The sequence below is a fragment of the Cryptomeria japonica genome, chromosome 9 (genome assembly GCF_030272615.1).
Source record: "Cryptomeria japonica chromosome 9, Sugi_1.0, whole genome shotgun sequence".
NCBI lineage: Eukaryota > Viridiplantae > Streptophyta > Pinopsida > Cupressales > Cupressaceae > Cryptomeria > Cryptomeria japonica.
In genome coordinates this window covers 652,272,243-652,416,421 of record NC_081413.1, presented here as the reverse complement: position 1 = coordinate 652,416,421, position 144,179 = coordinate 652,272,243, and the positions used below count along the sequence as shown (strand labels likewise).

The following is a 144,179-nucleotide window of genomic DNA, read 5'->3' as shown; positions in this document are numbered from 1 at the left end:
TTTCAATAAATAAATATGTTTAAAAGGTTAAAGAATCTTTGAAGAAAATGTAATTGCTACAAAACAAGAAAGCTTCGAACATATGTCTCATGGATTACTTTCATTGCAAGTTAAACAACGTAATGAATATGCATTTGAAGTATAATGAAGATGGATATGAAATGAGGAGATCAACGATGTAGATTAAAAGGATGTGAGACTTTAGAGGATAATGGCTATATGATTGAATGATTCTATTTGCTCCTATGATTGGGCAAAAGGCTATAAACTTAATAATAAAATGTAACCATTAAATGTCTTTTGGTTTTGGGGGATAGTTGAATAGTTTTATGGGTAACTATATTAGTTTTCAATTTGTAACTGAATGTGAATAACCTAAAGCTGATGTGCTCCCTTGTTCTATAAAAAGGAAATGAGGGTTGTGTATTAGGGGTTGGAAAAAAATTGTATTAGGAAGGGCAAAATGGGAAAGTGCTTAAAATAGGATTGGAATTATGGATGTATTCTTGAGGCAAGTGTCATTATTTTGATCTCCAATCTGTATAATTGAAATCATATGAATTCTAATATCAAGTAAATCTAGGGTTTGTTATTATATTTTTCATGTAATTATATTGTTTTATTCTCTACTCTTCTCAAGGAGAGGTTAAAAGTGCTTTGAGTAAACAATTGTGATTTTGGTTAAATGAATTGGATTAAGAAGTAGAATCTTGTGGTTGCATAAGAGGGTTTGTTGATGTAATTCATCAACACAAGAGATTGTTGAAAACTGATAGCTAGATCGGATTATATGAGCAAATAAATATGAACAGATGTATCTACATTGGGTTGGGCCCAAAAATTATTTATTGTAACTTGTAGATAGGGTATGCCCAATTTGGGCGGTAAAATCAAATATGTCATTGAGCGATCATTTATGTAATTGGACTGGGCCCAAAGTCCGATTATATGACCAAATAAATATGAACAAATGTATCTACATTGGGCTGGGCCCAAAAATTGTTTATTATAACTTGTAGTTAGGGTAGGCCCAATTTGGGTGGTAAAATCAAATATGTATTTGAGTGATCATTTATGTAATTGGGCTTGGCCCAAACTCATGTAGATTGTGGTAAAGGCAATCAAGAAATAACGTCTTAATAGGTCAAGACCTGTTTGAGTGATATACATAATACTATTATTAAATTAAAAGGTCAGGTCGACTTGAGACTTGACACCACAAGTCAAGTACATAAGCAAGTCATTTCCATGGCATAATCAATCATATCATGCGAATTACATCAACTAAGTCAATGAACTTGTAGTGAGCTTCAAGTCAGTGAAATTGTTATCTCAAGCTTATTGAAGGTCAGCGCTCATCTCTCTCCATTGGCTGGTCTGATCTGCAAGTTGTCAAGTCTGCAATAGTCATCTCAAGTCTAAGATAGACTTCTAGAAGGGAATCGATCATCTCCATGCAAGCGAATTCCTTCTACAGATCTATACATCGCATCTCCAAGACAACAAGGTAGAATTGATACATCTCGGTCAAGCGAATTCAGTGAAGACTGTTTTAGAAGCAAATTGATCTGATGTTGGAGATAAGTTTCATGTCTTGTAATTGCCTTCATATTTGACATAATATAATTGGATTTTAAGGTTGGTTTTTTCACCTCCAAGAGGGAGGTTTTCCAAGGGTATTGTTGTGTTGTGTTTATGAGCATTGTGTTTTCATTACATTTTCAGTTTACATTGAATTTTGTTATATCTGATTAGTAAAATTAATAGAGATAACTTGTTGATTTGATGTTAATTGTTGAAGGAGTTCACTCATACTTTTGATATTTGACTCTATACCCAAAGGCACCGGTTTGATGCATTTTCAACCATCATTTAAATTGAAATATTTTATTTCTTGTTGTAGGATTAGGTGAAAGAGTTAGTTTCATTTCAGTTTTCTCTTTCACTTCATGCCCATACATAACAAAAAACCAAAGGATGTAGAATGAAGGTTTCATCAAATAAACCCTTAAAGATTGCATCAGGTTTTAATATGCTAAAAGCATCATTGTTTTGCCTTGAAAGTAGTTTAAAGATGATGTTAAAAGGTACACCCACCAAGGCATAGTAGAGTCTAAACTGCAGGGGAGTTTAATCATATTGATTGAGCATGTCCGTTGGCCAAATTTATTGTCGAATTTGATTATAGGACTTGGCATACTCTTAGAGTTTGGCAATTTGCAGATTTGAGCACTAATAGGTTGGTTTATAGATCATAGGTCGCATTTTCTTATAACAAGATTTTTACAAACTTCAATTTAACAAATACAATATTGAGGGATTTGTAGAGATTTTTAATTGCAATTGAGGTTGGAATACTAATTCACAACTCAAGGATTTTTATCCACACTAAGCAACCCTTCATGAACTAGAAGCTACATTTAATTGCCAAACCAAGGACGTGAACTTGAAATGAGAGAGGAATATATATGCACTATGGAATCCTTCTAAGCTATTGTATCAGTTTGTATAGCAAATAAACTCAAAACAATAAAATAAATTAAAACACAACAATGCTGGAAATAAAACTAACTACACAACAGTGGCTACAGATAGACTGTTCTAAAACTAATGAAATAAAAAATGATGAAACAAAACATATCTTAACCAACTGATAACTAACAATAAATAATAATGAACAACAATCTAAACTACTGCGAAACTAAACTACAATGGAGTCACAGTTCCTCAAGTGGCCCTTCATTGAGTTGCTACAATCTTTGTTATTAGCATTCCATCTTCAATAAACAAGCTTCATTGCTCAAATCATCTTCTTATTGCAAATAAAAGATTACATGGACGTATATAAAATTTGTTGATTGAACTTGGACACCGTTAACAAGACTCAACACCAACTGGATACTCTCTACACTATTCTCAACACTACTTTTTCTCACAACTCAACAAGATCTCACATTTATGCATGAGGCTTGAGAGTTGGATTAATTACAAACAAGTAACAACTTATTACAAATGTCATTTCTCTCATGACAACAAGGAGATGACATATTATACTCATGACTGATAATAAAGACTAAACTAACAAGAGTTGAGAGAATTATAATTATCTTCAAACTCTTACAACTATAAAATACAGTCACGACATAACATGTGTACAAAACATGTTATAATTTATTTATGAATCATCAAATATTGTTTCCATAATCTTTTCCAATGTGCCTTGACTTCAATAACTCCAAATACATGAATTCATGAAGAGTTAGAAGAGTTCAAGTTGAATTGGAACTAAATCCTTAACTGTTGCTTGGAAATCTGCTAGTTTGTCTTAGTCAACTTCTGGTGAATAATGCTCATTAACTATTGTGAATCAGTTTAAACAATTTAAAGGGTTTTATATATTTTAAAATTTCCATATCATTTTGAAAATCTGAATTTCATTAAGAAACGAGTGAGATATGCTTGTTTTACTGAAATTGGTCTTTTGACTTTTTCTACACTTCTAGTCAACTGTTACATCTGTTAATTGCCAACTTGTTCCTCCTCCTTTCTAGTTCTATGAATGACTCAAACCACTCAAAAAAAATATGTAAATCCTCCCAAAATACTTTACATTCAACAATAACCATTTATTATAATATTTTACCTTTATTTAGCATTAACTAGCTAGACACACATATGCATATCAAACACCATTAATCTTAGTTAATGATTCACAAAACCAAGGTAATGTTTGGAAATGACTTGGAAGAACATTTTATAAACATGAGGTAAAGTGTGATAAAACATGAAATAATATGGTCAATTTACAGGCTTATCAGGAGCATCATCTTAATATTCACAAAAGATAAGAAAAAATCTTTTGAATTGTTGACTAATTCATATAATGTATGGTCTTTGTTAGTTGAATTTAAAGTTTTCTTCCAAGTATGAATATATTCTATTATAGTAAAATAAAAAAGAATTATATCAACTCACATTAATAATAATTTGAGTCATACATAACTTTAATTTTTAATTAAAATACATATTTTAAGTCACAAAACTAAATGCTACGATGTAAATTTCAAAATATGTTTTATTTTTTATATTAAAAATATATGTTTGATTACGATTATATATAGAGAGAGAAAGTATAACTTTATAAAACTTGACAACTATTAATTCATTTATCTTAATAAATTTAAAACTACAAAGACATGATAGGCTTTCTACCTTGTGAAGGAAGAAATGTCATCTAAACCTTCATGATGGGAAATTTGAAATTGATTTATATTATTTTTTTTTTTTGGGCAACAATGCAGCAAACTGAGAGGGGGGTGAATTAGTTTGTGCACAAACTTTACTGAACTTAAACATAAATTCAAATCTAATAATTAGTAATGAAAGCACAAATCAACACCACACACATAACACCAAGATTTTTGACGTAGAAAAGCTGGTTAAGGGAAAAGCCACAATGGTAACCTACCTACAGTGAGATAATATCCTATTAGGAGTAAGTGAAATATTACAATGGGAAATGCATATACATTCAGACACACTACCTAGATCTCACTGCTCAAATCACAGAACAAGAAGGGCTACGACCCTTGGGAAGGCTCACTACCTTACAAAAACGTTCGGATTACATCTGGAGGATCATGAACTAATAAAATAGCATCTCCTCATGCCAGGTTATAGTTCCAGTTAAGCACATATACTCAAACTCTGCTCTTTCACACTTCTTCACACTCTTTCGCACTTCTCCTCTGCTACTTAAAGATCAAATCAATGTTCGCACACACAAATACATCTCTCAAATGAATATTACATGTATTTATAAATTCATCAACCTATATTTCAAGGTCAGCTAAACCCTCAACATAAATTATAAAATAATAATCTCACACGCTACAACAACATATGCGGACCAAAACAATATCGACTAAGACATAGTCTAGACCAAAATCAACTCCTCAAACATGCAACACCAACAAGAATTATGCCTCGATCATCTGCAACATGCTACAATCACCATGAATGTCACATAACATGAAGAACACCATCGGATCAAGAAAATGATTAATATTGCACACAACGATCAATGTGAACCAACAACAAGGATAGAACATGATACAGAAACATCCACAAGCAATGTGAATTACCACAGAAACAACCACAACATCACCACTTACTAGAATCTTCATCATCATTATATCGGACCTCAAGAACACCAACTCAACTAACTGACAAACTGAAAGATTCACTTGCGGATTTCTAAATCATGAACCATCTGAATTGAGGACACACTTGAACCTCCCAAACACTTTGTCAAATGCGCAACACAAGATATTGCAATTTCAGAGCAATGTGGAGCTTAATCCACACGAACAATTGAATATTAACCATAATACCGGATCTCACAACTCGATCAAAATATCATGCGGACCTCTGAAACTTCTACTTAATCAACTAGAGATAAGTATCTCAAAACCCATTAAACTGTAGCAACTCATGTGCAACACATTGGCCAAACCAACTCATTTAATTTGACCGCAACACTGGAATACACAAAAGAATATGTTGATATCAATGACAAAACATCATTCTAGCAAAATTCTCAACAATAGCCAACAATTTTATGGTCTCCTCTATATTATTTCTATAAGAAAAGGTGTAGATCACATTAGTGGCACATCTTTTTTTTTTGCTCAGTAATAATATTATATTTATTAATATTCAAATTGAGATATACAGTGTTTGAATACAAAATGTCATCTTTCCAAAATACATCCACATTGGCCAAAAAGAGGCATCCCCATCACATCTAACTGAAACAAAATCAAATCGTTTGAAACAAAATCTACATTGTGCAAACCAAAACCTTCCCCCCAACCAAATAGTATAACTACCATAACAAAATTACAGAAAAAAATGAACGAAATCACCATAGACAAAACTCACTAGAAATCAAAACTGCAATAGACCCATTGCAACATCAACACTTCTTTGAAGAACTCGCTTCACCACCTGACCTTGTACTTGCTCTTGGCTTCCTCAGACACATAACCCTCCTCCCCACACCCTCTGTCTCAGCCTTGGCTCTTTCTATGATGGCATCCAACTCTTTAATCTGCACCAAGAGCTTTAAGGGCTTCCCACCCATGTCTTGCCTCTGCCCTGCGACAGAACGTGCACTGTCCTTCGACAGAACATGCACTGTCCTTCGACAGAACGTGCACTATCCTTGCAACCATCTCACAAAAGGGATTATTATTGCCCTAATCCCTTGCCCATCATTCTCCACACTCTTTCTAAAGTCAAACCCCTTGCCAAGTACCGCCTACTCCAGAAAAGACTCCATTTCGCCTAGGAAATATTTAGGAACCAGAGCTTCCATAACCCACCTCACTGTTCTAGCTTCTTCGCCAAATTCCAGGCCCCACACCATAATCAAAGAGTATACATCCATCCTTGTCTTGTATCTATGCTTCACCCCACCAAATGCCTTTCCCACAATGAGAAAAGGGAACAATGCTAAATGTTCATCCCAAAAATTGAATTAACCCTGTAGCCTCCTCACTGTTAAACCCTTGTTAAAGGGGCATAGTTGTTTATGTGTTCGCAGGGTGAAATTATCTTCCATTTCACCAACCTGCACACCACCACCACCTTCAAAACTTCTCAAAAACACCACTTCTGCAAAAAAGTCTCAACCACGCTTCTCCACCTCCACTTCACACTTAACATCGAATAATGAAAAATGAAAATAACCGACAATTAAATTCATCTCAGGTCTTTTCTCGAGCTCTTTCATTAATGACCTTGCACATCATAATTACCCATCGCAAAAAACACAAAACTTCTTCACTATTTGTACTCGTAGTGTTCCAAACAGATATTGCATAATCTTCGGTTGTTTCCAAAAAATTAAATCTCCTCAATGCTAATTTTTTGAAGGTCCTCGAATCTCAATTCACCAATGTCATTAAAGTTTAAAGCCAATTATGATATAATGTCCACCTCCAAGTTTCCCGACCTTCTGATGTGACTCACTTTGAAGTCTTCAAAATTATTTAATTCTTCCACAATACTGAAAATTGAATTCTATAGATGCCATGACTCAATACTACCCTTCATTATTGCCTAGATGATGATCAATGAATCCCCCTCCAGGTGCAACCTTTCTAACACCTAACTTCCCTTTAATTTGAACCTTTCTCTAACTTAGGTGTGTCAATCTATGGGTCCCTTTAATTCGAACCTTTCTCATTCCTTGTTTTTGTTTCCACATTCATTGTTAACTATTTCCGTCACATTCAACAATAATGTTTTGAGGTGGTTTTGTGCCTATTTGTTTAAACTACCTCGTTTCCCTCTTCAAAATCACGTGCATGTTGGTTGAAAATTTTGTAAACTGGGGAAGTTCACAAAATTGTGGTTCTAGCCATAGTGTGTGAGATTAAAATCTCTCCTAATTATATGAGAAGGATCCCCCATTTGCTTATTACTCTAACTTAAAACAAAATTCTAACTACTAAGCGTATTCTAATCTTGGGTATTACACTGTCTCATTCTCTTTCTTCAAAATAGATGCTTATCTTTTTCTCTCTTTTCAAAAAGGATATTACAATTTTAAGAAATAATGATTTAAACAAGTTTAAAATTACTAAGAAACAACTCAGGAGCATATATAAGAGATTTACAAGTAAGAAGCAAAGTTTTTATAAAAGCATAGTGTCTTTCGTTGCTTCCTAGGATGAGAAAATAATGGTGAAGCTAAAAGTCTTCAACTCAGTATTATCCTATCAACCATATAATAACTTTTGTAACCCAAACAACTTTATTTAAATATCAAAATAAAGCTCAAAGCTTTTATAATGCTATTTTTATACAAAATCACAAGATATACTTACTACAAGGTAACAAGGTAAAGCTCAAAGTCTTTATGATGTTATCCTCCAACAAGTTCTACTCTATCAATTTAGAAATGTAGCGCAAAGTATACAAAGCCAAATTTATTCTAATCTTTCACAATATCCCTATAAATTGCTTTTACTCATTCAATTCAATTACCATAACAATGATGACATAAGAACACTCTTAGGTCATAGAAAACAATGAACTCAACATAGAGTTTGAGTGCCAAAGATGCTTTCCTTATTGATTGAATAAAAAAAAACTTCAAATAAACTCAAAGTTTCACTTTGCTCTTCACTTCGGCAAAGTCTAGTTGCATATAGATAAAAGATAATGAAAATTACAATGAGCACCCTCATATATATAGGAGAGGGGTTATGAGAAAAAATAGGAAAAACCCAACTACCTATAACTAAGTCAAAAGTAGAGTTTGATTTGACTTTGGACTTGTGCAACCCTACTTGCAAAACTATATAACTACAAAGCATGAAAAATGACTAAATGATGGATATATACATATATATATATATACATATATACATATATACATATATATACATACATATATATATGTATATATGTATATACATATATATACATATGTATATGCATATATATACATATATACATATGTATATATCTATATATGTATGTATATATATATATATATATGTATATATATGTATGTATATATATGTATATATATATGTGTGTGTGTGTGTGTGTGTATATATGTATATATGTATATATGTATACATACATATATATATATATATAATCTTCTTGCTCTACACAACAAATTTTATTAGTCAACTCTCCAAAAGTGTTAGCTAACAATACTTTAATATTTGACATCTTTTCTCAAGAGCTTTCTTGCTTTCCTTTTATCTTTTCCAAGATTTTCCTAACCCTTGTGACATGAGAATCATCTTCTTTTCACACAAGATTATTCTTTGTTTTCACCTTCCATTTATTTATTTATTTTTGAATGTAGTCCTTTTCTCTGTTACGTTCTTCTATCCTCTGCAAATATTTTTCTTTTTTCATTCTTATAGCTTCTGATCCTTCTTCATATCTATAAGATTTCCTATTTATTCTCTCTAATTCGCATACTACATCTTCAAGATTTTCTTTCAAAATCCTTATATGATATTCTACACATCTATCATATTTCTCATATGCTATCATATGAGAAATATCATATTAATCTAGATTGCAAGGTGGAATATCAAACCAGATGGTTCACAATGCCAGTCCTTGCTTTATACAATCCTAATTATATACGAACTAATTATTTACAATATCATGATTTCTCACTACTGCCAATGTTTGCCAATGACTAAGTGTTTGGATATCCATCTTGAGCTTCACCATCCCCATTTTTATTCAAAAAATATTTAATTTTTTGGAGAGAAGCTTATAATTTTGAATCTTATAGTTCATTTGCATGACCTAAGATGACCCAATCTCATATAATCGAGTCTGTCGAGATGGAATAGTTCTCTTTAGTTTTCTTCAAGATAGTTCCCAAACTATCCAAGATAACTTGGATTTCTATTGATTTATCAATTGATGAGAGAGTGCAATCAACTCTCTATACTTCAGCTTGGACAAACAAAATAAAATCTTGTATAGCTGAATCAAGGGGTAATAACTTATGATCTTGATCAAGTAAGTCACAAGAAAGTTCATTAATTTTATCAGTGATCCTTTTCACTACCTTCTCGCCCAAATCCTTTGCCTCCTCTAGATCTTCAATGAGCTACTATAGAACTTCCATACAATGTTTTATCAACAATTTATATTGTCCAGACATACATTTTTCGGGAAGGAATCACATCATGATCAACCAAAAAATCTAGAGAAAAGTCCCTGAGCTTTGTCCAGGCATCAAAATCCTTCTCACGAGTAGTCATTGCCTCCAAGAAAAATCTTAGTGTTGCATCCAATTCAGATTGAACACTCTGCACATTGTTGATAAATTTGGTGGCAAAACTCAAAAGTTGGTTTCCTTGACTGAGTATCTCGTCCATCTATTCTCTTATTTGTCAGCCTCGTGAGGTAGCTCACTCAACTTGCTTTATGACTAGTTCATCAACCAATCAAGTTACTATCTCAATCACTTCTAAAGAATTTGTGATCTTAATTAACACAATGGTGAGTTGCTCCACTTATGCCTTAAGCTTATCTTTCTTGACCTTTTCTTCATTATATCTGGCCACAAGAGCATCGAAAGACAATTCAGTGTCTTCCATTGTACCTTCATGGGTTTTCTTCCCAAGCTCAATCTTTCTTATCACGTAGTCCTCTACTTGGACTTCACTTACACTTTTATCAAAAGGAGGCTCTGCAACTTCTCCATACTTGTTCTTCGCACTATCTACCTTAACCATTGAGATTATCTTGTCTTTCTTTATGGTCTTTGGCTTAACAAACACTAGCTGACTGAAATCAAAATCATAAGGAGAAATAGCCCGCTTCTTCCTCTTGGGAGTGTTGGAAAGTAACCAAGGTGGCAGGATGGAATCATCATCAATACCTATAGCCAATGATGTTCCTTAACTTTGAACAACAATAGTTACAATTGGGGGAGTATAATTTATAATAAAAGATAGGTTTTTTGCACTTGATACATTAGGCAAGGGCCCCATATCTGACATGAAATTGTCAAAGTCCTCAAACATGGATGTAGATACTTCAGACAAACTTAGAAAAGTGGATAAAACATTTTCAATGTCTTCTCAAGGAGTATCTAAGACAACTTCATTGGTAGAAGAAGAAACAATAGGAGTGATCACACTAGGGGAATCTGACACATATGAAATAGTGGACCCAAATGGTATAGATTGAGAAACATGAACTTGAGAAGAGGTAGCAACTAAACTAGGGTTTGATACCTATGGAACATGACCTTTTATGTCTCTAGGTTCAGTGCCTCTAGAAATCTCTGGTGGACCTTCTTCATCAAATTCTTCTTCTTCTTGCTCTTTTTGATGTTGTTCTTCCTCCTCACCTCCAGATCAATAGGTTCTTCCTCACACTTCCCTTCTTTGAGGTCTTGTTCATTCACCTGATGAGCACCCGATGTAGAAGACTTCTCTTGTTCTTTCCCTTTACTCATTCCTATAGTGAAATTGTACTTTATATCTTTAGGGGAAGCAACAAGATATTGGTTGTTCTTTGTTCTCAATTCCAATCTCTTTCCAATAGGCCCAACAATATCATCCTCTAATCAAGTGGCAAATGGTTTCAATTGGATTCCTTTATGTGATAGCCAAATATTGGTATTCATAATAATCCTCTAAAATGTGGCCCTTATAGAAACCACCTCCTTCTAAGACCATTGGATGAAAGGGAGAGGAGTATTAGCAATCTTTCTGTTTTCATAGACTGGGTATAAGATATTACCATCATCAACCAAGTCATCAAGAATATCTACCAGGTTGAGATTGATTATTTGATCTTTGGTGAGGCGATGGTAGTACAGTCTCCTGATATCTTCCTCAGTTTCGCAATCAACCCAAATATATTCAACTCTATGAACATGAGTGTAGTTGTTTTTTAATTTGTTCTCCATACCTTTGTGATCAATATTATTCTTGGACTTGAACTGCCTCATTGCCACTCTTCTCATCTCATCTTCAATAGCTCTTTCTTTGAAAACTAAGTTGATAAAGTATCTCCCAATAGACAGAGTAAACTTGAAACCTCTTTTATGGGAATTGGATTGTTTCTCATGAACCACTACCATTTGCCTTGCCAACTCCATAGACAACTTCCCAAGCCTCATTAAAAAAGCCCATTCTTCTCAAGTTTCTTATTGTTGTTAAGTTCGATGATATGAACAAGAAACCCTTTTAATCTACTGAGAAGAGTAATAAAATCATTCACCTCTTCCTTGAAGTCACTTCGAGGAAAGGTCTTGGGCCATCTAGAAATTGTAGGCCTGGGAGTTTTTAACCAATCGTCATTGATATTCATCCTGCATTTCTTAGAGTGCTTCTCATAATAAGCCTCGATACAATTTATATCAATATCTTCATATTGCCCTATACTAGGACACTTGAACAGGGAGTCAAAGAAATTGTCATTCAACATTATCACTTTCTTTCCATCTGCATCCTTTACACTTTGACTCACAAGATCAAAGTGATTCGCCACTACAAGCACAAACTTTGGATTTTGAGATGACATAGGGAAAGCCACAACTGAATGAATACTATTATTAATGGTATATTCCATTAATTAGTAGTGTGGAGGATTCTCAACCCACCTCAGGAACTCATCAATATCCACATGGCCTATCTCTGTGTCCCTAATATTTGTGATATTTGATGTCGGTGTAGATGGTGGAAAGACCGGATGAGGATCTTGTTTTTTGAACTTCATTGTTTTGTTTCATGGAGATGATTCTGACATTTGAAAATAGCTTTAACTACATTAGGGTTCAAAGAGGTCCTCCAAAATTAGTGGCAAACATCTTCAGAACCAATAAATCTTCAACTATTGGACCAATTCTTACTTATAATTTTTTTTTGTTTTGAGTGTAAATCGGGCCTATAGACTTGATCTACACTTTGGCGAAATAAGGCATATTCACTAATTTAGATGTGAATCGAGTCTATAGACCCAATCTGCACTTCAAATTGAGAAGGGATGTGAAACATGTAAATCGGGTCCATAGGCCTGATTTGCATCTTCAAAGGAATGAATAATGATGTAGGTTGAGTCTATGGACTCGATTTACATTGAAATGGGAAGATCAAAATAGTTGGTATGATTCAGGTCTACAAACCAAACAACATCGATGAAGGCAAAAACATGAAGTGATATGGTGTAGGTCAGGTTGACGGACTCAAACTACACCCAATGGTAACATTTGAATGTGTATTTCGAGTTTGTTGGCTCAAACTACACCAAACGATGGTGTTCTTGATGATAAGACCGATGTGTATCGGTCAACAAACTTGAACAACACCACAACACTTGGAGAAAGTGTGGTTATGGTTCATCGACCTGATCCACACCAACTAGTGACTAGTAATTGCAAAATGGTAAACAGTGTAGGTCATGCTTCTCAACTTGATACTACATCGAAGGCATGAAAAAGGTGTAGTATCAGGCCTGCAAGCCCTAACTACATCATCGAATGATAACAATAAACACAAAGCCAAACAAAGGTAAATTTGAGGGTGTTGGTTAACAGATTTGCTTTTCCTTTAATATATATATATATATATATATATATATATATATATATATATATATTTAAATGATGACTAACGCATACCCTTCATGAAAAAGCAAATGAACCAACAGTTGGGTGAACCGAGTTTCGGTTTGCCCTCTGCATAAGAGTGGAGCTCCTGTAAGATTTTCAATGAATCTTTATGCAAATAACTCAGAAAGAAACACACTTTTCACCAGAAAGTGAGAAAGGCATTCACATTCATTTGTCAACACAAAAAGAATGCTACGAGATAATTGCCAATAAATGTAAATCTCATAGACTTTAACTTTGCATATTTCAATTCAATATAAAACTTTATTCCACCAACTATACTCAATGTAGCATAAATGTTGATCGATACTCGCTCATGCCTCACAAGACAAGGGGGATCATAATCATTTAAACGATAATGTACCACTATTTTTCTTAATCAATGAATTCTCAGACTTATAAAGAACTGACAATGAAATAAAATATCTGCATACTAGCATACATCCCAACAAAGATTGCTCTATCATTCAAATGCACAGATTTGAAGATCATACCAAAATATATCATTCCATTAATATATCAAATGTCTACACTAGAACTCAAAGAAGATCAAGTCTGCTAATTCAAATCAATTTTTTTTGGACCCTAAACAAATGCTTAATTACATTTATAGCCTCCAGGCCAATAGTTCTTTTCAAAAAATGACCCTAAACTCTTAAACTCTACCCTAGAGTTAAAAGAAATTGCTTGATTTGAACTGGATAAAAATTAAATGAACAACAACCACAGACAGGATGACAGCTCATCCATAAACCGATCAAGACTCCATCATGGAAGAAGAAGTTGTCGATTTTCCCCGTTTTGTCATGACACCACACACATTTCACCACTCCAGATGTGTTGTTGAGAAATTCAGGATAACCTAATAGTGCGGGAGTCCAATGTGTAGAATGCGCTACTTCCAAACCTCTTTGTCCTTGTTCATCTAGATAACTTTTATTTTATGACCTTCCAAGTGATTGAAGCAGACTGCTAACATTGATCCTATCCTTGCCACTTTGGAAAAGTCGTATGTAGTTAGAGACTTTGTCTCTTTAACAAGTTTCACTCTTTCTTTAAAGATTTTGGCCATATCTGTCGCAGGTTCAATCGACTGTCCATCCTCCTTCAAGAGTTGTATATCGATGCATTTTAGATCCTTCTGCATCGTATCAATTAGTTCTTTTAATCATTTTAGTAACTTGATAGATTCTTCATGACCCTGTTTGATGATAGAATTTCTCCATTCAACATTCTTTTTTGATACATACAACACATTGTCATCCTGGTTTTCCATTGGCTTCCCAGTTAGAAATTTCATAACACTAAATTTTTGCACATCATTCATCTGCACTAGGACTGCTACCCATTTCTTTCTTTCTTTTTCCCATGGGGTAGCTTCCAGTTCCAACTCTTTACTCATAGTTATGGCATTATCATTTAACTTAATCAGGCTACCAATATAGTTTGTGCCCTGCTACACTATGGAATTGAGCCACTCGTGAAAAACTTCAACTATCATGCGGCTTCTCTGGACTTGATCTAATAGTTTTTGATTCACTAGTTATTTGGGGTCAAAGGACAATGCCATCTGTGTCAAGGGCTGAGGACTCAGGTGATGTATGACATTAATATACTCTACCATCCGAGTAACAACTTGTTTCAACTCCTGTTTATCCTTCTCATCTTTCCAGGTCCTGGATATCATTCTCTTAGTAGAGGATTCTAAATGTTTGGCATCTACTACCCTTGAAGCAACTCCCAGGTCGATTTTTTCAACAATAAAATCATTCTCAGTGGCTTTTTCTGGATCTCTGTCTGAGATGGGCTTAGCTACTTCTGCTACCCAATGGCCTGTTTCATCATCAACTTCCATCATTGCCTGTGTTTTGAGCTTCTTGGGTTTAGATATTTTCCCAAGGCACTTGCTTACCATATCCTCCATGGGAATTGTAATAGGGAGAATGTTGTGTTTCTTTCCAATTGAAGCTCCAAGCCATTGAAAAGTACTCAAAGTTTCTTTAGGCAGTGGTGTCTGATCATCCGGTGGGTTGACAATAGTCATAGTGCTCATTGGATTTGGATCTTCTTCAAGTTCTTTCCCTGCATCTGTATCTTGCACTGAAGGGTTACTTAACACTTGTTGATCCATGATCACCTGGGTTTCTTCATCTCAATCCAAGTCCACAACAATTTGATTCGCCACTGGTTCTCTATTCTTCTTTTTGCTCCTTGAACGAGTAACTCGAACTTCTGAAGAACTCAATGGGAACCTCTTTGATCTTCTAGTTTGAACCTCTCCAATAGTAATCCTTGTGTCACCTGCAGCATTAAAAAATTTGTTAGAGGAAGTGGGAATCTGTGTTGTAGGAAGTGGACCAACTGTTAATTCATTAGGAGTGATAATTGACTCCTTTCTAAATTTCAGCCTCTTAACCACTTCTTTGTTCTTCTTATGACATTGAAAGTAAATTTCGGTCTCTTAACCACTTCTTCATTCTTCTTATGACATTGAAGGATTTGGCTTGAATATTTTCTTCTTCTCTTCTATCCCAGTCAATTTCAGGAATAGGTTGCCCTTGAACCCTTTCGTTGAATTCGGGATCCAATACATCTTCCCCTTCCTCTTCTTGTACTCCAGACACATTAATGGACAACCTCATTGTAACAACCTGCTGCAGAGTAAATCTTGACCACAATCTCCTCCTCAATTCAAACTCATCACAACAATTTTCCCAGTAATCTTCTAATTGAGGTTCATGGGAGAAATGGTCATCAAAACTTACATGTTCTACAACATATCCCCTGCTATCAATTTTTTGTTTGACAATGTAGGGCTGTAAATTCATTTTCTTAAACTCTAATTCTAGGTTCAAGACATCAGATACAGATTTACAACAATAGTATCCTAGTTTAATCAAGAAGGCAACCCTAGATTTACCCTTTATCCCTAGCCTTTTATCAATGTGGGCTAACTGTCTGCAAACTTCAATAAGCACATAACTGTCAAAGGCATACCTGGGAAATTTGAATGGTTCACCTTCAAAGCCCCCCACTCTAATGTAAGTAAACCTGGGAAATTGGATAAATTATCTTCCATATATACTAACCAGCTCCATGGCCTTGGCTAACATTCTTTTATTTATGTCTCCATGCAATTCAAAGGCAAGCCTTCCTGCAAAGACATCACTCCATCTTGTGAAATTTTCTGCATGTCTCTGTTGTTGCAGGTAAGGGTAATAATCATAAACCTTCATGCCGTCCACCCAAGGATAATTACACAACCCTTGCCATTCTCTGGTACAAGCCAATATATAAAATAAATACGGGGACATGTAAAAAGGACATCCCAACAAAGTTACTCAAACCCTCATGGAGTCTTTCGGCAATAACTTGTGCCCAGTCAAGATATTTCTCACCAGCTAACAACACCTGAATATAAAATTACATCCAATCCTCCCAATAGAAAGAGTGTGAGTTCCCTTTGAGTCTGTTTAACAATATTACAATGTCTCGCACCTCTATGATGAAATGCTCCCTGGTAAGAGGATTGGGCAACCGAGACCCCCCTTTCTGAATCTTTAGAAGCCAATTCCTTGCAATGACACTTCTATATGTGCTTTTCTTCTTAGAGAAAAATGCATACGAGGTTCCAATTGACCAATCTTCATACAGCTCTTTATGAGGGATTCCCATTGCAGCCATCATCGTTTCTCTATTAATTTCTACTAGTAGTTCACCATTGCTAGTCCTAATGCTCTTGCTTTCAGTGCCATATCTGTTCATACATGTTATTACTAGTTTCAAACAAGGAGCGGTAGTTGGGAAACCAACGGCTTCAATCAAGCCACTTCTAACTATTCTTTCCATCATCGAGTCAACCCCAAGGTTTCTAGCTCTTTCCAAAAAATCTCCTAAGTCAGCCTGGGCCAAAGAAGTATCACCCAGTTCTGGAAGTATACTAACTAGGCATGATGTGCGACCAAGTTTTGGAAGAGTCGACCTCATAATGGTCACTTTTACATTTATCAAACAGTTCCTAAACATGACATAATTCTATTCCATTTATAAATAAACATATACGAAACGGGAACAATATCTTTAAAACTAACTCAGACAAACTTTCATAGAACTATTATGTATTGTTTAAACACAAAAAACAATGTTCCCAACCTCAAATTTGTAAAGGCACACAATGTATTAGCTTACCAAAGATTCTGGAAGAGGCTATTGCGAGGTACCAATAGAGCTTGTCGGAGATGACATAGTGATTAAAACTCTTAAGAATTCAAGGAAGGGATTTTGTTCAACAATACACAACATCTATAGAACAATAAGAAGGATACAAACAGTTTAAGTATCAAATTGAAAACAAAATACAACATTAAAAATAAGCATTCATATTTATTGACATTAACGTAGACATACATGCACATTGTTTAACAAAGATAAAATATTAAACATATATACATATTCTTCTCCTAATCATCTTCACATCATAAATGTTCAATGTGTGCATGCACATGATATATGTGTGTGTTTATCTATATTTGTGTGTGTGTGTGTGTGTGTGTGTGTGTGTGTGTACACATATATACAGAGAGAGATAGACACACACACACACACAAATGTGTGTATCCGCGTTTGTATATATATAGACACACATACCCACACACACACACACACACACACACACACGTGTGTGTGTGTGTGTGTGTGTGTGTGTGTGTGTGTGTGTGTGTGTGTGTGTGTGTGTGTGTGTGTTTTGTGTATGTGTTTGTGTATGTGTATATATATAGATGCACACACACACCAAATCTATTGCTGACTTAGTTGTGTCATTTGTTTTTGGGGTGGGAATGTACACGGATAGAGTAAGCACAAAATGCACCAAATTCATTCATAGAGATAAAATTAAGTGTGGTTGTCATTTAAGATCTGATTGTGTCTAACCTTAATTTTTAGGGTTGAACCTCCTTCACTTAAATGGTTACTTGAATCCTTCATTTAGTGTTTAAAGTTTCTAGAATAGGCATTCATGGTTTACTGTGAGGATACCTAAATCTAGGTGTGTATCTTTAATATTACTGAGCGGATTCAACATACAAGTCAAGCTTCTTTAGTGCAGCAGCCTGAATACACTTCACCTTAAAGTGTGAATCTTGTATGCATTTCCATAAAAGTTTTAGGGTATCTATTCTGGAATAAGCCTATGTATGTTGACATAAATAGATGTCCGAGGAATTTAACTAAACTATCAAGCTGCGTAACAGAGCATCACTTAGATAAGTTAAAAATTGACAAAAATATTCCCAACTCTAGAGAAAAAAAGAGGAAAGAGGTAGAAAAGTGAGGTAACACAGAAAAGATTAAATAAAATGCAGTGTTACTCTTGAAGTGTATTCAGGTTACTGCACTAAAGTAGCCTGACTTGTATGTTGAATCTGCTGAGCAGTAATATTAAAAATGTGTGCCTAGATCTAGGAATCCTCACAGTAAACCATGGATGCCTATTCTAGCAACTTTAAACACTAAACGGAGGATTCAAATGAGCATTCAAGTGAAGGAGGTCCAACCCTAAAAAATTAAGGTTAAACACAATCAGATCTCAAAATGACAGCCACACTTACTTTTACCTCTGTGAATGAATTTGGTGCAGGCTTTAATATCGCCAACAACTGGTACTTTTCCTTCACTATCATTTTTATTTTTAATAGTAGTGGTGTTGGTCAGATTGTTTTGAAGGACGAAGAAGAAGACAAGTGAAGCTTTGAGTTTAGGTGGAAATAAACGTTAAGCCTTATGGATTTAGTAAAACTACCATGTCTTGTAATGCTCTAATCTGCATTGTAGCAACAAGGAAATTGCGGGCCCTAAAGTGTGAATCATGTATGCATTACCATAAAAGCTTTAGGGTATTTGTTGTGGAATAAGCCTATGTATGTTGACATAAATAGATGGTTGTGGAATTTAACAAAACTATCAAGCAGAATAACAGAGCATCACTTAGATAAGTAAAAAAATGACATAAATATTTCCAAAACTAGAAGAAAAAAGGAAAAAGGTAGGAAAATGAGGTAACACAGAAAAGATTAAATAAAATGCAGTGTTACTCTTGAAGTGTATTCAAGTTGTTGCACTAAAGTAGCCTGACTTTTATGTTGAATCTTCTCTCTACATTCATTCAAGGATTAACATCAATCAATTGTTGCAAAATGTGAAAGTGTTGAAAGGCAAGAATAAGAACCTTAAAACAATCAAATGATTTAATGATTGCCTATTAAGCCAAATAGTTATCATAGACTGGTCATGTGATAGTGTTTATGCTTAGGACCTCAAAGATTGTTGAACCCCTCGTTGAATTTCATAGTACTATACTATGAAGGATATGTTGTTGTAGATAGCTCCTTGCATATCAGAGGAAATACAAATAGAAATACAATTGCAAATATAATCCTACTAATGAGCATCATGATGGAATAAATCAGATTATATGCCCAGCAAATAGCCAAGGCTGAAAGTGACTAGAATGCAGAGATTGCTGCCTTGCAGAGAAAGAAAATGTAGCATGCAATAAATAACTAATTGGAATAGGAACTGTATTCAAGAAGATGAAATTTTTTGAGTCCACACACGCATATATACAATAAATTATATATAAATGTATGCATACGTATTTGTACATATATGTATATATACATATACACATTTATACTCATATACATATATATACACCAATATGTATATGTATGTATGTATGTATATGTATATGCGCATATACATGCATACATACATACATACATACATACATACATACATACATACATACATACACAACAATATGTATATATGTGTCTAAGTATATGTAATTTCAAACATGGTTTTCTGCATATTTTAAGATTTACATCACTGCTCTATGTAATCTTGACAGCCTATTACTAAGCTTTGAAATTCCAATCATCTGTGCAGTGCAAAAACTCAGCAGCCTAGGGAAACTATTAAGAATTTCTAGATCTTTTGGATGCTTTAATGTCCTATTCCTTGATAACTAATAATATGCCAAATCATGCTTTTCAATCCTCGTGCTTTTTCATGGTGTGACATTTAGCACTATTCTTGATTGTAGCACAAATACATACACTCTTATCCCCTTACATTCAATCATTTATGGATTCAACTTCAATATTATAGAATATAATCATTATAAGGAGGAGTCATAATCAATGCAAATTGTTCTAATTGGATTTCCTTTTTGATTTAATAATTGAGGAAATCACTGGCCCAATATCAATTTTTCAAAGACAGAGGCTCTGTTGTTAGCCTTCACTTCCAGAGAATACTTTATTCCATCGTTTTTGAAATCCATAAAAGAATTGAAGTATTTGATGATATTCACTTGTTGTACAAAGAAGGCAATAGTGCGCATAAGGAATAATTAATCACTGTAGACTAATTTTTTCAAAAAAATATTAAACGACTATCAAGGAAGAGGCAAGGATCATTTTCAAAAAATAACCCTAAATTAATTAGAGTTTCCAAAATGCAGACAAACTAAAGATAATAGTCGTACTCATATTTAGGTTTTAAAACCCTTGTACACCCACCTCAAAAAATTTTGTTTTCAAAAAAACCCCAAATTTATAGGGTTTTAAGAATGCAAACAAATGCAAAATTAGGTTTCATATCCGTGCACAACTGAGAATTTTTTATTTAAAAAAAAAACCATATTAATCAAGGTTTTGAAAATGCAAACAAACAGCTATCACAACCATTTTTTCAATGGTTACCTACAAAGACAAGAGTTTGAATCCAACCCAAATAGATAATCACCCAAAAAGTATAAATATATATTTGTATTTTCAAGGTTTCACAAACTTTAACAAACTTAAACGACAAACCCTAAACCTGAATAAATGCAAACCACAACTCACCGATTATATAAAAAATTATATAATTGGCAAATAGCAATGTTGAAAGTATCAAATGATTGAGGCATACATACTTGAAATGTATCGATTGATCTAGATCCTATGACCACTTTCTTGCTCCTCGCATAGATTCCAAACAAAAAACAGGAGAAAATAGTCGGCAACTATGATAAGGGAGAAATTACCCTGAATCCCTAGTTACAAATAAACATGTCACACACAAAATCACAAGAGATTAGTTACAAATAAACATGTCACGCAAAAAATCACAGGAGATTGTGCATGATACTAGAAAAATACAACATCAAAAGATATTGCAGTCAAACCAAAAAGATATCTTACCTACAAAAGTTAAAACCCGAGTTGCAGACATCCTCCGATAGCACATAACACAATTCAAATATACCTAACAATTGAAAACCCAACTCCACATAATAGACCAACCAACGAAACCTAAGTGCAAATAGAAAAATCCCTTCGAACACTCTCTTTGCAGAGCCATCAATGTTCAAGGCAAGAGCCATCAATGTTTAAGGCAAGTCGACATCAATGTTCAAGAAATACAAATTAACTTCCCTGACAAATACACAGAGAACGTGCTACTTACAACTCACCAAAATTTAATACAATGTTTCATTCCAATGAAAAATGGAATGACCAGAAAACTTTTCTATATCGGCTTAAAATTAAATCAACGTGTCCTCTCCATAAAAAAAGAAAAAACTAGAAAACGTCCGTGTCTTCCTCGAGAAACTACGCTGGAAAAAATTATCAGTGAGGCTGACAATTTTCCGAACATAAATGTTCACACTGAAACCTATCGACTTAATAAAAAAATACCTACTTTTATTGACCAAATTTAAGAATAACTAGGTACATAAGAACTGATGAAATTTAATTTGAGTTGATACAACTATTTGACAACCTTTTAAAGAAATTGGTTGTAGGGTGCAAAAAATAAATATGTTGTTGAGAAAAAATGCCCCAGCTTGCAATCTAAGATCAAACTCATGAAACCATCTATGTGCAAAACTTATTCTAAAGCCAAATCACACAAAGAACCTTTTGTATCAATTTCAAGTATCACAAGACATACCATTTTTTGACTCATCAGTAGCATCCTCTGCATTTCACTTGCAAGTGCTTGGTCATTTTCTTTGGAAGACACTCCATCTTCAACAACTTTTGTAATTACCTAAGGCGACATCTCTTTGAGTAATTTTGTGAAACAATTCAGTGCCTGGTCCATATTTCCTCATTTTGCATAGATGTCTACCACATCAAGTGTAACTACAAACAAAATTCCAATACACTGTTCTAAAGCTCTCATTTTAGTCTAAGGAGAATTAGTGCATGCCAATTGTAGTTGCTTGAAAGTTTCTAAAACCTTCGACAAATCTATTTTATGCGTATCATGGCATTCGATGAAAATAGATTTCTTTAAGGCATTTGGTCAAATAACTCACATTCTTTGTATATGCTTCCACATTTTGGATGCATGTCTACCATACCATTTTTAGCGTTCAAATGTTTTGTCAGAATTTGGCTATTGCACAGGATTTTGAAGTGGAAAATGGGTCAATTTAAACCTACGGGAATGAAATTCCTTGAAACACTATCGTTGAATGTGATGAAAATGATTAACGGTGAATGCTTGGATATCCATTGGAAGAATATAGAGTTTTAAAATATCTAAGCTACTATTTTGGCTGTCATCTTAAATATCTTAGATATATTTGCTGATAGCTTAAATCACACACATTAAGCTTTGATTTCTAAGTTTAAAAGTGTTAAACACTCAAAGTTGACTAACATTTTCTAGACTTAATATGTTGATTAGTGCACCCTTAAAAAGTATCTTTTTGTTAATATTAGTGATTGGAACATGTAGCTTGTGGTAAAGGCAATCAAGCAATAACGTCTTAACAGGTCAAGACCTATTTGAGCGATATACATAATATTATTATTAAATTAATAAGGCAGGCCGACTTGAGACTTGACACGACAAGTCAAGTATATAAGTAAGTCATTTGCATGGCATAATCAATCATATCATGCGAATTACATCAACTAAGTCAACGAACTTATAGTGAGATTCAAGTCAGCGAAATTGTTAACTCAAGCTTATTGAAGGTCAATTCTCATCTCTCTCCATTGGCTGGTCTGATCTACAAGTTGTCAAGTCTGCAATAGTCAATAGTCATCTTGAGTCTAAGACAAACTTCTGGAAGGGCAATGATCATCTCCATGCAAGCGAATTCCTTCTACAGATCTGTACATCACATCTCCAAGACATCAAGGCATAATTGATACATCTCGGTCAAGCGAATTCATTGAAGACTGTTTTAGCAACAAACTGATTTGATGTTGGAGATAAGTTTCATGTCTTGTAATTGCCTTCATATTTGACATAATATAATTGGATTTTAAGGTTGGGTTTTTCATCTCCAAGAGGGAGATTTTTCAGGGTATTGTTGTGTTGTGTTTACGAGCATTGTGTTTTCATTACATTTTTAGTTTGCATTGAATTTTGTTATAGCTGATTAGTAAAATTAACATGGTATCAGAGCTTTAGGTTCATTATAAATAAGATTATTGGTTATCCTTCACTTTCAGTTTGTTGTTTTAGTTTTGCAAGATGGTTACAAGACTGAAGGTTGAGGACAGACTTGATGGTGTTCTCAACTTTACCTCTTGGAAAGTCCGTGTGCTTCTTGCCCTTGAAGAGGTTGAGCTATTACAGTTTGTGGAAGACAAGGATCTCAAAGTGTGATAAATTTTGAAATGTGGGAATTCCTTCAATAGGTTAATAATCATCTTAATGATCTTGTCAATTTGCTAATGGGTTGCCTCCCCTTTCACTAATGCTTGTGTAATAATCTTCAAATCACCTTCTAAATGTATCTGACTCACTCCGAGTCTCTTTGCCATCTGCACTGCTAGTAGGGCCGCATTTGCTTTTGCCAAGTTATTTGTGGTACTCCCCAAACCAAGTCCACATTTTGTCAAAATTATTCCTTCATGGTTCCGAGCCACACACCCTGCCCCTGACTGGCTCGGGTTGCCTCTCGTAACTCCATCGAAATTCACTTTGATCCATCCTTCATCTCGAGGATTCCATTTTATGTTAAATATCTTCTTTGCAATAGGATCAACCCTATGAAGCCCATTAACGTACAGCTCCATCCAAGTACCTACAAACACACTTTAATAGAATATATTATTGTAATATGTTATATAGAAATAAAGTAATCCTGCTATTTAAATTAAAAAAAAACAATAAAACGGATAAAATATTTTTTAGGAAAAAATATAAAGTATAACGGATGAAAATATTAAAATAATATATAACCATGCAAACTGTAGTTAACCTACAGCATAATTCAATCCGGCTCTCGCCAATCTCCGAGGAAGCAAAGGCATGGGAAATTTTCAAGCTCGTCATTCAGACCCGGAATTTTTGTCCGCCTGCAGGTAAAGTCATTAAGCTTTCTTCCATGTTTGCAAACCTCGTGCATTGAATCATTGATTTTACATTACGATTTGTATGCGCAGGAAATTCAGCCCAGATGAGCTCAAAAATTTGAAATCCCTCTTCGTTTCGTTAGCCTCACAATCAAGAAGTCATGGCCAGTTCATCATAGCGTCAGTTTTGCAGGTAATTCTCGTTATTTTTGTTATTATTTAGAAATTTATATTGTTCGAGTTTTTTTTTTGGCAAATCCTAAATTTTTGGGTGAGATTATGTACAGGAGATAAGCTTGGGGCATATTCTTAAGATTTTTGAATTTAGGTTAGAATCTTAACCCGCACCAGTAGAATGGCTGTTAAGCTCCCAAGATAATTATGGATGGCATTTTTGGGTTTCGTCGAAATTGGCAGGTGTCAACAATGACAGAAATATAGTCTTCTGGAAACTTCAGTGCGGGAAGACGCTGCCCTTCTACCCACAACTTTTGGTGACTATATCTATATATAATATAGCTGTACCCTTATTCATTTACTCATGTCTTAACCCCAGTGACTAATGCGGGACAAATATCATCCTGATCGTGGCACCTAAGTTTGCCTCATGTCGACTAGAGGTATACGCTACCGTATTTCAGTCATAAAGATTTGAATCTCGTTCTTAGAGGTGTGCCCCTTTGCTATCGTGCCACTATTCCTTGGGATTGTGTTCAGTGATGGATTTGGCCAAAGAAATGCACCTTAATGACATCATAATTAAGACAATAAGTAAACCCGGTCATGGATAAAGCCATTGAAAAGGCTTGATTGGTAGTAGTGTTAAAGCAGGTGAAAATCCTAGGCAAAATTTTGCCAAATAAAATTTTAGATAAAATTCTGGTGAAATAGAAATCTCTTGGATGTAGCTTCAAAGCCAAAAGCTGTCCTAAGCTTTACGCAACACTCAAACATGTTTAGTGACCTTGTTTTTGGCCTCTATTGTGAAAGGTATTCCAAGCTTGATGGTACATTTTGTATGTTTAGTTGTAGGTGACGTGAATGTCACAAATAACCTATTAAAATTTAAATGATTTTGATCCATGGGATTTGAACCTTTGTCGGTGTCATGGAAGTGTATATATTCCAGTTTTTTCAAAGGTAATTTGTAACTCTTGCCTCTCCAACTAAACACACAATGCATCATCAAGCTAAGTGAACCTTTGAGTTAGAAGCCATAATTGTATCAATTAAACACAGATGAGTGTTACATGAAGTTTAGAATTTGATTGAAGCTGGAATGTTAAGTTGAAATCGATATGCTAGTGGTACAGTCAATGGATTGAAGATTTTTCAGTTTTATTTGCCAATTTAAGTAAGAAATCGTAGCTAGTATATTGTTGAGCCTAATAAAATATTTGGTTACAACATTGACTAAACTTTAGGTTTCCTTAAAATTGGACATGCCTTGCTGTTTTTCTATACTTGATGCATTTTAAATTTGTTCATTTTATTGTGAAAGCAAACATTCTTTGACATTAATTGCTGAATATTAGTTTCATAACGTGAGTATCATTATAGTGGTGCACATATTACCTAAATTCATTTCATGGTTTAGTCAACTGTTATATCATCTATATTTCTAAAGTTATTCATGGTCAGGCATATTATGGAATTCATGGGGCTCTTGGGGCAAGGATGTTTGATTTAGTAACTCGGCTGCGAAAGGACCAAATGCTAACATATGAGGATCTTATAATTGCCAAAGTAAGTTCTTACAAGGCATACTTTCAAATAATTAGATTGCTAAACCCATGGAATGCAAATGCTTTGGTGAAAGCATTTCTTGTATTTGTGTCTTTTTTACGAAGTATATTTTATTTATATTATATCTTTACCTACTAGACAAAAAATTAGAAAACCAAACCCATATAACGTAAATAATTGGGTGAAATCATTCCTTGTTTGCAATAAAAGTAATAAGATTTTTTTTGAAATGACTATTTGTTGTGTACTAAAAAATAACAACTATCTCATTTTCCATGGTATATGAATACAGGGCATTTATGAGAAAGGTTGTCGAGATGAGATTGAGAATTTCATGTATCAGCTAGTTGATTTGACTGGAGATGGAGTTGTTGATAGGTTTTCTCTTCTTTCTTGTCATGACACTTACTTTGATGATAGCTGGAGCATTGATTATTTTGAAATTTAGATTATTTTGATGATGGAGTCATTCTGTGCTTTGAACAAACAATGTAGGTTCACTCTTGAAATAGTGATTATGATATATTATCTTGCCAAATAGGATCGCTTTGTGCACTTTGTGGTTCGAGTCTTGACAATAAATACCATGATATTTAAAGATTACATTCCATTTAAATATGGGAAAAAAATAATAGGAATATATGAGGTGATATGCTAAAGACCAATTTTATATTAGAAAGGGACTTATGAGGCATTGAAAGCTATATGTTAGCTTTAAATAAGATAACTTGGATGTTAGGGTAATGAGGTAATTGTGTTAGATTGACTACAAAAAAAGAGTCACATGAAATACAAAAGACAAAGTTGGGTAAAGAATTTTAGTTATTTTGTTGATCCTTGTAGTAGGACATTAACTCTTTTTGGTAGCGTTTCTGTATTTATCCTGCAAAATACTAATTCATTGCAATGTGCAAAATCCTTATTTAACATTGCCCTTGGAGTTGTTTAGGCTTGAGTTGGCATCCATAGTACAGACCTTCTTGTGTTTTTGATTTTTTGATCTTTTGTCCATGACACTGTTTTATTGTGCATGTATGTAGATTTTGATTGGTAAGTTCCTCATGTGGGGTAACTTTGCCCTTGTTGGAACACACCAATATACTGAGATTTGGTTGGGGGTGGGGGGGGTAATCAGTATATCATCAAATTTGAACTTCAACTACTTCAAACCCAATCCTTAGTTAGGAGCATTAGCAAAAGTGTCAATAAGGTGCAAACAATGAAACATAGATACACAATGATAACAACACAAGTTTAACATGGAAACACTAGGAGGGAAAACCGTGGTGAGCAAGCAACTTGGATCTACAGCCTAAAGCCAGCCTCACAAAGACAACAAAAGATTACCTTCAGTTATGAAGGCACCAATCTTTAGGAGACTACAATTCTCTTACCAATACATCAATTTGGGCACCAACCCAAGAGGACTACAATCCCCTTAACTAGATCAATACAAGACGGGCACCAACCCAATATAAGTCAGGAGGCGGCAAGCTCATAACTGAGTAACAGACATACTTCTGTCTAAGAGAAAATTAGAGAATGTCAGAATAGATCTTGTAATTCTGCTTTGTTATTTATAAGCCTCTGATCCACACACTGCTCTGCATCAACCACTTTACCTCTGCATTGAATTATATAGTATGAGCTGCATTGCCTAAGTTGAGTTACTAGTAATCTCCCTGTTACGCTTGCATGTCATGATCTTGTCATAGACCTAGATTGCAGCAACCTGTCCAGCCATTTATAGATAAACTTAGGCAAGTAATAGTTTTTTCCTGCAAAGGGCCAACCCAGGCTAAGGACTGACCAAGGTCTAAATATTAATAATTAATAATAAAAATAGGGATGTGAGAGGCCCACCCAGGTAGAATAATAAATAAATTAAAAATTTGTTGCTAAGGCCGACCCCCCCAAAGAGGTCCCCTCTCTTGGAGGAATCGCACCCTTTTCATGTAGTGTAAAGTTGGGTATAAAATGTGGTAAGGAAGGCAGAAAACCAAAGGTAAGATAATTCTATTTAGAGCAGAAAGAAGGATATGGGATGCCATCCTAAAATACAGAATTCTGAGTATAAACAGCAGACCTAAATATATTATCAGCAGATTTGGATAAGGAGGAGTTCTGGTGGAATACATAAGACAGTCGGATCAGCAAAAGAAGGAATGTTCTGAGCATCTCTTTTGGAAATTGGAAAAGAAGTTAGGTTTAAAAATATAAGACAGATCATACTTTAACATAGAATATCTGGTTTCAGAATTAATCAAAGGAAAGTCAGCAGACTTTGATAGGGCAAAAATATAGGAAGATCCCAGTAGGTGACATCACAAATGGTATCAGAGCACCATTCCTGCCAGCCTGAGAGGAGATTACAGAAGATTTGAATGATGTCTTATGAAGATGTTATTCCATTAATCTTCATCATGTGTTTATCCTCGTAAGTATAAAGGACATCATGTGAATAGTAAACATGACAGTCACACTCAAAGAATTACAAGGCAGGCTTGGATTCACAGTTCAAAATGCTACATGAGAGATGTAGTATGAGAAATGAACAGTCAACGTTATGTCAATGGTTTGCATATTTTATGACAGTGTTTAATAGCCACTTTTGCAAAGGAGACAGTCTTAAAGAGTTGACAGTCCTATAGAAAGAACAAAGGACAGTTAGAGAGGCTTCTAGAGAGTAAGAGACAAGATGAACAACTAAGGACACAATGTATTAACGTCAAAATAGTGAATGGCTTAGTTCTTAAAGGCAGTTTGTAGAGTTTCAAGGACAGTTAAAAGCAAAGACCGACAATATGACAGTGAAAATTCAGTGGCAGGATAAGTGAACAGAGATATTGCTAAGGACCATACATGATGATCACACGAGGTCTTGGTGATCAAGAAGGTGATGACATAGTGACAAATGCTAAGGGTCAGCTTCATAACAGTGAATGAGGCAGCACTATAAGAGGTCTTCATCAAATTGCAGTCAACATAGCGACCTATGAAAAGATCTCATAGGCCATTGTAGTCAAATTGCACGGGTCTATATAGAACATGGTTATGAAGGCAAATGAATATGATAACTATAAAGGCATTTCATGTACTTGAGCAACAAAGGCAAACTGGGATCAGACCTATAACAAATTAGATCTACGAGTGTCATGTCCCCAAAATAACCCGGAAGAAATGACTCAATTAATAAATCCACAAATGGCACAATTAATAAATCCTTAGATGATTACTATCGATCAGAAAAATTGTCTTACTAGTAAGACTTCACAATTTTTTATAATTCCAAAGTAAAAGCACTAATCTAATCCCCATACCTTCTCCAAATAAGCAGATTCGGGCAAATGAAGTAATACAGAACCAGTGTTTACCAGGCAGCGATAAACACTGACTTAGTCAATGATTTAATGGTGCTTCAATTAGGGTAATAATAAAGAAATAATTATCCTTGAGCAAAAGCAGCGAACATCACCGTTGGATAGTCACGAGTAAAGAGGTGCGATAACAAGATTAGACTAATAATGATTACAGTTTGAAGACAGACAACCACGTGTTAAGGAAGGGCATAAAGTTCGATTTGTTAAGGCAACAAGTAGTTGGGAAAGCAGTGATTAAGTTTTAAAGAGGAGACACCACCTTTCATGAGAAAGGTTCACCTCAAACAACACCTCCTTTCAGCAATATAAGAAGGGAGGACGAGATGATGGAGGGGGCATCATCACGAAATAATATAAGAACACCTATGCAGATATCTGCATCTCTCAGCAATTAATATAGTAACAAAGGCAGATCGAGTCATTAAGGAATCAGCACTCAATCGGAAAACACATCATCAGTCCTCTTCAGTAAATCACCATCGGTCAGATCAGATCAGAACTGTTATTAAGTTACAGGCAGTAACATCCTTGTTCTTGGTGGTATGCATGAGAATGTGCTTAATATATGACACCTGATAATGTTCTTATGTAGAATTTAATAGTAATATTAATATAGACTGCAATATGTATGACAGTCATACTTAATTACATATAAATTCATAATACATGAGAGGTTAGTATACTCATAGCCTAGTGGGAGTGGTCCCCAGATGGGGTAAGGGCTTGCATCCGTAAACCTTGAGGGAGCCTATTGTAGTTTGGTTTCTCAGCGCCCTGGTAACATAATTACCCTTTCCTCCCTTAGGGTTAGGTAGTAACAAGGTTAGATCAAATTATAGAGGGCTATGAATTATAAAATGTGGAATTAATTGAAAAAAGCATAATAACTTGATAATGCATTCGGTATTGTATGATAATTTTTGAAAGCATGATAGCTTCCAAGTAGGGGACATCACAATTAGACATATTAAGCAAATGTTTGAAGCACATTGGAGCAAATTTATTACACATTATTAAGCATATGGGAGTAGCAAGATGGGGTTAGGCCCATTGTTTGACTCTAAATGGCTTATGAGCAGCAAGATGGGGTTAGGCCCACTTTTTGACTCTAAATGGCTTATGCACAACATAATGGGGTTAGGCCCACTTTTTGGCTCAAAATGGATTGTGGGCATAAAGATGGGGTTAGGCTCACTTTTTGTCTTATAATGGATTGTGGGCAGAAAGATGCGGTTAGGCCCATTTTCTGGCTTGAAATGGATTGTGGGCAAAAAGATGGGGTTAGACCTAATTTCTGGCTCAAAATGGATTATGGGCAGAAAGATGGGGTTAGGCCCACTTTTTGGCTCAAAATCGATTATGGACAGAAACATGGGGTTAGGCCCACTTTCTGGTGTAAAATAGATATGAGTAGCAAGATTGGGGTTTGGCCCACTTTCTGGGTCAAAAAAAGAAGGGATCTAATAATACGTGTATCGTTGTGTATGCTTTGTGTATGCTTTGTGTTTGCATATAGTCATGTGTATGCTTCGTGTTTTTATGTGTATGCTTTGTGTTTGGTTCATACCTAATGTGTTTTGAGCAAGTTCATAAGATTTGTATTTTTGGTTAATCTAGAATATAAGAATAATGAGAGTGAACCAAAAAGATATGAATTTATTTAGAAAAGAACATTGCATTTAAGGCCATAGATGTGTATCATGTTAATTTTAAGACCAGACAGATAACAGTAAGCAGAAAATAACAAAGAAAACACACATAACACAGCAGTACCCTGGAAAACCCAGCAACAAGTTTCAGATGTTTATTAGGCAATAATCAGAAGTGATTTTACAATATGCTTAAGCACATAGCTTCAACCTAGGGAGCGAACTTATCTGCCATTCGGATGTTGCTGTCCCAAAGATGAAGTTCGCTGTCCTTTAAATGGAATATGTTGACCACCCAAGGTGATAGCAGTGCTTCAGGTAAGGTTCGCTGAGCTTCCAATAATATTCGTTGTCTTCTAATAGTGTTTGCTGTCCCTTGATTGTGTTCGCTGTGCACTCAATGATGATCGCTGCCTTTAGATGATGTTTGCTGATCTCTGATCATAATATGCTGATCGCTGAAGTAACTCCAATGATGATTGCTTCCTTTAGATAATGTTTGCTGATCTCCGATCATAATATGCTGATCGCTGAAGTAACTTACTTATGACAGATAGGAATGTATTTTCCAAAAATGTATATGTGATGTTTGTAAATGACTTTGTATATATATGTGACCAACTAACCTAGAAGCCTTAGGTCGGCCTTGCTAAATGATTTCATAATAATCTAAGGTTAGCGCCCAATATGGGGTCACAAGTTACATGTATTTGATCCCAGCCCTAAGTTACATCATTTGCCTTCACGTTACATGTGTTTGGGCCCAGCCCTAAGTGGTTCGGATTGCATGAGAGATTATACATAGGAATTTTAATTGTCATTGACAACATTAAAATTCAATAGTCAGGTATCCGAGCTAGCGACAATTTTCAACATATCATGCTTCTAATCCTAAACTTAATATAAACTCTTGTTCTCATTGTTGAGAATTATTGGAACACCCCACTTGGGAGTAAAGACAAAAACATATCTTGGTTTAAATATGCAAGCTGTGTTAATATCAGAGTTGCACAACAAAAGCTAATTGCATTGAAAACTCTAAGGTTTCATTTGGGATCAACATAGTAACAAAAAGATTCAATGAAAATAGTCATTTGCTTAAGGACAAGCAATCTTGGGAAGGGTGGATTGTCATGATCCCATCATAGACCTAGGTTGCAGCTCCCTGTCCAGCCATGTATAGATAAACTTAGGCAAGTGATAGTTTTTTCTTGCAAAGGGCCGACCTAGGCTGAGGACCAACCAAGGTCTAAAATATTAATAATTAATAATAAAAATAGGGATGTGAGAGGCTGACCCAGGCAAAATAATAAATAAATTAAATATTTGTTGCTAAGGCTGATGCCCTTGAAGAGGTCGCCTCTCTTGGAGGAATCACACCCTTTTGATGTAGTATAAAGGGGGGGATAAAATATGGTAAGAAAGACAGAAAACAGAAGGTAAGAAAATTCTATTTAGAGTAGAAAAAGGCCAGAAATAAAATTATTGGATGCCATCTTAACAGAATTCTGAGTATAAACAACAGACGTAAATATATTATCAGCAGATTTGGATAAGGAGTTCTGATGGAATACATAAGACAATCAGATTTGCAAAAGAAGGAACATTTTGAGTATCTCTTTTGGAAATTGGAAAAAAAGTTAGGTTATAAAATACAAGACAAATCTGAGGAAGTAAGATCAGACTTTGACATAGAATATCTGATTTCAGAATTAATCAAGGGAAAGTCAAACAGACTTTGATAGGGCAAAATATAGGAAGATCCAGTAGGGCACATTACATTGCAACATCTCTCTTAGTCAACTCTCACAAAAGAATGATCTCCTTTACGTATATATACAATCATGCAATAGATACCATTCATATGTCCACCAAGAACTTCCGAAACTGATGAAATTTATCAAACATGTTATAGCTCATTTTCATCACCACTTCATGGTCGGCACCATCAAATTCAGGAACTAGCTGTTTGCCTAGTTTAAATGTGAGCTGTTGATCTTTCTATTTTGCAATAGAATGGATACTCGAGATGTAAGTCTCAATAAACCACATAGACTTATTGTCTGATTTGCCATCGACACAAGGCATCATTGCATAGTATCGCAACAAGGAGGCTCGATACCACAAACAGTCTTTGGAAAGCGTGCTAGATGTTGATCCTTGGTCTTTGATCTAACATGTCATCTTCTTGTAGTCCTGCAGGCAAAGAATTGGTGACCCACAAATTCTTTGTAGATGCATGAGACCCATTTGACCACTTGCCACTAAGCTATAGATGGCCCCACAACCCTCTTCCGATAATGCGAGAATTGTCCGATCTTTAAAGGTATCATCATGATTGATCCAAACAAAACATTAGGCCTCCGACTTAGGAAATAACAAAGTCTGTGTATCCGGTCGGGCCAGTGACTGCTAGGAAGGAGGGGCTGGTAAAACCATGATTCTGAAGGCTTAAGTTGTGAGTTAAGCAATCGACAAGGAGCAAAACCAAGTCATTAAGCAAATAAAAGAAAAATGCTCACACCCAAACAAAGACTTAGGGTTTAGGAATTATGACAATTTAGAAACCCTAATCAAGCCAGAGAGCTCAGGAAATTAATTTCAAGGTCAAAATTGCCAGCTATAGCTGATTTGAGCACACCATGACATCTACAACTCCATGCCCAATAGCACCATTTTATTTTCTTGCATGTGGGATACATGAGCAACCTTCTTTAGTTTTGCATCTTGACATCAATGACAACATTTGTGGCCAACAAACCTTTGACTTGGATGCCACATCCAAGGGGTTATCTCTCCATCAAACTCGTCTGTGCTTGCACCTGCCCCTGTTTGTTGTAGTACATTGGTAAGTTCCTCTTTCATGTTAACTGTTGGCATAGATACCATGACTGACAGATATCTTTTCTAGTCGAACTGACCTGTTATTACTTTTCAAGTTTTGTGTTTAGTCATATGCTTCAAAACTGCTATATGTATTTGAATCTAACAATAAATATAAATATTGTTGTCAGCAAAAACTTAAATAACAAAAACCAAGAATGATAATTCATTGTATGCCTTATGGTTGCAACGACTCAAACGACCTTTCTTATGTCAAATTGCTTCAAGAAAGATTCATGGTCTGAATGGTTACTTAATTTTGGATTTCTCTCTTTGAACAATTTGAAGAGGCATATAGCAATTTGCAAGCCTTCAGCACTCCCAAAGGATAGTGTTAAACAAATCTTAACTCATAAAGATTAATGTTCTTGAAAACATAAGGAATCGGGATATGAGGGGAAATTCCATTTTGTCATTATTGAAGGACAAATTACAAACAAATCAACCTTAAGCGGCAAAAATATTGCTTTAGATGCAGGTTTGAGTGCATGTAAAAGGTTTTGATGCATGACTTGTACTCATTGATGAGCGTTCACTTATATTGTGAGGGAGGTGAATAACTAATATTTTTCTTTTTCAAAACTTAACAACTGTAGCAATATCAGTCAAACAAGCTCTAACAATTATGCAACACAGGAAGAACATAAGATTAAAGTGGAAACCCTTTTAGGAAAAACCACGACAAAGTATTGCTTATATTAAATTCTATTTACAAGCTTTGTAGGCACCTACCCATAGGAGACACTGGTCCCCTCTTCCATGTTTTGTAGGCACTGACCTACTAGAGACACAAATCCTCACAATTGAGCACCGACTTAGTAAGAGACACATCTCTTCTTGTGGGAAGCACCTCCCTTGCCAAAACTCATGTTTCTGTAAGTGTCAAAATTGCTTTCCACTTTGGCTTTATTAAGTCCAGTTTGGCTTTATCAAGTATATAATCTTTTTTGCCAGTGATCCTGTGTGTATTTTGGTGAGTCATTATGGAAACTCTATGTGCTTGTGGTCATAATGCTCTAGCTCTAGCTGTTTGGCAAATGCAAATTACTCCAACTTTTTTAAGGCGTACTGTGATGCACGATTTTATAACTGTCACATTGTTTTGTATATACTAAGGACTGTGACATTATTCTTGATAGAGTATCTTGGAAAGAAAAGAAAGATTTGTAGGATATCGAAAAAAGGCATGATATGTGTACTCAGCTAATTTGTTGAACAATGTATGCTATGGTCATCAAAAGAACTAGTTTTGTTTTGGGTGTATGATAAATATGTTTTGATTTTTCCTTAAGTAAATATCTATATATAGAGTGACTGAAATATCTAAATACAAAGAGCTCTTGTGAATCGTCACATACATTTTAGGTTTCAGCTTTGTATGCGAGTATTTTAAAGCCTATTGTCCACTTGTAAGTAGAATTTCATTTGTCTAATATATTTTGGAACTTGATAAGAGTTTTCAGCTTCACTTCATTTGTTGAACAATTTTTTGTTTTTTGCCAATTGTCAATTGTTTCTACTCAGCTCATTTGTTGAACAATGCATGCTATGGTCATAAAAAAAACTAGCCGCCCTTAATGAATGTGGGGTGTGGACCTTCGTAGAGGAAAAAGATAGGAACAGGGGATTGCTCATGGAAAGACGAGAGAGAACTCGTGAGAAGAAAGGAGAGATCTCCCTTATAGACACAGGTAGAAAAAAATTGGTCTCACACTTGCCAATCGCAGTTGATTGAGAGTTCTGAAAAGCCTTTCCAAAAAATCCACTTCACGCATATCCTATAATCATGCTCGTAGGTTGTAGAGTCAGTTTTTGAACCTTCCAATTTCATTTTCTTGAAGGTTTTAAAAACCTTTTCAAAATAGCTCCATAGAGATGAGCATTTGTCTGCTCATGCTGTTAGCTTTGTTCATGGGTTGTTGTGTTGTGGGTGCAGAAAATATAGAGCCTTCTTTGGTCTATATTAGTCCATATGGACAAGTTCGCCATGCCTAGTAAATTCCCTAGTCATGCCCATTGGTACAATTCTATCTTTTCATTTGTCAAAAGTTTAAATGACGAGGATGCGTATGTATACACTTGCGATACTGTGATGTACGACTTTAGCGCCGTGCTTACACAATCATAGCTCTATAGGTTGGAGGAGCTGCCTAGGTATTTGTGGTCTTTCCTAGATTCCTTAGAATTGTGTATATGACTCAATCTTAGTTTTTGAGACTGAGCATTGACAAGGGCCTATTTGTTGAAGGTCTAATTTGGGAAGAATGTAATTGTTAGCGTCCTGAATATTGGAATTTGGTCGAAAAGCTACAGTTTTCGTGACGATAATATGGGACTAGTCTTGGCTAGATGGAAAGGGATTTGCCATAATGGCATGGGTTTTGACTCTTCTCTATGCAACAAAAAGTTGATAGGAGCATGCCACTTCAATTTTTAATAGAGCAATGGTGGTGATGTATGGGATTATGGACAAGGAGTTCAATTTTCTTTGAAATTTCAATGGACACGAAACCCATACGTTGTCCATTGCAGGTCACTATGTGCATGGTGTCAATTTCTATAGTTATGCTCTTGGTACAACTCATGGCATGGCTTTTGTGGGGTGAATCGTCATCTACAAGCTTATGTGGTTGATTGAGAGCATGGGCTCCGATGCCTTGGCTGCTATGGACATCCTGATCATTGACGAAGTTGACATTTTATCTCTCTCCTTCGGTTTTACCTCCTTTCATTACTTTGATGACGAAGTAGCCCTTAGAGCATTGGCTATTATATAGAGAGGTATTATGGTCTATGCTCTGCAGGCAACTGGGGCCTGAAATGGGGACTTATGCACAATGGTGCCATTGAATTGGAATGAGAGCACTATATAAGGCTTTACTTCTTCATTTGTAAAGGTTAATAGACAATGGTTGAAGAAAATAAAACATAGTTAGAGTAGGAAGAGAAGGCAAAGATGTTGCCAAGACTTTGTTGCAAAACGCATGTAAACTTCATTGAAGATATGATGAATTCTATATGGTGATTCAACAATTTGCATGGTCTCTACTTCTCAATTTGTTTTCATGTTGGTTAATTGAATGGAAGAACTTTGTGTATGATCAATGGTGAAATTCATACATCCATACTACTAACACCTTGCCAATGGTAATGTGCCTTGTGTTGTCAACTAGATCCATTTTAGCCACGCTTAACTTCAATTATCACTCCTTCGTTGATATGCATCAACTTGATGGTGTCTATGATTGTGGTGATGATTTGAAAATCATAAAGCTATCCTTAGAAGATCACACTAGTCTTGTGGAGATGTTCGTTGCATGTCAAAGTAAGACTTAGTTTGAGTTTCATCAAAGATTGTCCATTGCTCTTACATTCTTAGAGTTAGAATAGCCTCCTAAACCCTATCCTTTTTCCTTTTTTAAAAATCAAGTTAACCCCATGTTCCAGCAACATTCAGAGTGTTCGAGCATTCAACGTAAGTCCACTTTGTGATCCCAACATATCAAATCATATACAACTGAGTCTATCCAAGAGTACATCAAGACTTGACATTTGAGAACTGTTGATGTGTTTTTCATGCACATGCGAACACAAAATAAAATACCAAGGTATCTTATCCTCTCTTGAACAAAGTTATTCGAATGCTGAAGATTTGCCTAAGGATCGGTCGAAATAAATCCAAGGTTCTTATATGTAGGGTCTCTACGTGTGGATAAGCTCTTTTGGTTTGATGTGATTATGCTGGAATCACAAGGGGAACTTACATTTGAATGCCTGAGCGTTTAATCTTTTGGAACTTGAGTCCTATCTACTCACCGGGAAGAATAAAGAAACAACATAAGGTGAAGGGCTCAAAAAGTCTACTCTAAGACCTAGAATACGAGAAGATAGATGAATGACTAGGTGGAGTCTAACTGGGCTAGGTCTCACCATCAAACTGAACAATTCAACACCAGCTCAATGCGATCTTCTAGGGTAGTCCTGAAGATGTTCAAATCTTCACTGTCAAACATTGATCACCATTCAAGTTAATGCATGAACAATAGACGCATAACAATTATAGATTAAGCTCATTCAATGTCAGTTGACCACGCAAGGTGCCCTTACAATCAGCAAGAGGCCAGTGGTTTGGACTAGGCGGATTCCACGACACATTTCACCATAACTTCAATGAAAATGGAGTTCATTTACAATCAAGGCAACAATTTCTTGTCTTCTCTTCCTAATCTACTATAACTTCTATTGTATTCACTATTGATCATTAGCTATTCTAACCTCTATGAATTAACTATTAACCTTTACAAATGAAGAGCCAGAGCTTTATATAGAGAGCGCTTTACAATTCGATGGCTCAAATTGATTTAGAATGAATGGCTAGGATTTTAGGATGAAAACCCTAATTAGGGTTTGTTACAACAAACTCTCTTAGCCAATGAGAAAATTACATTTAATGCATGAGAGCCAATAGGAAATTGGGGTAGGTGCCTCGAAGTTTGTGCTATCACTGGTGAGTCAGGTACATTGAATCTAGACATGCTGATGTGGACCTATCTGACTGGAGGAATAGTGACTGGGATGCCACCTTGTCTGGTACTTGCTCGTATCTCTTTTGATACTCAATTTGGTGATGTTGAGAAGCTAACTTTGATTAGCTATTTTGAAACTATCTACTTCTTCAACATACCCTTGTATTGACCTTGGTTGATCCTCCTTCGTCCTTGGTATACTTGATGAATGGTGTACCTTTCCTTGGCTCTCCTATGCTCGATGAGGCCTCTTCACGGTCAAGTCACTCCTCCTCTGGTAGCTCATATCACCTTGAAATGTTTATAAGATCTTTCTTCTTGACATCCTGTGGTTTCTCCATGTGGTAGAATGAGGTCTTTGAGGATGGTTAGCTCCATTGCTTGCAACTCCTTGAACACTTGAAGTCCTTGAACTTGGAAGCACTTTGAGTCCTCTCTCACGCATTTGAAGTGTCCTTGATGATGATGAAGCTTGAAGAGGTCGCCCCTTGTCCTAGTCTAATCTTCCTCCAACTTCCTGCAAAACAAACAAAACATGATTAAGAGTACTTGATATATATATTGATTCTAACACGACATTTCTTACCTTAAATCATCAACAAGAAGGCATTAGAATTAATTTGCTTTGGACCCTCTCCAAGGACAAGACCTATAATGAAATTTGCTCTGGACCCTCTGGAAGGGTCAGGAGCGAAAATTGACAAAGTTGCTCATTTTACCTCACATAGACTTCATTTTCAACCTTACCTTACCAAGATCAAATCATTCGCCTCCAAAATTGCTAAGGAATAGGTTTCACTCAAGGGCCTAGGCAAAACATTAGACCTCCTAGGAATTTTGCTCTGGACCCTCTGGAAGGGTCAGGAGCGAAATTGACATTTTGCTTGATTTTCCTTCATAAAATTTCATTTCTCATCCTTTTCTCATCAAAAACAGGTCTTTTGCCCTCGAAAATGCTTAGTAATAGGTTAGTTCAAAGGCTTAGGCAAGGTACAAGACTTCCTAAAGAAATTCGCTCTGGACCCTTTGGAAGGGTCAAGAGCTTAGGTGAATTTCGCTCTGGACCCTTTGGAAGGGTCAGGAGCGAAATTTGTCTTTTAGCCTCAAATTCATCATCTCTTTACCTCAAATCACTTCTCAAGGCAAGTATACATCAATCTTTTCTCAACCATGCCTTAGGAACCAAGATTTCGGCCCCAAACATGGAGCAAATAGAGGTTTTAGGAAATTTCGCTTTGGACCCTTTGGAAGGGTCAGGAGTGAAATTTGTCTTTTGACACCATTCATCTTCCATTCATCATCACTTAGCCTTGAACTTAACTTATCAAACCTTATCTTGTCATGATCAAGTCAATTCGCCATCAATTTAGCTTAAAACAAGGTTCTTTTAGTGCATTAGGCAAATAGAGTCTTTCTAGGAATTTCACTCTAGATCCTTTGGAAGGGTCAGGAGCTTAGATGAATTTCGTTCTGGACCCTTTGGAAGGGTCAGGAGCGAAATTTGCTTTTCTAGACTCTATTCATAGTCAACTTGCCTAGGACTTGTCTTTTCCACCCTTACGTTATCATACTCAAGCCAATTTGCTCTCAAAGTGATGTCCACTCGATGCTTTTGATGAGGAATTAAGTCTTTTGCAGGATTTAGCTCTGGACCCTTTGAGAGGGTCAGGAGCGAATTTTGCATTTTAGGCTTAATTCACATCCCTTTTCACTTGGCTTTACCTTAAACTTGATTTTTTAATCCTTTCTTTGCCATGCATGACCACCATTCAATGTCTCTAGTAAGGATTTAGGTCGTTTGGAAGATTTCGCTTTGGACCCTTTGGAAGGGTCAGGAGAGAAATTTGCAATTATGCTCAAATTCTTGACCCTTTCATCACTTCACTTTGTTGTACACATCAATTCTCTCTCAATCACGCCATAGGGACAAGGTTTGCGATGCAAATTAGGACCAGGAAGGGAGATATAAAGAAATTCGCTCTAGACCCTTTGGAAGGGTTAGGAGCAAATTTGAGGAATTAGTCTTAGATATCATCCAAACACTCAAACTTCACCCTCATTCACACTGTTCTCACCTTAGGACATGATAACAAATCACCTTAAGGAAGTGACTAGTTCAAAATGTTGAATCAAAAGTGCATCTTGACAATTTCGCTTAGGTACCTGTTGTGACCTTTTCACACATCGCCCCATTGCTAACGGGGACCCCCTCTTTGCCAGCTTTCTGCGTTGTTAGGTTAGGGTTTTGGCAGCTTAGTGGGCAAATTTGCGTTTCCCGTGCTTGACTCTTGTAGTTTTGATCATGCCTAGTGCCGTCTAGGGTTTTTGAAGTTATAGGATCAAGTTGCAAACGTTGATATTTTAATGATCCTAAGTTTTTGCTAAGTGTAGACCTATTGAGCGTTAACGTGTTTTTAAACACGCGCATCAATGATTTTAAAGTGCCAAGATATTCACAGACCTTTTGGAATTGTTTTCTCGCTCCTAAGGTATTATTTAAGTTGGTTTCGTACTTTATTCCCATATTTTCCTAGCATTTCGCTCATATTTTTGGAAAATTAGCTAAGTCTAGTATAAATTTAATGTTTCTAAGTGATTTTGAGTGGTTAAAATGATAAAATCCTAAGGGAAATTCATATTCCAAGGGTTAAAGGGTCAAATTCCATGCTAGAGGTGCTTTTCCCCTCACATTCCAGACTACCCAACCCATTCCCCCACTCAAAATCCACACTACATATGGGTTTCCCCTGAAATCCATACTGGCTACTATTTTCCCCCATTGTTTATCCATACCCAAGTCGAATTTCCCCTGGAAGTGTTAAAATTTGGCTAAGTGTCAGGATTTATCCAAACTGCCATCGATTTTCCACCGGAAGTGCGGACTGGAATGCGAGGATAATTCCATGCCTGGGTCGATTTTCCACCAGGGTTTTTGTGACAACTAAGTGAGGATTTTCGTCTGGATTTTCATCTAGATAGGGATCGAATTTCCCCTGAGAGCATTTGTAAGGATTTTTGTCCGGATTTCCATCCAGACAGGGATCAATTTTCCACTGGGAATATTTTTGAGGAATTTTGAGTCCGGATTTTCATCCAGACTAAGGTCGAAATTCCACCAGGGAGGTTTTTTCCAAGTTAAGTGAGTTTTGAGTGTGGATTTTTGTCCAGACTAAGGTCGAATTTCCCCTTGGGGTGATTTTTTGCGAATAGAGTGCATTTTTGTCCAAGCTCATATCGGTTTTTCCCTGCGAGGTTTTTTGTGTGCATTTTGATGAATTTGAGCATGGATTTTTGTCCAAGCATGGGTCAAATTTCCCTTATAGGGTAAATTTTGACATTTTAATGATTTTGAAGGGATTTTTCAATCCCAACCTATATCGATTTTCCCCTAGAGGCTTATTTTGGATTTAATTTGCAATATTTAATAAGTAAGCCCCATTTTTAATTGCTTTTAAATAATTATTAATGATTATTTAAAATTTAAAAGCAAAATTTAATAACTTGCAATAATCATTTAATATTTGAACCTTCTAGAAGCAAGTTAGGTTTTCACCAAGCAAGTATTTATACAAGTGTTTTATCCCACATTGCTTGTGTGGTGAAAGTGAGAGGTGAAAGCAAGTATATGAGATGAGACTTAGCATTATTTTATTATTATTTCTGCCAGGTGTCTCCATGAAAGCGAATTTTCTCCAAGTTGGGCGAATTTTTTAGTAAGGCATTTTTGTGAAGTGTGGGATTGAGGATTTATTTTCCTCTATTTTTTCCAGCTTGCTTATCTATTCCTCTTGGCTACCATTAAAGACCAGTTTCAGAATTTCGATTTTGCTAAGTTTGGCGATTGTTTCAAACTTTAGCATTTTTTGTTGAAAATTGGCAATTTCATGTTTGGAGACTTGGGCGATTTTTCCTCCACCATTTTTGCTTGCTGTTCGGACCTTCATTGCTGCAGATTGCTGCCATTAACAACATTTTTTAGAATTCTGAAAATTTCAATTTTTGCTAATGAAGGCAATTTTTTGTGTTTGGGTATCCAATCCCAACTTGGGTGATTTTTTCAGATTGTTGCCATGCTTGCTACTGCAGATCTAAGCTGCCATTGACATCAATCTTCAGATTTTAGTTTGGCGCCATAGTAGGGAAAATTCGATTTTGTTAAGGAGGTAATTTGGTGCCACATTTTGATGATTTTCGTGCATGCTTGTTGGCTGCCATCATTTCCAGCCTGTTGATTCGCTTTAGATCTGAGGTTTGCTTCAGATTTTGACCTCCATTAATGGCTGCCATTAATTTTCAGACTTAAGTTTTTGTTGCCCAGCCAATTCCAACTTAAACATTTAGCATTCGGAGGTGTTTTATGGAGTTTTCTGTGCACTTTTTAGACCATTTTATCGCTGTTGCAGGTCTGAAACTCCATTGTTAGGCGGTTGTCCTCAGAAATTTTCATTTCCAGCCACCTAACCAATTTTGGCGAATTTGCTTGGGGCTGTTTCCTTAGCAAATTTTCATCATTTTTAGGGATTTAAACCACTTTGCAAGGTGCTGGTAAGTCTGAAGTATTCGATTTTCAGACTTGTCCTCAGAAAACTAAATTTTACCAGCCATACTTACATTCCAGAAAATGATTGTTTTTGATCATTAGAACTGATTTTTATCAAGACTATGCACATTTTGAAGATTACAACATGTTTTAAAGTCTGATTTTCAGGTTGTCTTCAGAATTTTGACCTCCATTGTTGACTGCGGAAGGTGTCTTCAGACATTCATTGTGTGAAAACACAACCTTTCACACCTTTCCTTAGTCGTCATCAATCTGGTATACTCCTTTGCATTCTAGCTTGCATATTTTCTAAGCATAAGGAGGTATTAAATAAATTTTATGGAAGGCTTCCATGCCTTAGTGTTGTCACACTTTGAACTTAATTGCTAAAATTTACTAAGTGTATGGATTATTTTTTTGATTCCATGCTCTAAATTAACTAAATCTTTAGAAAGTCAGGAATTTTATTACGAATATTTTCGTAAGTCTAACTTCGAGCTTCGTACAGGTGCGATGTCAAGGTTAGGATACAAGGAAAGAAAAGAACTATTGAAGATGCTGGAGATTGGATTTTATCCAGAGTTTAAGATTTCATCCAGATGGAAGAAGGTCGCTGATACAAACATACATTTCCTGGACTTTGACTAGATGCAGCGTCAGATGTTTGGAGACAGAGATCAGGTTCCTTCCCCAGCATATGCGAATATTATGAAGAGTGGCATTTTCCATGTCACTGGATTTCCACAGTCCATACAATGCAGTGAGCTTATCCTAGAATGTGCACGATGTTACGATCTACTCACAAGAATGATTAAGACTCCTAAGGGCGTTGTCATCGCCTACCTTGCTGAGGATGCCGTTGCTGAGGTGTTCGGAATTCCACGCGGAACAAACATGAAGGATGTGACCAAGGAGGATTATGCAGAAAGATACACAAAGAAGATAGGTGTATGTAAGAATTTAATTAACAAAGAGTGGATGATTGAGCCTAGGTCTCATCATTCCAAGGCTCCCAAGACACTCATGTGCATAGATTTTAAGGAGGAATATAGTGATTTGATATTCCTACTCAACAGAGTGATGGGGATGTCGCAGGGAGCAATATTTGATGGATGGATGTTCTACCTCATCCAGGATTGTCTTAGAGGAACACTAGTGAATTGGTCAAAGATTATAAGTGACAATCTGGATTTTCAGCTGAGGAATGTAGAGCGGTCCAAGTCATTCGCCATGACTTCTTACCTGGTGTACTTGCTTGCACGATTTGTTTCATACAGAAGATTAATATACAAAGGTGAAGTCGGGAATGGGTAAGGACAATTTAAGAGTTATGAATGCTACCCCCAGCTGAGCATGCATAGAATTGAAGACTATAAGAGAGTGAATGATGCATTCACTATGTACATCACGCGGATGCTGCAAGGCGGAATCTACAAAAGATTGTCCAAGGAGGCAACCGAGTTAATAGAAAAGTATGGATCATGGTATATACAGTTTCCCACTTTCACATACCTCAGGATTCATGGGTTTCAATCTGAACCCTACAGACTTCCTAGGTATCCAACCGACAGAATGATATTGTTGGAAGTGGTGAGACAGCTTCTAGAGTTCGATGTTATTCAAAGAGAGAAGCACAAGACATGAATGACATTCTCTATTTCAGTTGGGAAGACGTCAAAGGTTTGCCAATCCGCCATAGTGGCTAGCATTGCGAGTGAGGAGCTTGCATTCTATCGATTTGCTACATATAAGAAGAGAGAAAGATTCAATCCAGACAAGAAGTTTGGAAGGATCAGAGGAGAGAAGTTCACTCATAAGATTGACATAGAAGATTATTGGGCTAACCTGATGGACGAGCAGGCAGTAAAGAGAAGAATGTGGTCCACAATGTCAGTAGATTTCATGAGGAAGTGTGGACTTTTCCTCATTCCCGATTAGGTATTAGATGATAGAGATCATACACATCCACAGTATGAGAGTGAAATGAAGAAGGCAATCCTATTGCCTAATTGGTCAGAGTCAGAAGAGATTGACCTGAATATATTGATGAGAGGTTTTGAATTTCTCCCGCCTATGGGTGGATATACAGATGAATAAGTTAGTTGACATGGGTGTTCCCTTCACTTATGAAAAGATGAAACCGGAAGAGTCTACTTTCCAGGATGATCAGAGGACTGTCAGTGATGTTAGGATTCATGCAGACGAAGAGAGTCAAGCTCCCAAGAGAAGGAAGAACACGCCAAGAGAAGTCAAGGCCAGAGGGAAGAAGATTGAGGATGTGAAGAAGAAACAAAAGACTATGATTCCACTTATCATTCCTTCACCCCCTCCCAGTGTCTCATCAATCGAAGTGATTGACGTAACATAACAGAATAAGGAGACTCATCAGTGTTCCAACACAGTGATACTACCAGAAGATATTCAGGAATTCCATGCCACAGCGACATCTGCACCTCCTGATGAGAATAATGATCAGTCGGACTCCCCTATTGTCCTTTTGGAAGTTAGCTTGGGAAATGAGGTATATGATTGGACCAAGGATAATCCTAATGATAATGATGATGTTATTTCGGCATTGAAAGGACTTGATCGAGAAATATGTCTCAATGATTGTATGGAGATGGCCGCTATTCCTGAATGGCTGAGGAGAAGTATGGAGAAAAGTAAACAAATGATAGAGGTACAACCTATTGATGATATTGATGACTACCTAGCTAGGAGTGCTAAGGGGAAGGAGCCCAAGAGAGCGGAGATTTTATCGCACATAGCTAGAGATGAGACAGGAATGCGGATTGCGCAGATTGCTGTTCCTATTGCGGGTGTGACAACGAACATTGCTACTCCTATGGATTTCTAGATAACTTCAGTCGCCCTTGGTCGTACATCCACAGGCTATCTTGGTGTTGGTAAAACCATGGCTCATTCGCAAAGGTATGGGTATTGGCTGATAAATGTAAAAGAGGTCTTGAAATTTGTTAGCAGATGTAAGATATGCTGCAAAAGCAAGCCTAAAATTGAACAAGGAGGTTAGTACATGCATCTACCTTTACCTATGAGAGTATAAACCATGGGACAATATTAATGTAAATATAGTAGTATGCTTACTTGTAATGTCCCCATTTTTAGGTCCTCTCATGGTTCAGATAATGCTGATCTTCAGGTTGGTACCAGCATAGTCAGGTGAGGTTTTTAATGCTGCATGTGTTCAGACAGATTAGAGGAGATGAATGACACTTTCTGGGGTGATTTTGGACAACTTATCCAAGACTTACTATATATAGTAAGTTCCTATTTTTAGGAAGTATCAGTTTCAGCACCTTTTGGCCAGTTGGGAGACTTACTATTTTTAGTAAGTTCCTATTTTTCAAGAGTTAACTATTTACAGTAACTGCTATTTTCGGAAGCTGGTCATAGTGTTTCAGTTTCAGCATGCAACACCAATTCTGTGGATTAGCCTATCACATGGGTTTCCATAGGCTAATGGGATGGATTGTAGGCCATTTTGGTTGTATTAGTGGGCACATTGAGTGGCAATTCTTTGAGTAATCCCTCGTAGTTCATCTCCAACTGTCAGATTTGCATTTCGGGGACTGGAGGACCTTGCAGGGGGTCATTTGTGGCGTTTCAGGAGCTTAGAGCCAACTTCCTATTTTTTTACGAGGTATTTGTGGTGTTTGAGAAGCTCAGAGCCAACTTCCTATTCTTTAGGAGGTACTCTTTGTTGGTGTTTGTAGCTAGGTAGGATCCCTTCTAGGGCCGACCTAGTACACTTAGCAGCCATGTGGCCTGCCGGCCTTAGAAGGCATTAATGATTCAATGTTAGTTGGGCCTTAATTGGGCATCATATGTAACTTGTGATTAAATGTAACTTGTGATCACTCATATGTAACTTGTAATTAGCTAGACCTATATGGATGTAACTTGTAAATTATAGGTCTGATCCTCCTTGGCGCCAAAAGTTAACAAGGACGACTTAAGTGAATTAGGATGCTAGTTGCACATATATATGCAAAGTCAATTTCATTGTAATAACACACAATCAGCGAATTACTTTTGTGATCAGCGAATCATCTTCTAAGTCAGCAAAGCACATTCCTAAGTCAGCGAAGCACATTCAAAGGACAGCAAACTGTTCTTTCTGGCAGCGAACATCATCTTGAAGACAGCAAACATCATTTGAAGGCAGCGAACTCCATCTCTGAGACAGCAAACCTCCTTGTGACAGCAAACACCCTATTCTCAGAGATAAGTTCATCATTGTGTATATCCTAGGTTGAAGATGCTGTTCTACTTTGCATAATTTATTGGTTTTGATTGCTTCAGGTGTTGAAGCTAATTGTAAAGATATCTACTGATCATTGATTAATAAGATCTGAGAATTATAGCTGGGTTTTTCACCTCCAAGAGGGAGGTTTTCCCAGGATACATTGGTGTTCTTTGTGTGCATTTCATTGATTGTTATCTATTTTTGCTACTGTCTGATCTAAAATTAACACTCATGTTTTTAGGCATCATTAGTGGGGGAATAGACACAATGGCCGTTGATGGACTTCAGTGGCTAGGAACTGATTATGAATAAATATTTAAATATTTAAGTTAAAATAATGTTGATTTCAATGTTTAATTAAAATAAATTAAAGTTACTTTATCATTAAGTGACTTCATAAAAATAAAGTGACCTTTAAATAAATAGTAAGTTACTTTATTGACTAATAAAATGACTTTATAAAGTCACCAAAATATTTCCAATAAGTGATCACACCTTTTGGTCAATGGCAAAAAATAAATAATGAAGGTTTTGAAATAAAGTTAAAAATATTAAAATCCCAAGCTTGTGTGTGGGTTTTGGGGGAAGGATATAAAGGTTATTTTGAGAGCCATTGATTCATTCATGAGAAGACAAGAATCTGGAGCTTGAGGAAGAACCAGGACTTTTTGGAGATTTTTTGAATCTTTGAGAACATCAATTGTCATAGATTGTGCAAATTACATGCGTGAGGGATCACCCAAGGGTTGTGTTGATGTGTGTTTTATGCACATAACATTTCAGAATAAAATACCAAGGTAATTTACCCTATCTTGAACAAAATCACCTTAGATGCTAAGGATAAGATCAACTAAAATGATTCCAAGGTTTCTACATGTCAGGTCTTGACGATTGGGTAACTCAATGGTCGTTGTGAATTGTTGTGTTCACTTGGGGACTTACGAAAATGTTAGGATTATCTTCTTCGATCATGAAATATGCGGAATGGGTGTGCTGACAACTTAGGATTTAACAATGTAGCTCTGGACTTAATTATTACTAAAAAAGGGGGGCAAAAGGAATAGGGCTTGAAAAGTCTATTCTAAGCCTAGGAATGTAGGAAATGATGAACAAATCTAATGGAATCAAACCAGGCAAGGTCTCACAAACAGTTATTGACACAAGCTTAGTGCAATCATCTAAGGTATACTTAAGGATTTTCAGACTATTACCATCACACATTGACACCATCCAAGTTGATGCTTGTCAAAGGACGCATAATAGTTGAAGTTAAGCTTACTCAAATTTCCAATTGACCACACACGACGCACTTACCAACGACAAGAGGCTAGTGGTATGGATTAAGGATTCCACACAAATATATTCAACAAATCTTTCACTCAATCTAACATACATGAAAATAAATTCTAATCTAAAATTCTAATCTAACTTGGAGGAATTGAGAACCATGAATGCAAAGACAACATTTGAAGAGCAAAATCACCAACAATTGAACAATGATTGAGATTCAAATAGCTGCAACATATACCAACAATTCTACAAAAACTCTCTCTTACAAATGAGAGACAAGGAGGCATATATAGAAGTCTCTTACAAAATGGATGGCCAAGATTGATACAAGATCAACGACCAAGATCATGCCAACAAAACCCTAGAATTGCCCTAATTAGGGTTTACATAAAAAAATGGCGCTACCAACATATGGCCAAATAAAAAGATACCTAGTTATCAAATAGGGAATTTTCTAGAAGATTCCTCCCTGCATCTCTCTCTCTCTCTCTCTCTCTCTCTCTCTCCTAGCATGCTCCAAGAATCTAGCCAATATAAAATCTAACTCCTCCATGGAAGTGCTAGGCAAGGTATCTTGTTGCAAATCAATCACGTCCAATGAATCTGAGCAAGCGTCCAAAGTGTTCATCCAATCTGTCATGAGCTTCTGCGAACTATGAACATGAATCAACAAAGAGACCAAGTCATCTATCTGACTCTTCTTCAAAGAGCCCAACTGACAAAAATACATAAATTTCATCTTGTCTCTTAATTCGGCTAAGTGTAAACCACTAGCATCACGAACATCAGCACCCAATAATTCCTCAATTGAAGCAAGGATCTTCATCTGAATGTCCTCAATCAATCCCTCCATCTCCATACAACTCAACTGGGCGTTCTCATAAGTTGATCTCTTCACGGCCAATGAACAATACTAGCCATGAAAATCATATCTGTCTCCATTGTGCACAATGTTCTCGTTGACCAAGGTGGAATTAGGAATCCTCTTCAAAGCCTTGAGGTGTGGAATAGTTTTCTCCTGAATAGGCCGGAATTCTTCCCATGCTCCGTCCAAATACTGGATTCTAAACACGAGCCCTGTTGTCCTATCGTATGCCTGGACAAGCTGAGTAAGGAAATCATCCGCCTTTTTTCTTGCACTCTCAATCCACTTGTCCACCTTCGAGAGTGTATCTCTCGCTGCCTCGTAGTGTGAATGTAGTCCATGATCAACCGCAATAGGGGAAATAAGGGTGGGATTCTCACGTCTTATCCCCACAATATACTCTCTAAGTCTAATATTTTCTTCTCTGTACTCCTCCTCCTCTTCAATTTCTCTGTCTAACCTTGCATTGATCGCCTTAAGGTTATCACCAACCTCCTGAAACTCTTGCTCTCTTGATGTACGACCAAGGGCAACTGAAGTAATCTAGAAATCCATAGGAGTAGCAATGTCCACTGTCACACCTGCAATAGGAACAACAACTTGCGCAATCTGCATTCCTATCTCATCTCTAGCTATGTGCGACAAAATCTCAGCTCTCTTGGGTTCCTTCTCCTTAGCACTCCTAGTTAGGTAATCATCAATGTTATCAATAGGCCGTACCTCTATCATTTTCTTACTTTTCTCCATACTTCTCATCAGCCAATCGGGAATAGCGGCCATCTCCTTACCATCATCGAGACACATCTCTTGATCAAGCCCTCTCAATGCCAAGATAACATCATCATCATCATCAGGATTATTCTTGGTCAAATCGTATACCTCATTTCCCAAACTAACTTCCAAAAGGACAGTAGGAAATCCCGACTGATCATCATTCTCATTTGGTGGTGTAGATGTCGCTATGGCATGTAACTCCTGAATATTTTCTGGTAGTATCACTGTGTTGGAACATTGCTGGGTTTCCTTATTCTGCTTAGTTATTTCAATCACCTTAATTGATGAGACACTGAGAGGTGGTGAAGGAATAATGGGTGGAGGAATGATAGTCTTTTGTTTCTTCTTCTTCACCTCATCAATCTTCTTTCCTCTGGCCTCGACTCCTCTTGGCGTGTTTTTCCTTTTCTTGGGAGCTTGACTCTCTTCGTCGGCATGAATCCTGACATCACTGATAGTCCTCTGATCATCTTCAAAAGCAAACTTTTCCTACTTCATCTTTTTATAAGTGAAGGAAACACCCATATCAACTAACTTATTCATCTGAATATCTACCCATGCACGGGAGAAACTCAAGACCTCTCTCATCAATACATTCAAATCAATCTCTTCTGATTGTGACCAATTAATTAATAAGATTGCCTTCTTCATTTCATTCTCATACTGTGGATGCATCTAATACCTGATCAGGAATGAGGAAAAGTCCACACTTCCTCATGTAATCCACTGACATTCTGGACCACATTCGTCTCTTCACTGCCTGTTCGTCCATTAGGTCGGCCTAATAATCTTCTATGTCTACCTTGTGGATGAACTTCTCTCCCTTGATCCTTCCAACTTTCTTATCTGGATCAAATCTTTCTCTTTTCTTGAAGGTTGCAAATCGATAGAATGCAAGCTCCTCACTCATAGTGCTGGCGGCTAAGGCAGACTGGCAAACCTCCGATGTCTTCCCAACTGAAATAGGGAATGTCATGCCTTTCCTATGCTTCCCTCTCTGAATGGCTTCAAACTCTAGAAGCTGTCTCACCACTTCCAACAAGATCATTTTGTCGGATGGATACCTAGGAAGCCTGTAGGGTTTGGTTTGAAACCCATGAATCCTAAGGTACGTGAAAGTGGGAAATTCAATATACCACGATCCATATTTCTCTATTAGCTCAGTTGCCTCCTTGGACAATCTTCTGTGGATTTCGCCTTGCAGCATCTGCGTGATGTACATGGTGAATACATCATTCACTCTCTTATAATCTTCAATTCTATACATGTTTAGCTGGGGATAGCACTCATGACTCCTGAATTGTCCTTGTCCATTCCCGACTTCACCTCTGCATATCGATCCTTTGTATGAAATGAACCGTGCAAGCAGGTATACCAAGTAGGAAGTCATGACGAATGACTTGGACTGCTCTACATTCCTCAGCTGAAAGTCCAGATTGTCACTTATGATTCTAGACCAATTTACCAATGTCCCTCTTAAGACAATCCTAGATGAAATAGAACATCCATCCATCGAATATTACACCTTGCGGCATCCCCATCACTCTGTTGAGCATAAATACTAAGTCACTATACTCCTCTTTGAAGTCTGTGCACATGAGTGTCTTGGGAACCTTGGAATGATGAAGCCTAGGCTTAATCATCCACTCTTTGTTTATCATACTCTTACACGCATCCCTCTTCTTCGTGTACTGCTCTTTATATTCATCCTTAGTTGCATCCTTCATATCTGCTCCGCGTGGAATTCCAAACACCTCAGCAATCGCATCCTCAGCAAGGTAGGCAATAACAACGCCCTTAGGAGTTTTGATCATTCGTGAGCGAGGATCATAACATTGTGCACACTCCAGGATAAGATCACTGCATTGTATGGACTGTGGAAATCCAGCGGCATGAAAAATACCACTCTTCATAATGTTTACATATGCTGGGGAAGGAATCAGATTTTCGACTCCAAACATCCGTTGTCGCATCAGGTTCAGGTTTAGGAAATGCATGTTTGTATCTGTAACCTCCTTCCATCTGGATGATATCTTGGGCTTTGGATAGAATCCAATCTACAGTATCTTCTGTTGTTCTTTCCTTTCCTTAAATCCGGACTTCGACATCGCACCTGTACGAAGCTTGAAGTTAGAACTTAAGAAAATAAATAATATTCTTAATAGAATTCCTGACTTCCTAAAGATTTTAAGCTAATTAGAGTATGAAGTCAGGAAAATAGTTCACACTCTTGGTAGATCTTAACAATTAGATTCCAAATGCGACAACGTTAGGGTATGAAACCCTAATGAAATTCATTAACACCTCCTTATACTTAGAAATTGTGTAAACTAAAGTGCAAAGGAGTATACTGGATCAACGGTGACTAAGGAAAGGTGTGAAAGGTTGTGTTTTCACACAAAGTATGTCTGAGGAAACCTTCCACAGTCAACAATGGAGGTCAACAAAATCTGAAGACAACTTGAAAATTAAACTTTTAAAACATGTTGCAATCACCTAGATATGCGCAAATTTGATGAGAATCAACCTTCCAAGGCAAACATAAGAAAATCTGAGCATGTATGCAGGGCTGGAAATAAAAACTTAGTTTGAAGACAAATCTGAAAATGAAGTTTTCAGATTTACCAGCACCCTTAGGAATGATAAAATACTCAGAAATGAACTTCGGAATGAAGCAAGAATGCTTCCCAAGTGAAATCGCAAGGTAGGTAGGTGGCTGGAAAAATTTGTTTTTTGAGGACAGCCCCCTACAATGGAGTTTCAGATCTGCAACAATGGAAGATAACTCTGAAAATTGATGGAGAATGCCTCCAATCAGCCTTTTGAATAAAATCGCCTAAGGCACAAATTAGCTGGGAACAAGATATAAGTCTGAAAATTGATTTTCCAGCCAGCTATGGAGATCGAACCCGCTGCAACAATGGAGGATAAACCCAGGTCTGCAACACATCAGCAAGTAGGGAGTGATGGAGGAGACCAAATATGCATGGAATCCACCCAAACAATGGCACAAACACTTGCTAAATCAAAATCGTATTTTCCAGCTATGGCGCCAAACACTTAAGTCTGAAAATGTCTTCAAAATTTACTTCAATCTGCACACAATCTGCACAATGTGTTGAAATAGTAGCTAGCTCGGATACCTATCTATTGTATTTTAATGTTGTCGATGACAATTAAAATACACATGTATTATCTATTATGTAAATCGAATTTTGGGCTGGACCCAATCATGTAGCGTGGAGAAAATTAATTGTAACTTGTAACATGGTGACACTAAATTGTTACTTAGGGCTGGGCCCAAATACATGTGACTTGTAATTATGTCTTGCTATGAATATTGGGCAAGACCTATATATAATGTAACTTGTGGATAGGACAAGCCCTATAAATGTAACTTGTAATTTGGCCTGACCCTAATTGGGCGATGTAACTTGTGGTCCTATATTGAATGTAACTTGTAACTTGTGAATAGGGCAGACCCTATCTTATGTATCTTGTAATCTTAACCCTATGTTTTGGCGCCAAGTTGAAAGGGCCGACCTAGAGTGAATTGGTAAGCTGAGTCACATATATTTACAAAGGCTTAGTCGTTGTATCAACACACACTCAGCGAATTGTCTTCAATCAGAAAATTATCTCCTTCATTCAGCAAATTGTTTCTGTGAGACAACGAACTATTCTCAAGGGTAGTGAACTTTATCTTGTAGACAATGAGCTTCATTTGAAGGCTCTGAACTATCATTGATGACAATGATCTTCATTCTAGAGACATCGAACTAATCTCAAGGGTAGCGAACTTCATCTTGTGGACAACGAGCTTCATTTGAAGGCTCTGAACTATCATTGATGACAACGATCTTCATCCTAGAGCAGCAAACACTATCTCTGGGGCAACGAACCTCCTTAACAGCAGATACCCTATGCTTAGAGATAAGTTTATCATTTATCCTTAGTTGAAGGCGTTATCCTACAGTGCATAGTTTGCTGTTTCTGATTGCTTCAAGTGTTGAAGCCATATTGTAAGATACTTCTGAATATTGCATAATAAGATCTGAGATCAATAGTTGGGTTTTTCACCTCCAAGAGGGAGGTTTTCCCAGGGTATTCTTGGTGTTCCTTGTGCACATTGTTTTTGCTTTCTGTTATTGTTATTTTGGGTACAGTCTGATCCTAAAATTAACACAATTCTGAGAACAACAAGCAATGATGGTGGAGTCAAGGAAAATCACCAAAGTTCACCAATACCAAAATGGCTACCATTCACCAAAATCGCCACACACCAAAAATAGTGCCAAACTTGGAAAATCGAGGCACTAAGCCATTAATCCTCAATCAATCGCCTTACTTCACCAAAATTCGCCAAAATTTGCCAATAAGAAAGAAAAATCGCCTTGCATGGAGACACCTGGGAAATTTAACAATAAAATAATGCTAGAGACTCCTCTCTTATACTTGCTTTTGTCTCTCACTTTTACCACACAAGCAATGTGGGATTAAAAAACTCTCTTTTACTTGCTTCTAGAAGGGTAAAAACATTGAATGCTCATTGCAAATTATTTAATTTTGTTTTTAAATTTTAAATAATCGTCAATCATCATTTAAAAACAATTAAAATAGGGCTCATTTATTAAAATATTTCAATTCAAGTAAAAAATTGAACCATAAGGGAAAATCGATTTGAGTAGGGATTAAAAAATCCCATTAAAATCATTTAAAATGTCAAAATTTTCCCCACAAGGGAAAATCAATTTCAGTGTGGATAAAAATCCTCATCAAAATTCACATAAAATGGGCCAGGGGAAAATCGACTTGGGCATGGATAAAGAATCCAGACTCAAAATTCACTTCATTCACAAAAATACTCTCTAGTGGAAATTTGACCTCAGTCTGGAATGAAAATCCAGACTCAAAGTTATGAAATGCACCCTCAGTGGAAATTCGCTACGAGTCTGGATAAAAATCCGGACAAAATCCTCAAAAACTTGTCACAAATTCCTGGTGGAAAATCGACCTAGGTGTGGAATGAATGCAAACATCATCAACAACCTTGTCCATACCTCCTTGGTGGAAAAACGTGGCTAAAGATCCTGACACTTAGTCAAATTTAAAGGCTTCCAGGGGAAAAATGACCCTAGTATGGATTATTAGTGGTGGAAAATTGAGGCAAGTATGGATTTCCCCTGAAATCCATGTCCAGTCCGGATTTTGAGTGGGGAAAACCCTGGGTAGTCAGGAATATGAGGGAAAAAACACCTCTAGCATGGAATTTTGACCTTGTAACCCTTAGAATATGGATTTTACTTCGGAAAATGATGATTTTTCCACTCAGAACGACTTAGAAACTCTGAAACTTAATAAAACTCAACTAGGCTTAGGCAAATTCATAAAAAAAAAAAGGAGCGTAACACAAGGAAAACTATCGGGATAAAGTGCAAAATCAACTTGAATAATTCCCTAGGAGCGAGAAAACAACTCCAAAAGGTCTGAAAACACCTTAGCACTTAAAATCAGTGACAAGGACATTTAAAAATACGTTAACGCTCCAAAAAGGGTCTACACTTAAACAAAACTAGGATCATTTAGAAATCTCAATTTTTGCACGCTTGATCCTATAACCTCAAAAACCCTAAACAGCACTAGGCATGATCAAAACTCCGAGACTCGGGCACGAGAAACACAAAATTGCCCATTAAGCAGCCAAAACCCTAACCTAACAACGCAGAAAGCCGGAAAAGAGGGGGTCCCCGTTAGCAATGGGGCGATGTGTGAAAAGGTCACAATAGGTTGTTCGTTAGGATACCACATACAAGGAGAAATATTGGTGAAGAAATCAAGGGGAAATTATCAGAGAATTAATTGCAGGTCCGAATTTGTTTGAAGAAGGCAGATTTATAAGATTTTGTTGCTTGTTTCCAAGCTCTATCAAATGCAAGGCTGCCGTACCTTTTTCTATGTATTTCTGTACAGCTTTAAGGGTTTATGGAGGCATATGGGGCTTAGCAAAATCCACGATTCTGATTGCATGCTCCCTTTTTAGGGATGTTTGATCTTCTTGGTGCTGGGTGTTACTTCTTAAGGTGGAGTCACACCTCTCTTTGGGTGCTATACTATTTTTGTTGCTGATTCAAGGTTTTGGCGTTAACTTCAAGACATCAAGTGTAATTATCTGCATGCATGTTGCCGTAGAAAATCAATGCTTGCTGGCATCCTTCAAATAAAGACAAATTTGGTATTAGCAATGTTTTCTCTTTCTGGGTATGAGGTATTTTGAAACTTGGTTGAAAACATTAATTTACTAAATTCAAGGCTACCTGGAAGAACTTGTAAATGTGGCAAATAAAAATAGTTTTTCCAGTCTTTGTTATCATCATTGTATTTTCAGTCTTCAAAGCATTCAAACTCAGAAAAACACAAAAAATTAGAATACCCAAAAAGAAAAGCAATTTTCAAAGGCATTTTTGGAAAGGACAAATTACAGCTCTGGGGTGGCTCATTACATTGCCTATTTCAAAGAATATGACTGCTTGTATGTTGTAGATAGTCTTAACAAGATGTGTGTTTGATTCCATGTAAGAATTTGATAAAGGGACATGAATCAACTAATTTAATCTCTTCTAATTTTTGGGTATATTTTTATTTTCTCTCTGTTTGATATTGTATCAAACAAGGATTCAAGATCATGGGAGAGGTTTTGGACCATCTTGTGGGGCAAGATGGATTTGAAGTTGAAAAGAAGCACAGCCTTTCATTGTCTAATTGATAGCCAAACGGAATTTACAAATAAAACTTTAGTCTTGTTGATAATGTGCTATACAAGAAGCATATGAGGAAATGGATTTGGTGTTTGGCATACATACAACATTCTTATAGTAGAGCAGTTTGTACATCCATTGATAAGTGACGTTTTGAAGCATGCTTGAGTTATCTTTCTAATAATCCACTTGATGTTTCTATGTATAGAAAGGCAGGTAAAGTACTAGACTGATAAGTGACAAGGGTAACAAGATTCGTTGAAAGGATTGAACGAATTGGTCTTGAACTCTAGAAGCAACTGGAGACGTTATCACTGTCAAGAACACATCTTCAAAGTGGCAGACAAGGTGTGGCTATACTTGAAGACAGAGAGATCTCAATAATAACCTAGGAAGCTGAAATCTCTGAGGTGTGGACCATTGCCCATATTAAAATAGGTTGCAGAGAACGCTTTCAGGTTTGAATTACCTTTATTCAAGAGGATTTTCTCAGCAGTCAATTGTGAGATAATGCATCTTAATGGGCCATCTGTGTTGGATGAAGAAGAGGAAGGACATCTACTACACTCTATTGAAGAACTGATTTTAGATACACAAGGAGAGTTGGAGGATCTGGTGTTGCACAAGATTAGATAGTCTAGAAGGGACCACACAAGTCTTAGCAAATCAGCATCAAGGGAAAGTCACCGAGATTAGCAAGAACCTCAATGTGGAGTGGGAGAACTTTTGTCAATCTAATATACTAAGCTTTCTAGGATGGAAGGCTTCTTATAAAGGGGAGGTATGATGCATAATGATCTAGAAGAAAATCACTTCATCAAAAAGCTAGTAGCTCAAAGAATTAACAAACATTTCCCACAGTGATGAGATTACTTGGTATGAAGGGTAGCAGTTTTATAATTGGCAGGGTAATTTCAAATGTGTTGTGGAAGTTTCGTTTCTCTTATGATGATTTTATTTGTGGCATAGTTGTTCAGTAAGTAGAATAGTGGTTTTGTAAGTTTCATGATAGTTTCATCAGTAACGTTGCAGCTTCCTCTTGATTCCTGTGGCAGTTTCACCTGTTTCATACAAGAAAACAAAGTAGTAGAAGAGAAGGTGAGTGTTTATTTTCTTGAAATTGGGAAGTCCTTTATTGCGTTAAAGGACATTTGCAATGCATAATATCTGAAAGCACAAGAGCCCATGAAAACAGTAGAAATGTGAGACTAAGAATTAGAGAGTTCAATTGGTTTTAGAGGCAAGATTTGTTTGTCCAAAGAGAGTTGACATAGTGGGATAATAGGAAGAATGTTATGTTCTATTTCACTGTTTAAAATTTCCTTTGGCCAAGGGATGGGAGGAGGATGAAGATTTGGTGCTTAATTCAAGTGAAACCTTATATATTTGTAAATTTCCAACAATTATTGAATCTTGAGAGACCATAGATTGCTCTAGAACTTACATTTTGACTGTGTGCCATTGTTGACTTATCTAGCTCTTCTACAATGCTCTATCAACATTCCTTGTTGTGGATTACTAGCTTATTCTACATGCTATGTTGCTGCATTTAGTTGTGCAGCTATACACCTCAAAAATTCTTCTAGTCACTTTTGAATGCCATTACATAATCTCAAGGGGTATGTTATGCTTACAAGAGAGCAAACTATCTTCGCAGAGATTTCAAAATGTCTTTCACATGAAGAGATAGAAGATGATTGGTTTAAGTTTTGGATGCTTGGTTTTGTTGTTTTATCTCAGATGGAATAAGTTTGTAAGACAAACTTATTATGTGGGTATGATTCTAGCAGAATCTGTTACTATGACTGCTTCTTTAAATGTTTTGGTGCCTGTTTCCATGTTCGTTCATTGCCCCCGCATCTTGATTTTGTCTAATTCCATCTTAGAGAGGATAAAATCTGGTCATAGAGAAGGTAAATATGAATTAGAAGTAAACTTGTCTCATTCAATTGAATTGTGATATTTTTCAGGATCCAAGTTAGATCAATAGTGAATGGTGAAATCATTTATTAGACAATGCTTGCAATTGGAGAACATACTTTGTGAGAGGTTTGTGCCTGGCCATATAGCATGTGCCTAAAGACATCCCAGCCTGTGTTGAAATACCATATTAATATTTGATAATTTCATATTCCTCTTTTGCATTAGTAGGCATGCATCCATGCAATGTAATAACTATATTTGTTTTGAAAACTTTATTTCAAGTGAGGAAGTGTTAGTCCTTTAATTTGTTTAGCCATATATTTCCAAACCGAGTAAACTTTTGGCAATTTCCATGTACAACATAGTATAGTACTGTATATCACATCACTAGTCCTGCTTAACCTTGCATTAGTTGTCCACATGAGGAAAATCAATTATGCTACGAAAAATCATTTTTGGTCTAGGTTGAATTGACTTCTGTCCTTCAATTTGTGCCTGAGTTGAAATTTTCTTAGGTCTTGTAGTAGAATTTTAATTTTCTCAGCAGCAAAATAACTGACCCCATTATTAAGAAGAAATTGTTAACAAAGCTTCTAAAAATTATTAAAATTTGGAAAGACTTCTAGTCCATTTCTAAACAACTCTAAGAAACAGTTCTTTTCTTACATTGTCTAGCTGAAACTAATAACTATATAATTGTAGTATAAAGAGTCAAATTTTTGAAATTTTTAAGAGTTTTTTTCTCTTAAAAATCAGATCATATTGCAAATTCAACCTCACCTTTTGAAGAAAAGAACCACAAATTGCCCAACTTTGGACAATTTTGAACATTTGTATCAAAAATCTGAAATAATGTTAATACAATGGCCTTAAGATTATTTTCTTTTATGTAAGCTACTTGGTTAAGTTTGAAATTATTTTTTGGGCCTGCATACTCATTGACAGGACAGATTTTTTGGTTGAGTTCCTACTCAAGAAGAGTTGGAATTTTTTGAGCTGAGCAGTTTGGGCATTTTTTGTAGTCTGATTGAGAAATAAAATTCATTTTTAAATTGCAATACAATCGTACCAAATTTAGTATTTTGATCTGGTGGTTTTCAGGTCTGAATTGGAAGCTGTCATAATTTCAGCTCTAGAAACAGTTCTAGGCCCAAAAGATGCTATCGTAGGATTCGACTTGCCTGAAGATAGTGTTCAAGCATTTATAAATTCTGTGAAATTTACACAAGGATCTGAAGGTGACTGTAATCCACATGTATCATTTGAAGATTTTAAAAGATGGTGTACCCAGATTCCATCCATTAAGAAGTTTCTTGCAGGCCTTTTGACACCTCTGGGATCAGGTTTTGCAAATCTTCTTCCGTTATATTTTTGTTATCCGTAGCTGTCAATGAAGTATATGGTATTGAAATTATATTTTGCTTTTATGAGTAAGGAAAATGAAGTCCATCCACTTATAACTTTATTATCATGTTCTCTGGAGTTCATTTTATCTCTTTGAATTTGAAAGAGAGAACTAGAGCTAATATAGCTACTGGGCATCTACAACCCTTGATCTTGTTTATGCAAATATCATGTTGAACGATTTATTATTATCTTTTACTATTCAGAAGGAAAAGGGCACACAAATAGCGATGGTAAGTCACATAAGGTTATTATGAAACATACATACACTTGATAAGGTGATTTCTACAAATTTAAGACAATAACTCTATACTATAATAAGGGTCATACCCAATGGAGACGGCGAATCCATGAAACATATTAGGGGCTTTTGAAGGATTTTAAGATAGTCTGCCAGAAACATGTAGAGGGATTGTTGGGTCTCCTCTTAGACACCACTAGAAATAGCATGGGATATGACCAACAACCAAACCTTACTGCAGATAGGCATTCCTTGATGCTAATCATTTGTTCTCCACATGGGCTACTTAACTCATCAATTTATGACCTAAACAAACCTGCCTCCTACTGTCCTTAGATTCAAATAGGAATTTGTGTAACAGGAAAAGAAACTGTGATAAGAATATTTTGCGCAAGGAATATAAACGTTGACCTGATGCCCACGTAGAAACTTGGGTTAAAGTATGATAGACTTGGTATAGAACGTCACTCATTGTTCTGAACATCGAAAATTGGTATAAAACTTTGTGGAACTGACATACAAACAAAGGCATTGTATCTAGTATAGCAACTCGGGCTTCAATTCTGTAGCAACCAAATTTTCTAAAATAGAAAATTAATCAACTTTTTTAAAGAAAGAAATTAAATTGTTATTTTAATACTAGTTCAGCTGAAATTGAAACCATATTAACTAACATAACTGAAAATAACTAACCGTATCAATGGATGGTAATCATCAACTAACTTTTCATTTTTCACAATATAAAGTAAATACAGAGAGAGTGTCAAGAGATTACAGAGTTTTATCCACATAGAAACTTGGGTTAAAGGATGATAGACCTGCTATAGAACGTCACTCATTGTTTTGAACATTGAAAATTGGTATAAATTTTAAAATATTGTAGAATTGACATACAAACAAAGGCATTGTATCTAGTATAGGAACTTGAGCTTCGATTCTGTAGCAACCAAATTTTCTAAAATAGAAAATTAATTAACTTTTCTAAAGAAAGAAATTAAATTGTTATTTTAATACAAGTTAAGCTGAAATTGAAACCATATTAACTAACATAACTGAAAATAACTAACCATATCAATGAATGGTAATCATTAACTAACTTTTTCATTTTTCACAATATAAAGTAAATAGAGAGAGAGTGTTAAGAGATTACAGAGTTTTATCTTTCTGATGTCAAAAGCTTAATACAGAACGTAAGGGAGAGGGAGAGCATCATCAGGGCCTTTTTTTGCCTAACCACGGACCTAAGTTGCCCGTGCTGCTTCCTACTTGAAGGGCTTGACCCTTCACGAGGGAAGTTGATAAAAGATGGAACAATGTCAATGGTCCTCTGAGCTTGGTGTTTAGAATCTACACTTACTGACTGGTCATACACTAAAGGTACCTCCTAACTTGTATAACTCTTTGGCTAGTAGTGCATGTGATTCTTATGAACTGACAGACACATGCAATCTGCTGCATTACCTTGGCCAAGGTTTTCGTAATTAGCACGTTGAGTGCTGTCCATGTTCACCACCCTTACACGGCTTACTTAGAAAGGTTGCATACTTGCATCAACACATGGGTCCAACTGACCATCAAAAGACTCAATTAGAAATGTATTGCATATACTAAGCTCAAGAGAGACTTCTATATACTCTCTTAGGAAAGAAACTGACTTAAGCATCCATGCATGGTTTCATGACAGGTTAATGTCTATACAAGATTCTTCACACTGATCAAGTTGGCTTACTACCAATCCTTCAAAGCTACAGAACAGATTTAACCCAAAATCACAAGGTCTAGTCTTATGCAATAAGACAAACAGAACAACATATTCAAATACATTGTCTGATTCATTCTATAATTAGTTAAAGGAAAAAATGCAGCTCAACAAAGAATACATTACTCAGTCTCAAAAAAAAAGGATTCAAGCTCTACATCAACAATCAACTTAACCACAAAGGTGAACACATTCGTCTGATTTGTGGCTGGGATGGAGTTTGCAAAGTTTCCTCCAACCATACTATGACTTAGTATGCTGAAGGAAGTTTGCAAACCAATACTCCTTTCAGTGGTTATATATTTCATGTTCATAACAAAATATTGATTTGCAGAATAAACATCAACTATGTGTATCCAAGCATGCATCTTTCAGAATTAAGCGACATCAAATGATAAAGACATGTTACAAGACGACATTTAAAAGAGAGTAGAGTAACATCTCTTGCCTAGAAAATGAGAGAAGCGGAATACGCCTCAAGACTCGCACGGCTCAAGACAACCGGCTCGACTTCTGTCCCAAATAGCAACTACCCATGCAGAATTAAATCCACAACACACCAAGACCTGCCCCAACACAATAATAACTGAACAACCACGAAAACTAGTGTTTCACAATCTAGAGATTTACCAGTATCACCAAGAGTAGTATGACCACAACAAAAGTTTCCTGAAAGAGCAGTCTCACCGAGCTGAAAGCTCCAAGTTTACTCAAAATAACATTACAATACTCCAAGATCAAAACAGAAACCCCCACAGCATCATCGAATGCCAAATAAATAATAATGAAATTGCTATCAAGCGCTTGCCAAGCATCAACATCTTTAACCAAAACGTTCAACAGTTACAAGAATGCTCAGCCACCAAGTTGGTGTCCACTGTCGGTGGTCTTTAACATGAAGCACGATACATAATGCAGCGCTTACAATCCCATGAACATAAAACAAAGATGGTTTATTAATATCCATACATGTACGTTTTCAACGTACGTGTGTGAGTCCTAATATATTCTTAAGCTATAATGCCTTAAAATATACCAAGTTTATATATATATATATATATATATATATATATATATATATATATATATATATATATATATATATATATATATATATATATATATATATATATATATATATATATATATATATATATATATATATATATCCATTACAACAAAATAATAGACAGACTTAGGATAACCGACTACCTGGCGATACAAGGGTGACAACTGACTCAGGGTCGACATCAGTAGGGTGACATGGACCTTACTATACCATGGCCGAGATGCTCAAGATGTATGTCTGATTAACCGGACCTAGGAGTTATTGGCAATGCTCATTTCTAATATCTGCGACCCTCTCCTTGATGATACTCTCCCTCCCTTCCAAGGGTAGTTCGCATCCTGCGTCGACTTGTTTGCATGAAAAGAAATTGGTTAGTTAGATCTCAACCAATAATAACTTTTAGAAAGGAAATGTCAATCATCAAAATTATTTCTTCAATCATTTCCTACTCATTAAGAGTTTTTCGTCCATATGAGAAAATAAATATTAATCTGCTTATCCAATCACAATGACATAATAATAATCATAATTCCAAAGTCAGGAAAGAGGGATGTAACAAATTCAATTAACTTTTAGTGTTCTCTTGTGGTCAAATTTGGCATGCTAGACTCTACAAAATTTGCAAAGGATAATAGGGATTTGGAGTGCAAACACATTTCATAAAGAAAGAAGCCTTGAAATACATCAGAGTGATGAAAGAGTGAAGTAGAAGGTGAGAGATAAAGCAGAATGAAGTAAGCATCTCTTATAAAGATAAAAAAATACAACTAAACCAATATGTAACTTCCACAAGTCATCTAGGACTATGATCAGCAGGCTGGGATGCTCTACCACTTGAGCTGCTACTCCTTTTGTAGTTTGGGTGTGATTCAATATTTTAGCATCCCCCTCATCAAGCCACATTTTTCTGCTTGGGGTCCTAGCTTTCTAGCTTTGATACCATATGGTTTTCCATAGATAAGCTAGGACTTGATTGAGGGACCTTCAATGTGCATGTTTGGATCGCCATCACTGAACTATTGACCCTTGTAGTTAGGAGCTCCTTTTTGGTTCAAAATGTGGTTTGATTTCTTTTAACACCACCTCTCAAGACACATATTGGTGCTTGTGGTTCCTATCTTGCTCACTTCTGTAATGCCATTTTCTCCCAGATTTAGTTAATTATTTGCATTGGATTTAAAGTAGTTATTACTTGAGTTAAAATGATTCAGATCATAGTATATACAATGATATCGAAATAAATGTAAATAACTAGTGTAAATTATAACATGTGATCATTTAGCAAGAACTCTAATAATTAACATAGTTAATTGGATAACACAAACACAATTCTTTTAAAATAACATAAAAATGAATTTTATACATAGACAGAGACATAGACACACACATATATATACACACACACACACATACACATACACATACACATACACATACAAATACACACACACACATGCACACACATTCCAAATATCGTTTATTTTAACATCAGTAGATTCAATGCTTACCTGAATTAGATCATTTAAGCAATCACTCTCACCCTAGGAAGATCTCAGTGGTCTCAGCCTGATAGCTATAACACACTCCAAGAGGAAACATTTTTTATGCAGAACATAACATGTAAAACTTGCAGAACAAAGCAACCGGTCAACGCAAAGCCCTAGCTAGGACAGTCTCAGGTGTAATCTGTACCTTGAGTCAGACAGTCTCCATGCCCTTTCCAAGTCTCACAAAAATGCTTTGTATAACTTTTCAAGGGGTGGTTGCCAAATTATCACACCCTTTCACAAATGTTGTCATAATAATTAATTAATATACTCAATTATTCCTCCCTTTTAAAAGGCATCTTTATTACTGTTCATATTATTCCCCGTTTAACTAAAGTGCTATAATAATCTTTGTTTTTCTCTCTCCTTTTTCAAACAAAGGGTCAAATAACCCTTATCCCCTTATAAATTCAAAGGGTTATTTACAATAATATATATATATTTTTCCATAAAGTCCCATAACACCTCTTTCCCTGTAAATCAATTGCAGTCCTCAGTAGCTCAAGATGAATCTACAACGTAACTCACCAGAAATAGTCAATTAAATAAATGTGGATTTATCACTTGTAATGGATACCCCTGATTTTTTAAAATTTTTTTTGCTGCTGACTTTATGAATGATAATTTGCAATTAAGTGATAGATAACTTTGCTGATTGAAGTAACTTTTAGTTTTCATTTATTCTTTTGAAGATCATTTACAAGGCACAACACATAGAAAAGATTGATAGAGCAAATTGCATTAAATCAAACACTTCACTACAAGTCTTTCAATATGCATATCACATAAAATCTGAAATGAAATGAAACTAAGCATGCGCAGACCTGGAAATATAATTACTAAATTTATCATCAGCTCAAACTGAAAACTTTCTCACTCTGCTTCAATAGGTTGCTAGTTCCTCTGCATTTGAGCGAAACTGGAGTACATACTCCATCCACTTGGTGAAATGCAACCAATTGGGTACAAGTAAGGCATAAGAACTAGTTTATGGGCATTCTACAAGACATAATGAGCACCAATAAGGGGGCATGAAGTTGTGTGATGTAGACCTAAAGCAGATTGAGTTAGATTTTTCAGTTGAGACACTTGTTGTGACCTTTTCACACATCGCCCCATTGCTAACGGGGACCCCCTCTTTGCCAGCTTCTTGCGTTGTTAGGTTAGGGTTTTGGCTGCTTAGTGGGCAAATTTTGTGTTTTCTGTGCCCGAGTCTCGGAGTTTTGATCATGCCTAGTGCTGTCTAGGGTTTTTGAAGTGTTAGGATCAAGTTGCAAACGATGATATTTTTAATGATCCTAAGTTTTGCTAAAGTGAATGTTAACATGTTTTTAAACACGCGCATCAATGATTTTAAAGTACCAAGATATTCATAGACCTTTTGTAGTTGTTTTCTCGCTCCTAAGGTAATATTTAAGTTGGTTTTGCACTTTATTCCAATATTTTCCTAGCGTTTCGCTCATATTTTTGGAAAATTAGTATAAGTCCAGTCAAATTTAAAGTCGCTGAGTGATTTTGAGTGGTTAAAATGATAAAATCCTAAGGGAAATTCATATTACAAGGGTTAACGGTCAAAATCCATGCTAGAGGTGATTTTCCCCTCACATTCCAGACTACCCAACCCATTCCCCCACTCAAAATCCATACTACACATGGGTTTCCCTTGGAATCCATACTGGCCACTAATTTCCCCCACTGTTTATCCACACCTGGATCGAACTTCCCCAAGAGATGCTAAAATTTGGCTAAGTGTCAGGATTTATCTAGACACCCATCGAATTTCCCCTGGGAGTGCATACTGGAGTGCAAGGATAATTCCATGCCTGGGTCGATTTTCCACCAGGATTTTTGTGACAACTAAGTTAGGATTTTTATCCATAGAGGGATCGATTTTCCACTGGGAACATTATGAAGAGTTTTTGAGTCCGGATTTTTGTCCAGACTGAGGTCGATTTTCCACCAGGGAGGTATTTTTTCAAGTTAAGTGATTTTTGAGTGTGGATTTTTGTCCAGACACCCATCGAATTTCCCTTGGGGGGTGATTTTTGCAAAATGAGTGCAATTTTGTCTGGATTTTTGTCCAAACTCATATCGATTTTCCCCTGGAGGGTGATTTATGTGCATTTTGATGATTTTGAGCATGAATTTTTATCCAAGCATGGGTCGAATTTCCCCCATGGAGCAAATTTTGTCACTTAAGCGATTTTTGAAGAGATTTTTTAATCCCAACCTATAGCGATTTTCTCCTAGAGGCTTTATTTTGGATTTAAATTGCAATATTTTAATAAAAAGCTCCATTTTGATTGCTTTTAAATAATTATTAAATGATTATTTAAAATTTAAAAGCAAATTTAATAACTTGCAATAATAATTAAATGTTTGAACCTTCTAGAAGCAAGTTAGGGTTTCACCAAGCAAGTATTTATACAAGTGTTTTTTATCCCACATTGCTTGTGTGGTGAAAGTTGGAGGTGAAAGCGATTTTTTTCAAGTTGGGCAAATTTTTTTTAGCAAGGCATTTTTTGTGAAGCGTGGGATTGAGGATTTATTTTCCTCCATTTTTTTCCAGCTTGCTGATCTATCCTCCTTGGCTGCCATTAAAGACTAGTTTCAGATTTTTGATTTTTATTAAGTTTGGCGATTTTTCCAAATTCAGCAATTTTTGGTAAAAGTTGGCAAAATCTTGATTGAAGACTTAGGGCGATTTTTCCTCCACCATTTATACTGTTGTTAAGACCTTCATTGCTGCAGATTGCTGCCATTAACAACAATTTTCAGAATTTTGAAAATTTCGTTTTTTTGCTAAGGAAGGCAAATTTTTGTGTTTGGGGTTTTCAATCCCAACTTGGGCGATTTTTTCAGATTGTTGCCAACTTTCATTGCTGCAGATCTAAGCTACCATTGGCATCAATTTTCAGATTTCCATTTTAGCGCTAGACTTGGGAAAATTTCGATTTTGCTTGGAGGCCACATTTTGGTGGATTTTTCATGCATGTTTGTTGGCTGTCATCATTTCCAGCCTACTGATTTGCTTCAGATCTGAGGTTTGCTTCAGATTTTGACCTCTATTAATGGCTGCCATTAATTTTCAGACTTAAGTTTTTATTGCCCAGCCAATTTTAACTTAAATATTTAGCATTCGGAGGTGTTTTGTGGAGTTTTCTGTGCATTTTTTAGACCATTTTATCGCTGTTGCAGGTCTGAAACTCCATTGTTAGGCGGTTGTCCTCAGAAATTTTCATTTCCAGCCACCTAACCAATTTTGGCGAATTTGCTTGGGGCTGTTTCCTAAGCCATTTTTCATCATTTTCGGGGATTTAAACCACTTTGCAAGGTGCTGGTAAGTCTGAAGTGTTTGATTTTCAGTCTTGTCCTTAGAAAACTAAATTTTACCAGCCATACTTACATTCCAGAAAATGATTGTTTTCATCAATAAAACTGATTTTTATTGATTTTATACACATTTTGAAGATTACAACATGTTTTGAAAGTCTGATTTTTCAGGTTGTCTTTAGAATTTTGACCTCCATTGTTGACTGCGGAAGGTGTCTTCAGACATTCATTGTGTGAAAACACAACCTTTCACACCTTTCCTAAGTCATCATCAATCTAGTATACCCCTTTGCATTCTTTGCTTGCATATTTTCTAAGCGTAAGGAAGTATAAATGAATTTTATGGAAGGCTTCCATGCCTTAGTGTTGTCACACATTGAACGTAATTGCTAAAATTTACCAAGTGTATGGATTATTTTCCTGACTCCATGCTCTAAACTAGCTAAATCTCTAGAAAGTTAGGAATTTTATTACAAGTATTTATTTTATCCTAGGACTAACTTCCAGCTTCGTATAGGTGCGATGTCAAAGTCAGGATACAAGGAAAGGAAAGAGCTGCTGAAGACTGGATTTTATCCAGAGTTCAAGATTTCATCCAGATGGAAGGAGATCACTGATACCAACATGCATTTCCTGGACTTCGACCAGATGCAACGTCGGATGTTCGGATCCAGAGATCAGGTTCCTTCTCCAGCATATGCGAATATTATGAAGAGTGGCATTTTCCATGCCGCTGGGTTTCCACAATCCATACAGTGCAGTGAGTTGATCCTGGAGTGTGCACGATGTTACGATCCACTCACAAGAATGATCAAGAGTCCGAAGGGCGTTGTCATCGCCTACCTTGCTGAGGATGCCATTGCTGAGGTATTCAGAATTCCACGCAGTGCAGACATGAAGGATGTGACCAAGGAAGATTATGCAGACAGATACACGAAGAAGATGGGTGTATGCAAGAGTTTAATTAATAAAGAATGGATGATTCAACCTAGGAATCATCATTCCAAGGCTCCCAAGATATGTGCGTAGATTTTAAGGAGGAATATAGTGATTTGATATTCCTACTCAACAGAGTGATGGGAATGCCGCAGGGAACAATATTTCATGGATGGATGTTCTACTTCATCCAAGATTGTCTTAGAGGAACACTAGTGAATTGGTCCAAGATCATAAGCGACAATTTGGATTTTCAGTTGAGGAATGTCGAGTAGTCCAAGTCATTCGCCATGACTTCCTACTTGGTGTACCTGCTTGCACGATTTGTTTCATACAGAGGATTAATATGCAGAGGTGAAGTCGGGAATGGGCAAGGACAGTTTAAGAGTTATGAATGCTACCCCCAGTTGAGTATGCACAAAATTGAAGACTATAAAAGAGTGAATGATGCATTCACTATGTACATCACACGGATGCTGCAGGGCGGAATCCACAGAAGATTGTCCAAGGAGGCAACAGAGTTAATAGAGAAATATGGATCGTGGTATATACAGTTTCCCACTTTCACATACCTCAGGATTCATGGGTTTCAATCTGAACCCTATAGACTTCCTAGGTATCCTACTGACAGAATGATATTGTTGGAAGTGCTAAGACAACTTCTAGAGTTCGATGTGATCCAAAGAGAGAAGCACAAGACAAAAATGACATTCCCTATTTCAGTTGAGAAGACGTCAGAGGTCTGCCAATCCGCCATAGCTGCTAGCACTGCAGGTGAGGAGATTGCATTCTATAGATTTGCTACCTACAAGAAAAGAGAAAGATTCGATCCAGACAAGAAGGTCGGAAGGATCAGAGGAGAGAAGTTCACTCATAAGGTTGACATAGAGGATTATTGGGCTAACTTAATGGACGAACAAGCAATGAAGAGAATAATGTGGTCCAGAATGTCAGTAGATTTCATGAGGAAGTGTGGACTTTTCCTCATCCCTGATCAGGTATTAGATGATAGAGATCATACACACCCACATTATGAAAATGAAATGAAGAAGGCAATCTTATTGCCAAATTGGTCAGAGTCAGAAGAAATTGACCTGAATGTATTGATGAGAGAAGTCTTGAATTTCTCCCACACATGGGTAGATATGTAGATGAACAGATTAGTTGACATGGGTGTTCCCTTCACTTATGAAAGGATGAAGCTGGAAGAGTCTACTCCCGAGGATGATCAGAGGACTGTCAGTGATGTCAAGATTCATGCAGACGAAGAAAGTCAAGCTCCCAAAAGAAGGAAGAACATGCCTGGGGAAGTCAAGGCTAGAGGGAAGAAGATTGAGGATGTGAAGAAGAAACAAAAGACTATCATTCCTCCACTTATCATTCCTTCACCCCCTCCCAGTGTCTCATCAATCGAAGTGATTGAAGTAACAGAACAGAATAAGGAGACTCAGTAGTGTTCCAACACAATGATACTACCAGAGAATGCTCAAGAATTTCATGCCACAGCAACATCTGCACCTCCTGATGAGAATGATGACCAGCCGGGATCCCCTACTGTCCTTTTGGAAGTCAGCTTGGGAAATGATGTATATGATTGGACCAGGAATAATCCTAATGATAATGATGAAGTTATCTTGGCACTGAAGGACCTTGATCGAGAAATATATCTTGATGATGGTATGGAGATGACCGCTATTCCTGAATGGTTGAAGAAGAGTATGGAGAAAACTAAACAAATGATAAAGTACAGCCTATTGAGGATATTGATGACTACCTAGCTAGGAGTGCTAAGAAGAAGGAGCCCAAGAGAGCGGAGATTTTGTCGCACATAGCTAGAGATGAGACGGGAATGCGGATTGCGCAGATTGCTGTTCCTAGAGCCGGCGTGACAGTGGACACTGCTACTCCCATGGATTTCCAGATCACTTCAGTTGCCCTTGGTCATCCATCTGCAGGGCAAGAATTTCAGGAGATTGGTGACAACCTCCAGGCAATCAATGCAAAGTTAGACACAGCGATTGAAGAGAATGAAAGGTACAAAGAAGAAAATATTAGACTCAGAGAGTATATTGCAGGGACAAGGCATGGAGATCCCACCCTTATTTCCCCTATTGCGGTTGACGATGGAATACATTCACACTGCGAGGTAGCAAGAGGTACACACTCAGAGGTGGAAAAGTGGATTGAAAGCACAAGGAAGCATGAAGATGATTTCCTTACTTAGTTTGTCCAAGCATATGATAAGACAACAACGCTCGCATTCAGAATCCAGTATTTGGAGGGAGTTTGGGAAGAATTCCGGCCTATCCAAGAGAAGACTATTCCATGCCTCCTAGCATTGAAGAAGGTTCCTAATTCCACCTTGGTCAACGAGAACATCGTGCACAATGGAGACATATATAATTTCCATGGCTGGTATTGTGCACTAGCTTTGAAGAAATCAGCTTATGAGAACGCCCAATCGAGTTGTATGGAGATGGAAGGATTAATTCAAGACATTCAGATGAAAATCCTTGCCTCGATTTAGGAATTATTGGGTGTTGTTGTTAGTTATGCTAGTGGTTTACACTTAGCTGAATTAAGAGACAAGATAAAATTTATGTATTTTTGCTAGTTGGACTCTTTGCAGAAGAGTCAGATAGATGACTTGGTCTCTTTGTTGATTCATGTTCATAATTTGCAGAAGCTCATGCCTGAATGGGAGAACACTTTGAATGCTTGCTCGGATTCATTGGATGTGATTGATTTGCAACAGGATACCTTGCCTAGCATTTCCATGGAGGAGTTAGATTCAGTATTGGCTAGATTCTTGGAGTATGCTAGGAGAGAGAGAGATGCAGGGAGGAATCTTCTAGAAGATTCCCTATATGATGACTAGGTATCTTTCTATTGGGCCATATGTTGGTGGTACCATTTTTGATGTAACCCTAATTAGGGCAATTCTAGGGTTTTGTTGGCATGATCTCGGCTGTTGATCTTAGATCAATCTGGGCCATCCATTTTGTAAGAGGCTCTATATATGCCCCTTTGTCTCTCATTTGTAAGAGAGAGTTTTTGTATAATTGTTGGTATATGCTGCAACTATTTGAATCCTAATCATTGTTCAATTGTTGGTGATTTTGCTCTTCAAGTGTTGTATTTGCATTCATGGTTCTCAATTCCTCCAAGTCAGATTAGAATTTAGATTAGAATTTATTTTACCAGTAGCCTCTTTCCGCTAGTAAGTGCGCCTTGTGTGGTCAACTGGAGTTTGAGTAAGCATAACTTCAACTATTATGCGTCCGTTGACAAGCATCAACTTGGATGGTGTCTACGTTTGATGGTAATAGCCTGAAAATCATTAAGTATACCTTAGATGATTGCACTAAGCTTGTGTCAATACTTGATTGTGAGACCTTGCCTGGTTTGATTCCACTAAATCCATTCATCATTTCCTACATTCTTAGGATTAGAATAGATTTCCTGAACCCTATTCTTTTTCCCCCTTTTTTAGTAAGAAGTAAATCCAGAGCCTTATTGATAAATCTTAAGTTGTCAGCACACCTATTCTGCATCATTCATGATAATCCAAACATTTGTGTAAGTCCCCAAAGTGAAACACAACGATTCACATCAACCACTGAACTTACCCACTCGTCAAGACCTGACATGTAGAAACCTTGGAATTATTTTAGTTGATCTCATTCTTAGCATCTGAGGTGATTTTGTTCAAGAGAGGGTAAATTACTTTGGTAATTTATTCTGTATTGTTATGTGCATAAAAAACACATCAACAACACCACCATCATTTTTTGTGGATTTGGTTACCCAACATACTTTTAGTGCAAGTGGTAGTGGGGTTGCATGTGGTTCTTCAAATCTGCCTGCATCATCTAATATTAATGATGATGCTGATGTTGGTCTTCATGATGCGGATTACTAATGGTATTATGTTGATATTTAAGCAATGAACAATGAATTCAATATCTCTATCATGACATTCAAGTTTTGACAAATTGATATTGAATTAGTATATTGTATTTTAAATTTTGTAATATTTATGATAGTTTTGTTTAGCATATGCATGATATATGGTATTCTATATTTAATTGTTGTATTTAGGCTGCAAATATGTATATTTTTATATTTTTTATATGTTTTTTGTATGGTTGTGCCCAAACGTACCTAGTCCCTGATTTTTTTTTGACATACTTGAGTACCAAACCCATGTATTCGTACCCATATTTATTCTGATTTGGAAGCTTAGCAAATATCTTAGCTTTGATACCAAAATGTGATGCCTTTTTCTCTTAGAGTTAGTTAATTATTTGTAGTGGATTTCATTTAGTTATTACTAAAGTTCAAATGATTCAAATTATGCAATGATATCAAATTCAGTATATATATATATATATATATATATATATATATATATATATATATATATATATATATATATATATATATATATATATATATATATATATATATACTGAATTTGAATTAAATCACTTTGACAGACTCTAAGGGGAAACTTTTCGTAATTAGAACAAAGCATGCACAAAGCCTTGGCCAAGACAATCCCAGGTGTACTATTTACCCTAAGTTGGATATATGTTGTATGTGTCTTCTCCAATGCCCATAACCCACCAAACCATTTTCCTTGAGTGATCTCCTTGCTCTTGCCAAGTCTCACATAAATGCTTTATATGATCTTTTAAGGGGTGGTTTCCAAACCATCACACCTTTTCACAAAGGCTGTCTTAATAAGTACAATAATTCCTCCCTTTTAACTAAAGGGTCATAATAAGCCTTACATTTTTGTGTCCCTTTTGAAACAAAGGGTCAAATAACTTTTTATCCCCCTAGAATTTCTAAGGGTTGTTCATAGACCTCAGTACATGTATACATCAGTATTTAAATAAAAATGGTAGATTGAAATTACATATGACTCACTGAATTACAGACCATAAACAGAGTTGAACGCTGAATTACAAAGAGAACTGAACACTGTCTGAATGTTATTTTACTTGTCACTATATATCAGCTGTAGCATTTGAGTAGTAGAACTGTGAGTTTGAATGCTGCAATTGGACCCTGCATCTGTGTTTTCCTCAAGTGTAGCTACTGATCTGATAGAAGGTAAGGCTTGATTTGGGTCTTGAATGACAACTAGTCCCTTTAAGGTTACACTAGATTCTATTGGCGCTGATGGTGGTGAAGGGCCGATTGGTAAGCTACGACCATTCACAAATAAGGAGCAAGCTGATCTCAGTTCTAGAGTGATATAGACTTGCTACACAAATGGAGGTAACTCAGATCCAATATGATTTGTTTCTCCTAACATATGTGCTTGTACGTGATTTAAATTTGCAGTCAAACATGCCCTTGGTCAATCTGCTGAATTACAATAGGCAACACTGATGATAAGTTATGATGGCCTCCAAGGGTAGGGAGACTTATGTGATCACAAGAACACAGTGAAAATTCTGAATGTAGTTGCAATTACTCCAGTGACTAGCAACGATGATGACTGTGGCTACAGTTGGGAGCTCAATAAATAGTGCAATAAGCAGTGAATGTTTCAGAAATTCCTTTCCTAAGGTAGTGTGCAAAGAAATGGTATCAATGAACTTCAAACAGCCCTAAAAATTGTGATTTGCTTGCAAATGCTCCTGCCCCAATCCTGAAAACTCAAACAAATCTCTAACCAGCTCAGCGTGCAAATCCTAGATGGAATTTGCCAATGCCAAAGATGAGGGTTTTTGTTCTCAATTTAGGGAAAGAGCCAAGAGGATTTCGTCCTTTTGGATCACAAAGTTGCAGCTAAGGGTTTCATCCTTGAATGCAAAATCGAACCCAAACTCAATAGGAAGAATTGCTCAATAAATTCGGATAGCAAAATGAACATTGACGCCTTATTGATATACCCATTCAAATTGGATCCTGTAGTGACCTTTTTCACACATCACCCCATTGAAGATGGGGAACCTCTCCTTTCCTTCTTTCTAGGGTTTTTGCTAGTGCCTCGTGGCCTTCCGCTTCGGTTCTGTTCGGTTCTGTCAAGTTTTGAATGGTTTGAGTCCTATGGATTGGAAGTCAGTTTTTGCAAGCCAAGTGATAACAGAGTCCAAACACCGTCAAAGTGCCTAGAAAGGCCAAAGGACGAAGAATGCAATTGATTTGAACAAATTTGAACAACTTTCTATTTTTAGAAAGTTTGCTTTTTTGCTTTTCCTATTTTTAGGAAGTTTCGTTTTTGGCATTTTTAGCCTGATCCTCGGTATGGCTATTTTTAGAAAGTTTTCTCTATTTTTTAGGGATGTCTTTTTTTTGCTTTTTCGAAGTGGGGACCTAGGGTTTGCACTGGTACCATCACCTTGCATCGATCGCTATCAAAAACTTTCAAGTTTTGACCCAAAATGCTAAGTTCCTACATTTTAGGGGTCATAATGCTTCAATTGATTTTTCAAAAATCTCTAAGTCTGGCTAATCAATGTGTAATGGTGAATGTTATGATAGGAGAGATCAAAAGTCCGCCCATGATGAAGAAGGTGCCCAAGTTGGGAAAAGTCCGCCTTGGTATGTGGTGCTTGAGATGGAAAAAGTCCGCCCAAGTTGTGAACTCTAAACTCCGCCTTCATGAAAGGAAAGTGGCATGAACATGAAAAGTCCACCCAAGTTGTGGTCTTCAAAAGTCCGCCCAAGGTGATAAATCATGAACTCTACAAACTCTGCCCTTTGGAGAGAGTTGAAAAAGTCCGCCATGTGGGAGAGGTAGAAAGTTCGCCCAAGCATGATGATGTAGGTGCCAAGAGTTGTGACATAGACCCTTCAAAGTCCGCCCTACCTTGCACCTAAGTTGAAAAAGTCCGCCCTATGGATGAAGTGAAAGGTGCTCAAGATCAGAAAAGTCCGCCCAAGGTGATGGAGAGGGAGTCCAAAGAGGTCCGCCTTGTCAAAGTTGAAGGTGTATGGAGAAGAGAAAAGTCCGCCCTATGGAGATGAAGCCTTCCAAAGTCCATCCATGGTTCCCTCAAAATCCGCCCTCAAATTGAACTCCAAGAAGTCCGCCCAAAGTGCCTAACTCTAAAGTCCGCCTTGTAAAGTGAAGAAAAGTTTCTAAGTGGTTTGCCTTGAGCTCTTGAAAGTCTACCTTAGGATGAATAGAATAGTTCCTTGCCTTGTGTCATGAAGCCTACAAAGTCCGCCTTAGGATGAACATATGCAATTTAAGGAATGGCTTAAAGTCCGCCTTCTTGAGGATTGTTCCAAGTTTGTTCTACTTATGCCATAAAGTCCGCCCTTGTATTGATTGCAAGGTTTTGAGTGCACAAATCCAACCCCTCCAAAGTCCACCTTGAGGGAGACCTAGTTAAAATGCAAGGTGCACATGTTCCATGAAGTCCGCCTTGTGGTGTCAAGGTGTTGAGACATGGACCAGCTAGGACTTGAACCTAGGACCTTCCATACGTTGCTGGAGTGCTCTACCACTGAGCTACTGGCCCCTCTTGGACCAGTCCATTGTCGATCCGGGTGTGGCTTATTTCCAATACCGACACCCCCCCTTAAGCCACACATCTCGTGTGCTTGGGGCTCCTAGTCTGGACCTGGCTCTGATACCATGTTGAGACATGGACCAGCTAGGACTCGAACCTAGGACCTTCCATACGTTGCTGGAGTGTTCTACCACTGAGCTACTGGCCCTCTTGGACCGGTCCATCGTCGGTTCGGGTGTGGCTTATTTCCAACACCAACACAAGGCAAGTTCCAAGTGTAAGAAGAACTCCGCCCTTAAGATGAAGATGATTGTGTCACAAGCTCTCTAAACTCCGCCCTGTTGGTTAGGCCTTAAGGTGGCAAAATGAGATTGAAAGGTAATAGAATCACTAAACAAGACCGAGACAAGAGCTAAAAGTGATTATTGGTAAGTGCAACACAAGAAAATTTGAAGGTAAAATGATGAATTTGGAGGCAAGATACTAACATTTTGGACAAGTGCTGGTACCAAGACTTGTGTCAAGTACACAATAAAGTCCGCCCTATATGAAGATGTGGCGCCAACATATCAAATAATTCCGCCATATGATTAAGGATTCAAACTAGTCAACACTAGTTTGAAAAATGAGGTAAAATTCAGGGTGATGTCAGCATATCCAAGGAAATTCGAACTTTAAACTAAATTGGAAAGTTTTTTTTTGGAGAAGAGATATTGCAGATTGAGGAGAGGTTCGAACTACTAAATTAGAAAGTTCTAAAAGGAAGATATTTGGAGATCAAGTTCGAATTTAAGACTGATTCTCAAAGTAGAAACTTGCACTTGTGAAAGTTCGAACTAGATGAAGATGATTGTGCAACTCAAATAAATTTAGAAACTTTCTCCATGAATATTCAAGACTGAAACTGATTTAGAAACATGAAGTGGAAAGATATTTGCGTGTTTCTAATTGTGAAAACCAACTCTAATACAAATAAGACATTTCTCCTTTCATTTCTGCACACAAGTTCGAGTTTCTAAAGTGTTGAGAGCAAAAATAAGAATTATTCTTGCAGGTTGAAGGAGGTTCAAAGAAGATTTTCACAGGCTGAGCATATTTTTGGAGGTTTTGAAGGCGTTAATCATCATTTCCAACCTTGTTCTTCATAAATGCTGACAGATTTTGGAGTATAACCAGCTGATAGGAGGCAGATCATTCAATTTTTCTGATTTTTTTCTAAAGATCCTTCTATCTTCTTGTCTTTTTCTTCTCTCTCCATCAAAGGTGAAGTTGGTTTTGAAGGCAGATTTATTAAATTTTCTGAGTTTTACGTTGGAGGTGATTTTTTACGGATTTATCCAAATTTTCAGTAAGAAAGATCATGTTGGACTGAATTGGATGAGGGTTTGCAAGATTATAAGACCTGGTTTTTGGATTGAAATCATAAATATCCCTAGAGTTTGGAGTTGACATGTGAAAATTCCATTTTTTGTGACTAAGTGTCAAGAATCGAGTGAAAATACCAATGTTCCACGGGGACGTGTCCCCCCCCTTTTTGGGCACGTCCCCTCGTCAGAAACGTCTCGGGGACGGGGGGACAGGGATGCGACGTCCCCAGCCGTCCCGCCACCGCCACCCAAGCGCCGCCGGGACGCGGAGACGTCCCCCGCGTCTCCCAGGGAGACATGGAGACGTCTGGGTGTCTCCCAGAGAGACATGGAGACACCTCCACGTCTCCCTAGGAGACGTTTGGGCGTCTCCCCGTTGTCTCCATGTCTCTCTGGGAGACGCTTGGGCGTCTCCTCGTCCTTTGAGAGATGTGCAGACGTCTCTCCAGGGACGGGGAGACGCCCAGACGTCTCCTTTCGCCCCCACGTATATGCAATGTTTAAAATTAAATTTTTTTTAAAAAGTGACTTTTTAAGTTTTTTGAGGGTTAAGGGGTAACTCTAATTGGACGCGCAAGGGGCGCTGCCCCTTGACCCCGCAAGGGGGGATGTCCCTTGACCCCAAATTGGGGGCGCTGCCCCCAAACCCCCGTTGAAAAATATAGGGGGAAACCGCGCCGATAGAAGTAGGGAAAATCTAATCTCCGAGTTTGATTAGGCTCCATATAACAACACAACTTAGAAATCTTGGTATTTAGATATAGTATTTCAAATTTCCTAGTCTCATTTGAAATGTAATTCTTATACTGTAATATTGTCATACATCTTTTCAAAACTAGTTTTTTAAGTACTATATGTATATGTATAATTATATCAGCATCACCACCCCGCCACCCCCCCGCCGCCGTCCCCCCCGCCATCCCCAAACTTAGGCCCATGGTCCCCCCATCCCGGAGACACGTCCCCGCGTCCCCCCGTCCCCAACGCTCGTGGAACACTGGAAAATACCAACCACTTAGTCATCAAGATCCTAAATTTTAAGTTAAATTTCTGATTTCTAACTTAAGCCTCATGTTTATTCGCATATTTTAGGCATGATGAAGTTCCAAGTAGATAAGGATGCTCTTCTTGAATCAAGAATGAACTCAAAATGGAAGAGTATCAATGATACCAACCTCGGGCATATCAATTTGAGGGATATTAAGAAGTGAATGCTTGACTTAGATAACCTTGTGCCTACCATGACCGCACGTAAAATGATGAAGAGTGGTATCGTGCATGCTGCTGGCTTTCTCCCTACCATGTAGTGTACAAAGTTGGTAGTTGAGTGCGCTAGGCACTATAACCCTGTCAGTAGAGATATTGTGGCACCAGATGGAAGAGTGTTGGCCAATATCAGTGATGAGGCCATAAGGGAAGCTTTTAGAATTTTGGAATTTCATAATGCTGTATATGTGACCAAGGACGAGGCTGATCAAATGCATCAAGACCATATGGAGGAGTACAAGGCCACCATCAATCATTCATGGCTGGACAAGCCAAGAAAGGGTGCCACCAAGCTGTCAAGGAAGAGCTTGGTGAGGGCATATTTTAAAGAGGATATTGGAGATATGATTGTCCCGTTGAACGAATAATGGGTAATCCCCAAGGCGCTCCATTTGAGCCTTGGACGTATTACTTCATAAACGAGATAATGAATGGAGTCAAGATGATTGACTGGGCTCAGATGATAAGCAATAACTTGGATAGCCAGTTGAGAAATTTGGAGGCAGATAGGATCTTTTACATGAGCTCATACTTGTTATATTCCCTTGCTAGAACCTATAGATACCGAGGCCTCACCTGTAGAGGGGAGGTAGGAAGCAAAGAGAATCAGTTTCCTGTCTACTATTGTTACCCCTAGCTGCACATGGAAGAAAAGTTGCATTTCAAGAGGGTAAATGATACATTTTCAATGCATATCAGATGAACACTGCAAGGTGGATTACATCAGAGACTCTCTCAAGAGTCTATGGACTTCATAAGCAGATTCGGGTATTGGTATATTCAATACCCGAGATTCACCTATATCAAAATTCAGGGATTTTCCGGATCTCCCTATAAGCTCCCAATCTACCCCACCAACCGAGTTGTGCTGCTGGAAGTTGTGAGGCAAGTAGAGAGCTATATGACAGTTCAGAGAGAGAAGCAAAAGAAGGCAGGAACATCCTCTCTCACTATTGGAAATAGACTAGAAACATGCCCGTCATCACAAGTTGTTGCCACTACAGAGAAAGAGTTGGCTTGGTACCTGTTGACGTGTATTTTGTACACAACCTAACACAAAATAAAATACCCAAGGGTACCTTATCCTCTCTTGAATAAAGTTTCCGAATGCTGAAGATATCGCGAAAAGGATCAATCGGAGAAACTTCAAGGTTCTTGTATGTAGGGTTTCTACGTGTGGATAAGCTCCAGTGGTATGATGTGATTTGCTGGAATCACAAGGGGACTTACATTTGATGCCTGAACTTCTGATTTGCTTTGAATATTGCTGGAACACAGGATTTTACTGCCTTAGATTTGAAAAATGGAAAAAAGATGAGGGCGAAGAGAGGATCTAATCCTAATACTAAGAATGTAGGAGCAATGATTGATCTTTGATGAAACTCTAACTAGGTCTTGTTTTGACATCGTAGGACCATCTCCACAAGGCTAGTGCGATCTTCGAAGGGAAGCTTTATGATGTTCAAATCATCACTGCAGGCATAGACACCATCAGGTTGATGCATATCAATGAAGAAGCGACAATTGAAGTTAAGCTTGAGTTGAATGATTCCAGTTGACTACGCAAGGCAAGTCTGCAATCAACAAACTGCTAGTAGTATGGATATACGAATTTCACCATCAATCAAGCACATTTCTTCCACTCATCTAATAACATGAAATCAAATATGAGAAGTATAAAGACCATGCAAATTGTCGAATCGACCCATAAATTTCACTATTTCTTCAATGAAGTTACAAGTCTTTTACAACAACATCTTGGCAACAATCTTTGCCTTCTCTCTCTACTCTACTCTAATTACTATTCTATCAACTAGCTAACTACTCTCTATTTGTCTTCTAACCGCTTTCCAACTCCTTCTAACTGCCTTTACAAATGAAATGCCAGGGCTTATATAGTGCCCTCAATACAATTCGATGGCTTAGATCAATTCGAGATCAATGGCCAAGATTCAACAATGAAAACCCTAATTAGGGTTTGTTACAACCATTACATAACATTTAATGCTTGACCAATGATAAAATTGTATTGCTTGGACACATGTCCTCTCTAGAAAAATCGACCAATGGATAGCCGGGGTAGTGTTGTGACGTTTTCACACATCGCCCCATTGCAAATGGGGACCCATGTTTTTTTTGCTTTTTAGGGTTTGTTCTTTAGGTTTTTTAGGGTTTTGTTAGTTAGCCTTTGCATTTTGAGTGCTGTCGGGGAGATCACATGGATAAGTAAGTCCGGCTTGAGTAAGGTCCTGATCCTGAAATTTGGCTAAGTCTGGAATGTCCTGATCCTGAAATTTGACTAAGTCTGGAAACTGAAAAACCTCAAAAAACTAGATTTTGCAATATAACTCCTGGAGGTCTGAAACCACTCTCAAACATCCTGAAAGTATATATGGAATATAACTTAAAGTATAAGAAAGAAGAAACATAGAAGGAAATGTCACTTATACTTTAATGTTATATTCCATAAAATTTATCCTGATAGAGAGTTCGAAAAGTCAAATTTCGCTCGTGTCCTTCTCCAAGGGTCCAGAGCGAAAAGCGCTCCTGTCCCTCTCCAAGGGACCAAGGCGAATCGCTCGTGTCCCTCACCAAGGGACCAGAGCGAAAATGCTTAGTTGAGCCATTCCTGACCTTGTTTGGACGAATCGAGACATCAAAGGCATGGTGAAGGACGAAATGAGCATGATAGAGCATCCAGACTTGATCAAAAACAATGAAATGATGAAGTTTTTGCCTAGAGGGTCAAATTCGCTCCTGTCCCTCACTGAAGGACCAGAGCGAAATTCTTCACAAGGTACGATCTCAGCAAAGATCAAGCAAGTTTTATGTTTGAAGGCAAGAAAGAGGGCAAGTTGAACCTATTGAAGATAAATTGAAGATTGCCAAACATCAACTAGCGACCCAAATGTCCTAGTTCGCTCCTGTCCCTCAGGGAGGGACCAGAGCGATTTTTGTTATAATTAATTTTCTTGCCAAGTTGCAGACGATATCAAGGCATGGATGAATGGAGTAGAGCATGACGAATCCGTTGAATATAAATTTGGAACCTGACAAAATGAAATGAAGGCCACAAGGGATGGATCGCTCCTGTCCCTCTCCAAGGGACCAGGGCGATACAATGGTTATATTGCCTTTTTACTTAAGTTTGAAATCGATCTAAGTCAAGACGAAGGGTGGCAAGAACATCTTAAGGCATCTTCATCGAGCACAAGCACTTAAAGGTCATCACAATGAAGAAATTTGCACCCTAAGACCTAGTTCGCTCCTGTCCCTCAGGAAGGGACCAGGGCGATGTTGGATATATTGGCCATTTCATGCAAGATTTACGTAAGATCAAGGGTTCGCAAGGTCTTAGAGGGTCCATGGTGCCTTTTGAAGGTGATACACAAAGATTTTGAACGTAAAATGATCACCAAGATGTACATAGGGACCATATCGCTCCTGTCCCTCTCCAAGGGACCAGGGCGATTTGCCTTGGACTCTTCGTTTTGTTTCGAGTTCATGCCAAGTCAAATACTCCACAAGATCATACAAGGTTCGAGACATCATTTGAAGATCACATGCAAGAGTCTTGAACGTCCAAACATCGTCAAACATGCTAAAAGCTCACATCGCTCCTGTCCTTTGGACAAGGACCAAGGCGATCCCATCAAAAGCACTCATATTCCTTCAAAGTCAAGGCAAGGCGAGGATGGACAAGGTGAGGGACGGCGTTTGGAAGACATCACAACGAAGATTGAAGTTAAAAGTTGCCAAGATTAGAGAGAAAGACATGGATCGCTCCTGTCCCTCTCCAAGGGACAAGGGTGACGATCCCTCTAAACGTCCAAACACCTCATACAAACAAGTTGAACAAGCGTAGAAGGAACAAGCAATGAAGTTATTCGCCCTACAATGAAAGTTCGAGGATCAAAGATGCATATTGAACGTGAAAACATGGAGATCGCTCCTGTTCTTTGGACAAGGACCAGGGCGATGAACATCCAAAGGCACTTAAGCACACATGCAAGACGATCTAACTCAAAGGACCCATCAAAATGATCGATATTGAACATGGAAAGGAAGGAGATGAACGTTGAAGTTGCAAGAATCAAGACAAAAATCATGAATCGCTCCTGTCCCTCTCCAAGGGACCAGGGCGATGAGGTACGTCCCTTTCATTTTCATAATTTTGGCGCCAAATAAACATTTCAAATTTTCCTTAAATGCTAAGTTTGATAAAATTGAAAATCCTATTTAAATTAGCATTTAATATGGCGTTGATCATTTATTAATTATTTTGCCTTTATTAAAAAATCGAAATTTATAAATTAAAAACGAAAGGCATTTAATTAATTATTAATTAATCTATAAAAAATCGAATTGGAGCGTTTTGATATGGAGGTCGGTCTTATTATTTAATAAAAAAATCATTTTAAAATTGCTATATTTTCCAAGTCGGCCTAAGGTAATGCATGAGGAAAGTGCTTATAAAAGGAGGTGTTTATTTCATTTTTAAATCATTATTCAAGCATCCTCTTTCATATGCGATTTGGAGTATACAAAGCAAAGTGGTGCGAACTACTATTCAAGGTGGAGCGAATTTCAAAGGGAAAGTGCAAGCATTATCAAAGGAGTTCGAGTTTCAAGTTAGGCAAACTTGCCAAGGACATTGAAGAACACATCAAAGATATCCCCAAGGGTGGCGAATTGACAAAGAGGACGCTCCTTATCATTGGAGATCACGTTGAAGACCATCTTATTTCAAATTTTGCCTAGTCGAATTCCTTTATTTTTAGAGTTAAGCTCTCAAGTAAGGTATGGCAAGATCTCTTGTTTTAATTTCGAATTTTGATCGTCATAGCCTTAAATTTTGAATTTTGAAATTTTGTTTTGCCTTAGCTCAATCTTTTTTAGGAAATGATTAATAAAGGACTTATCATTAAGTTTCCTAAAATTTGCTCTCTAATTTATGTTATGTATTGCAAAATCATGGTACTAATTTTGAAATGTTGTGTAGGCATCAAATGGAGATCTCTTCAAGAAAAAATCAAGCCGGATCCAGGACGGTCTTCGCCAGGACGGTCTTCGCCAGGACGATCAAGTAAGGACATGGGCAACCTCTTTCAATCCAACGTTCCAAGGCGAGGTACATCATCATCCTGCACATCAAGGACACAAGGAGTTAGAACAAGGGCTCGTTGAAGAAGCAAATAATTCCAGATGAATTAATTAAAGCAAGCTTCTCAGCAACATCAAGTTGAATATTTACCAAAGTTACAAGTGTCAGATGAGGTGGCATCCTAGTCATCACGTCTCCAATCAGTGAGGTCCATCTCAACATGTCCAGATTCAATGTACTTAACTCATGGAAGGTGGCACAAACTCCGATGTACCTACCCCGGCTATCCATTGGTCGATTTTTCTAGAAGGGACATGTGTCCAAGCAATACAATTTTATCATTGGTCAAACATTAAATGTTATGTAATGGTTGTAACAAACCCTAATTAGGGTTTTCATTGTAAAATCTTGGCCATTGATCTTGAATTGATCTAAGCCATCAAATTGTATTGTGGGCACTATATAAGCCCAGGCATTTCATTTGTAAAAGGGAATTAGCAATAAGTTAGAGATAGCATGTAAATAGTTGGAAGAGTTAGAATATAGTTGATAGAATAGTAATTAGAGTAGAATAGGAGGACAAGGCAAGAAATTGTTGCCATTGATTGTAAACAAACTCCATTTTCATTGAAGTAATGGTGAAATATGTCGTTTTCTTGCAATTTGCATGGTTCCTTGTTGAGTCTTCAATCCTAGATGGTAAATGACTAGATGAATGGAGGAAATGCGATTGATTAATGGTGGAATTCGTACATCCATACTACTAGCAGTTTGTTGATTGCAGACTTGCCTTGTGTAGTCAACTGGAATCATTCAGCCTAAGCTCAATTTCAATTTGTCGCTTCTTCATTGATATGCATCAACTTGGATGGTGTCTATGCCTGCGGCGATGATTTGAACATCATAAAGCTTCCCCTAGAAGATCGCACTAGTCTTGTGTAGATGTTCCATTGATGTCAAAACAAGATCTAGTTAGAGTTTCATCAAAAATCAATCATTGCTCCTACATTCTTAGTATTAGGATTAGATCCTCTCTTCGCCCTTATCCTTTTTCCATTTTTTTTCAAATCTAAGTTAGTCAGAGCCTGTGTCCAGCAAAGCAGATCGGAAGTTCAATCATCACATGTAAGTCCCCTTGTGATTCCAGCAAATCACATCACACCACGAAGAGCTTATCCACACGTAGAGACCCTACTAAAAGAACCTTGGAGTCTACCTAACTGATCCTTTATACAGATCTTCAGCAGTTAGAGACTATTTTCTCAAGAGAGGATAAGATGCCTTTAGGTATTTTATTCTGTGTATGATGGTGTACAAAATACACGTCAACAGGTAGGTACATCGGAGTTTGTGCCACCTTCCATGAGTTAGGTACATTGAATCTGGACATGCTGAGGTGGACCACACTGACTGGAGAAGTGATGACTAGGATGCCACCTCGTCTGACACTTGTAACTTGGTAAATATTCAACATGATGTTGTTGAGAAGCTAGCTTTAATTAATTCTTTTGGAACTATTTGCTTCTTCAACGAACCCTTTGCTCTGACTTCTTGTGTCCTTGATTTGCAGGATGATGATGTACCTCGCCTTGGAATGCTGGATTGGAAGAGGTCGCCCCTGGATGACGTTAGTCCAAAGAAGGCCGTCCTTGTCGATGCTAGGCTGGAGGAGGTCGCCCTTGTCCTTGCTTGACCGTCCTTGGAGGAGACCGTCCTTGATCTGGCTTGATTTTCCTTGAGGGGAACCTTCCGACTTGCAGATCCTTCGAGCTTGGAGTCGCCATCTTGATACCTACACAACATTTCAAAATTAGTAATATATTTTGCAACGTGGAAATATAGACTAGAAAGAGGATTTAAGTTTTAAATTAGGAAACCTCATGATAAATCTTTGAATTATCATTTCCTAAATTTTCTAAGCCACTTGAGATTGAAAATTGAAAATTCAAAATTGAGACTAGGAGAATCTCGCCATACCTCCACTTGGGAATTAACTCTAAGAAAAGATGCAAAATCAAGCAAGTTGGCTAGGCAAAATGTGGATCAAAGTCTTCAAAATGTGCTTCTTCTATCAACTTCACCACTTCTAGCCTTCAACGTCTTGAGGAAAATTCGCTCCACCTCTAGCCTTCAACTCGCACTCCTTCTTGGACCAGATTTCGCACTCCTTTATTGGTCCTTCAAAATCGCACTTGGACAAATGATTAAAAGATGGATTAACATGCTCAACACACCCCTCCTATATAGGCGCTCATCTTGATAATTGCCCCTAGGCCGACTTGGAAAATAGGCCCAAAAAACAAATAAAATTTAATAAAAGGGGGGGCCGACCTTGCAAAATAATACCCCAAGCGCTCCCTTTTTTTAAAATTTAATTTAATAATAATTAATTAAATGCCTTTGTAATTAAAAATTTCGATTTTTTAAAGGCTTTAAATTAATTATTGAAAGTCCACGCGCTATTTTTTAAATACCAATTTAATTAAATCTTTCACATTTTTATCGAATTTGGCATTTTAATGTAATTCAAAAATATTGGCGCCTAAGCATGGGAGGAATAAGGGACACTAACCACATCGCTCTGGTCCCTGGGAGAGGGACAGGAGCGCTCCTTCATTTTGGCCTTGTTTTTCTTGTTTTTCACGTTCAGAGTCATGTCTTAGACGTCCAAAATAGCATTTTAATTGGGAATCTTGAGCTTAATTCGTCCCTTTTGTGGAAGGAGTGTGCTTTAAAGTACTTTCGCCCTGGTCCCTTGGTGAGGGACAGGAGTGAACTTGCCTTTTTCCTTGGGTCTTCATTGTTTACATCAACTTGCAACTGTCTTCACGGTGCAAAATGATGTTCTTTACTCCCTTTTGAACACTTGAAATGTGAGTGGCAACTTAAATTTGGACACACTTGAACATTTCGCTCTGGTTCCTGGGAGAGGGACAGGAGCGAACTTGGGCATTTCCATCACCTTTGCGGTCTTTGATACTTTACTTTCTCTCCGAGGCGTTCCAAACATCATTGCCCCTTTGTGTCTTAGCTTGGAGTGATTTAAGCTTGGAGGGAATATTAAATAACCTTGAGTTCGCCCTGGTCCTTGGCTGAGGGACAGGAGCGAACTTTCGCTTGTAGGCTCAATCATGCTTTGCTAACTTTTAAAACCATCTTCAATGGATCCGCTATGCTTCCCTTCACTCATCCTTGACATGTAATTTGCTTCATCTTGGCGAGAGATTTGTCTAAGGAAGAAATCGCTCTGGTCCCTGGGAGAGGGACAGGAGCGCCTAGGACAATATGGGCTTCACTTGGCGTTTTTGCAATCTTCAAATTATCTTCAACGGACTCGTTACGCCTCCTTTGCTTGCCTCAAACTTAACACTTACTTGATCTTCGCCCAAAACCTGTCTTATAGGGAAAATCGCTCTGGTCCCTGAGAGAGGGACGAGAGCTATCACTTAAATTCGCCCTGGTCCCTGGTAGAGGGACAGGAGCGAATTTGCTTCTAGGGTCAATTTTCCTCATGATTGCGCTTTCAAGTTATATTCAACTGATAAAATGTATCTCCTTTGATCTTCTCAATTCGCGAAATCGTTCAAATCTTTCAAGGACAAGGCAATTTTGGATTTCAAGCTCCGGTCCTTCAGTGAGGGACAGGAGCGATTTTTGTTCTCCAGGCCCAAATGCTTCACTTTTCACCATGAAATGTCTTTGCTAGGGAAGATATCATCCTGCCTCATGCTATGAATAAAAGTTAATGTCCAAAAAAAGGTCTAAAATTGTGCATATAAAGAAAATCGCTCTGGTCCTTCAGTGAGGGACAGGAGCGAATTTGACCTTCTAGGCAAAAACTTCATCATTTCATTGCTTTTGATCAAGTCTGGATGCTCCATCATGCTCATTTTGCCCTTCACCATGCCTTTGATGTCTCAATTCGTCCAAACAAGGTCAGGAATGGCTCAAATAAGTATTATTGCCCTGGTCCGTTGGTGAGGGACAGGAGCGCTTCGCCTTGGTCCTCCTGGGAGGGACAGGAGCGAAATTCGCTCCGGATCCTCAGTGAAGGACAGGAGCGAAATTTGACTTTTCGAACTCTCTATCAGGATAACTTTTATGGAATATAACATTAAAGTATAAGTGACATTTCCTTCTATCTTTCTTCTTTCTTATACTTTAAGTTATATTCCATATATACTTTCAGGATGTTTGAGAGTGGTTTCAGACCTCCAGGAGTTATATTCCAAAATCTAGCTTTTTGAGGTTTTTCAGTTTCCAGACTTAGTCAAATTTCAGGATCAGGACATTCCAGACTTAGCCAAATTTTCAGGACATTCCAGACTTAGCCAAATTTCAGGATCAAGACATCACTCAAGCCGGACTTGCTATCCATGTGATCCCCTTGGCGACACTCAAAATGCAAAGGCTAACCGACAAAACCCTAAAAACCTAAAAAGACAAACCCTAAAAAGCAAAAAAAAAGCAAGGGTCCCCATTTGCAATGGGGTGATGTGTGAAAACGTCACAACAGTACCCCTTCTACCAATACAAGGCAAGAGGGAACTTTGATCCATTCCATAAGATGAAAAGGGTAGAAGGAATGGTATTTGAACATAGAACTGATTTGGAAGATTATTGGGCTAATGCAACTAATAGTTTCAAAATCAGAAGATTTTGATCAAGAATTCCCCTAAGTATGGTGAGAGCAACATAAGTATTCAGAGTTGTTGATTCCTGAGCTTCAGCAGCCGGTCTTCGAGAAGATAAGAAATGAGCCACTGGCCTTGATTGATTGGTCAAATGGGGAAAAGTCAGATTTGGCAGACCTTATGAGATCAATGGTCGAATATTCCAAGTGGTGGACATCTGAGAAGACAAAGCAACTGAAGTCCAAAGGTGTTGCCCTGACTTATGATTTGATGGGAATGGATGACTCTATGTCTTCCAACCCTGGTATATCTACAGGCAATGCTCGGAATCCAGAAAGTGTTGGGTCCCGGAAAAGAAAAGAACTGATTGGAAGCTCTGGAAAGGCCAAGGGAAAGAAAATTGTTGGGGAGAGACGTGAATCAAACGAAGGTCCTTCCATTTTGAGTGCCGCATCTGTTGTGCCTGACCAGAATGCAGTTGAAGAACATGAGATGGACACGGATATAGGGAATAATGAAGCGTGCCTTCTCCTTTGATTGAAGAAATAATGAGAGAGGCTGTCCAAAACCTGGACAAGGAACAAGTTCTTACTAGAGCCACAGAAGTTGAAGAGCCTGAGCCTCCAGTAGTTTTTCTTGATGGTATAGTTATGGGACTAGGTGGGATAGATGGTGGATTTGATCAAGATGCTATGGAGCAATCAACCATTCCTGATTGGTTGAGAGAAAGGATAATGGCTAAGGTTCCTAATGAGGCCCACTTTGAGGAGAATACAACAACATTTTTGGCGAAGGTGGAAGAACCAGTCGTGATTAAACCACCTAAGCCAGCTAGAAAATTCTCTTTGATTCAGAGTGATAGTGTAGGGTTTAGAACGGTTCAGATAGCTGTAACGAAAGAAGGTAAAACTCGAGACAATATTGCCCCGAAAGATTATAAGATTACTACAATAGAGCTGGGTAAGCCTACTCAGGACCAAGAAGTTCAATACTTTGACGACTCTTGCAATGCTAGCCAAGGAGAAGGGAAAAATAATGAAGGTCGAGGAAGAGAATCAACAGTGGAGGAAATATGTTCTCCATCTAACTAAGCTACTTAATCATGAGATACCAGTCACCCTTCCGCAGCCTCTTCTGCAAGAGTCGATGAAAGATTATGAGGACATGAAGGGCACGTTCATGCAAGTTAGGGAATGGATCTCAGATGCTTCGACTCGTGCTGACATACTTGTGGAAAATTTGGTATTAGCACATGAGTCGGTTTCTTCATTGGTCAGCAGAATTCAGGACTTAGCTGCAAACTGGGAAGATGTTGAAGAAATCCAAGATGAAATACTTCCACAATTGAGGGTTATCCGAGGTTTGCCAAAGCGAAACTTGGTAGATGCAGGCGTCATCCAGGCTGGGGATACGTATGATTTTAACACTTGGTATTATGCTTTGGTCACCAGGATTGAAGTCCTGAAGAAATCTGAAGCTAAGTGTTTTGAGACGGAGGAAAGTGTTAGAGAGATTTTAAGTAAAGTGTTTCGTGTGGCATTTGAAATTTGGCAGAAAGAGGGTATACGAGAAAAACACTTGCAGGCAGAGAACCTAAGACCCAGAATTCAGTCGAGCTTTTTCAAAGACTTGGGGATGATTGATAAGGGCGATCTCTCAAGGATCACGAGTTTTCTCCTCGTTGACAAAAACTTTCTTGTCCAGGCAGTTGAGTGGGAAGGCATCCTCACCACGTGTACTGATGATGTGGACATCGTCGACTTTCAGATTAGTAACCTGCCAAGTGTTATTATGGAAGAGGTTCGGCTCATTGTGTCCAAATACATTGAATCTGCAAAAAGGGAAACTAGACACTCACCTCAGTGACAATAGCAGCTATGCCACATGTCACTCTTTTGTCAATAGCAGTTATAACTTTCAATTGGGGCCCTTGATCACTATTTGATCTCGGGCATTCATTGATTTTTGAAAACTATATAAGGCTACCTCCTCTCATTTGGAAAACATGAGGTTTTTGATATATTCTTGCGTGAAGGTCATTTTTTTAAATAATACATTGCATGTGCACTTTCTCTTAAGGCTTTGTAATCTCTGTTATTTGAGTGATTAGCATGGTTTCAATTTCCGCAACACAGTAGTTAAAAGTTAATTTAGATTTGCTTTCAAAGTTGTTAGAATTGAATGAAGGATTTGATAAGTATTAATTAACGGTGTATCTTTGCTCATACTTTTGGTGAATGGATGATTTCCATTTCACTGTACAAAGTTAGTCTGAGCCTATCCCCTATGTATGCCAACATTTCGATCATAAGCACAACCCGTTGAAGATTGCACCCACTTTGTGTAGTTGTCCTTAGTGTGGCGAAGCAAAGTGTGGTTTTCCAAGAACACCTATGTAATACCTTCTCCAGAGTTCATAGGTTTAGATCAGCTTTCTTAAACCCTATCTTCTTTTTCCCTTTTTTGAAAGTCTAAATCCCGGAAAATCCAAAAAAAAGAGAGCCTAAAATTGACAAATCCATCTTAAGTCCAGAAGCTTGAAAGGCATTCATAAACGTAAGTCCCCCTTTAGATTTTCAGCATACACTGCCCAAGTAGCTATCCCACTAAAGTCGCTTGTTCACACATAGAGACCTTGAAATCAGTAGTGTTTTTTCAGGAGAGGATAGAATACCTTTGGGTATCTTATTCTAATGTTTGGTAGATGATAAAACGTACACCAACAGGTCCTTGGGTCCTAATCTTCCCTCCATGTATTTAAAAGTACTTTTATTATAATTAATTGATTATAAGCACTTTTTTTTTAGAATTATTATATTAAGTTGCCCACCTTAAATATTGATTTATCGAGACCAACTTAAAAATAATATTATATTTCCTTTCCCTTGTTCAATCCTTTAACCTACAAGAAAGAGAATAGGCTAGAGGTCTTCTCCATGATGTTAATTCAGAAGAAGGGACATGACAAGGACCTCTCTTGTGCATGCTATGGTGCTTTACACTGAGCTACTGGCCTTTTGTGGTTATTGGATTTTAAATTTAGAATTTGGATTTTTCTCTTCCACACCCTCTCAAGCATCACACCATTTAATTTCCATGGATCAACTAGGATTTGAACCAAGGACCTTATAATGACTATGCTTGGAGCATGCTGGGATGATTTGATATTCAAGATACCAAAGTGTTTGTTTTTCAAGGCGTGGTTGGCTTTCTTCCAACTTTTTATCAATAATAATGACCAGCGACCAATTGATATAACAGACCAAAGAAAACATTAGAAAATACTTGTGCTTATCCAAATAATTCAAGTTACTATTGTAAACTTTTGTATGGAGTACCTGTGTTCCAAATTAATATCTAATGCTGGAGGCTAAAAATTTTCCTATTTAAATGACAATGTGCAGTAGGGAAATAATGTTAGACACAATGTACCACTTAGAGGGGGGTGAATCAGTGGTTCTCAATCTTTTCCCTTTAGCTATCCTATGTGTGTATACAGGTTATTAGATCTAACTCAATGCAGACTTACCAGTTAGTGGGGAGACTAATCACAAAAGCATTCACACATAAAGGAACATCACATAACACCGACATATACGAGGAAAACCCAAGATGGGAAAAACTTTGGTGAGAAATGCTGCTGGAGTCTACTGCTCCAATCCAGCCTCGCAATGAATTCCTGATTACAGTGTTTAGGGCACCAACCCAAGGAGAAACACCAACCCAAGGAGCATCAACCTCTGATTCAGGGCACCAACCCAAGGAGCATCAACCCCTGCACCGAGCTCCAACTCAGTGAATACAAAACATAATCATTTTCAAATTAATAGCCTTGTTTCAAATGGATTTTGTAACTCACCTTCAAAACTCTCTACTGGATCGTCTATCCAGTTCACTGTTGGTTATCTCTCTCTCACCCTCTCATTGCTGCAACCTTATCGGTTCAGCCTTTTCTCCTTCTCTATCAGTTCTCCCCCTCTGCCGGTTCTCTTTGCTGGTTGTCTTTTCTCTCAAGTGCTCTGCTGTTCTCCACCGGTTCTATCTTCTGCCGGTTCCTTCTTGGCTACTCTGCACTCTTTTGCAACTCTTCTCTACTGGTTTGCCACCGGTATACTTTTCTCATAGACTCACTTGCAAACTACCGGTTCCTCACTGTTGCCGGTTGATCCTTTCAACCTGATTTTCACTCGCACACACTGAGTCTCTTGTCAGATACTCGTTGAGTACTTGACTGATTAGCTCTCACGTGCAGCAACAACACTCTCTCCTTCAGCAACACAATCCATTGATTTTGGCTTACCTATTTATCAACTTGTTTTCCTGCTGAAAGCCAATTCAAACTTCAGGGGGTTAGGGTTGCTTCTGCTGATCACGAGGCACATCAAATCCATTCAGATCTCATTCAATCTGAGCTCCAAGACAACTATCTACACATCATCGCCATTATCATGCCTTCCAATACACATTTGCTAAACTTAGCAAACACGGCCCTGTATGTCGATCTGCATCTGTCAAACGCCATAAATATCTCAGTTGTTTCCTTTGACAAGTGAGCACAAAGATCGGATCGTCCTTCCTTGATCCACTCGCCAAACTGCTCTTTCAATATGCTTCGATCAGTCCTTTTTGGATTTCTGTTGTTTTCTTCATCTCAAGCTGCAATCCTCTACTTTTCTTCCTCGAGCCTCGCTGTAAACATTTAATGTCGACCAACCGCTAGCTAACTCACCGACACGACACTTCACCGACCTCTGCGAGCTTGCCACTTCAACTCCACGTGGCATCCTTTGTCGATATCCACTTCAGCAAAGATCTCTGTGTCGGCTAGACTCAGTCACCGACAATCAACACACAACCGGTCCTCCTTTTCTGCCGGTTCACTAACCCTGTCGGTATCTCACACTTTACCTGTTACCCTTCATGTCTGCACTTTGCTGATCAGCCGGTGGAACACCTTAACCGGTCGCTAGACATGTCTATCCATAGCATGCTCATTCTCATTAGATAGGAGCACATCACTTAGCCTTTTTGCTTCCTTACTGGTTCTCATGTTGACCAGTAGCCATTCTAATGACACCATGTCATCAACCTTTAGCTGTTTTCATCTAAGACATTTGCTTGCCAGTTGCATTCTCTATTTGCAACTGCTCCACTTTGCCTTCTTCATCATCAGACTGAATATCATCTCAGCCGGTTTGTCAAGGTGACAAAACCATCACTCTTCATTTGTTCCGACAACTCAACATGCCTTCTCTGTCGGTCCAGTGCATATCCCTGATTTCATGCATTTGATGCATTCCTTTGATTCACCGGTAGATCCGGCGTTAGCCTTCAAATGCCTACCTTTACCTCTTCTTCCTTATCTCACAGAACTATGATGCACACTATGCATAATAGGAGATAAGCTCCACTTACCGGTGGTAGTGGATCCTTATCATCTGCATCTTGCAATGTACTCATGTGGCTTCCCTATTTGTGCAGCATACCTTCAAATAGGCACATGTGATCTGGTGTGAGTACATTCACTGTCAGTCATCTCTTCACATGGTGACTACATCTTCATCCGGTGGGAGTCCTCCTGTTCTGCATCCCCACAACATACCGGTGACCTGTACATTCTTCTTCACCAGCGTTGATGTGATTTAGGTAACATTCTACCTCTTCATCACTAACAACAACTCAGGCACCTCGCTCATCCTGCTTGTACATTGGTCATATGCTTGCCAGTTGACAATCACACACTTGGTTGATTTGTCTTCTCCATGTCAACACATCACTTACCAATTGACATACTCTCCTTACCGGTGACAGACTGTACCGGTAACTTGCCCATCTCTTCCACACAAGTCAAACACTAACTTGTGTACCAGTGACTCCAGTGGTCATTCCTCAGAATGACATTCTCTTCTTTGCCGGTGACCTGCAACACTAGTTGACATCAATAACTGCATGTCAACAATACTCCCATACCGGTTGTCCTTCTATACCGGTTGACATCAATGACAACACAATGCCAACAAATAATGGATTTGGATCAATCATAAAGTAGAGTTAGATGAACTCACAAAATATTAAATCAACAAAAAATGGCAGTTTAGAATCATTATAATGATATGTACTGGGATTTTATTTCTGTGAAATGGGATTAATTTTATATTGATTTAAAATGATAAAGGAAGGTATACACTCTATGAACCACTACAGACATTCATTTAGATTAGTTAATTTGTGAACTTAAAATCAACAGAAAATGACAAATTTAGAATCATTATAATGATATGTACTGGGGTTTTATTTCTGTAGAATGGGATTAATGTTAAAAGGATAAGGGAAGGCGTACACTTTATGAACCACTACAGACTTTCTGTTAGATTAGTTAATTTGCAGACTCAAAATTTTTAAGGGATATGTTGAACCATATGACACAATTAACTAATTATTTTTACGAAGAGTAAAGAGTGAATATGCTTTGGCTACCACAACTCTTGTAGTTTAGTAGAAGATGCTTCTGATCTTCATAGTATATACAGAGCGATGGTCTGTGTGTATGTAAGTGACTGAAGGTTTCATACTTGAGACAAGTAAACTGTAAAAGTCATTTTATCTTCTTGTATGTAATTTTGTTTATCTTATCATGGTTTGTATCTTTGAAGTTTGTGATCAATTGTAATGGAAGGGAAGAAGTCAATATTCTCTACCATTATGTTTAATATCATTCACAGAGGAAATTTGATCTATTCTGTTTAGTCCATAGTATTTCTATGCTCTTATCTCAATCATTACTTTTTCTGACACAATGTTTTCATGTGCAGGCAACCAGGGTTGTCAGGTACCCCAACTAGTGCATTCAGAAAATATAAATCCGAGTTTGCTTATTATGAGGAAAGAATATGCATGGCATATAGCTGGGGCCCTTCAACATCAGGAGGCACATGAGTGGGTCCTCCTTTATCACAGCTCTTTTAATGGCCTCAGCTTCAACACCTTCATGGGAAATTCAGCGTGAGTGACAGTCCTTTTAATAATCTTTCTGATGATTGGAAGTTTTAATGATGATTTCATGGCAAACATTTTAATTTTTCTGATTTTGAATGTTGAAAGGAACACATGGTGGGCGAGTTTTACTTAGATAGCTTTTAGATGTGTTCTATTAGTGTAAAAGCTCTACATTTACATGGAATCATATACACAAGAAATCAAGAAAGAAAGTACAGCAGTAAGAATATGAAGGACGAGTGCATACAGAATGCTATATTAGTCAGATTGTTTAAGGAGTAATGGATTGTAGTGTTCTAAAAAATCTGTTTACTTAATCTGAAAAAAATGCCAGAGAAGGTTGAACATTGATTCTACAGGTATTTTACTTGGAAAATGGTTGCTACAGAACGAAAAGAGCAGCACTGCAAGATAGTATAATATATAAATAATTAGGTATTGGGAACTAGTTTAGCAATTGCTTCATCCTGAAATTTCACATATGCGCATCCCAATCTTGCATCCTTGCTTCTGTTTCTCTCTTGCCATATGACTCTTCTACTCTGTTAGTTGTTGGCAAGGATGCCAATCAAGGTAGGTAGTTTAAGAAAAATATTGTCATTGTGTACTGTTGTCATCACATGTAACCACTATGAAGGAAATTTAAAATGAAGGAAATTTAAAATGAAGGAATGGCTATGCATACTATATGCCTTAATTTGAATTTTTGAGTTGGTATTCTCACATTTCTGCCATCCCTGTTTCTTTGTGTATGAGTTAGGTTGATCTTGCCAGAAATCTATTTATGAGCCCGGTGAGTATCATTAAAGTCACTCAAGGGCTTATGTAGAAACCATGTTTACTCATCTGTATGTTGAAGAATACATTCCTATTTCAACTATCTTGTACATTTTTCTATATATGATAGACCACAGATTTATTGTAGACAGTTTCCTGTGTTTATGTGGTGAATATTATGTTTATGTAGTTTTCCTCATCCTCTTTCTTTAACTATTGATTGATATATAGGAAAGATTTTTAGTTCATTTTATATGTAACATATCTCAACGACAAATTGATTCTTGGGGGTGGGTGTTTCGACAATGAGGACTCAACTATATAAAGGTGGTCACCCTATGGCGACTCTAGCCCCCCACCCATCCCCACACATGATCCCTTGTGAGTCAAAATGCAGGGTGGGGGGGGAGGGGGGATTTCAGTTCGCTATGAAAGAATCTGATCCTTCACCTGTACTATTGTTTCCCACCTACCTCAATTAGCTGATTTAGCCAGGTAATATTACTTTGTCGAGTTGGGTGGGAGGAATATGTTTAAATTCAAGTTCTCTGTTGCAAGACAATGTAGCAATGATAAATGTTTTTTCTTTAAAGAGGTAAATGGTTTTGACCCAGAGGTATGAACTGGTGAGGACACAAATGGGGGACCTCATCTCCATTTAAACACTCAACAATAGCACCCCAGTGGGGTTTGAACCTTGATGGCAAGAACAACAACACCACAAATTAGCTATCACAACATGCCAATGCCGGCGTAGCAATGATAAATGTTAATGTGTACACTGATATGTTAATAAAAATACTAAGTTGCCGGTTCGTTGTGGGTACGAGTATGTTGGTATGGCAATCAGTTTTCCTTGGTTACAGGTATGGCTATATATATACATGTTTAAACTTCAAAACTATAAATTATAAGAAGAGTGATACTCATTAATGATAAAATCCATAATTGCCAATAAATGGAATTTTTAAATACCTCTTAATATCATATCCATAATTTGCAAAAATAATAATACTCAAGTCTCAAATGTCATTACACAATGAAAATTCAAAATTGCAATTGATATTTAATATTCATATTCTTCTTCATTATAAGCATTAAGGTGAACATTTAGTTCAACTTCATTTGAAAACCACAATCCATTGGATTGCCACTCCCCACAAGTTGTGTCAAGTGCGAGAGCTGCCGCGTGATCATGTATAGAGACTTGGGCAAGCTGTGCAACTCTAGCATCTAAATCAGCACACTTAGGGGCTAGATCCCAATTCTTTGTCACAATCTCATTGTATTCAGGTTTCTTATTATTAGAATAATATCTTTCTCATTGTGTTATTAATGGTCATTTAAGTTGTTTCTAATTTCGCCTCTAGTTAATGATTGTTTCTTTTAGAAACATCATCTTTGTAACTCTATTTAAAGGAGCTTTGTCTCGATTAATTGAACAACATCGATTCTTTGAAATCCATATGCTTTTGCATTTGTATTATGGTATCAGAGAGAAAGAAAATTTTTGTTTTTTCTATAAATTTTCAAATGAAATTTTTCATCACTGAAAAAACAAATCTAGGGCCTGTGATTTTTTCAGAATTTGAAATTCAATTTTTTTTTCTAAAGGGTTTTCTTTTAGGCTGTTTTTTCTACTGTTCTTCCTGTTTTCTGTGGCGGAATTTTTTTTAACCAGACCTTCGTCCCGCGACGCTATTAATCCTTTGTGCGTGACGCGATTTTTTCCACCTGCAAATTTTTTTTCTGCCATTTTGGACAAAAATCTGCATTTTCGATTAGGGTTTTTACCCTTTAGATGAAGTCGATTTTTTTTTCCGATTGCAGATTCTTGGTGGGTTTTTCAAGAGCTCAACTAGGTTGTTTTCAAAATTTTGTGGGTGCATCGTTTTTCGTCTTTGAATTTCGTGCCAGCGGATTTCAATTCTGATTTCAGATTCTTTTTGGGTTTTTCGCAAGGATTTTTGGGTTGTCTTCAGATTTTTTTTGGGTCAGCCATAAAATTTTCTCGAAATCTGTGCCAGCTATACTTCATCTGTTTTTTGAAGTCTGTACTTGTATCTGCCTCTATTTTTTGTATTGGAATTTGTGCCTGGACTTGTCTCAGTGCATTGAACCTCGTACCTCAGGTTTTGTGCACTTAGCATCTTCTCAGTACCTTGTTTTTCGTGCCTCGATAAGCGTGAAGATGGCTTATGGGCATTGATGTTTGTTTCGGTTTTTAATATTTTTTTACCTGAAAAAAAATTCTGATGGGTTTTAATATTTTTTTCCTTTAAAAAAGTTTGGGTTTTTAAATATTTTGTCCTTGTAAAAAAAAAATCATGGGAGGGTTTATGATTTTTTCCTCAATTGCTGCAGTCTATTTTTAGTCGCACCTAGAGTTGTTGTGCGAACATCTGCACTAGTCTCTTGTTTGCAGTCTATTTTTGGGCATCTTGCTCATCTGCAATAGTTTGGAGGGTTTGCTGATTTTTTCCTCAGAATCGTGACAACTGTTCTTGGTGTGTCTCTAGTTATAAGGAGGAACAGTTCTCCAACATCAGGTTGGACGGTTGGTGTTGTTTTGGGTATCTCCAAAAGTTCTGCAGTTTCTGGGAGGGTTGGTGGCAGACTCATCTCAAGTGGCAGAGTTAGTGGCAGGCTCTTGTCTTCTGAGAAGAAGGGGACAACCTTCTCTGTTATTTCTCTTGGTAGTTAGAACGATGACCATTAAGGGAGGGTATTAGAATAATATCTTTTTCTTTGTGTTATTAATGGTCATTTAAGTTGTTTCTAATTTCGCCTCTAGTTAATGATTGTTTCTTTTAGAAACATCATCTTTGTAACTCTATTTAAAGGAGCTTTGTCTCCTTGATTAATTGAACAACATCGATTCTTTGAAATCCATATGCCTTTGCATCTGTATTACTTATGTGGCAAGAGACAAAGGCAAATCCTTTGCTTTTTTTTGTACCAAACGGTTGTGCTTGATCGAGTGGATGGAGTATGTACTCCAATTCCACTCAGCTGAAGAACTAGCAACTTGTTGAGTTTGCATACAACATTTAGTAAATAATTTTATAATTCAAGAATCAAAACTTGAAACATAAATTATAAAATAAAAATACATACTTGGGAGAGAATTTTAATTGCAAGACGCTGAAAGAAAATGAAGCCTTGACCATGTAGATATCACCACTCGTCAGCACTTATCCTATACTTGTCATGAAGAGGAAAAACATAATGATTTCTGGAAGATATAAATTGGCCAAACTCACTCATGACAATATTTGAATTTCATCATCTGAAAATATCTTTCTAAATGCAGCCTTATAGCTAGTAGCAACCTCTCCATCTCTATATGTTGCTACCCTCCTTGACAATGCAAGTACCTCTTTGATATAATATTTTGGTGACAAAGCAAATGCTAAGAGATGTAAGGGGGTGGACATCTTGTTCCAACAATCAATGATAATTTGTTGCACACTTTTGAAAAATGTTTTCATTGGGTCTTGGTCCTTGGCCTCTAATATTGTTCTTATATTCTCCATCATGGAGTCCATGCCATCATGAATTTCACCCATACATGAGTGATCAGTATTAGCATACCTAATCATGCCCATGATGGACTTAGTGAAATCCAAAACATATTCCACACGAGCTCACCACTCATCATCTAGGATCAATGCTTTTACTTTTAAGGCTCTTTCTCTGCTTGATTGCCTCCATACACTCCACAAGGTGTTGATGACCATAAAAATCAAGGCCTCTTGCACCTTCACAAGTCATCTTTAGACTCTTGTGTGAGATACAAATTGTGTTTCAACAAGCTAAGATGGTATAAGAAAAATACACTTCACTTATCAATAATAAAAAAAATTAAAAAAATAAAATTTAAATTACCTTCATTATCTCCAAGTTGGAGCCTCCATGGTGTCAAGTTGTTCGAATGGAAATTGAAGATGGTGCTTTGGGAGTTTAAAGGCTAAAAGGGTAGCTGGTATTTTGTCTATAGTTTGAAGGCATTTGTTCTCTGTCTATGCTGTTATAAACAATACTGCCCTGCCTTGTTTTGGAGAGTTTTTTGGCTTTCAAATATGTTAAAATTGTAATTTGCTTGCGCTATTGGGAGGACAATGTTTGCTTAGGAGGGTTATTTGTGCTTGACATAGGGATTTTTTTGGTCCTTAAGCAAAATTTCAAATTTGATGTTGGATATAGTTGTTCATTGTTGCTGCTAGGATATGTTGTTGTCATTGATATCAACATATTCCATATTCCTGTGATTTATTCTGGTGTGATTGGGAAGATTTTTTGATCCGGTTTTGTAGTTTGGTTTTGCTGATTACCAATATATTCCGGTGTGATTAGATCTTGTGCTGAGACTTTGGGATATTGTTTTGGTTGGTCTTGTGTATCTTCATTTAACATGGTTCATGATTTGGTACTCCGCAAGTTATCTTTTTTCGTGACAATTGCTGATTGGTTGTGTTCTTGAGCTTCTAGACGTTGATCGATGAAAATTTGAAGTGGTGTTAGTGCAACTGTTCCGGATGATTCTAACGTGCTTGCTGGTGTTTCCTAGTCGTTTCCTATTTGTTTTGGTGATCCGCATTGATCGTTGTGTGAGTTTTTGGTGGTTTTCATCAATCGGTATTGATTTTCGTGTAATGCGGTATTTCTGGTGGTGTAGTGTGTTGCGGTTGATCTTGGTGTGATTTCCGATGGAGTTGGTCGTTTGGGAATTTGAATTAGGTTCATGTTATGCTATGCAAATCATTATATTGGTGCGGCGGTCGATCTTTGTATCATGTGATGTAATTTTGTAAATTGAGGGTTGAGGGTTTAGCCGACCTTGTTATCAAGGTTGATGAATTGTATATATAGGTGAGTTATTCATGTAGTTTGGGTGTCACTGTTGTGTCTACATTATCAGAGAGTGGTGTATGTGCGAACAAGTGATTTATCATTAGGTGTTGAGCTTGAGGTGAGATTGGTGTTGCAGAGCAGACAACTGTGCTTAACCAGAACTGTAATTAGGCATTTGGAGATGCTATTCTTTCAGTTCATTTCTTCAGGATTGTTGTCCGATGCTTTTTGTAAGTCAGTGAGACTTTCTTGAGGGTTGTAGCCTTCCAAGCAAATATCTTTTGAGCAGTGAGCTCTAGGCAGTGTGCTTGAATGCATGTGCATTCCCCATTATAATATTTTCACATACTACTGTAGAGTATCATTTTAATGTGGGTAGGTTCCCATCATGGTTTTTCCCTAAATCGGGTTTTCCACGTCAAAAATCTTGGTGTTGTGCTGTTAATTTGTTTATCTGTTTATTGCTGTAGTTTGTTAGATATGTTGTTGTGCTTAAAGTTTTATATTCCGGTGAAGACTGATTCATCCCCCCCTCTCTCTCAGTCTTCCTTCTTTGATGCTGCTAACAATTGGTATTAGAGCTAGATCCTCTGGTAGAAGCTTAATCGCTTGAGGAGATGCGGGATGGCAGCTCAAGGTATTCTCTTTAAGAAGGATAGTCCAAGGTTTGATGGAAGCAACTATACTATATGGAAGAACCGGATGGAGTTGCACTTGAAATGTTTTGGAGAAGATTACTGGAAGATTACAAAGAATCCCTATGTTGTTCCTCAGAATGGACCATCTACTCCTGATGAGGTTAAGGAAGTTGAATACAATATTAGAGCGAATGAAGCATTGCTTAGTGCCCTGACTGATTCAGAGATGACAAATGTTATGGGACTTCAGACTGCACATGAAATTTGGGAGAAGCTTGAGATCCTGTATGAAGGAGATAAACAAGTGAAAGTTTTTAAGATGCAGAGTTTGAAAGGAAAATATGAGACATTGAAGATGGGAGATGATGAGAACATACATTCTTTTATGGCTAAGGTGAATGATCTTGTCCTAGGTATCAAATGTGCCAGTGGAAGCATTGAGGGAAGATGTAATTGTTGCTTAGGTGCTGAGATCTTTGCCTCCTGCTTATAAACTTAAGGTTGCTGCTATTGATGAGATTCAGAGTGTGAGTACAATGACAAGATATGTGTTGGTTGGAAAACTTGTTGCATTTGAGCTGAGTGAGTTTGGAGAATCTCATGGAAAGTCTGAGACAACATTTAGAAAATCTGCATCTATATCCGGTAAGCAAAAGTATGATCTTGATGAGTGCAAAATATCCATATATGAGAGAGAGAGAAAAGAGATTGAAGAGCAAGAAAGAAAGCTTGATGAGCTTGAAGCATTGATTGCTCAGAGATTGCCTAAAGGTGATGGTAAGTATGATGGAAAGTTGCTTTTGAAATGTTTCTCTTGTAATAAGATAGGACATTTTGCTTCTAGATGCCTAGAGAGAATGGCTAAATATGACATGCATAATAAGTTTGATAATCATGATAGGAATGATAGATATGTGAAGCATGAGAAGCATGATAAGCCTTATAAGTCTAACTGGAAGTTTAGGAACCAGAAGAATTGTTATTATGCTGCTGATGAAGGTGTGTTTATTGCCATTAAAGAAGATAGAGACCTATACCTATTGATTCCACTAGTTGTTCTGTTGAGGAGAAAGCTTTGGTAGCTAAGGTAGAAGAAAAGGATGAATGGGTGATTGATGGCGGTTGTTCACATCATATGACCGGTAATAAAAGCAAATTTGTGAGCATGGAAAGGTATGATGGTGGAATAGTTAGATTTGGAGATGACAAAGCCTGTGTAATCCGTGGGAGAGGTTCTATTTCTTTTGATGGTAAGCATACCACTGATGATGTCTTGTATGTTGAAGGTTTGAAGCATAATCTTTTGATTGTTGGACAGATGGTTGATAAGGGTTATGATCTACAATTCAAGGATGGTAAATGCAAGATCTTGAATGCCTCAAGTATAGAGATTGCATCTGAGACTAAGACTGAAGTTAACATTTTTCATTTCAATGCTGGTGAGAAAAGTTGTTTGATTGCTAAGATAGATGAGAGTTGGTTGTGGCATAGGAGAATGTGTCATGTAAATTTTGATTCAATGATTAAGATCTATTCTACACAAGCTGCTAGAGATGTGCCTAAGATTGTTAAGCCTACTAATCCGGTATGTAAGGAATGTCAGTTGGGTAAGCAAACAAGAATTTCTTTCAAGAGCCAACAATATACATTTGATGGACTGCTAGATCTTGTGCATATTGACCTATGTGGACCTACAAATGTTAGAAGTGTGCAGGGTGAGATATTTTATGTTGCTAATTGATGATTATTCCAGGATGATGTGAGTTGTCTTTTTGAAGGAGAAATCAAAAGCATTGGACAAATTCAAGATATTCAAAGCTAAGGTGGAAACTGAGCCCGGATTGAAGGTGAAATGTTTGAGATATGATTGAAGTGGAGAATTTTGTTCCGGTGAGTTCAACTCATTCTATGAGATGCATTGAATTAGAAGACAATTATCTGCTTCTAGAACCCCATAACAAAATGGAGTTGTTGATAGGAAGAGCAAAACTATTTTGGATGCTCTAAGGACTATGCTGATTGAAGGAAATGTTCCAAAGATCTACTGGAGAGAAGCAATTAGCACATCTGTTTACACATTCAACAAAGTTTACATCAAAGGTGATACCGGTAAGATCCCTTATGAGCTATGGTTTGGTCATGTTCCTACTGTAAGATATTTTAGAGTATTTGGTAGCAAATGTTATATCAAGAGAGATGATGATATAGGAAAGTTTGATGCTAGAAGTGATGAAGGTATCTTCTTGGGATATTCAACTAAGAGCGAAGCCTATCGGTGCTATAATAGGAGACTGAGAAAGATAGTTGAAAGTGCAAATGTGAAGGTGGATGAGAACCTTGGGAAGGAGATCAGAGCATGCGGTTATGATGATGGTCAACATTTTGTTTTGGCTCCTGAAGAACCTAAGTAGAATGATCCAGTAGAGACTGTGAATCCGGATGTTGTTGTTGCCGGTGAAGAAGTACAGGAACCAGAGAATCAAAACAAACAAAAGACTCCAAGGCATGTAAGATTGAATCATTCTGAAAATCAAATTATTGGTGATAAGAATAAAGGTGTGATGACTAGAAGAAGGTTAGCTGTTGAAGAAGTATGTTTGATTTCTAAAGTTGAACCTAAAGATGTTGCTGAAGCTTGTAAAGATGAAAATTGGATGAGAGCTATGGATGAACTAGATCAGATTGAAAAGAATAATACTTGGGAACTTGTGCCTAGACCTAAGGATAAGAATGTTATTGGTACTAAATGGGTATTCAGAAACAAATTGAATGAAGCTAGTGAAGTTGTCAGAAAGAAAGCTAGATTGGTTTGCAAAGGATACTCACAACAAGAAGGAATTGATTATGAGGAGACTTTTGCTCCGGTTGCCAGACTTGAAGCTGTTAGACTGTTGCTTATAAAGATTTCAAGGTATATCAGATGGATGTCAAATCAACTTTTTGGAATGGTGATCTAGAGGAAGAAGTTTACATTGAACAACCTGATGGATTTTCATTGCCGGATGATCTAGAAATGGTATGTAAGTTGAAGAAAGCCCCTTTATGGATTGAAACAAGCTGCTAGAGCCTGGTATGCTAGACCAGACAAATACTTGTTGAAATTGGGATTTACTAAAGGTGCTGTTGACAATAATCTGTATTTCAAGATTGAAAATGATAATATCCTGATTGTTGAAGTCTTTGTTGATGATATTATCTTTGGTGGTGATGATGACTTGAGTATGAAGTTTGCCGGTGATATGCATAAAGAATTTGAGATGTCTATGATTGGTGAGATGAAATTCTTCTTAGGTTTGCAGATTGCATAGACAGAAAAAAATATATTCATTTCTCAAACTAAGTATGTGAAAGAATTGTTGAAGAAGTTTGGGTTAGATGACTCCAAATTGGTTGGAACTCCTATGGTGACTAGTTGTAAATTGTCTAAAAATGATGAATCTCCGAAAGCTAATCAGAGTTTGTACAAATCTATGGTTGGTGGACTACTATATCTTACTCAGACTAGCCCTGACATTATGCATGCTGTGTGTATGGTTGCTAGATATCAAGCTGATCCGAAGGAGAGTCATGTCACTATTGTTAAAAAGATATTCAGATATCTAAATGGAACTGTGGATAATGGTTTATGGTACCCAAGGAATGATGATTTCATGTTGTGTGCCTACACTGATGCTGATTGAGCGAGTGATGTATATGACCGAAAGAGCACTACTGGTGGAGCATTCTTTTTGGGTAAGAAGTTGGTTTCATGGGCTAGCAAGAAACAAGATTCAGTGCCCTTATCTACTGCTGAAGTTGAGTACATTGTTGCTGCTAGTAATTGCACTCAGGTGGTTTGGATGAAGCAAATGGTGAAAGATATCAGAGTTATTCATGATGAATCTACTGTTATTTACTGTGATAATTCCAGTGCTATCGACATGTCAAAGAATCCGGTGCAACATTCGAAGACTAAGCATATATCAATCAAATATCATTACGTGAGAGAACAAGTCATTGAGGAGAAGGTGAAGCTGGAGTATGTATCTACGAAGGAATATATAGCTGATATTTTCACTAAGACTTTGCTTGCAAATACATTTGTTTATTTGAGAGACAAGTTAGCGGTATCCACCCCTCCTGATGAGAACTAGATGCATTGAGTTGCATTGATATAATGGATTTCAGAGCCTTATCTTTCTATCCGGATTGGTGAGTTGGTGCTGCTCCTCTATTGGAGTAGTTTGTTGACTTGGTTGTGTGTCACAGGGGGAGAGAGATTAATGTTTTTGTTTTTGGAGAGTTTGGTTATCCTTTTTGAGATCTTTGGCATTGATGTCAAAGGGGGAGAAAGATCATGTGAAAAATTGCTTTATTTGTCTTGACCTTAGGGGGAGTTTGCTGGTGATATCTTCTTTCTTTGCATTGACTGTTTTTCATATTCATATGTTGCCATCAATGCCAAAGGGGAAGATTGTTGGATATGGTTGTTCATTGCTGCTGCTAGGATATGTTTTTGTCATTGATGTCGACATATTGCTGTGATTTATTCCAATGTGATTGGGAAAATTTTCTGATCCGGTTTTGTAGTTTGATTTTGTTGATCACCGGTAGGTATATTCCGATGTGATCAGATATTGTGCTGAGACTTTGGGATATTGTTTTGGTTGGTCTTTATCTTCATTTAAGATGGTTTGTGGTTTGGTACTCCACAAGTTATCTTTTCGTGACAGTTGCTGATTGGTTGTGTTCTTGAGCTTCTAGACGTTGACTGATGAAGATTTGAAAAGTGGTGTTGGTGCAGCTGTTCCAGATGATTCTAACGTGCTTGCTGGTGTTTTCTAGTCGTGTCCTATTTGTTTTAGCGATCCACATTGATCGTTGTGCGAGTTTTTGGTGTTTTTCATCAACCGGTATTGATTTTCGTGTTATGCGACATTTTTGGTGGTGTAGCGTGTTACGGTTGATCTTGGCGTGATTTCTAGTGGAGTTGAACGTTTGGGAATTTGAATTAGGTCCATGTTATGCTATGCAAATCATTATATTGGTCTGGTGGTCGATCTTTGTATGGTGTGATGTAATTTTGTAAATTGAGGGTTTAGTTGACCTTGTTATCAAGGTTGATGAATTGTATATATAGGTGAGTTATTCATGTAGTTTGGGTGTCAATGTTGTGTCTGATTTATCAAAGAGTGGTGTGTGCGCGAACAAGTGATTTATCATTTGGTGTTGAGGTTGAGGTGAGATTGGTGTTGCAGAGCAAACAACTGTGTTTAACCGGAACTGTAATCAGGCATTTGGAGATGCTATTCTTTCAGTTCATTTCTTCAGGATTGTAGTCCAAAGCTTGTTGTAAGTCAGTGAAACTTCCCTGAGGGTTGCAGTCTTCCGAGCAAATATCTTTTGAGCAGTGAGCTCTAGGCAGTGTGTCTGAATCCTCATTGTAATATTTTCACATACTACTGTAGAGTATCTTCTTACTGTCGATAGGTTCTCACCGTGGTTTTTCCCTTAACCAGGTTTTTCATGTCAAAAATCTTGGTGTTGTGTGTTGTATTGTTAATTTGTTTATCTGTTTATTGCTGCAGTTTGTTAGATCTGTTGTTGTGCTTAAAGTTTTATATTCCGGCGAAAACTCATTCACCCCCCCCTCTCAGTCTTCCTTCTTTGCTGTTGCTAACAGTTTGAAACATATTTCTCTAATGTAATACTTTATATATGCTTATAATATAAATATATTCAGGCCTTGTGCCTTTTACCAAATAATAAACAACTCTAAGTTGGAGAAGGTCTTGAATATGGCTTGTGACATATGATAATTAGTCACAAAGATTTGAATCTCCTAGGTCTTTGTAGAGACTTTTTTGACCCATAGATTACATACTTGGACTTAGAGAGTACTTAACAAGCCCAAATTTTTTGACTTGAAAAAAACTTGACAACTCAAAAGTGATAAAATTTCTCATAAAAACACTTTTTTTTTTGCAATATTCAATTACAAATTGTACCAAATAAGTCTAAAAAACATGAGGAAGTTTTTTCTGTTAAATTTGATTATTGAATACATATGTATTACAAAATGGCATCATCATACAAGGTTGGATAGTGGAACTGGATACAATAGCTAGGTATTAATTAATAACTATTATGAATTAATGATGATTATAGTTGAAAATCATCATCATAAATTTCATATCTAGGCAACTTAGGCATTACGAGTTTTTTACATCTTACTCTTCCCTGCCTTAGAGAAAAATTGGGAGGTAGAGGGTATGGTCGTCGCACTCAATTCTAGCTCCCTACTTGGCATAGAAGATTGTGGCCATGGCTCTACCATGCTGGTAGGTGACAGTGGCCCAATCTCCCCTACTTCTATTGCAGCCAAGTGCTCCATAGCTTGCCTCTTGAAATCAGCAATCTCAGACTTTGTAAACAAGGAGGCTTCGTCATCTTGCACGGTCCAATCTTTCTAGGGATCAATGTCATCCAAATCCATGAGTTTGTTAGGCTAGTCCTATCCTTTCTTGTGTGAAGCTGAAGGTTATATTGCATAAAAACATGATCATTGAGGTGTTGAGTGACCTTATTACACTTCTTTGTGTGAATGGCATCAAGCAAACTGTAGTTGCGCTCAGCCAGAAGCACTAGCCTTTTGAAAGAGGAAGAAAGACCAAAGTCATGATCTTTTCTGTGAAAAAGAAGCAGCAGGTCGATTTTATATTCGAGGGCAGCCCCTTGGAGGTAGCGGTGGAATACAAGTACTTACGAAATTGATTTTCATAATAGGCTCAGCTGGGAAACATGTAGAACAAAGAGGATCCAAGGGGGTTGGAGAGCTTTATACCTTCTTCAAAACAGATGTAGAAAAGCAAAGTTGTGGGATTGGAAGACGAAGAAAACCCTTTTCGGTTTGTTAGTGGTTCTATTTATCCTTGATGGGTGTGAAGTTTGGGGGAATAGCATGTCTAACCTCAAATGGAAACAAATAGAGAGAATTCAAAAACATCTAATCACTAGCAGCCTTAAAGTCAAATCAACAATACCTTATGATGTTCTTTTGGCTGAAGCTGGTATGTACCCAATTGAGGCTTTGGCGATCATTCGGTTGTTAAGCTACTTAAAAAAGGTTGAAAGTATGGATAAGCATCGTTGGCCCAACTTGATTGTTGAAGAGGACTTAAGTCGTAGGAAAAAGACTTGGAAGAAACAAAATAGCAAGTGGATGAACAAGTGGGACATATATTTACATGATTGTGCCAACAACAAAGGGGAGATAAAAAAGTGGGTGTTAGAGAAATTCAAAAATGCCAAGTGGACAAACCAGCTAGCTAGGAAAAAAGCATACTATATTAAAGAATTCAACCCTAGTTGGGAACATGATGAAAAATAATACTTGAAATTTGCAATCAATGGAAAGGCCAAAATTCTTATTGCTCAATTAAGGACTGGATCTCATCATTTGAGATGTGAAACATGTAGATGGGCCAAAAGAAGATTGGGAAGAAAGAACGTGCATTTTTTGTAGAAAGAGGGTAGTAGAAATAGAATGGCATTTCACTATGGAGTGTGCAATGTATGAAGACATTTGCAGCCAGTTTGTTAATGAATTAAAAGTGGACAGTTTGGATGAACTCTTTGAAGAGTCAAGGCTTCACAAAACAACGATTCTCTTAATTAAGATTCACAAGATAAGATCAAGCATGGAAAAGAACTTGAAACTGGGCTAATTTTGAGCTTCTGGGTCCCTTAGGTCGCTGGATCTCATGGACATCATTAAAACTCCATTCGTTCATTCAAATTTGGTGTATTTGGGGTTAAGACAAAATTTAGAGGGTTAGCCTTTGCAAATTTGGGGTATTTTCACCCCAATCTTCCCACCTAGAACCCACAAATAAGATATTCAATTTTTTGTAAATAAACAATATTCTATTAATAATTGTATCATAACATGCAAGATATAAGGCCTCATTTTTTCTTACTTGGTGTTTGGATTTCTCTTCCTTATATAGCTAATTTAGAAGAAAATGATGTAATGTCCCCTTTTTAGTGCAACATGATATGGGGTGTCGTTAGCCTATTCTGACACGGTCCCGAAGGCTAACAAGGACATTGGTGGGATCCTAAGGTGTTTTGGCCTAGGTGTTTTCAGTTTCAGGCCAATTGGTGCTACTCTAACAAGGTTTCTAGACACTTACTATTTATAGCAAGTTAGTCTCCAAGCAGTGACTTGAAATTTTTAGTGTTTCCCTGGTTGGCATAATTATCAGTAAAAAATATTTGAAGGCGACAATGATTTAAAGGGATTATCAACAATGTTTTAATATTTAACGATAAAGTGTAAAGTTAAATTAAATATTTAACTTTATCGTTATATTATAAGGTTGGGAATATAAAGTAATGTTTAAAATATTAAAAGTTCCCTTTAATGTGTACATTGTGGGAAATAATATTTTATTCTAAAATGTATTATCCCACATTTAGGAAATGAAGTGTTTGCATCCAGGAAGAGGATATAAATTGAGGTTGCGAGCTCTCTTTTGGGGTATGCTTGGATGAGATTAATGTTATGCTGTTGGATTTCGTAGAGATCTGATTATTGGGCTTGGAGGACGGAATCCCTCTTTGCTAGCATTCTCTTCGCTGTTGAAAGACACAGTCAGGAGAATTAATGGTGTTTTCATTCAGGAAACACATTGCGCGTCATCTGGTGCTCTCGCATGAAGTTTTACAGGGTTTTGAAAGTGCAGATTTGAAGATAGTGATTTTGCTACAGTACCGCGTGAATAGTGTTTTGCTACAGTACCACGTGAATAGTGTTTTTGCTACAGTGCTGCGTGAATAGTAAAAATGCTACAGTGCCATGAATAGTGTTGCTATAGTGCATGAACAATGTTGGTATGAAGTTTACTTGTTTTTCCTGCTGATTAGAAGTTTGGAAGGCTACCATTACATCTGCAGACCACTACAACATTCAATTCCAGGTTTTTTCTATCATATTTTCATAACTAAGCATTGTAATTGTTGAATACAAACCTGAATAATTGTCGCAGCCCATAAGGCAGTTGAATGTGCACATTTATATTGCAAATCAATATTTAACAACAAATAAGAAGTTTCGGGTTTTGCATATATTGTTGTATGTTTGTCAAGTGTTTGATAAAATGCCATGTTGATTGTTAAGCAATTTAATTGATATCACATAGTAGTTTGCAAGTCTCTTTCATTGGAAAAATAGGGGTGGTCTTTACAGTGGTATCAGAGCTATAAGTCTTGCCATCCTGTGGAGGTCTTACAGAGACTTTGGAACAGCTGGATAGAGGGAAAAGTGTTTGACAAAATATCAAAACACTAAAATCAGAAACTAATGAATTAAAAAACATGCTAAGCATGTATGTTTAAGCATGCAATAGGGGCCTTATAACTTCCGCCATACCAAAGCAAGACAAAACATAAATCTGAACTCATAGAGCGAGCAGTCTAGTTCATCCGTGTAGGTGGACATAGAATCTAGTCATATAGACATAGAGGAGATATTCTTTGATCAGGACAGCAGTATGGGTGACCGAGATGATAGGAATACTGGTCCAGATCAGGGAGAGGTAATGTTCAGACAGTTACTGGGTACATTAGAGCAAGGGCAGCGTATGCAGCAGGAGCAGAATAGGCGAATGGACATGATGTTGCAGCTTATGGCTAGATAGATGGGCGTCAATATTAATCCAGGTGATGCCAACAATGGAAACAATAACAATGGGGGAAAGGATAACAATAGGGGCGATGATAATAATGGAGGCCGAGGCAACAACAATGGCCTTGAGAATAACATTAATGGTAATAATGGACATGGCAACAATGGGAATGAGGCGGATAACTTTAGACACGTTGCACACCTAGCTCGAACAGCGAGCTTGAGACCTCTTCTACCCACCTTCCCACCTAGGGATCCGGTTCAACCAATGAATGAATCGCAGATTACTAAGTTACAGGGTCAGTTCAGGAGGGACTGGGAGGCCAGTGGACCCGAGTTTCAGGCAGATATTTCCCTCAGAGATTATATGGACTTGAGGATGAGACATATGCCTAGAGCAGGAGGGAGGAATCAGAATTTTGAGCTGAGAAAGAAAGTTGGAAAACTTTCCTTGCCTTATTATGATGCTTCAGGGAAGATGACTGGGTGCAGAAGGTAGATACATACTTGCAGCTAAATCCTATGCCTGAGGAGGAGGCTATCAAGTATGCGGCTATGCATTTGGACGACGTTGCGCATGAATGGTGGCATCATGGCATGGTGACTCTGGGGCATAATCAGATTACATCCTATGAGGAATTCACAGAAAGATTGATTGAGAGATTTGACACTAGGGATCCCGAGTTACATTTCAAGGAGCTAGCACAGTTAAAACAGTCAGGTTCTACATCGCCGAGTTTCAGTGTTTGTTTGTACTTGTTACTGATATCTCTCCTAGGAGATTGGTGGTGTTATTTTGTGATGGGCTTGCTGATCCATTACGTGGTTGGGTGAAGGGACATGATCCACTCACCTTAGCAGAAGCAACTAAAAAGGCACAAGATTTAGCCCCTTCGGTATTGTTGTGACGTTTTCACACATCGCCCCATTGCAAATGGGACCCTTGCTTTTTTGCTTTTAGGGTTTTTTTTTTTTTGGTCTTTTAGGGTTTTGTCAGTTAGCCTTTGCATTTTGAGTGTCGCCCAGGGGATCACATGGATAAGCAAGTCCGGCTTGAGTAATGTCCTGATCCTGAAAATTTGGCTAAGTCTGGAAAGTCCTGATCCTGAAATTTGACCAAGTCTGGAAACTGAAAAACCTCAAAAAACTAGATTTTGCTATATAACTCCTGGAGGTTTGAAACCACTCTCAAACATCCTGAAAGTATATATGAAATATAACTTAAAGTATAAGAAAGAAGAAAGATAGAAGGAAATGTCACTTATACTTAAATGTTATATTCCATGAAAATTATCCTGATAGAGAGTTCAAAAAGTCAAATTTCGCTCCTGTCCTTCACTGAGGATCCAGAGCGAAAAGCGCTCCTGTCCCTCTCCAAGGGTCCAAGGCGAATCGCTCATGTCCCTCACCAAGGGTCCAGAGCGAAAAAGCTTAGTGGAGTCATTCCTGACCTTGTTTGGACAAATTGAGACATCAAAGGCATGAAGGAGGACGTAATCAACCCATTGAAGATAGTTTTGAAAGTTAACAAGGCATAAATGAGCTCATAAAGGCTAGGGCGCTCCTGTCCCTCTCCAAGGGACCAGAGCGATTTTCCCTCAAGGCAAGTTTTGGGCAAAGGAAAAGCGAGTTTCGAGTTTGAGATGAAGGAAGAAAGGCTTGATCACCCCATTGAAGATAATTTTGAAAGTTGGCGAAACACAAGTGGGCTTATAAATGCAAAATCGCTCTTGTCCCTCTCCAAGGGACCAGGGCGAAATCTAGGTTATCCAGCCTCCTTCTCCGAATTTGAACGGGTCCAAGTCAAGACACAAGGTCAAAATGATATTTGGAATGCCTCTAAGAAGAACGAAGTTGCAAAAACCACAAAACTTGCTCAAAGTGGCCAAGGCGCTCCTGTCCCTCTCCAAGGGACCAGAGCGAAATCTTCAAGTATGCCTACATTTTGGAGTGCTACTATCGTTTGCAAGACTCAAGATGGAATAAGGAACAATGTTTTACGCCTTGAAGATAATTTGATGTTGATATGATTAAGGATTTGTGCCATGGACTAAGAATCGCTCCTGTCCTTCACTGGAGGACCAGGGCGATTTCTATAGAATCAACCATTCCCTTCAAAAACCACGTCAAGGCAAGGTTATGCAAGCTCAAAAAGGTCTTTCGAAGGACGATGAACAAGGAATTAACCTCAAAGATCGATAATTTTAAGCCCAAAAGCAAAAATCGCTCTTGTCCTTCACTGGAGGACCAGGGCGAAAATGATTTAAGAAGCATCCATTCCAAAGGTTGAATAAATCAAACTTTAAATTCGCAAGGAAAATGCCATTTTGGACGTCCAAGATGAGACTTTGAACGTGAAAAACAAGAAAAACAAGGCCAAAATACATGGGCGCTCGTCCCTCACCTAGGTACCAGAGCGAGGCTATTAACAAGATTTTTTTTGCCATGCCTAGACGGCAATATCCTCCAAATCACATTAAAGGCCAATTTCGATAAAACCTTGAAATATTTTTGAAATTAAATTGACATTTAATAAGTGCGCAAAACATTTAATAATTAATTTATGCCTTTAAAAAATCAAAATTTTAATTATAAAGGCATTTAAAATTAATTATTATTAATTTAAAAATAAAATTGGGGTGCTTGGGGTATTATTTAATGTTTTTATAAAGTCGGCCTCTTCTTTTATTAAATTTTTATTTATTTTTGGCCTATTTTCCAAGTCGGCCTATGGGCAATTATCAAGATGAGCGCCTATATAGTGGAGGTGTGTTGAGCATGTTAATCCATCATTCACTCATTCACTCAAGTGCGATTTGGAGAAGAGCAACAAGGTGCGAAATTTGGTCTAGGAAGGAGCGATTTTTGTTGAAGGCTAGAGGTGGAGCGAATTTTCCTCAAGGCATTGAAGGCTAGAGGTGGTGAAGTTGATAGAAGAAGCACATTTTGAAGACTTCGATCCACATTTTGCCTAGCAAACTTGCTTAATTTTGCATCTTTTCTTAGATTTAGTTCTCAAGTGGAGGTATGGCGAGATTCTCCTAGTCTCAATTTTGAATTTTGAATTTTGAATTTCAAGTGACTTAGTTAAATTTAGGAAATGATAATTCAAAGATTTATCGTGAGGTTTCCTAATTTAAAACTTAAATCCTCTTTCTAGTCTATATTTCCACATCGCAAAGCATGTTACTAATTTTGAAATGTTGTGTAGGTATCAAGATGGCGACTCCCAAACTCGAAGGATCTACAAGTCGGAAGGCTCTCATCAAGGAAAATCAAGCCAGATCAAGGATGGTCTCCTCCAGGACGATCAAGCAAGGACAAGGGCGACCTCCTCCAGCCTAGCATCGACAAGGACGACTTTCTTCGATCTAGCATCATCAGGATAAGGGCGACCTCTTCCAATCCAGCGTTCCAAGGCGAGGTACATCATCATCTTGCAAATCAAGGACACAAGAAGTCAAAGCAAAGGGTTCGTTGAAGAAGTAGATAGTTCCAGATGAATTAATTAAAGCTAGCTTCTCAACAACATCAAGTTGAATATCTACCAAGTTACAAGTGTCAGACAAGGTGGCATCCTAGTCATCACTTCTCCAGTCAGATTGATCCACCTCAGCATGTCCAGATTCAATGTACCTAACTCATGGAAGGTGGCACAAACCTCAATGTACCTACCCCGGCTATTCATTGGTGGAATTTTTCAAAGAGGACATGTGTCCAAGCAATACAATTTTATCATTGGTCAAGCATTAAATGTTATGTAATGGTTGTAACAAACCCTAATTAGGGTTTTTATTAATGAATCCTGGCCATTGATCTCAAATTGATCTTAGCCATCGAATTGTATTGAGGGCACTATATAAGCCCTGGCATTTCATTTTATATAGAAGCAGATAGATAGAAATAATAGAAAGGAGTTAGTGAATAGAGAGTAGTTAGAAGGTGATTAGAATAGTAGTTAGAAGGTGATTAGAATAGCAATTAGAGTAGAGTATAGAGAGAAGGCAAAGATTGTTGCCAAGATGTTGTTGTAAGAAACTTGTAAAACTTCATTGAAGAAATGGTGAAATTTATGGGTCGATTCGACAATTTGCATGGTCTTTATACTTTTCATATTTGATTTCATGTTATTAGATGAGTGGAAGAAATGTGCTTGATTGATGGTGAAATCCGCATATCCATACTACTAGCAGTTTGTTGATTGCAGACTTGCCTTGTGTAGTCAATTGGAATCATTCAGCTTAAGCTTAACTTCAATTGTCGCTTCTTCATTGATATACATCGGCTTGATGGTGACTATGCTTGCAGTGATGATTTGAACATCATAAAGCTTTCCTTCGAAGGTCGCACTAACCTTGTGGAGATGGTCCTGCGATGTCAAAACAAGACTTAGTTAGAATTTCATCAAAGATCATGCATTGCTCCTACATTCTTAGTGTTAGGATTAGATCCTTTCTTCGCCCTTGTCTTTTTTCCTTTTTTCAAATCGAAGCTAGTAAAATCTTGTGTTCCAGTAATATTCAAAATAGATCAGACGTTCAATCATCAAATGTAAGTCCCCTTGTGATTCCAGCAAATCACATCATACCACTGGTGCTTATCCACACGTAGAGACCCTACATAAAAGAACCTTGAAGTCATCCCGATTGAACCTTTTCGCGACATCTTCAGCATTCGGAGGCTTTATTCAAGAGAGGATAAGGTACCCTTGGGTATTTTATTCTGTGTTTGATAGTGTACAAAATACACGTCAACAGGTATACAAAGGAAAATACCATTCAACAGATTCTCCCTACCGCAAGGACAAAGACAAAAAACCATTTCAGAAAGAGTATAACAAACCCAAAGAAGGATCAAAAGGACTAGACAGTGAAACCTTGAATGAACTTCGAAAGAAGAAACTGTGCTTCCAGTGTAGAGAGCCTTGGGACTTATCTCATAAATGCCCTCTCAAGGCTAAGGCAAATCAAATGCAGTATTTTTCAGCAGAGGAGTCAGAGTCAGAGGGGGAGGATCAGCACTCCGACTCAGATGAGGGTAACACGATAGAGGAGAGCAGCATTCCTAAGGAGGATAGATCGTTGGCACGCTTGACAGGGGCCCAAAAGGCAATCATATTTAAGGTCAGAGGTAGTATCCAGGGGCAGAAAGTGATATCTCTCATTGACACTGGGGCTACACATAACTTTATAGATACACAGTTGGTAGCCAGGAGAGGCTTATAGACAGAGGAGCATGATGGTTTTAGAGTCATGGTGGCTAATGGCCAAAAGCTATTATGTACTTAGAAGGTTTCAAATCTTCACATTAGATTTGGAGATGGCTATGAGTTGGAGGATGATTTCTATGTTGTGGACATGGGAGATTACGACATCATCCTTGGTATGACATGGATGGCATCGCTGGTTGAGTTCACTTTCAACCTAGCGAAGTTGGAAATGAGGTTTCAGCATGAGGGTAGGACTGTTGTACTTAGGGGACTTTCAGATGGGAGTTGCAAGGTAGTCTCTTTGAGGAGAATGGAGAGACTTTTTCGGCATAATGACATAGAGTGGGCAACAGAGTGCTTAGTTATGTCATCTTCACGAGAGCCTCGAGTGAAGAGTCATCCACCAGATATACAGGAGATTCTTGACAGACATGCCAAGGTATTTAGTGATATTCCTCATGGGGTTCCTCTTGACAGGGGTGTAGAGCATGTTATTGAGCTCGAGGAGGGAGCCAAACCAGTGATGATCACTCCTTATCGTCATTCTAAGAAACACAAGGATGAGATAGAGAAGGCAATTAAGGAGTTGTTGGAGATGGGGCACATTAGGCCTAGCAAAAGCCCATTTGCTTCAGCAGTAGTACTGGTGAAGAAGAAGGATGGGATGATGCGCATGTGCATCGATTACAGGGCACTGAATAAGAAAACAATTAAAAATAGGTATCCCATTCCTAGGATTGCTGAGCTGATTGATGAGTTGCATGGGGCATGCTTCTTCACCAAAATTGATTTGCGATCCGGATACCATCAGATCAAGATGAGAGCAGAGGACATTGAGAAAACAGCCTTCCGATGTCACTATGGCCACTTTGAGTTTATGGTTATGCCATTTGGACTAACCAATGCACCCGCTACATTTCAGAGTTGTATGAACCAGGTATTCAGGGAGCAGTTGAGGAGATTTGTCTTGATCTTCTTTGATGACATCTTGGTCTTCAGTAAGACCTGGGAGGAACATTCACAACATTTGGAGGAGGTATTATCTATCCTAGAGAGAGAGTCTTTGTATGCCAAGGAGTCTAAGTGTGAGTTTGGTATGATAGAATTACTATACCTTGGGCATATTATTAGTGTGGATGGAGTTCGAGTAGACCCTGAAAAGATTAGAGCTATAGTTGATTGGCCTACTCCTACGAACCTCACACAGCTTAAGGGATTCTTTGGTCTTTGCGGAATTTACAGAAGGTTTGTTAAGGGTTTTTCACAGAGGGCAGCGCCTTTGACAGATCTCACCAAGAAGGGGGCCTTCGTGTGGACAGGGGCAGCACAAAGGTGTTTTGAGCATTTCAAGCAAGTAATGTCTTCATGTCCAGTTCTAGCTCTACCAGATTTCACGAAGCCTTTTGAGCTTCATTGTGATGCATCGGGTGATGGGATTGGAGCAGTATTGATGCAGGAGAAGCATCCCATTGCATTCAAGAGTAGGAAGCTCCGGGGAGTTGAGAGGAGTTATTCTGTCTATGACCGGGAGATGTTGGCCATAATGCATGCATTGGCCAAATTCCGATCATACTTAGTAGGTGGACGGTTTGTGATCAAAACCGATCACAATAGCATAAAATATTTCATGAGCTAGCGTGATCTTAATGACAGGCAGCAAAAATGGATCACTAAATTGCAGGCTTATGATTTTGACATAGAGTTTGTCAAAGGGAAGAAGAATGTGGTGGCCGATGCTTTATCCAGGAGACCGCATGTTTGCGCTCTAGTTGAGATTTCAAGGGATTGGAGAGATCGGATTATAGCAGAGTATGCAGGGGATACTTGGGCTTCTGGGATAGTTGCAGGTACCATACAGGATGATAGGTATATGGTGTTGGATGGGTTGATCAGATTTTAGGATAGGATTTATTTGATTCCTACATCACTGTTCAAGGGGGAAATTTTAAGGGCATTCCATGATGCGCCTACAGCTGGACATCCTGGGATCTTCAAAACTTATAGGCAGATCCGTGAAAGGTTTATTTGGAGGGGACTTAAGGATGATGTGCAGAGATATGTGAAGGAGTGTGCAGTATGTCAGTAGAATAAGGGAGAGCACACTTTCCCTGCAGGGTTGCTTTAGCCTTTGCCCATTCCAGATAGGAAGTGGGAAAGCATATCCATGGACTTCATCATCGGACTACCTAGAGTGCAAGGGCGAGATTGTATATATGTTGTGGTAGACCGCTTGACAAAGTTTGCCCATTTCTTTGCTATACCATCTACTTACACAGCAGCATAGGTGGTAGACCTCTTTTACAAGGAGATATTCAGATTGCATGGGTTGCCCAGGTTTATAGTGAGTGATCGGGATAGCAGATTTTTGAGTGCTTTTTGGCAGGAGCTCTTTCGGTTGTGTGGTACGGAGCTCACACCCAGCACTAGCTATCATCCACAGACGGATGGTCAGACAGAGATTGTGAATAAGTGGGTTGAGGGTTATCTGCGAAATTATGTGACTGCACAACAGAGGGCCTGGGTGAGATGGTTACACATGGGGGAATATTGTTACAACACGACATATCATATGTCTATTAGGATGACACCCTTCATGGCACTTTATGGCTACGAGGCACCGAGCTTTGTTGACATAGTCTTGGGGGATAGCAGAATACCCAAAGCCTGAGATTCATTGCAGGATAGTCAGGACATCCTGAGGGTGCTCAAGGAGAATATACAACAGGCACAGAATCAGCAAAAGTTGTATGCTGATCAACACAGGGTGGAGCGCAGTTTTGAGGTTGGTGACATGGTGTATTTAAGGTTACAGCCATATAGACAGTCATCGCTCAAGAAGAGCAGAGCAGAGAAGTTGAGACCCCAGTTTTATGGCCCCTATAGAGTCATTCGTAGGGTAGGTGAGATTGCCTATGAGATAGAGCTTCCAGAGGGTAGCCGATGAGATAGAGCTTCCAGAGGGTAGCCGTGTGCACAATCTGTTCCATGTGTCGAGGCTTAAGAAAGCCATTGGTCAGGGTGTGGTGCCTTCAGTAGATTTACCTCCGTTAGACGAGGAAGGGAGACTAGTGTTGATCCTTGCGGCTATTCTGGATGTCAGGGAAAGGACACTCAGGAACATAATCATTAAGGAATACTTGGTGAAATGGAGAGACCTGCCAGATGAGGATGCTACATGGGAGAATGAGCAGGTATTGCAACATTCAGGACCAAATTTGGTTGAGGACAAGCAATTTCAAGGGGGGCGGATTGTAATGTTCCCTTTTTAGCGCAACATGATATGGGGTGTCGTTAGCCTATTCTGACACGGTCCCAAAGGCTAACAAGGACATTGGTGGGATCCTGAGGTGTTTTGGCCTAGGTGTGTTCAGTTTCAGGCCAATCAGTGCTGCTCTGACAGGGTTTCTAGACACTTACTATTTATAGTAAGTTAGTCTCCAAGCAGTGACTTGAAATTTTTAGTGTTTCCCTGGTTGGCATAATTATCAGTAAAAAATATTTGAAGGCGACAATGATTTAAAGGGATTATCAACAATGTTTTAATATTTAACGATAAAGTGTAAAGTTAAATTAAATATTTAACTTTATCGTTATATTATAAGGTTGGGAATATAAAGTAATGTTTAAAATATTAAAAGTTACCTTTAATGTGTACATTGTGGGAAATAATATTTTATTCTAAAATGTATTATCCCACATTTAGGAAATGAAGTGTTTGCATCCAGGAAGAGGATATAAATTGAGGTTGCGGGTTTGGTGTATGCTTGGATGAGATTAATGTTATGCTGTTGGATTTCGTAGAGATCTGATTATTGGGCTTGGAGGACGGAATCCCTCTTTGCTAGCATTCTCTTCGCTGTTGAAAGACACAGTCAGGAGAATTAATGGTGTTTTCATTCAGGAAACACATTGGGCGTCATCTGGTGCTCTCGCATGAAGTTTTTACAGGGTTTTGAAAGTGCAGATTTGAAGATAGTGATTTTGCTACAGTACCACATGAATAGTATTTTTGCTACAGTACCACGTGAATAGTGTTTTGCTACAGTACCGCATGAATAGTGTTTTTGCTACAGTACCGCGTGAATAGTGTTTTTGCTATAGTGCTGCGTGAATAGTAAAAATGCTACAGTGCCATGAATAGTGCTGCTATAGTGCATGAACAATGTTGGTATGAAGTTTACTTGTTTTTCTTGTTGATTAGAAGTTTGGAAGGCTACCATTACATCAGCAGACCACTACAACATTCAATTCCAGGTTTTTTCTATCATATTTTCATAACTAAGCATTGTAATTGTTGAATACAAACCTGAATAATTGTCGCAGCCCATAAGGCAGTTGAATGTGCACATTTATATTGCAAATCAGTATTTAACAACAAATTAGAAGTTTCGGGTTTTGCATATATTGTTGTATGTTTGTCAAGTGTTTGATAAAATGCCATGTTGATTGTTAAGCAATTTAATTGATATCACATAGTAGTTTGCAAGTCTCTTTCATTGGAAAAATAGGGGTGGTCTTTACAAATGACGACCCCCTAGTTGCCTTACAATTTTGCAACTCTAAAATAATGAGGTCTCTCATTGCAGTTGTAGGTGTCATCCTCTCAGTACATGTGGATAAGCTCTCCATAACGTCCCCCAATTAGAATCCATCAAGCTATTAGAGAAGTATAACTTGGGGTTGAGATAATAATCGTTGCATGAATGGGTTGGTGGAGTTGATTGTTCCGCCTGTGATCAATGATCTCCCAAATAGGGGCAAATCTATTTGCATCTCCAATGTAATAGTGCTGGATGGCATCTTTGGCCCTATCCATTGCCTCATAAATATATCCCATTGCATTTTTCTTACCATCCACCAAGCACAAGACCCTCACCAACGACTCAATTACCTACAAAGTACAAAGTAGAACCAATTTTAAATTCTAACTTATGGTGAAACACAATACTTTTTGAAGTTTAAACTTTAAAATAAAGGATTCAGTTTGAAAATTAAACAAGTTGAAGTTACCTTGACAAACTCTAATGCTCTAGTTGCAAATTCACCATCAAAAATTATTTTTACAATCCTTTCTCCATTAGTCTTCTTTGAGTAAGTTGAGTCTACCCATGGTTGACTCACAAACATCTGGTTCAAGGGAGTTATTAAACTAGTAATACTTTGCAACATTAGGAAATTAGTTGCAAACCGTGTAAAACCTGATCACACAAGCTCTTTCTTCTTGGTGTGCTTTCTCATCAATTGAAGAACCCATTGGTGATGATATATATATTTTGTTATATCTCTTGCTTCTTCTTCGATTAGTTTCATCCAATCAATTTTGCCTATTTCCTCCAAAATTAGGTCAAGACATTGAGCTGCACAAGGAGTCCAAAAAAGTGTTGGATGCCTCTCTCGAAGCAATCTTCTAGCTGCCACATATGCTACAACATTGTTAGTAACAACATGGACAACATTTTCTATGCCCACCTCTTAAACAACCTCCTTGTAATATCCCTTTCCTATGTGACAGGTAGTTGAGCAAGGATTGGCCTATCATCAGGTTCTTGTAGGTTAGCGGAGTGGAGAGGGGACCCATACTAGGGCTTGTGGAGTTGCGCAAGGACTTTTATAAGCCATTTTGGATGTTAAGAGGTAGTTCCTATTTTTTAGGAGGGATCCCTATTTTTTAGGGAATGATTGAGTGTTGGTCCTGGGGTGTCTATGGACCATCCTGGATGATCTGAGACCATCTCCTATTTTTTAGAAAGGGCTCTTATTTTCTATGGAGAACTTGACCACCTGAAGGATTGGGGAGTGGGGCATGAGCCCTTATGTGTATTTTTCAGTTTATTGGAGACAATCTCTTAACTTTTAGGAGAATACTTATTTTCTAGGAGGACATTCCCAGTTCACCTGTTATTTTTAGATATCACTAGTATGGTGTGGGCATCAATAGTTTTTAGTTTGGAGTCCATTTGATAGATTTATGAATCAATCTGGATTAAATAACTTATTGTTTTAGGGTTGATTTAAATAAAAATTAAAGTGATTTAATTAAATCACTTTATCTTATAATAAATTATAATAAAGCCCCCCCCCCACTTATGCCATGATGCCTAGGAGACATGAGTTAATTTGTTTTTAGAAACAACTTAATTTTATTAATTAAGGGAGCCTAAGGGGATCATACATCTTGAGGGAGACATAAGGGAATGTAATAAAGTTAATAAAAGGATGAAATAATGTTTTATAAACTTTATTAAATAAAGTTTTGCAACCCTAAAATCAAATTAGGGTTTTGAGAGAATAAAGTAACATGTTGGGCATTCTTTTGGATTCATTCTTTCATTTTTATATCTACTATTTTGGAATTGAGCTCTGCAAATGGATTTTATTAGTAGACAAGCTGCCATGGAACGAAAACTCTTTAGGGATGAATGAATTGGACGTCAACCCAGTTGATAATTGTGGGGATTTCATATAGGATTCCTGTTTATGTTTCTGTTGAAATTTATATCAGCAAATTCAGAATTTTATCAGCAGATTCAGACTTTGTATTGCAGAGTCAAGAGGGTTTGGAGACCCCCAAAGGCATCCGTACCATTTCTTGAGCCAGTCGTACCTCCTTGCTGGCTATACCACTTGGAACCCTTTGGCTTCATCATTTGGGCCATACAATTCAGTAGAAGGCTGGAAATTGTTGTAATCTTCATTGTTATCACTTCCCTATAGGGGTTTGATGCATTCTATAGGCTACAGATGTCAATTGGGGTCTAGATCAATGATTCTTTGAGGAAAACTTAGGAAATTCAATAATCTTGCCTGGAGGCCAAGCACATTTCTTAGCAATTTCAGTATATTTGTTTTCAGTAATTATTGTTGATGCAAATAAACTCCATTGGAGTCATTGGACATCTTTGGGCGCTCATCCATTGTTGCTTATTCAAGATTATTCAATAAATCCCCTCTTTTGGCTAGTCGTGGGACTCCTGGTATGTTTATTATGCTTTGATAGAATAGAATTCTTGATTTTGGAAGTCTAATTGTTGTCATAAAAATCAGAAATCTGAAGATTAAAATCAGTCAAATATATTCTTGTATTGTGCTTTACATATATTGGTTTATTGGCAATTGGTCATGAATACACATTATGCAAACTACTGAAATCAAACCCAAGCAAAAACCTTCAGCAAAACAGTCCCAAAACCATAGTTACAAGACTCGCACTTGGCCCGGACTTGGCGCCCAGACTCGGCAAAAACTCAGCCAAGACTCGGCAAATTGAAAAACCCAAGAAATTTAAAGATTTTTTGGAATTTATAACCTGTTTCATGCATCCTTTAATAAATAAACCTTAAAGACACAATAATATCCTCAAATAGAAGCTATTTTGAACACATACACAAGTTTACATTTATCACATAAGTATAAATGCAAATTTTAGGCTTGAGCTGAAGGAAATAAGTTAAACTGAATAACACATTAGAAATATAAATAGTGTCAAATGTCTACAAAATTCATGGAATATGAAATCCATGGCATCAAAAGTTCAAAACATGTTGAAAATTCCAAATTGGCCTCACACTTGGTCCCACCAAATAACAGAAATGGGCAAGATGAAACTTAAGAAACTCATTTAGTGGAAGCACATATGGCTAGCTTCAGGAAGTGGGGAAAACATTGGGGTAACCTTCAATGCAAAAAATTAACAAATGGGGTGTTGGGAAAGATATGTATCAGAAGGGTTAGAAATAGCATTGGGAACCTAGAATTGGCATTGGAAATTGCTTCAGAATCCTCCCATTCTCCAGAATTAGATTTTAAAAAACGTAACTTTTATGCTGAAAATGGTCAAAAACTCATCTAGGCAAATCTAAAAACACTCAAGTAAGTGACGAGTGACAGAAAGCACTTATCTTTTTCTATAACATTTATAGCTGGCCCATTTTGACAAATGTATTTTTCAGGGGTTGTAAATAGTTTCTGCCATTCTTGTATTCACATGCTTCACATCATAGATTATTAAATACTATTTTTCCCCAAATAATATCCTCCAGCAAGAGAAAGAAACTCTTGTTATGTTTTTAATTCTTGTATGAAGTCTTGGAATCTAACCACAATATATTAATTGCATTTTTGTGTAATAAAGTATTCTTATCTACTTTTTTAAATTTTTTTGCTTTATGAGTCTTGCTGGGTGCAGCGGAGTCTTATGCTTGGGACTCGGCGAGTCTACCGAGTTTGACAGACTCACAAAGTCTGAACAGACCCGACCAGTCTTGGTCGAGTCCGAGTCTAGGGTCGTCTGGACTCTGCAAAGTCGACCTGCCTCTGGACTAACAGAGTTCGGGCCAGACTCGCAAAGTCCTGTAACTCTGCTCAAAACATCATTACAACAGTATAGTTTCAAGAAAATTTCAGTTCGGATTGGTTGGGGATCTTTCACTCCTCCAACATCAAGCTCAAATTTTCTGCATTCTTTATTATGTTGGAGGCATCAATTGACTTTTAGACAAACCATCACACCATTTGAAACCACTATAAAATTGATAAGAGTGCAGTTCCTTCCATATTTGTATAGCCATCCAAAAGAATTGAGCATCCATTCTTTTCAACTTTGACAATTTTTTTTGCATCTACAATAGCATCTTTGATTAGATTGGGGGCCTTTAACTCTTTCTCGGATATTGTCAATGCTGTCACCAAACTCTCATATATGGACTCCTTGCCATGTTGAATGAAATGTTGTTATAATACCAAACGTTTGTATAAGCCTTCTTTGCTGCCATGTGCATCTCCCTATTCTACCCAGTAGCTTCCAATCAAGGAACAAAATATTGGACTTTGCTTGAAGTGGATGAGGAAGATGGGACACGTACACGTGGATTGCGACTAGAGACCACAATGTTTTGCACACTCTCCTCAGATGCTGTTGATAGATGAGGAGTAATGGTTTCTTGTATGGTTGCTTTTGTCTTTGCCCTCTCCAATTTCTTTTCATCTAGTGTTGCAACAAGGGCTATCATCTTTTGTTTGACCGCTTTAGGGGCTAATTTACATGGGTTGGCAAGGCAATTGATGCCTCCACTATGCTTATTCTGGCACTAGGAATAAATAACACTCCCTTGTACTAGTCCCATTATGCCATATTTCCAAGTGGGGTCACAACTATGAGGAGGTTTCCTTTTCGATGGGTTGACTTGCATTTGTCGAGATCAAAGGAGATGGAGAGCTGGATGTCATTGTGATTATAAATTAATCTACAACATCGATAGCAACGGAAAAATACCATAAGCATAAGCATTGAGCTAAAGTATACATAATCATAAATTTGCATAAACTATAGTGGCAATAGTGTTTTTTTCCATCTTGCATAGTGCATCTCTTTATTTGTGTGTGTAGGGCGTGTTTTTGGGGGTTTTGTTGGCTTTTTTCCGGCATGGGTGAGTTTTTGTGAATTGGCAAGTCACAAGTGAGTTTCTTGTGAGTCATGGCGAGCATTTGACTGCCCTAAAACCCATGATTATACCAACGAGTTGCTCACGTAGGTAAAAATATTGTGAGTACTCACTAAGTTGGCAAGTACTCGCTGAGTATGTAAGCTATGGTTTTATCCATTCAATTTGTGTGCCGATCTTTTGGAATATTAGATTGAGTGGACTGCTCATGGTTTCCAAAAAATGTGACTATATGTAGCCTCCACTATAGATCTAATTGCCCTATGATTTCTAGAGTTGTCTGTTATGACTTGGACAATATTTTCAGGCCCCACCATGTCAATGGATTCTTTTAGGATATTGGCAATGAAAGTTGCATCTTTTGCTTGCGCCTCACAATCCACTGCCTTCAAAAACATCGCTCCTTTAGGGGACACTGCTATAACATAGATTAATGGTCTATTTTTGCAATCTTTTCGTCCATCAAAAATGGACGACACTCCTGTTTTGGGCCATGTATTCTTGATCACTCTCAATGATGTCTCTTTTGAAGCTTTCTCCTTCGCCAATAAGGTGGTTCACACCTTTCCATACCCAAGACAAACATAATCAGAAGGTTTACTGCAAAGGGGAATAACCATCTCCCACCAATAACTTGATCTAACAATGTTGAAAGGAAGCCCATTGCCATGGGTTTACTGCAAAGGGATTACATTTTTGTAGGCCTTGTCCGATGGGCCTCGTTTTTGTAACCCTAAAACATTCTTTGGTTTAGAAGATGGTGGCATTGGCATGAAGGAAGTGGGCTAGTTGGTTGTGTCAATCCACTAGGAGGTCTCTTCGAGCTTTTCTTGGCAAGAGGATGTGCATTACTCTTTGATTGTTCCTTCTCATGTTCGCATCCTCTTATTCTCTAATATAAGACATTCTTAGATCATGTGGTAGTCCTTTCTTATTTGGCACTCAACGAGCTTTTATTCCCTTTGAAGAGATGGCGCATAAGGGAGCTTTCACTAAAAAATAGGAGCTCGCATACTCTATGTTGCGATGGTTACACCACCAAATAAAATTCTCACCACAAGACATTTGTTTAATCATTGTTGTATATCTCCAAAGAGGCAACCTTTGATGGCTAAATCTTCCTTTTCCAACTATTCCTAAGCTTTTGGTGTGAATTTTACTCCACTGTAGCCTTCATCTTCGAAAAAAAATGAAGCAACTTTCAAAAGTCAACAATGCGGATTGGAGAAAAAAATGGTGTTCTTGCATTTTGTGTTTATAAAATGAGTTGCAATGACCAAATAGGAGAAAGTTAGGGCGAAGTAATGCATTGGAGCGAGTTTTAAAATGTTTAATGTTTTTTTTGTTGAAAATTTGAGTTTTTGGGTGCTTGTACTGGTGGGTATACCCAGGTATGTCCCAGGTTTGCTTAGGGTACCACCCGGGCGCCCGAGCTGTACCCTAGATGAACTTGGGGCTGCACTGGGATCGGACCCGTATTCGTCTCAAACCCAGATGGGCCAGATCTGCACCCATTCTCCCAGAGCTGTACTCTGTAACTTAGTAAAAGTAATGCCAAAGCAAATGGAGGCAACATTTATAGGAAGCCACTGAAGTCTAGTGTCTACTTGGGTTATACTTTATTTTATAGTCAAGTTTCTTATAAGATTAAGTAGCTACAAAAGATGTGAAAATGTACAAGAAGATTTTTTAGTAATACTTAGTAGTATAGCAAATGGAGGCCATGTCCCCCATTTATAGCAGAAATAATTAATATAAATTTTGCCATATAATATGTTAAATCATGTTAAAATTATATTATACTATATTACATTGATATAAAAAAAGATATAATATTATCAATTTACATTGAATGATGTTATTATGTTAATAATGTACATTAATTTACATTTATATATTGAATAATGTTATTATATTAATAATATAAATTGTATTAAAATGGTGTAACAATATATATATTAATAATATACATTATATACATTAACAATATGGAATGATGCCATTTTATTAAAATATATATTATATTTGTTGACTGATCCCCGATAGCCATTCCTCTAAAACGATGGCTTGATTAAATGGAGGATCCCGTCAGGTGTGAGGGTAGCGACCCTTCAAAAGGGGGTGCTACCAAATAGGAAGCATCGTGGCTTTCCACCACGATGGGGGTTTAGGATATATACCTTTCCCCCGTGCCAATTTGGAGGGATATGCAAGCAAGGAATGGTAAAGTCTGCCAACAGGGATAAAGACGGGTAAGTAAGTTCAGTGTCAGGTACGTATAAGCATGAATTTCCTGAGTTAGCATTAGAGTATATATCAGCCAGTATGATATACATATTTAAATTCAGATTTGTGCATCATTGAATATAAATTAAGATGTTCTTAATCAAGTTAATGACAGTTAATATCATATTAAGTTAAGAAGGTAAATTTTATCTATTTATTCAAACAACATTAAAATAACATAACAGTACTGCCAGACATAACATATAAATATATATATCTGCACATAATCTCAGGAATACATAATACAATCAGATTCAGGTTATGCAAATTATGGTAATACTGCAAATTCTTATAAGGAATAACAAACTGATTATAATGAAATGACAATAAGTGGTTAATGCTTATACAAAGTAACACTAACAGGAAACTTTGATGACAATCCAATACACAGCACTGTTGAAATGTAATATAAAAGGATAATTATGTCAGATGTAATTGATTATCATAATGTGATGGATTGAATAAATATAATAAATGGTTCATTGTAAAGAGGGACTCTCTTTTAAGTAGGCCACTCCATAGTGGATGCCTAACACCTGCCACTTGGAGCCAAGAGGGATGAAGCATCTGCTTTTGGGCTTAAGAGAGAAGGTGGTTGTGATGAGGGGAAACGGCGATAGAACACCTCGCTGGGTGTGCCACTCCATGATGGATGCCTAACACCTGCCATATGGAGCCAAGGGGGATATGATATCTGCCCTTGGGCCTAGGAGGATTGGTTTCTTGGATACCCTATCCAACTAGCCTACCCTAATGGGCTAAAGAAATTGACTGGTAACTGACTTTCAATCTGACTTTATATAATAAACTGATTATACTCAACAAATTGTAATTCTAAACAGTAACTAATATAGCAGAATTGATATCATTAATATAATTTCATTGGTATATGTTTCAGTTTTACAAGTATTATTTAATGTGTTCTCTAATCTTTGTTGCAGGAAACCAGTATACAAAGTTATGCCCATAAAATTTAATTACCTATCTTTTAGATTTGGGCAAATTTAGGTTAATCTAAAGTATAACTAATTAGGGGACATTACAGTTTGCTTAGGGAACCACCCGGGTGCCCGAGCTGTACCCTAGATGAACTTGGGGCCGCACTGGGATTGGACCCGTATTCGTCTCAAACCCAGATCTGTGCCCGTTCTCCCAGAGCTGTACTCTGTAACTTAGTAAAAATAATACCAAAGCAAATGGAGGCAACATTTATAGGAAGCCACTGAAGTCTAGTGTCTACTTGGGTTATACTTTATTTTATAGTCAAGTTTCTTATAAGATTAAGTAGCTACACAAGATGTGAAAATGTACAAGAAGATTTTTTAGTAATACTTAGTAGTATAGCAAATGGAGGCCATAGCTCTTAGGAAGTAAATGAACTCCACTCCTGCTTGTGCCAATGCTGCTAGTCAATAACTTCTAAAGTATTTCAAGTAAAAGTTTGGTATGCTTATTTGGCGGGCAGCCTTGGAGCAAACCTTTTATATTTGGAATAATGGAAATTGACATTGAATTTTGCCAATGGAAGAAAAAATAATGTGTAGCTTAAGGTTTTCTTCTATGATTGCTCCTCAACGTGTTTTATTTACTTAAGTTATTTTTTCTTAGCAGAAAGTTGAAAGTTCTGCTAGTTTTCTGTGTTTAATATACTACTTATGCAAACACCATGCGTTGCCTATTTTGGAGTTCCTTCTGAATTCTCATCAAGTTCCGCATTAAACAGAAAATTCAAAATACAGCTATGGCATGTATTAAGTACTGTGTGCAAGACTTTAGAAAAGGGAAGCTGGTGTGTTACTAGTTTACTTGCCACCTACAACAATGCATAATCAACAAATTGTGATTTAGCTCAACCGCTCACACTTCGGGAATATAGTACAACATGGATCACTATGCTAGTCACTGAATCAATTGTCAAATGTTGATATTCAAGTAAGAAAGTGGCCTGGTCATAATGATCTGAAATCTAATTACAAAAATGGTCAGCAATAAAATTGATCATGCATTAATAAATAAAGTAGGGACTATTGACTCAGTTACTGCATCAATCACTTCCTTGCAGCTGACAGGAATGAAGGTCAATGAATTTACAGAGTTGGACGTGGCCCTAGTATATTGTTGGTCAAGGATAAAGATGGGTACATCTATGGAGGCTTTGCTTCTCAGCCATGGGAAAGACATAGTGACTTCTATGGTGACATGAAATCCTTTCTCTTCACTCTTTCTCCACGTGCAGCGATATATCGACCTACAGGAGCAAACAGCAACATGCAGTGGGTAAGGTTTCTATGTTTTGAGTGGCACTTCTTTCAATGCAAATATATTATCCAGCACATTTATCTAAGAATGTATTTTTTATTTTAAATTATTGATTTAAAGAATATGAGAAACAGTGTGATATCTTTTGGAAAGTTTTTTCATTATTGTTTTTTTCTGCATTTTATTTGTTCTACCTTATGTATGTTTCTGAAAATATTTTTGTAACTGTTCCATGCGTAATATGGTAACTGTTCACAGGCCCATGACTTAAGCTGAGACTTGAGTTGAAAATGGTAAATTCATAGTTCTTTCAAGCTACCAGCTCTGCTCACGGCTTCTCACTTTTCAAGCTTTCCAAGCAAAAGAAAAAATAAAGTTTGTACTTCCAAAAATAAATGTACCAGCTCATATATGGCTGGACTTCAAAGAGTTTTCCATTACTTTTTAAGAAGAAACTATTATCAGTTACAAGAGATAATGATGCGCTTGGCATCACGTTTCAAACTTTCATACAATAGCATTTAAATAAAATACTTTTCACCGTGACATAATAAACTTAATCAAGCTCTTTGCCGTGGAAAGAATTGATTATTGATAATGTATGATTTCATTCGAATGACTCAGCCGAACTTAAGTCGGCTTATTCTTAATAAAAAGCATGAGGGTTATGAGATATTATGACCCATATGGTATGGGTTAAAACATAATACCATGGTTGCCGATTACTTGATTTCCATAAGTTGAATTCTTATCATATTTAAATTTAAATTATTACTTTCCTCACATTATCGATATTAATATGCTTATATGAGGAAATATGTATATTTTCATCTATATTCCATATATATGTGAGTATATTCATCTGCGTATTACATAGCTCTTCATACTCATATCAGTATCAATGATCTGAGGTAAGAAACAATAACATGTCAAGTTAAATAAAATATTAATAGCTGAGCATATCAAGGTGGTGGCGATCCTAAACAAGTCAATCCAGACAACACAAGGTCCTGACAGTAGGAAATGCAAAATACCGACGTTACGCACTACGACATCAGGTTAACATCAGTGAACCCTAACAAGAACGGCTTATCTTAGAGTGGATATGAGGTCGGCTCTAATGGTAACTCGACCTTTTATCTCATCTGCAACCCTCTCCCCAGTCATAGTCTCCCTCTTCTCCTGGAGGGTAGTGAAGTCTCCTGCATCCATTTGGATTCACAAATGTAGTTCGATTAATATTATACCATTCAGTCATAATATATATCAAAACATTAGTTACAGTTGATTATGTGAGTCATATATTCATTCAGTGCAATGCAAACTCAATTAAACATTAACTGATATATCGACACACAGTCATTCATCTCATTATTATTGTGCAAGAAAGGAAATAGTTATTGCATCATGAGGGGGGTGTAACATTATTGACCACTCACTGATCAATATTTTTAATTGGTCGGCAACCTGACAGTTTTTATAAATTATGACAGATAAAAACTCCAACTGGCCAGTATAAGTGAATTTTAATTTCCAATTATCATACTTCTGACATGGTCAGGGGATGGAAATCTTCATTGGCTGACAGACAGATTATGATCAACTCATGAGAAAACTATATGCCATTTGAATTCAATGGAGAAAAGGAGTAAAATAGGATATATTGAAAAGATTGGTTCTACTTCTCGCAGGCATAGATGGGTCAATCCTACATGCAGACAATTACTTTTTATCTTTTTTTAAGACCAGCCTCCAGTTTGTAAATTATGGTAATAACAGTTTGAATATCAGCATGACACAATGTGGTATTCCTTGGATAAAAAGGATCCGACTGGTTATTCAGTTACTGATAAGCACATTAATAATTATTCCCGTCAGGCCATAGGAGATGTTATTGATTTATGGATGATGCATGCCATTATGGATCTGGAAAATCTCTCACCAAACAGAATAGAACTAATGTTAAGTGGGATGACATGGTAACGGCCATCAAATTATTAGAATATACCTTTTTGATGCAGAAATTATCACCAGTAGGCTGATAGGAGCAAGGTTTGCTCCTTTTCGTAGCAAGAAAGAAGCGAAATAAAACAAGTGCCAAGGGGATACAAAGGCAGAAATCCTTAAGTAGATATTAAAAAGTTGTGCCAAGGAGAACAAAAGGTAATTACTTCATTAGGAACATGGGAAGAGAATCAGAGACTCCATATCTTGGCAGAAGCTTATAACATTAAAGGTAAATCTGTTAATAAAAAGATTTAAGTTAATGCTTTAGTATATTCTAGAATGTTTTCAAATGTTAGGATGCATGGTGCAGCAGGAGAAAAGCTGCACAAAATCTCTGAGGAATGGATTGTTGAACTATTAGAATCAGTAACACATCTATTATCTAACCATGTTGGATCATTGGGTATGCTCATCTCCTCTCAAAGTAAAATGGCATTCAAATTTGAAGACATATGCTAATATTATATTTTAAATACATACATGTATGTAATAATAGTAAAAAGGAGAAAAATTTAAAAGTTTATCAGAAGCACTTACTTTGGACATTGGAATTCATAGGATCTTTTGAAGCTAAAGAAGTGTCTTGAGAAATGTTTTCAGCTTGAAAAAATTGCTGAAAATGAGCAGCTGGCATGTGCTTTATGTGAATTCCTCTCTCCACATAAACAACCACAATGTGCCGGCTGTTTAAGCTGTACAAAGGAAACTAGCTCCAAATTAGGAGCAATCATTTCAATCAGCATCTGCAGGAACAAGTTTTACATTGACACATTGCTAATACATCTGTGGAAAAAGGAATAACCTTATAGAGGGAGAAATTCATCACAAGGAGGATAAAAGAGGGAGCCAACAATAAACAGTTCATAAAAATGATCTAAAATGGAGAGATATTTCTATCAGTAACATGAACTACTTATAGACCTTACAAATTGAGATAATAGATAATTTGGATGATCTTGGAGTCTGATAAAATCCAGTGGATATTGAACACTGTTAATTGGTCTGCCTCAACAAAGGATGTGGTGCATCAACCAATTTTGTTTTCATGTCATTTTTTCCAAGATGCTCAATGCTGGATATGAAATGGATCATGCAAATTAAATGTGTCATTTTCAAGAAGTTTAGCAATCAGAAATCAGTGAAAATCTTGGCAGATTGAGATCACTGGATATACATGGTGATTTTGAAATCACCATGATGTTTTTAGAATCACCCCAGCAGTCTCATAACTGTTGGTATGCTGAAAATAGTGGTTCTGCCCAATGTTATTTTGTAAGAATTTTAAAACAAAAAGATATCTTTGTCTCTTCAGCTTCTTGACTTAGCGATCTTTCAGTGCATGTGAAGGTTCTCTAGCATCTATATATACATTAAAGAAGCCAATTGAGGATATGGGGGGAGGAATTGAGTGTACTAACCCTTGACAGTAGGATTCCAAATATAATAGGAAGCTATAGCTTGACATATGTATTAGTGGAAGCTAGGGGTAGATTGATTCCATGTTCTCTTCCCAGTCATAATGCTGGCCTAACTATTAATAAGTGTTGTTAGAAGTGCATTTGCCACTACCACAAGCTGGTTTTCTCTCCACATTGGAGGTTTCCTGGATAAAAACCATGTGCCTGCTTTGTTTTCCATGGTATTGCTTCATTTTCCTGCTGGTTCTTAATTTCTACAAGCTTAAAATTTTTTGAGTAACATATCAATTTTGGTCTTAGAGGAGATTACAAATACTTGGGATTTGTGGAGCATTGCAACCATTTGGCAAGGAGTTGTCATTCTCAACCCGTGCATTGCTTGATTTGCATAAGAAAAGAAGGGAGAGTTGCTGTCACTTGTATGCATATTTCACTCGCACAAGTAGTGATTAAATGAGTATATTAATGTTAAAGAGGCTGACCTGCTTCAAGTAAAAAGGCAATTTGTTTTAGAAGCATGACAATATTTTCATTGTCATGTTTTGTACTAAGTCTTTTATAAAGCAATCAGGGAGAAACCATCATAGCATTGTTTTGGTATGGTTTTTAACCCATGGCAGCCATTGTAGCATGTCTTGAGCATCACAAGGTGTTGTAGCGTGGAGAGTTTCATCTAACAATAGAAGTTGTAAAAGCAATTGACCATTGAGAATTTGAGAGATCATGGCAAGGACATCAAGGAAACTTTAATCCTTATTGCAATGTGATAAGTGACAAAGTGCCACTACTTTCTATATGGAACATTAACTTGATGTGAGGGAGTTTTGTTCTAGTCAAAAAGACACAGCAGTTTGGAGATGAATGAATTCTTCTATATTTTTAGTTTAATCTTTTGTGAGACCAAAAACCTCCTCTAAGAAGGGAGGTGTGATCCAAAATGGATCATGCAAATAGGAGGAATCATTTTTAGTAAGTTTTGACAATCAGAAATTCATAAACCTTGACAATTCTAAATTGCCAGTTCTACATCTGCAGTGATTTCAAAACGGCCCTTCTTGTCTCATAATTGCTCGACTGTTGAAAGCAGTAGCTCCACTGAACATTGTTTTGCAAGAATTTCAAAATGAAAAGACACCTTTGCCTCTTCAATTTCTTGATTTGGCAACCTTTCATTGCACAGGAAGGATTCTTCAGTATCTCTGTATACAATAAAGAAGGCAATTAACGGTAGTAGAGGTACAATTGAATAATGTAAGCATTGAAAGTAGGATTTCAATTGTAACAGGAATGGCTTGACAGTGAGTACACATTAGTGGAAGCAAGGGGCAGATTGCTTTCTACTCTCTTGCAATTCACTGAACTTCCTAACTAAGAGTTGGTAGAAGTGCAGTTGCCACTACCACCAGCTGATGCTTCCTCTACATTGGGGGTTTCCATGATAAAAGTCCACATTTCTGTTTTCTTTCCCGTGACATTATTTCCTCGTTTACTGTCATTTCATAGATAAGTAACACAATCCAATTCTCGTTGGTTCTCGATTTCAACAAGCTTTAAATTGATGAGATTATAGATCAATACTCAACGCCCATAAATCTTTCCCCACATTGTTTTCTATAGAGTGCTGTAGAGTTGTGTATAATTAAGAATTTATTAGTGCCATTAAGCATAAACAGCATATGGTGGATAAACATTTCCTTGTTATTAGGCATGCTGTATTGCTTGTTCTGTTGACTTTTTAGGTCTTCTGGTAATGTGCATTTGAGACTCCCTGTACTCCCTATGGTCTTGCTGTGGTTATAAAGATTTTGACGAACCATTTTGCATATATGATTTATTCATTATGCCTTGGAATGACATCTTTATCATTAGTACTAGACTGGTGTATGCTTTTGCTAATTCTATTCCCTTGTGTAGATTTACGTGTTTCTTTAAAAGGAAGTAGGAAACAAGAATGGATGTAAAATGTTATATTTTGAGTGCCTGCTTTGGTTATTTTAATTTTTCCTTTAGTGTAGGGTTATATTCTCCAAGCATTCTCTTTACTAATATTGGAAGTGTCCCTTCTGTACATGCTGCAAGGATGAAGCTATTAATTTCTGGCTAACATGTACATTGACTTTTTCAGTGTGCTACAAGTTTCACGTCAACAAATATTCCAAATGGTCTTGGCTTTGGAGGGCAAGTGAATCATTTTGGACTTTTTTTATCCGGAGCCTTTGATCAAGGCCAATCATTCAAGTGTGTCACATATGACAGTCCATGCTTGTCAAAAAATGCAAATTTCTACCCAGAAACCATAGAATGTTGGGGAGTAGTTGTTGAAGGAAATGAACAGGAAACAGCAAGTGTAATGAAAGGAACAGTGCTTAATCGATTCAAAGAGGATCACAATATGTTGAAAATGATGGGGATGGCGAATGCAAGTGAGTAAATTGGGTCTATAGTATCTTCAGAAATACAATGTTTGTACCATGTATCACGGCTACAGTACGTTACATGTTTTGCTGTTACCCTTTTGATTATATATTTATGAGTTCTGTGTCTTTTCTAAAATCTTAAGCAGAACCAATCATTCTAACCACACGAGCAATCTTAAACCCTTTAAACTATTTTATTTAAATGTATTTTTGTTTTCCATTGAAAGTCATACGTCATCAACTCATGATATCAGTTTCAAGCTTTTGATGAATACAATGATAATCTAATACAACATTGCAAGCGTAAACAGCAAGAGTGACTCGAAATGGAGTAGAGTTTTCATTTGTGTTTATGAAAGGACTGCTCAATTAAATTAACTTTAAGAACTAGTTGGTACTTGTGCGAGTATCATTGCGCCATTGTATCTAGAAATTTTTGGGAATAAGAGCTTGTGTTACAGCTCAGCAATTTCTGTACATTTGTATGCTCATGGCATTCCTTGACATATTTTAACATATGCTTGTATGAAACTAACTAATTTTAATTGCCATTTTAATGTTAGATTACCAAAGAATCTATATATTAAGAAACCTGCAGACAGATTTCATGATCATAATAGATTGCCACAGCAAAATTGAATATGTCTAGTGTTTAATCAAAGAATTTACTTTACAAAACTGCTTCGTTGTGATATGTAGTTACAAGGGAAATGAAAATTCAGAGTTCTTTTTGGCCCATATCTCATGTTTGGGATAAATCCTATTGTTTTCAGGTTCCTTAAACATTTTAAATTTTAATCTAAGCATCAAATTATTATTGTTACTATTTACATTTACATATGAATGCAAAAACATTTCCCAATAAAAACTAGAAGCATTTAATTTGATGTGTTTGTGACATTTAAATGCATGAAAAACAAAAAAAAAAACTATTACTTTTTAATTTTTTAAAAAATGTTTTTATTATAAGATTAGTATGTTAATATTCTCAAATCTCAATATATATATAAAAACAAATACATATTTTTACATTGTTTTGGATATATAATATAGTAAAATAGTTGTATAATAATAAATTAAAAATAATATTGCTGAGGCTACAATGTCGCTTCTGCGTGCTCGAACTGGGGCATCCTGCAAAGTGTTTGAACGAGTGCGGCAGCAGTGTGCTGGTCCATGGCCTCTTGCCCCTGGTTCTGTGTCCCCTCACGCCAATGGTTTTAGGAACCCTAGAAAGCTTTCTCAAGTGGTGACTGGTGCTTGGTCGAGTTTGTTTAAGGCTTCTAATTTGTGCACTGGGCTTATCAATGACAAGAAACATCCATCATTTCCTACTGTGGTCGATCTATGATGCAAAAGGTGTCATTTTGGTTTAGTGGGTTTGGATCTGAGGGCTCATAAGATGGGGAATGGAAAAACCCTTGTGATGCAGTTTGCCAAAACCCCCCTGCAAACTGATTTTGAGGAGGATGTTCTACAAGAGGTTGATGAGAATGCATTTTTTTTTGCAAAACATGGTGGTTTGAGAGATTCCATGGGCCGCGAATGAGTTTAGCGAAGTTACACAAATAGATTTTTGATACTTGGAGCTCCATTATGAAAGGCAATTTGCAGACATACCCTTATGCGTGGGGGTTCTTCGTTGTGTTGTTCGATAATTTGGAGGATCGTCGCTCCATCCTCTATGACTACCAATGGGATTGTAGGGAACATTTGTTAATGCTGAAACCGTTGCGTCATGCTTTCGATCTGATTTCAGAATCTTTTTTTGTGGCTTTGACTTGGGTAAGGCTCTTGAACCTCACTCTCTCTAGTTTTGGTTTGACTCTCAAAGCAATTGGAAATTCATTTGGGAAATTTTTATGGGTTGATAAGGGATTGTCAAATTTTTTATACAACATATGCCTGCATTTGGGTGGATATTGATATCACTAAAGATCTCTTTGCTAAGATATCACTAAAAGAAAAAAATGGATGTTGAACTCAAGATGTTGGCTACAAATTTATCCCCTTTTGATGCTGTAGATGCTACAACATCGGGCATATTGTTGCCCATTGTGCATAATGGAGATCTAAAACCTAGCAACAGGTGGAAAGATGTCTCCATGCAACATTACTCGGTGGATAAGGATGAGGAGGCTAAGGATGGTGAGTCCATTGAGGTAGATCCCATAGCATCCAATAGTGATAGAAATGGCTCGTTTTCTCCTAATATTTGAGAAGCCCCATTGGGAAAGGCGATTGATTCTTCTATGGGAAGTGACGGGCAAATCTGTAGAGGTCCCTAATGAAATAGTAGTCGAGCAGGTTGCGAGCTTAGGAATGGTGCTTTTGAGTGAAAGAAATGAGACTTTAGGGATGCCAGATGGATTCTTTCAGAAGTAGGAGGAGAGCCTCAAGATTGGAACCCTAAGAGAAAATTGGCTAGTGGTCCAAAGAAAAAGGAAGAAAAATGAGATAAAATTCAATATGCAACTTCACAATTTCCTAAAATCCTTTAATGTTTAGGCCTATCTCCATTTTGGACTAGGAAACTCTACATTGTTTCACCCACCTGTTAATGGGTGTGTATTTCTTTGGTGAGATTTGGGGTTTCTAGCATAGTGTGCCAAGATGTGGTATTATGCTAGGTTGGTTACATCTGTTTTTGTGTAGTGCTTGCTAATGGGCTTTGGTGGCTTATTGCAATGATAAGATGTAATTACTCTTTCACTTTTTATATGAATGGGTGCAGTCCTTGTTGCTATTTACTTATCAAAAGAAATTAAAAATAAAAATAAAAATATTAATTATAGAGATTTGAAAGTGATTTCCCCCCCTTAAGGATAAGAACAAATATAAAATAAAAATATAATGATATGATAATATTATAATAACGATAATGTAGTCTTAATAGATTTTTTTGCTTTGGTCAAGAGTTCTATAGAAATATAACTAGCAATTGCACCTTGGTGTGCAATGGGTACGCCGAAAAGTTGTGGAAGGTCAATTAGGAATAATTTTGTTTTATTTTTTGCATTCATTTATGTTGTAAATGAGGTCAATTAATAGGCTCTATTTAGCAAATGAGGTTGTTTATGCAACAAAGGTCTCAATGGAAAAGTGATAACTTCAAATTAGCTATACATCCACTTATAAGGATAAAAAAAAACTGCAACAAAACCTTCGAATCACAGAAAAGTAGGCTTCATTACGAAGAGGTAAGAGACAAAGGTAGAGAGGAAGATAGAGATAGAAATATATATGAGTACGGAGAAGTAGAGAGAGAGAGAGAGAGAGAGAGAGAGAGAGAGAGAGAGAGAGAGAGAAGTAGAGAGAGAGAGAGAGAGAGAGAGAGAGAGAGAGAGAGAGAGAGAGAGATGAGGAAAGAGTTAAAAGATAAAGATACATATAGGGGGATAAGGAGGGAGAAAGGGACACACACACACACACACACACACAGAGGGGAGAGAGGTGGAGAAAAATATGGTGAGAAAGAGATAGAAAGATGAGTTGTAGAAATAAAGAGAAAGATATATAGCTGGAGAGATGGAGGGAGAGATGCAATGAATGAGATGGAGGGGGTGATAATGAGATATAGATAGAGATGGGGAGGGAGAGATAGGGGGATAGACTTGTAGAGGGGAAATAATGAGAGAAAGAAGGTGACATAGACTAGTATTAATAAAGAGATAGGTGTAAACAAAGATGGACAGAGAGAGGGGAGATAGAGAGATAGAGATAGACACATAGATAGAGATAGAGAGGAAGATACACATGGCGCGCATGAGTGAGAGATATGGAGAGAGATATAGAGATGGATATAGAGAGAGTGAGTGATGGTATGTATAAAATAATATATTTTAAATATATTCACGATTTCATAATAGGAGTTATTACAATATATAATATTAATGTAATATCATTTTATAAGATAGTGGAATAACTATAATATATTATACTGAAAAGAAGAAAGTATTTTCCTTCCTATTAAATCCCCTTCATCCAATGACTAGAAGTAAACAATTCTTATGGAAAGCAAATATGATCTTGTTCTTTTTTCCCTTTTCTTGCTCAATGTGTGAAATCCATGGCTAAAAGAGATTTAAAAAAATATTTGGAATGGCTAATGGAATTAATAGGATCTCTTATTGAGCCCATTGTGCAGTTAGATTTGATTGTAAACTATGTAAGTTTGAAGAATGTGAACGTATATTGTATGGTACCAATTTGCATGAAATCTAGGTTTTCAAATATTGAGAATGTGGGGTAAGTTTTTATACCTATTATGGGTTACATTTAATTTTGAGACATGCTTAGAAATCTTAGGAATTTATGAAAGTTGTAGTTTATCACTTTTTGAGTACATTTTATCATATGATCCAAACTTACATGGAGCATAGTGCATGGTGCCAATCTAACTATATTGCATGTTTAAATACTTGCGAATGTGACCAAAGTTGTATTGTATTGATGATGAGTATATTCAAGACCATGTTCCATGTCAACAAACCTTTAATATTTGATTGTGATCTACAATTACAAATTTTAAGTATGTTAATTGAATTGTGATGTGCCAATTATGGGTTACATTTGATTGTGATCTATATTTAGAAATCTAAAGAGCATGATGTAAATTATAGGTTATTGATTGTTTATCTCATTTAACTTTTATCTATGTTTACAAATATTAAGAATGTTGGACTACATCTAGTCTATCAATAAATGGATTTGAATTTTTTAAAATGTTATCCATGTTTTAATGTGAAGTAAGAGAAATACTAAATATATTAGATATTTGATATTTATATCTATTTATTATTTAATTATAAATCTATTTTATTATAAAAATATATCATGATTATGTATTATTATTAATTATAATTTTATATACTATAAAAATTTAAATATATTATTAATATAAATAATAGTATATAATGATATATTTATTATATACTCAATTATATATGTATTTTATATACTAAAATTTATATAATAATTATCTTTATTATTTATTTTATATAATGAATTCTATAAATATATAGTATAAAACATGTTTAATTGTATAGGTCTGTATTTAACATTTTGAAATAGAAAATTAATTTATGGTTGAAGAATTATTAAAAAATGATTATAATACAACAATATAGAATATATTTATGATACACATTTAAAGAGATCTAAAAAACTCAGCATTTAATGTTAGATGAAAATCTACTAATTTGTAGAAGGTGAGTTTATTTCTTAGACAATGTTCAACATACATTGACATTGTATTCATAAAAAATATTATCTTTAATAATCATTAATATTAAATTAAATTTAAATTCATTAATATATTATATAATTAATAAAATTATCATAATATAAATAATACTTTTATTAACTAAAAAAATTAATTTAATATTTTTATTATTTCATAATAAAATATAAAAAATATAAATAGCCCATTATACTACTAAAGATAAAAGATATAATAATTAAATATTTAAAAAATAAAAAATAAAAAATAAAAAATAAATTGATTTAATATACTTTTAATCTCTAATCAACTATCCAAACACAAGACAAACTAATAATAATTATAATAATAAACTCGAGAAATCTTTAAAAAAATTATGATATTAACATAATCGTGAAAAAAAAGTGCACCCTAAATACGTGGGTCCACCCTCATACAAACATTAATTGTTTTTTGATCTAGCTCACATACATGGGAAAAAGGACCAAAAGTAGAAAATCCAACGGGGGCTAACCTGGAGTTAACGCCCATCTGCCACTTAAATGGATATCGATGGTAAGGACAAATTGGCGATGGACATGTAAAACTGGGAGTGCAAAATAGTAACGGAAAATCGTCGAAAAGCAGAAAAACGATGAAAAGTTTTTTAACGGACAAGATGCGTTGAATCGTCTTGCATCCGTTCTCGATCAATGCGTACCATCGATGGGAAAAAATAGCTCGTCCATTTCATAGAAAGAGACGCCTTCAGTGTAATAATATAATGATTTGATAGTAAAAAAGCTTTTTTGCTTTTGTAAAGAGCTCAATGGAAATATAAAATGTAAAAAATATAATAACAAGAATATATTAAAACATTCTAATATAATACTTTAATAATAATTTAATATTAATTATAATATTATAATATAATATTGATTTAATATTAAGTACAATATGGTAATATAATAACAATAATTTGTAAGTGAAATAATAAACAAATATGATATCTTTTAGGTACTTCACTTATATTCCTCCGAAGATAGGTATTTTAGTTTTGAAATCAAACATTCTATTTGCATAATTTTTTTGAGAGAAATTGTTCAAGAGGCAAGTTATTTTATACCAATTATTGTTTTTTTAATGCCAAGTGATTACTTTTTGGCATTAAGTTGGTATCCCATTCCTTGTAAAACTCATTTTTTAAATACACGTAATGTTGTAATTTGGATTATGGTGAAAATTTGACAGTTGCGCAATTTTATTTTAATTATGTGCATGCAAACAATTAAGATTGTAATATCAATAATACCGTCCTCATAACATTACTGTTGTACTCAAGTGGCCCATCAACATTAGCATAAGTGATCCTCTTAAGGATAAAATTTATTATTTAAAGCCTGCCTCTCTTCATGTTAAATTTGATTATTTATGGTATACTTATTTTCTAAATTTCCTTCATAGATTGGCCATATGACAATTTTTAAATTTTTTTCCTTCAAAGTAGTTTATAATAGTTAAAAATAAGCAGCTCAAAAGGAGTTGCAAGGAAATGAAATAAAAGGACCTTAATTAGCAACAACACTACAATACTTACTTAACAAGGGTTGTATGACTTTCTTGCAAGCATACTTGTTAAGAGCTATAGTCGTGGCATTGTTAACATACACCACAAATATTTAATTTATAGAAATATCAAGGTCATTAATATTATAAGCATTGA

At 37.1% G+C, this 144,179-nt stretch overlaps 1 protein-coding gene across 1 annotated transcript; it reads left to right on the top strand.

Moving 5' to 3' along the window:
- The first annotated feature begins 24,440 nt into the window (after positions 1 to 24,440).
- LOC131045736 (uncharacterized) lies at positions 24,441 to 137,614 on the top strand. The gene is made up of 8 exons (XM_057979327.2): positions 24,441 to 24,561; positions 24,643 to 24,745; positions 26,194 to 26,298; positions 26,591 to 26,676; positions 60,252 to 60,493; positions 96,101 to 96,290; positions 131,249 to 131,432; positions 136,965 to 137,614. Exons 1-8 carry the CDS (start codon positions 24,509 to 24,511, stop codon positions 137,268 to 137,270), a joined length of 1,269 nt encoding a protein of 422 aa, XP_057835310.1. The 5' UTR covers positions 24,441 to 24,508; the 3' UTR covers positions 137,271 to 137,614.
- The last annotated feature ends 6,565 nt before the right edge of the window (positions 137,615 to 144,179 follow it).

Coding starts and splice junctions, on each gene's coding strand:
- LOC131045736 (XM_057979327.2), top strand. CDS start 24,509: ATGGGAAATTTTCAAGCTCGTCATTCAGACCCGGAATTTTTGTCCGCC. Junction 26,299..26,590: donor AGGATCTTATAATTGCCAAA/GTAAGTTCTTAC, acceptor ATATGAATACAG/GGCATTTATGAGAAAGGTTG. Junction 96,291..131,248: donor ACCTTCATGGGAAATTCAGC/GTGAGTGACAGT, acceptor ATGAATTTACAG/AGTTGGACGTGGCCCTAGTA.